We start from the raw sequence: 143,559 nt of genomic DNA on the forward strand, positions 1-143,559 counted from the left end.
CATGATCTGAGCCACAGTCAGCTCCCGGTCTTGATTTGCTGACTGTATAGAGCTTCTCCATCTTTGGCTGCAAAGAATATAATCAATCTGATTTCAGTGTCGACCATCTGGTGATGCCCCTGTGTAGAATCTTCTCTTGTGTTGTTGAAAGAGGGTGTTGCTATGACCAGTGTGTTCTCTTGGCAAAACTCTATTAGCCTTTGCCCTGCTTCACTTTGTACTCCAATGCCAAATTTGCCTGTTACTCCAAGTGTTTCTTGACTTCCTACTTTTGCATTCCAGTCCCCTATAATGAAAAAGACATCTATTTGGGTGTTAGTTCTAGAAGGTCTTGTAGGTCTTCATAGAACTATTTAAATTCAGCTTCTTCAGCTTTACTGGTCGGGGCATTACTGGTAGTTCAGTTCAGTTCAGTCACTCAGTCGTGTCCAACTGTTTGCGACCCCATGAATCGCAGCACGCCAGGTCTCCCTGTCCATCACCAACTCCTGGAGGATGGGTTAAATTAAATATTTTTGTGTTAAGAGATTTAAAAATTGGATTGTATCAATTGCTTTTACTGCAAAACAGCACCCCAAAATGTGACTCAAAACAATAAATATTTATTATTTTGCACAATTCTGTTGGTTAGAAAGAATTCAACACAAGCTTGCCAGTGGGGATCTCCAAGCTGAGTCTGCCCAACTGTGGTGTGCCGGCTTGCTCAGGCAGCTAATGGTAGTTGGTGGGGCAGCTGGGGCTGTATGGTCTAGGGTGGCTTCCTTCACAGCTCCGGTGGGTGGCATATGTTTGTTGGAGTGATGTGTCCATGGCCCTGTGTCTCTCTCCATCCAGCAGGGGAGCTCAGGCTCGTCCATGTTGTTCCAAGTGCAGCAGGACAGCAAGCCTAACGTACAAGCATTTTTCAAGTCTCTCCTTATAGTACATTTGTTCCTGTCCTGTTGGCTAAGCAAGTCCATGCCCAAGCCCAGATGTACTGAGTGGAGAAACAGAATTAACTTCTTGAGGGGAAGACCATACATTCACATTGCAAAAGGGCATGCATGTGGGGATGAAATAATTTGTGGCTATTTTTGCAACCTATCACAACTACCTTTAGCTTAATCTGCACGATACCCTAGGAACATCCTCTTAATTCATTTAAAGAGTCATAGAAACAATGAGTCGTGTACATGCCATATATTCAAAAGAGAAGTATTCTGCTGCTTCTTTGTTTCAGAGGTGGTGCTAAAGCACAATGAAGGAAGGGTGTTCTGGGGCTTTGAATTCCTAAAAGGCCAGGTCTGTATCTGCCTCTATTCTATATGCCCAAAGCTATGGTAACTTCATCTGAATGAATGAATGGTTTGTTTCCTAAATCTGCTGCTGCTGCTAAGTCACTTCAGTAGTGTCCAACTCTGTGTGACCCCATAGACGGCGGCCCACCAGGCTCCCCCATCCCTCGGATTCTCCAGGCAAGAACACTGAAGTGGGTTGCTATTTCCTTCTCCAATGCATGAAAGTGAAAAGTGAAAAGTGAAAGTGAAGTCACTCAATCGTGTCTGACTCTTAGCAAGCCCGTGGACTGCAGCCTACCAGGCTCCTCCATCCATGGGATTTTCCAGGCAAGAGTACTGGAGTGCGGTGCCATTGCCTTCTCTGTTCCTAAGTCTACTAACACCAAAACAACAAGAAGGGACTTCCCTGGTGGTCCAATGGTTAAGAATCACAAGTTCAATCCCTGGTTGGGGTACTAAGATCGCACATGGAGCACCCACGTGTCCCATTCCACAACAAAGACTCACACTGTGCAATAACAGTTGTGTCTGACTCTTTGCAACCCCATGGACTGTAGTCTACCAGGCTCCTCCATCCGTGGGATTTCCAGGCAAGAGTACTAGAGTGGGTTGCCATTTCCTTCTCCAGGAGATCTTCCCAACCCAGGCATTGAACCCGGGTCTCCTGCATTGTAGGCAGACGCTTTACCATCTGAGCCACCAGGGAAGTCTCTAAATAAATACTTTTTTTAATTTTAAAAAGTTGATTCCACTAAAAAAAAAAAAAAAACAAGAAAAAAAGCATAAGGACTGCTGACTCTCACAGATCTTGAATTTCATGACTTTCTAAGAATAAAAAGGGGGGGAATCACATAAAATTAGGCTGTACAGTAATATACTGAGGCATACTTTTCAGCTTAATTTTATTGGTTTCTGGACTCTGGACTTGTTGTGTGTATTGTTGATAAACATAACAGAGAAAAGAATTAAAGGGAAGAAAACTCTGCTAGTACATTTTCTTTCAAGATTGTACATATTAAAAAGACGTTTACTTGCCAGGCACATCATTCTTTATATGCTGATCTTTGATAGCCCTTGACTGAAAGAGGTAAAGAAAACTGACCTTGGGAAAGGCAGAAACCCGACCTTTCCAGAAGGCATTCCATGTAGGGGTAGTCAGATTCTGTCCCTGGTCAGAATCCTCTTTCATGACGGCAGTTCTTCCTTTGTGTCACCTGCTGGGCACTCAGAAACAATATACTTGTAAATGATCCTTATTCATCATGTTTCTGTGGTTTAATACAATCTCTCGGGAGGGAGGGGACAAGGAAGAGGATGAAATAAACCTAACTTTGTTGAAATATTAATTTGTTTCTGGTGACCTTTGACGACTGTGTTTTATCACAAGAAACGATCCCTACGGGGGGAAAAGAAAACATTGAAAGAGAACTCCTTCCAAAGAGAAAGAAATTGTACTTCCCCAAAACATGTGGGCTGAGGTAGGTTCATGTAATCATCAATGACCCATAAAATTGTTCTTCTCTGGTGGCAGCCATAATGGGCCTTGGGAGAAATCAGTGAACGGAGGAGACCCAAGCCCACAGGGAGTGGCTTTCAGAGACCAGCTGTGCCCTGCGTCTTCTCCCTGGTCTCTTGTTTTGACTCTACAGTGTGGAAGGCAATGGGAGGGAAGAGAAGGAGAATTCCTGGTAGAGTTATGAAGGATTCAGACCACAGTGGCAGATTGTTGACTGTGTTCAGACATGTCTCTCCATCCTGCCTGTATCACAGTCCCTTCCAGGTTTCCTCTAAGTCGCTTCAGTCGTGTCCGACTCTGTGTGACCCCAGAGACGGCAGCCCACCAGGCTCCCCCGTCCCTGGGATTCTCCAGGCAAGAACACTGGAGTGGCTTGCCATTTCCTTCTCCAATGCATGAAAGTGAAAAGTGAAAGTGAAGTCTCTCAGGTTGTCTACTTGAAAGTTATACAGTCGTGTCCGACTCCTAGCGACCCCATGGACTGCAGTCTACCAGGCTCCTCCGTCCATGGGATTTTCCAGGCAAGAGTACTGGAGTGGGGTGCCATTGCCTTCTCCAGGTTTCCTCTGGATACCAGCAAAAAGGAGAGCCCTCCATCTAAACCTTCTGGCTTCCTTTACTTCTGCTGCAGGAAGGGCGACCCCTTCCAGGACCAAAGAATGGGCTCTTGTTTAACACTCGGAAATGAATGGTCAGAGGAGACACACGGACTGACAAACAAGAGGCTCCATTGGGAAGGACACCTGGTCAGAGAGTGGGAGGGTAAAGGGAACCCAGGAGAACTCTTCTGCCACATGGCTCACAGTATCGGGCTTCACGGTAATTGGGTAGGTTTCCGGTTGTCTCTGGCCAGTCCAGTCGTCGTGACTCAGGGTCCTCCCTGCTGGTGTGCGCATCTCTCAGTCAAGATGGATTCCAGCAAGGATTCTGGTGGGTTGGTAGGACATATGAGCTGGCATCTCCTCTCTCCTTTCGACTTTCCCCAATTTCTTCCAGTTGGTTCTGTGTTCCTTACAGAGACCTCCTATTGTTAAGATAACTCATGCAAGTGGCTACTGTCTTGCCTGGTCAGGGTTTCAGTGTTTCCCCAACACCTCTTTCCCATTACCACCGGGGTCACAGCACTTCTTTGCCTCTAATCCTGCTCAGCTTTTCCCAGCCCAGTATGGGCGCCTCTAGGGGTGGCCTCCTGAGAAGCACATCCTTCCAGCTCACCCCCGCAACCTCCCAGGCTGGACATCACTGCCAACCTCTCCTTTCTTCGTGGACTGGAGTGAAGACAGAAGAAGCAGCAGCAATCACAGCCTCCTGATGGAACAGGGAGGGGTGCCCTACAGAGGACACTGAGGACGTGGCCTCTGGGTGGATGCTGGTGAAGACTTTGGGAATTCAAAAGGCATGCAACTGAGTCTGACTCTTTTGTGACCCCACAGACGGTAGGCTGCCAGGCTCCTCTGTCCATGGGATTTTCCAGACAAGAGTACTGGAGTGGGTTGCCATTTCCTCCTGCTGGTCATCTTCCCGTTTCAGAGATCGAACCTGCATCTCCAGTGTCTCCTGCACTGCAGGTTGATTCTTTCCCATGTGCCACTGGGGAAGCCATGCATCAGAGGACGGAGGCCAAATAACGTGCCATGGTGCCTGCCTCCCTCAGAGGGTTCTGCCAGGTCTTTTTCCATTTGCATCCCAGACATGTAACGCTTTCAGAAAAACAGTGCTCATGGGCATCCAATGCAGAACCACACAGGATCCCACAGAAAACATGGCATATTTTTGGCATCTGGACAGTGTCAACTTGGAGTCTCCCTCTTCACGTGCTCATTCAAGAATTTTGATGGGAATTTGGGAGATAGGGAACCAACAATGGTGTCTTGTTGGGAGGAACCAAGGAACTCTGCTTCAAAAAAGACAGATTCCTCCATTTCCCCAATGCTTCCCTGATAGTTCAGTTGGTAAAGAATCTACCTGCAATGCAGGAGACCGTGGTTCGATTCCTGGCTTGGGAAGATCCCCGGGAGAAGGGATAGGCTACCCACTCCAGTATTCTTGGCTTCTCTTGTGGCTCAGCTGGTAAAGAATCTGCCTGCAATGCTGGAGACCTGGGTTCGATCCCTGGGTTGGGAGGATCCCCTGGAAAAAGGAAAGGCTACCCACTCCAGTATTCTGGCCTGGAGAGTTCCATGGACTATATAGTCCATGGGGTCACAAAGAGTCGGACATGACTGAGCAGCTTTCACTTTCCATTTCCCCAAATGTAGCATTTGCCAGAGTGCTTGTATGACTTCATGTTAGCTCTGAAGGTTTTCAAACTTTTTGCTGCATTTAACAACACGCGGGTCACCGAGTTGTCATTTATGCACGCCGCTAGCAAATAGTTATTGAGTGCCTGTTTCGTGCCAGGTTCTGTTCTGGGTGCTGGAACAGAAACAGCAATGAACAGTAGAGACAACCCTGTCCTCGTGAACACACCGCAAACTGTCATCTCCAAACATGCCAAATTCCAGCTTCTCTGCTGGGATCCTGGACCATCTTTCCAAGAGGAGAAACCCAGAGTGCTCTCCTGAGTCCTGGGGTGAAGGACATGGTCGCCCTCTTACCTCCCATATCACTGCTTTTCCGTCTCACCGAGGTGGTTTGTTTTCCAGGATTTACACTGCTGCTGCTGCTAAGTCGCTTCAGTCGTGTCCGACTCTGTATGACCCCATAGACGGCAGCCCACGAGGCTCCCCCGTCCCTGAGATTCTCCAGGCAAGAACACTGGAGTGGGTTGCCATTTCCTTCTCCAATGCACAAAAATGAAAAGTGAAAGCAACGTCGCTGAGTCTTGTTCAACTCTTAGCGACCCTATGGACTGCGGCCCACCAGGCTCCTCCATTCCAGGCAAGAGTACTGGAGTGGGGTGCCATTGCCTTCTCCGGGATTTACACTGAAAACTCTCAACTCATGTTTTGTATCAATAGGAGCAAGGATGCTTATGTTTGCTCACAGAGAGTCTAGTTTATGCTGCAAGCTTGATCAAGAAAATTATTCCATTGGATTTAACATGTACTGAGAGTCCCTTGGACTGCAAGGAGATCCAACCAGTCCATCCTAAAGGAAATCAGTCCTGGGTGTTCATTGGAGGGACTGATATTGATGCTGAAACTCCAATACTTTGGCCACATGATGCAAAGAGCTGACTCATTTGAAAAGACCCTGATGCTGGGAGAGATTGAAGGCAGGAAGAGAAGGGGACGACAGAGGATGAGATGGTTGGATGGCATCACCGGCTCAATGGACATGGGTTTGGGTGGACTCCAGGAGTTGGTGATGGACAGGGAGGCCTGGCATGCTGCGGTCCATGGGGTTGCAAAGACTCGGATGCAACTGAACTGAACTGACAACCTAAAATGAGCAAAATACTGTGTTTGCTCTGGAGACATACAGGCAAAGGGTGGATTTAGCTTAATGAGAAGGAAACTGCATAGAAATCAGTGAGGAATGAGTAAATAATTTAGCACCACTTGGAAGCAAGGCCAAAGTGTGAGCATACAACCTCCTACTGCTGACAATAAGGAAGGTTCAGGAAGTATCCAGGCAGAAGATAAGCCAGCCCAGGTTAAGGGGATGGCTTTAGAGATGATGAAAGAGGGCCAGATTTGAGGATTGCCACACAGGAAAAATGGAAGGGACATATGTTCCTTAGGAGGATTATTCATATCCCTTGTCCCCCAAAAGGAGATACTGGTTGAGAATTTTTGGTTTGAAGGGTTAAAGGGACCATAAACACTATAGTTTGTGAGGACCTTATGACCAATGAGGTTTTTAGAAATTCAGATATTCCAGACAATTAACATTGTCTCATGCACCATGTTAAAACTTCCTGGTCTCTTTTTTAAAGTGAAATAAAGAAGATTACTCTTGGTAGACAGAGTAGAACACCTATACCATTCCCATATCCAGCTAGAATCTGGGTAATGTTTTGAAAGTCAAGAGTCTTTATTCTAAAAGAAAAAAGGCTTAGGAAATGGCTGTTTTTATTTGGATAGTAAAATATTTGATATTAAGTAGCATATTTTCAAAATCTCTAATCTTACTTCTAATCTAGTTCAGTTCAGTTCAGTTCAGTCACTCAGTCGTGTCCAACTCTTTGTGACCCCATGAATCGCGGCACACCAGGCCTCCCTGTCCATCACCAACTGCCAGAGTTTACCCAAACTCATGTGCATCGAGTAAGTGATGCCATCCAGCCATCTCATCCTCTGCCGTCCCCTTCTCCTCCTGCCCCCAATCCTTCCCAGCATCAGGGTCTTTTCCAATGAGTCAACTCTTTGCATGAGGTGGCCAAAGTATTGGAGTTTCAGCCTCAGCATCAGTCCTTCCAATGAACACCCAGAACCGGTCTCTTTTAGGATGGACTGGTTGGATCTCCTTGCAGTCCAAGGGACTCTCAAGAGTCTTCTCCAACACCATTTTATAATATTTTTATTCATCTTCATTCAGTCATTTTAAAATTCCAAAAGCTACAGTTTACCTTAACCATTTTTAATTTTACGATTTATCATTACTGACATGTCAATGGCACAGATTTCAGAAGTCAGTTTAACTTAATATTCCCCTCAAAGCCCAGGAGAGCACCGCACCCCATCTTACAAGAATACCTTACCTTTGTCCTATCGCACTTTACTATTTTTTAAATATTTATGCATTTATTTATTTGGCTGCCCCGGTCTTAGTTGCAGCACGTGGGATCTAGTTTCCTAAGCAGGGCCACTTGCACTGGGAGCATGGACCACCAGGGGAGTCCCAATGGCACTTTACTACTGCAAAGCACTTGCACACATTAAATTATTTCGTCCTCACAGTCAGTCATCCTGTGAGAAAAGTAAAATAGACACGCTGGTTCCCATTTTACAGGTGAAGAAAACTGAGGCTCACACAAACTAAGTAAATGGCTCACAATCACAAGCCTAGTAAGTAAAAAAAAAAAAAATTCTCACTCTGAGTTTTCTAGCCGCTTGCCCTTATCGCCAGCCCACTGCGTCTCCTATCTTCCTGTGCACGCAGTTTCTGTGCATTGGCCAGAATAGGTCCGTCTTTATCAAAGAAAGAATTATCCACCATGGCTTAAACACACCCCTGGTCCCCGGTGATCCTCTCACTTCACAGAAACGCCAGCCAAACTGTACTCAGATCCTGTGCAGGCAGAAAGCGTGTGGAAACAGAACACCACAGGCCAGCGACACACAGATACTTTTTTAAAACACATGTTTGTGAATAAACACGTCAACATCTCTTCTTCCAGCAGCCCTAGACTTGCTCCCAGTGAAAACTACAGCTCTGGGAGCATTGAATTTCAGGATCACGAGACATTGCTCAGGGGCGAATGAAATAAATGGGGAGACATTTTGCTTTCCACACACGAAGGAGAGAAACAGACAAGAGGGCTTGGCCCGGGTGTGCGCGTCTCCATCCTGTGCTCCCTCCACCCACCAAAGTGTCAAAGGGTGTAAATATGTTCAAGAGTCTTGATACATGGAGCAGAATCATGCTGTCAATTATACTTCACTAGGAAGCTGATTCCTGGCATAAGGCACATACCCTATTCCTAAGGTATCTGAAACTTTTCCACAATAAAACATGAATATCTGAGGAAACGTAGTAACATTGTTACCCATGCCCAGCCTAAGGATTAAAATGTTAAGGGTGAAATGCGGTATAGAGGAAAGGTAACTTAGGGGGTCTGGGGGCGTAGCTTACCCATCTCAGGCTTCTGTGCAGAACGCCCCAAACCAAGTCTCCTTTCATACACGCAGCCTGCATCTGGAACAGCTGCAAGAAAAGCGCTACTGACTTCCTGATCCAGTATCCAGGGAATAAGAATCCATGGTATCCATGGTATCCTTGATACCATTGCAGGAGGCATGAGTTTGATCCCTATTTGGGGAACTAAGATATCCCTGCTGTGCAGTGCTGCCAAAAAATAAATTAAAAAAAGAAAAGAAAATCACTATGTTCAGAAACAAGCCAAGTTACAGATAAAGCAAGGAGATGACATTTTAAAAATGGTAGAGAGGCTGAAAGAGAAGAGATCGTTAATAACTCTAGAGAGTTAAGAAGAACTCTAGAGGATGCAACAGGAAGACGAAACAGGGATAAGAAAGTGAGAAGAGAGAGGAGAGACTAGACTAGAGGAGAGAAATCACGGGCAACTATTTAAAAGCAGAAAGACGATAAACACTTAATGACTTACATTTTGGTAGTGATCACGACCAACGGGCATGCCAATTTAAATAAAAATATCTCAATAACACCTTAATGCTGAAGGCTTGACTGGACGTTAAACAGCAACTCTAATAGTGTCTCTGGATAATCATGGAAATTGAGAATAGGCTGTGGTTCTCAACCTGAAGTTCCCCTCAGAATCTCCTGAAGAGCTTTCATGAAATATAGATACCCAGTCTCCCTCTTAACCATTACACTAGAATCCCCGGGAGTAGACATGAACATTGATAGTCTCTGACAACAAAAGTATCTTTTTTTTTAATTTATCCTGGCTTTTTGGCATCAATTTTTATTTTTGGCCACGCTCCATGGCATGTGGGAACTTAATTCTCTGACCAGAAATCAAACCCATGCCCCTTGGGAAGGGAAGTGCACTGTCCTAGCCACTGGACCTCCAGGGAAATCCCAGTATTCTTTTTTTTTTTAATAGATTTCATTTTATTTAAAAATTTTAAATCTGTTTATTATTTATCTGGCTGCATCGGGTCTTAGTTAAGTGGCATGTGGGATCTTTCCTTACTGTGCACAGACTCCCTAGCTGCGGCCCATGGGCTTCATTGCTCCATGGCACGTGGGATCTTAGTTCCCCAACCAGGGATCAAACCCACGTCCCCCAAATTGCAAGGCAGTTTCTTAACCACTGAACCACCAAGGAAGGCCCCCCAGTATTCTCTTTAAGATCCCCAGGTATAGCCAGGGTCGAGGACCACTGACACGTGGCAGTGATCCTTAAAGTCGATGCTGGACGACCAGTGTCATCGTTACCTGGGAACTTCTTAGAATCAGTCTCAGGCCTCACCCCAGACTTACCGAATCAGAGATGTGGGCACAGGGCCCAGTAATCCAAGTCTTAACAAGACTCTGGGATATGTTAAAGTTTGAGAAAACCACTGTCTATGGGATGCAGTGGGGGCAGGGTTCACCTGCAACTCAGAAGCAGCCACAGCTGTATCCCCAAGTATCCTTCCTGGTGAGCAGAAGTTATGTTCTCATCAGCATTTAATGAGAATTCTTACTACTAAATATTTTTACATGTAATTTTTGGCAGTTTAATAGGCAAAAGAAAAATTGTCTCACGATTGACCATTAGTCCTATGTTCATGGCTAACATAAACCTTACATGTAAAAGTTCAAACTGATTTCTTTGATTTTAGTCTAAAACATAGTGACTAGCCAGTTACTCTCTAGTGAAGGCAAACACTCTGAATAGATGCAAGGGGGTAACAGCTCTATGAAGCATAAAGATGGTGTTCTAGTTACCAACTTTCAGCCCAATAATAATGAACATACACAATATCATTTGTTCATAGTCCCTATTTTTTTAAAAAAGAGAAAGGGAACCACTCTCAAAAAAAAAAAAAAAAAAATTAAGGGAGAGAAAACTAAGAGGAAATTCCTCAAATTAAACAAGCTTAAATATTGGCAGTATGTGGACTAACACACACGCAAAATGTGATATATATTTCCTGAAACTGTTAGTCAAGTGGAAGGAATCATGTTTCTGTATTTTCTTAAATAGAATTTGCCAAAGCCTGGGTGGTCCATAAGTTTAAAATAATAACAATTTGTTCTCCAATCTGGCCTCATTTAGCTTCCTTTTTCACTTTAACATCTTGAATTTCTCCCAGCGCTTAGTTTGCAATTCACTCAACGACAACAACAAAAAAAGGCTAAAAGCAAACATACTTAGAAAAAAAAAAAAAAAGGCAAAATAAAACAATAGCTTCAAGTTTGGGCTCAACTAACAAATAAATTATTTATACAGAAAAAATATATCTTCTCAATTTCAACAGGTTGTTGTTATTCCTGCTTACCTAGACTATTTCCTTCCTCTTTCTATTGTACTCTGCTGTAATAATAATTTTCTTAATGCAAAACTCAGAAGCACTCAATAACCTATCCCTGACTGCCACCCCATGTGGTGCAGACAAGATGTTTAGCAGAGACAGGCCACAGGGAATCAGTTCTCGGAAAGCTACACAAGAGAGGAACGCGATCATCTTCAAAAGTGTGAGGGATCTCTGGGGAGACCAAAGGCCAGCACCAGCTGTAGGTGGAGAGGCGTGCAGAGGCAGAGGAACAGGTGAGCGAGTGCTGTTCGTTTCTGCTCAGCCTCTCCGATTTCGTTTGACCGTGGCTCACCCCGTTAGGACTCAGGAGCTACATACACAACAAGAGCCCACGTGGCGGGGGAGGCTGGGCAGCCGCCGTGAGCACCCGCTCCTCCCAGCTGCCTCGCCAGCCTGCATCAGAGATGTTAGATCACATCTGAGGGAACCGTCTTCTCCCTTTAAAACTTCAAAGGAGAACCCTCACCTGCGGAGTGCTTAGTTGGAGAGACGGGCAACAGAGGAGCGGTGGTCTGCAGTTCCAGCATCAAGGACTCTCTCCCTGGGGCTCACCTTCTAACCTCTTCTTAAAGTCAAAAGGAAGCTGTAAACCAGAGCCTGAGCCTTGATGTCTCATTCTGGTCTGATAAGTCTAGGGGAACATGGGTTCGCAACCTAAATAACCAAGGTTAGAACCACTATAAAAGGAAAATCGCAAACTGTACGACGTAGATCATATCAAGCAGAAATGCTAGAACAGGCAGATTAAGAATTTAAAATAAGCAACAACCAATGTTGCCAAAAAGATACTGGTAACATGAAGCAGGGAAAAAGTTAAAAAAAAAAAAGAGAGAGAGAGAGCCAAATGGAAGGATTAACTATAAAAAAAGAAATAATACTTAAAGAAAGAATAGTAGACGGGATAAATAGCAAGCTGAATGCAGCTAAACTGCAAAACCAAGAGAGCAGACTGAGGAAATCTCCTGGGAGGCAGAAAAAATAGGATAAAGAAACAAATATGTAAATAAAAAGTTAAGCATGGAAGATAGAAAGCAGACAGGCTGACATACTGAAAATAGGAACACGGGAGAGATAGTTAAAAGGAGGGGAGGGGATATTTAAGGAAATAATAAAAATAAATAGCCCCGAAGTAAAGAAAGATGAAAGAACTCAGACGGAAGCAATTGGGTGCCAAATAAGAGAGATTAAGATCTCAGAAACAATATTGGGAAATTTAAGCACATAAAAGATAGAAAATTCTAAGCGCTTCCAGAGGGAAAGAACATCTTCTATGAAGCTACAAGAATCAGATTTCTTAACAGCAACACTAGAGCGAAAGATTTGGAGATTCTCCAGATATTCTGTTGTTGACTTCTAATTTAACTCCACCGTGGTCTGAAACACACTTTATATGATGTGAATCTTTTAAAATCGGTTGAGACTTGTCTTATGGATCAAATTGTGGTCTATCTTGAACAGACACTTTACCCAAGAAGATATATAGATGGCAGATAAGCACATGAAAAGATGCTCAACACAATTAGTCTTTAGGGAAATGCAAAATAAAACCATAATGAAATGCCCCCACATACGAACCATACCAAGTGTTGCCAAGCATATAGAGAACCGGAAATCTCATGGACTGCTGATTGGTTCAAGAACTTTAGAAAGTAGTTCAGCAGTTTCTTAAAAAGTTCAACATACATCTTCCATCTGACCCAGCCATTCCACCCCAATGTATTATCCAAAGAAAAATAAAATATATATCCATACAAAGGCTTGTTGAGTGTTCTCAGCAAACTTATCGGTAATAGCCCAAAAGGCAAACGATCCAAATATCCATTAACAAGGGAGTGGATAAACAAAGTACATTTATAGCACGGAACACTACCCAGCAATACAAAAGAATAAACTATTGATACATAAAATAACATAAGTAAACCTCAAAATAAATGCTAAATGAGACAAACAGAACAAGGTCATAGTATTAGATTTATATTAAATCCTAAAAATGCAGCTAATCTACAGTGATAAAAAGCAAGCAAGTGGTTGCCTGAGATGGGGAAGAAGGGCTGGAAGAAATGACAGCAGGATTACAAAACAGGAGAAAACTTTTGGGGGAGACGAATATACTCGTTATTGTGATATTATCATGATTATAGTAATGATCTCATGACTATATACATGTGCTAAGACTTATTAAAATGTACACTTTGAATACATGCAGTTTCCTGTATGTCTTTGTTGCTGGTTTTCAGTCACTAACGCGTGTCTGACTCTTTGCAACCCCATGCATGGACTGCAGCACACCAGGCCTCCCTGTCCCTCACTGTCTCCCAGCGTTTGCCCAAGTTCATGTCCATTGAATTGGTGATGCTATCCAATCATCTCATTCTCTGTTGCCCCCTTCTCATTTTGCCTTCAATCTTTCCCAGCATCAGGGTCTTTTCCAATGATTTGGCTCTTTGCATCAGGTGGCCAAAGTATTGGAGCTTCAGCTTAAGCATCAGTCCTTCCAATGAGTATTTAAGGTTGATTTCCTTTAGGATTAACTGGTTTGGTCTCCTTGCTGCCCAATGGACTCTAAGAGTCTTCTCCAACACCACAGTTCAAAAGCGTCAATTCTTTGGTGCTCAGCCTTCTTTACGGTCCAGCTCTAACATCCATACATGACTACAGGAAAAACCATAACTTCGACTATACAGACCTTTGCTGGCAAAGTGACGTCTTTGCTTTTTAATACTCTGTCTAGTTTTAGGTTTTTTCCAAAGAAGCAATCATCTTCATGGCTGTAGTCACCACCTGCAGTGATTTTGGAGCCCAAGAAGAGAGAATCTGTGACTGTTTCCATTGTTTCCCCATCTATTTGCCATGAAGTGATGGAACCAGATGCCATGATCTTAGATTTTTGTATGTTGAGCTTTAAGCCAGCTATTTCACTCTTTCCTTTCACCTTCATCAAGAGGTTCTGTTGTTTCTCTTCGCTTTCTGCCATTAGGTGGTATCATCTGCATGTCTGAGGTCATTGATATTTCTCCCATCAATCTTGATTCCAGCTTGTGACTTACCCAGCTTGGTATTCCTCATGATGTACTCTGCATATAAGTTTAAAAAAGGGTGACAACACGTAGCCTTGTTGCACTCCTTTCCCAATATTGAACCAGTCCGTTGGTCAATGTCCATTCTAACTGTTGCTTCTTGACCAGCATACAGGTTTCTCAGGAGACAGGTAAGATGGTCTGGTATTCCCATCTCTTTAGGAATGTTCCACAGTTGGTTGTGATCCACACAGTCAAAGGCTTTAGCATAGTCAATGAAACAGAAGTAGATGTTTTTCTGGAATTCCCTTGCTCTCTCTATGATCCAAAGAATGTTGGCAATTTGATCTCTGGTTTCCCTGCCTTTTCTAAATCCAGCTGTACATCTGGAAGTTCTCGATTCAGGAAATACTGAAGCCTAACTTAAAGGATACTGTGCATTACCTTACTAGCATGGGAAGTGAGTGCAACTGTCTCGTAGTTTGAACATTCTTTAGCACTGTCCTTTGGAATTGGGATGAAAATTGACCTTTTCAGTCCTGTGGCCACTACTGGGTTTTCCAAATTTCCTGACATATTGAGTGCAGCACTTTCACAGCATCATCTTTTAGGATTTTTAAATACCTCAGCTGGAATTCCATCACTTCCACTAACATTGTTGGTAGTAATGCTTCCTAAGGCCCACTTGACTTCACACTCCAGGATGTCTGGCTCTGGGTGAGTGACCACACCATCGTGGTTATCTGGGTCATTAAGAGCTTTTTTATACAGTTCTCTGTGTATTCTTGCCTCCTCTTCTTAATCTCTTCTGCCTCTGTTAGGTCCTTACCTCTCCTTTATCATGCCCATCCTTGTATGATATGCTCCTTTGACATCTCCAATTTTCTTGAAGAGATCTCTAGTCTTTCCCATCCTATTGTTTTCCTCTATTTCTTTGCATTGTTCATGGAAGAAGGCCTTCTTACCTCTCCTTGCTATTTTCTGGAACTCTGTATTCCGTTGGGTGCATCTTTCCCTTTCTCCTAGCTTTTTGCAAGGTGTCCTGTATGTCTACTATACCTCAGTTCAGCTGTTAAAATGAAAAAAATAAAAGTTACCAGAAGTTAAAATTTAGTCTGGAAAAAAAAGATATATGAAACACAGACCCCAATTTTTTACTTTTAAAAAATGAGCTAAAAGTGGGAGGAGGGGTGAGCTGGAAGACTGGGACTGACCTATATACTCTACTGATACTGTGCATAAAATAGGTAACTAATGAGAACCTCTGTGTAGCTCAGGGAACCCTACTCAGTGCTCTGTGACGACCTAAATAGGAAGGAAATCCAAAACAGAGGGGTATACGTATCCATATAGCTGATTCACTTTGCTATACAGCAGAAACCAACATAACACTGCAAAACAACTGTACTCCAATAAAAATAAAGAAAAATTTTAAAGGAGCAAAGAAAAGAAAGTTTAAAATAAAAATACATATTTATAGTAATCCAGAACTAAAACCCTAGATAATATCAATCCAGTGGTGGATAGGAGAAGCCAAAGGGAGATGAGTTGACATCCATCAGGTGGAGTCCAGTCAGGACGCAGAAACGCACCGCTGTTGCTAACAGTGAGAGCAGAACATGATCAAGGAGTTGGTAGCCAGGTTGTAAAGAACTGGAAAGTCAAAAAGGGAAACATTACCACGACCCCAAGCCTTCTTTTTCCCAGCAGTAGAGTTGTGCCAGTAGCAACAGTTGACCCTGGTTTGCAGGGCTCCCAACATCCCCTGGCCCCCAGTCTCCCCACTGCCCCCTAATTCCAACCTCACCTCGACTTCCCAAGAGTAACACCCCCCACTCAGAGCTCTCAGTTCCACTCTGCAGGGCTCCGCCTCCAAATTTCTAGATTTTAATAATTTCCATCTCCTCAAATATTTTCAGAAATATTGGGGAATTATAAACACCACTTGAAGAAATAATTAAGAAATTTTCACTGATTTTTTAAGCAAGATAATAGCAGTGAAGTTATGTTTCCCCCTCAAAAGTCTTTATCTTTTAAAGATTCATACTGAAATATTTACAGTTGAAATAATATTATGTCTGTTATTTTTCTCAAAATAATCTGACAGGAGGGATTGCTAAGGAGATGCAACTATAGATAAAGTAAGATAAGTAATCACTAATCACTAATTGATTATTATTACAAATGGATGATGCATAGGAGTTTGTTGACATTTGAAATCTTCCACAATGAAGGGTATTTTAAAAAGCTTAAACACAATAGTATTTATATCATGAAAACACATTCAAAAAAGTATGACTATCTAGTGCATTAGCATGGTTGCCGTTGCTGGGAGTGGGGATAAAAGGAAATAAAAATGAATGAATGAAGCACAAGAGTCTAGCCCAGACCAATGATCAAACTTTGCCATAAACTAAGGATTACAATTGGCTCAACTTTAGTACAATATAAGACAAAACAAAGTCCCAAGGCTTTAGACAGGCATTTTAGGTCTTCTAGATTTGGATTTGACCTACTTTTAAAACATTTTTTATCATTCACCTTCAAAATCTAACATCCCGTCAAAATGGAATGTTCACTTGGATCACGAGCAGCCAGTTCTCTTACATGATGTAGTTCCTAATGGTCCTACTGCCTCCAACTCTGTGTCTGCATCCCAGTCTCTGTATAACAATTTGTCACTGGCCCTTCAAAGTCTAGCCCATATAACAGCGCCACTGATGCCTCGCCAGTGACCCTTTCTTCCAATGGAGAAAAATCTACATATAAAACAAAACAGAAACAAAAAACATAGCACTTTATCAGAATTTTGCTTAAATAATTATCCTGTTCTTATTTGTACTAGAGGGCTTGGGTTTTTTGTTTGTGTTTTAATTTACTGTAGCTCTAAAGATCCAGTTCTTCACAGTGTAGTATCCTAGGAAACGTACCAGTTGTATTCATCTCTGTATCCCATGCTTAGCACTGTGTCTCGAATATTGCAAGTGTCTCCTGAATGATCAGTGAGGGAAGAAGGCAGAAAGGGTTGGAGGGAAGAAAAGAAAGGTTGAAATGAATGAATGAACTGTGTTATCTCAAGGAAGAAAACTGATTAAAAAAAAAAATCCAAACTCACTTAAAACTGTGGGAATGATTTTTTAGGAAAAGATGTCATCACTTTTGTAACTGTTACTTCTCAGTTGTCCAGAGCTTCCTTTTTTTAAAAGCATGTGAGCACATATATCAAATGGGATAAAAGAAAGAAAGACGCAAGGTAAACACGGAAAAACATGTTCAGACGCCGTTTTGTTAGGACACTGTCCCACTTTTATGCCCGAAACAAGGGCAGCAACATGGAAGGCAGATTTCAATCCGTTGCATTTTGAGGAGAGGTGTGCTTCCCTGGACTTACCCTACCTCCCGAAGCTGATAGACTTAGCAAGAGGCAAAAACAGGCAGGAGGACAAAGAAAACTCAGTCTTCTTGCCGGTGGTGGCATAGAGAGCTGGGCAAGACTGAAGGCGGGAGGAGAAGGGACGACAGAGGATGAGATGGTTGGACAGCATCACCGACTCGATGGACATGAGTTTGAGCAAGCTCCAGGAGTTGGTGATGGACAGGGAAGCCTGTGGTGCTGCAGTCCATGGGGCTGCAGAGTCGGACACGACTGAACTGAACTGATAGTCTGGAGCTATCATCCCCTGCCTTATTTTCGTAGGTCTGTGACTTTGGACAAGTCATTCAACCTCCGATTCTCTGAGTTCTCTGATTTTACAATGGGGCATCACTATTGTCGTCCCCATTGTTCTTGCTGACTGTCTTTTCTGAATTTTCTTGTAAATGACTTGATGCCTTTGGGGGGGACAGGAGGCTGCTGCAGCGTTTCCTTGTTAAGAAGGAACCACCTGGACATTCTAAGGAGACTAGTCTCTGGAAGGAGGGTGGGCGAAAAGGAGGGATGCAGACCCCAGGCGGCAATGAGGTAAGGAGGCGTGGGCAGGAGCTCCCCTAAACGGCTTGGCGACCACCTGGCTTCCAGCAGAGCTGGGCGCCAGGGACATCTCAGCCTCCACAATGGGATGTCACCAAAATTCCGATGACTGCACGTTGCCAGCGACAGCATCCTGGGACTTTCCTCTCTCTGCAGACCTGGGAAGGCTCTGGAGAGGGTCCCTGATGCCAGAGGATGCAGAAGCCGGGGCCCAGACAGACCTGGAGAGAGAGCTGAGTCCGTCCCAGAGACAGGAGAGGGGCGGCTTCTAAGCCTGGTTGTTCGGTGCCTCTTCCAGGGCTCTAGAAACACTAGTGGAAGTGTGAGGGGTGTGGCAGGGGCTGAGGTCAACCAGTCACATTCTGGGGCAAAGAATCATGACAAATTGGATATTAAAAATTAATATCACACTACATATAAAATTAATATTACAATTAATATTCACACACTGCTATCTATAAAATAGGTAACTAATAAGGACCTACTGTATAACACAGGAGAAACTGCTTAGTACTCTGTAGACCGTACATGGGAAAAGAATCTTATAAAAGAGTAGCTGTATGTATACATATAACTGATTCATTTTCCTGTACACCTGAAACTAACACAAATTGTAATCAATTATTCTCCAATACAATTTTTTAATTAATGACATTTCATTTTATACCCCAGGTGGATGAAAGCAAGACTTGCTGCCAAAATCACCATGTACGTCATGCCATATTTTGCCAGTTCTAAGATGCCATTACATTTGACCCTTGACTAAGGATGGGATTAGAGGCACTGACCCTTTTCACAGTTTCACAGTTGAGAACCCATGTATAACTTATAGTGAACTCTCCATACTATTTAAAAGGAGTAACTTTCAATAATAAGGTGATAATTCTTACTCAAAAGGTAGGGTGAGACTACGTATTGTGGGTTTTTTTGGAAAAGCTTTCTAACTGCTTTATTTGACCATTAAAAGTTGCTAAAATTTTATCTATTTAGTCTCCAAGTAAATGTAGATGTACCTTAAACCAATTATTTAACTAACATTTTATTGGAAGCAAAACACTATGGGGTTATATAAATAAGAATTTAAAATGAGATGTAGCCCAGATACTGTAGACGATTAATACTAAAACAGATGTATTAGGACTTCCCTGGAGTAGCAGTAGATAGGAATCTGCTTGCCAATGCAGGGGACACAGGTTTGATCCCTGGTCCAGGAAGATCCCACATGCCTCAGAGCAGCTAAACCTGTGCACCACAGCTGCAGAGCCCAAGCGCTGGATCTAATGAAGCCTGAGTGCCTAGAGCCTGTGCTCAGACAGAAGAGGAGCCACATCAATGAGAAACTCGCACACAGCGACAGAGAGTAGCGCCTGCTTGCTGAACCTAGAGAAAGCCTGCACAAAGCAATGAAGACCCAGCACAGCCAAAAATAAATAAATAAAATAATTTTTTTTAATCATAAAGAGGATATATGAAATGGTGAGAAGATAATTGCTATCATATGTATAGAAGGAGTCAAACTTTGGTTAATTGGAGGATAGGAGGAAAACAGAACTCTTTTCACAAAACAATTGATATTTTATTATGGCTTACTCCAGGTAATATGAAAATAATAAAATAAGAGTTCCTTAAAATTTATGGTTATAGCAGATATAGAAATATTTCCTTATAGTTGCTATTTACTCTTAAAAGCTATACTATGCGTATGTAATAAAAATAAATGCATTTCCTACTATTACTCATCACTTCTATCAAAGGTTAATAGTTATATTATTCTAGAATCATCAGTATACAAGTTTTTCAGAATCAGTTTATAAATATCTTGTTTTAAACATCACTATCTCATAGGGGTTTTTCTGAAGCCATCTCCCATCTTCACTATATCCTCCTCTCCTTATTCCTTGCCATAGCACTCTTTTACTGTCATGAGGGTGTTAGCTGCTCAGTTGTGTCTAACTCTTAGTGACCCCAGGGACAACAGCTCCTCTGTTTGTGGAATACTCCAGGCATGAATACTGGGGTTGTCATTCCCTCCTCCAGGGGATCTTCCCAACCCACTGATCAAACTCGAGTCCCCTGCATTGCAGGCAGATTCTTTACTGTCTGAGCCACCAGGGAAGCCCATAATTTAAAGATATGCATTAACTCATACATCTCTTAACACCACTTTCTTTCTACCCAACCTGGCTGTAAATGGAGAGAGAACTACCCTGCCTTTTGTTTACTTCTTTGTCCTAGCACCTAGCACAGTACAGGGCACCCAGTAGACAATTAATAACTACTCATTCGATCTCCTTCTATTTCCCCACCACCCTAACCTTACTCCTTTTCCTGCCTCTTTCCCTTAAAAAAAAAAATTATTGAAGTACAGTTGATTTACAACATTTTATTTCAAATGTAGAGCAAAGTAATTCAGAATATATTCTTTTTCAGATTCTTTGCACTGGAAAGGGTTGCCATTTCCTTCTCCATTTTCCCATATAGATTATTACAAATTATTGAGTAGAGTTCCATGTGCTATATAGTAGGTCCTTGTTGGTTATCTATCTTACATACAGTGGTGTCACTCCCAAATTCCTACTGTATCCCTCTTTCTCGTTTTAGCACTCAACACTTCTGAGCTCCTCCGTTAACCCCTGCAAAGTGTTCACCAACCTCTGGAACTAGGAGACCATCTCTGAGAAGCAGAAGTTAAAGAGAGCTGCCCTTAAGGATGGTGCCACCATCCCAAGACAGGAGAAGGAACATAGAAATGCTACAGAACATGGGGATGGGATGGGGAAAAAAAGACCTTTGACTCCAACACCCACAGGGCAACAGCTGACTCTGAAGGAGATCCCTGGGCCCCTTGCCTTTGATCCCCTTTGCCCTGGGAAAGAGCAGGGGTGTCCAGAGAGCTGAAGGGGAGAAGCAAGGCAGTAAATACCTGGATTTGAATTTGAATTCTGCCGTTTACTTGATTAGTTCAGTTCAGTTCAGTCGCTCAGTCGTGTCCGACTCTTTGCGACCCCATGAATCACAGCATGCCAGGCCTCCCTGTCCATCACCAACCCCCGGAGTTCACTCAGACTCACGTCCATCGAGTCAGTGATGCCATCCAGCCATCTCATCCTCTGTCGTCCCCTTCTCCTCCTGCCCCCAATCCCTCCCAGCATCACAGTCTTTTCCAATGAGTCAACTCTTCCCATGAGGTGGCCAAAGTACTGGAGTTTCAGCTTTAGCATCATTCCTTCCAAAGAAATCCCAGGGCTGATCTCCTTCAGAATGGACTGGTTGGATCTCCTTGCAGTCCAAGGGACTCTCAAGAGTCTTCTCCAACACCACAGTTCAAAAGCATCAATTCTTCGGCACTCAGCTTTCTTCACAGTCCAACTCTCACATCCATACATGACCACTGGAAAAACCATAGCCTTGACTAGACAGACCTTTGTTGGCAAAGTAATGTCTCTGCTTTTCAGTATGCTATCTAGGTTGGTCATAACTTTCCTTACTTGATAGGTAACTTTTAAATATGCTTAAATCCTTAAAGATTGCTTTTTCCAACTGCCACGTGGAGTTCATATTGCTGGGCCCCACATGATGGTCATGAGAATTAAATCAAAGGATGCTTAAGAGTTTGAACACAGTCACACGCACAAACTATGGCCTCAGTGAATGCAGTGTAGCCTCCATAGTTATTGGATCCTGGCCTTGAATTAGATGAATCAGCTTCTTTCATCTTTTCCAGTCTTATAGAATGAATCACCTACCTGGTATCTTCCCAATGAGATACCGTATCTTAAATATGCACAACTATAGCTTTGGTTTGTTTTTATGTTAACAATAGACACTAATCAAAGAGATCCTGTTCTGCTCCTCCTCTACCTTACATGCAGCCAGTGTGAATACTGAGACACTGCAAGCTTTCTCACAAGGTAAAGGATGTCCATCTTACTCTCTGTGCTTGAGATTGGCTTGGGAGGCCCCTCGAAATACCTCAAATATAGTTTTAGAAATAAGATGGTAAATAGGCCCATATCTTTTATTCATACAGGCACTCCTCTTTTTATTACAGTTTGAAGATGTTGCATTTTTCACAAATTGAAGGTTTGTGGCAACCCCACATCAAGCAAGCCTATTCATGCCATTTCTTCAGTACCATTTGCTCACTTCATGTCTCTACATCTCATTTTTTAAAATTCTTTCAATAGCTTACACTATTTCATTACTATTCTGTTTATTATAATGATTCATGATCAGTGATCTTCAATGTTACTACTAAAACCTGCTTAAGGCTCAGATGGTGGTTACCTTTTTTTAGAAATAGAGTATTTTTTAACTTAAAACTTTACATTTTTTAAGACATAGCGCTGTTGCTCTTAATAGACTACAGCATAATGTAAATGTAACTTTTATATGCAGTGGGAAATCAAAATATTCATATGACTCACTGTGTTGATATTTGCTTTATTGTGGTGCTCTGAACCAGACCCACTCCTAATCTTTCAGAGGTCTGCCTGTAGTACCTGCAGAGAACCTTCTTCTGTAGAGAATTTTTTTGAGGCCCTTTCATGTAGGTTATGCTGGCACCCCACTCCAGTACTCTTGCCTGGAAAATCCCATGGATGGAGGAGCCTGGTAGGCTGCAGTTCATGGGGTTGCTAAGAGTCGGACGTGACTGAGCGACTTCACTTTCACTTTTCACTTTCATGCATTGGAGAAGGCAATGGCAACCCACTCCAGTGTTCTTGCCTGGAGAATCCCAGGGATGGGGGAGCCTGGTGGGCTGCCGTCTGTGGAGTCACACAGAGTCGGACACCACTGAAGCGACTTAGCAGCAGCAGCAGCAGCCTCATAATATACACCAATTTTTATTCCCTTCCTCTGTGACTCTGGATTGCAATACTAAGGCGATTACTAAACTACAAGCCTCAGAGGAAACAAAACATAATAGTCATTTTTTTTTTATATTTCAACAGTCTTCTTTCTAAATACGGCTAAAAGAAACTCAGCTTTCCTTAATCATGCAATAACATGTTACCTGAATTAATGTTAACAGACTTTAAAAAATTGAAGTAAATATTTGAAGGCTTATGTTGGCATTTCTTTTTACCTTTTAAATAAACTACCATATAATCATCTGAATATAAAACAGCCCCACAATGATATAAACTAGCCATAACTTGAAAACAAAAAACTCAGAGACCTCAGAACATATTACCCTAGTTAAAATGGGGTGAACTGAATCTCCTTTTTACAACTATAAAATACAAATATGGATAAAAGAGAAAACTCTTGCTTGGGGTTCCATCTTGAAGAAGCACAATGTATGTTTGTTTCTTATGAGGAAAAAAAAAACAGGATTTATAAACAAACTTGGGCATAATATAATATGGATTAAATTATTTGTTTCTTACAAATGTGACATCTTCAAATGTACCAAATATCTGAAAAATGGAACTATTTGTACATTTCCCTCTGTTTTACAGTTTAGGTGCCTCCAACACCCAGGGAAAGGAATTTTCTTTCTTGTGGTCTCAATGCAGCCAATGCCATTAATTCAAGGCAATGCCATTAATGATCATTTTCAACCCAAGTAAATTAAAAAAAAAAAACCTTGACCCATGTAATGTGTTGAGTCAATTTAATGAAACTCAAATCAAATATTCTTTAATGTTTTGACACTATTTTGACATACTTAAATCTCACCATAAATCTTTCATAACTACTTTAGGTTTTAGAAACCGTTTAAATACTACGCTTCTAAGATCTAGAGATTCATAACAAACTATCAAAGGTAACTAAAGCATCTGTCTTTCAATAGCAATTACAATGATTATCTCATTTTGAAGAAATTTAAGAAGGAAACTATATGCCCTACCTGAAGGAAAAGGGAGGAAAAAAACTCTACTTCAACTAAGAGAGTTCAGCCCTAGCAGGTATGTGCATGCTAAATTGCTTCAATCGTGTCCAACTCTTTGACCCCATGGACTGTAGCCCCTCAGGCTCTTCTGTCCATGGGATTCTCCAGGCAAGAATACTGGAGTGAGTTGCCTTGGCCTCCTCCAGGGGAGCTTCCCAACCCAGGGATCGAATCCACGTCTGTAACGTCTCCTAATACTGGCAGGCGGGTTCTTTACCACTAGCACCGCCCAGGAAGCCCAGGCAGGAGCAAAGGAACATTCTCTAGAGCTGGCAGCTTCTTTGGCTTGCAAAATCACAGGACTGGTAGTTAAATCATTTGTAAAACTAACCACAAGAAGGTCTAGCATACATAAATCATCACAGTAACAATTACTGCTCTCTATTGCTTTCTTCAAAATGGCACCTAAAAATCATCACATCTATTCTCCTGTTTATTGTCTGTCTTCTCCACCTAGAAGGAAAGTTCATGAGAACAGAAATGTGGTCCTTCCCATTCATCCAAAGTCCCCAGTACCATGAGCAGGACCTACATAGAGTGAGTACCTAGTAAATATTTGTTAAATAACCAAGCACACACATCCGCCTGCAGAACATTGCCTCCATGGTATAACTATGTATCATCTAAACATCTAAAAGTTCTTTGCAGCCCAGATCAACACTGGTGCTCATTTCAGAGCTACTTTGTGGACATATTTAATTCATGTTCTTAAATATTAAAGGATATCTGTAAAAGATTTCTTAGGCATTTGTTTTGCACAGTGAAAAGAAGACAGCACCTAAATTTAACTTCAGTTGGAATCTTACCTTCAAGGACAAATTCTCACACCCGAGGTTTTAGCTCTTGCTATCACCCCTGCAACTTTTTTTTAAACCTTTTATTTTGTATTGGAGTATAGCCAATTAACAATGCTGCGATAGTTTCAGATGGACAGCAAAGGTGACTCAGTCATACATAAACATACATCCATTCTCCCCCAAACGCCCCTCCCATCCAGGCTGCCGCAAAGCACTGAGTAGAGTTCCATGCGCCATACTGTAGTTCCTTGTTGCTTATCCATTTAAATCTAGCCGTGGGGACACAGGTTTGACCCCTGGTCTTGGAGGATCCCACGTGCTGCAAATACTGAGCCTGTTGTCTAGAGCCGGTGCCCCGCAACAAGAGAGCACATCCCATTGAAAAGGCACCGCAAGGAGGAAGTAGCCCCCACCCACCGCGACCCCCCAAAGCCCACGTGCAGCAGTGAAGAGCCAGCGCAGCCAGAAATAGTTAATTCTCACCCTTGCATTTTACTTACGACTCAGAAAACCTACTGAATTTCCCCCAACACACACATCTGCAACTACAGGACCAAGACCCGCCTGACCTTTCCCTGTACATGAAAATGGCTCGTGAGCTCTCACACAAGTTACATTTGGTTTTCCTCCGCAGGATAAAGGGCCTGGTCTATGTGCTTGAAAGACATCTCTGGACAGAGAAATTTATTTTCTATACCGTGAGTTTTAGTGAATAGTACTGAAAAGGAGTGGCCTGTTTTATACTCATGGGTTTACTTTAAGGAGCATACTTATTGAATATTTTCCTTTAAAAAGAAATCATTTCTTGAGGGTCTTCTAGCAGTTTCCACGGTACGGTTATCTCTCATCCAGTCTTTCTCCCTATCTTCCTCCAGCAGCATATGACTTAAGGAATTCCTCAAATACCCAAAAGTCCTGGACAAAGAAATTAAAATACACAGAGAGAGAAAACAGAAATGTACAAAAACTAAAGACGTCAAGTTTAAGAGTTTCTTTTGTCTACTCTTGAGCCAGTAAAGATGATTATCTGGTTCTGAAAGTCTCTACCATATGAAATGAAGGCATCACTCTTGGGGCAAGAAAGGTCCTGAATGTTCTGTCAAAAGACCCAGGTTTAAGTGCAAGTTCTATCATTGAACGTTTCTCCAGCTCAGTCTCCCCATCTCTAAAAGGAAGTCATATTACAATTCTACAGGATTATATAATCTGGTGAAAAGGAGGGCTTACATATTAAGACAGCCTATGTGTGACGTCAGCCTGCAGGTGGGAGGTCAGGTGAGGGTACAGTTAGGACAGTCTTTGGGGAAAGATGGGCTGAATCTGGGCGGTCAAGCCATCACCTGATGGAGAGAGATGATGATGTCACCAGCTGCCCCTGGCCGGCGGCTTCTCTATGCAGAGAAGAAAGCTGTTTCCTGGACCAGCCTTCCTTTTGCATTTGTTCTTGAAAGACAATTGCTTGAGAACATTTTGGTTGTTTTTCTTCCCCTTCTTCTATTTACTTACTTTTATTTTTTTCCCTGTTGATTAGGGATATTTTGAAAAGGGAGGATAGGAGGAAGCTATCTGCTAAACTTCAAAGCTATCTTCCTTTAAATTAATTTTTATTGAGTATAGTTGATTTACAATGTTGCATCCATTTCTGCTGCACCAAATATATACAGTAGATTTTTATTAGTTGTCTGTTTTGTATCTGGCAGTGTGTATGTATCAGTCCCAATCTCCTACTCTGTCCCTCCCCCTGCTGAACTTCAAGTCTTGAAGCACGGGGTTAGTGCAGAAACATTCGAGAGTCAACATCCACTGGCAGGTGCTGGCAGAGCTGGAGCAGTGATTAAGTGTTCCCAGCCTGGCCTTATGCTAGTGGTGCCACTTTGGGGCAACATAGGTAACCTCTCAGCCTCAGTATCCTCCTTGTAAAATTACCCAACTCCACAGGGGGTGATTGAAGAACCAAATGAGATATCAAACATATGTGAAAGCTACCCTGTCATATACAAATATGAGTAATTAGTAGTGCTTCTTCTTAGAACTTAGAGAAGGCAATGGCACCCCACTCCAGTACTCTTGCCTGGAAAATCCCATGGATGGAGGAGCCTGGTAGGCTGCAGACCATGGGGTTGCGAAGAGTCAGACATGACTGAGCGACTTCACTTTCACTTTTCACTTCCATGCATTGGAGAAGGAAATGGCAACCCACTCCAGTGTTCTTGCCTGGAGAATCCCAGGAACGGGGGAGCCTGGTGAGCCGCCATCTATGGGGTCGCACAGAGTCGGACACAACTGAAGCGACTTAGCAGCAGCAGTTCTTAGAACTAGTGGGGCATAGAGAGAAAATGATGACTGAGCAGCTTAAATTTGTAAAACAAAGCAAGGCCGTCTACTATAAGTCCTGTGAATCAGGAATCCACACAGTTAAGAACATTCAATAAAATGGTTGATGGGAAGCCCTGGTTGCAGGTTAGGTATATGAGACACGCTCATTCCCTCACCCCCTTAACGCCCCCCTTTCTTCTGTCAAAGCACTTGGTAGGCCATAAAGGCCGATTCAAAATGTAGGTATTACTGTTTACTCAGTTTTGTTTTTAGCAGTGTGAGGAATGAACTTGGACTTTGAAGGCAAACGGGCCTGGTATCAAACCCTGGTTTTGCTGTTTCCTTGCTGTTTCTAGGTGTGGCCTTTGAGGATGGAATAATCTGTGAGCCTCAGCCTCCTCTTCTGTGAAATGGGCTCTTACCTACAGAAGTTGTTCCCAAACTTTTTTATGACATGGAAAATTGAAACTGTTAGTCACTCGGTTGCTTCCAGCTCTTTGCAACCCCATGGACTGTAGCCTACCAGGCTCCTCTGTCCAAGGAATTCTCCAGGCAAGAACACTGGAGTGGGTCGCCATTCCCTTCTCCCGGGTGGGGGATGGGGGGAGTCTTCCCGAACCAGGGATCAAACCTGGGTCTTCTGCATTGCAGACAGATTCTTTACCATCTGAGCCACCAGGCCACCTTGAAAAGGAGAATATTCTTACTGCAAAGGATGCTGCCACCCACAGTGAGATGTGAACGGACCAGGAGGCTCTGATCACCCAGATCAGGTCCTGCTTTATTTGGCTTTTGGGGGAGGAATAAATGTGAAGCAGGGAGGGGCTGCCCATCCCAAGTAGTGCTTCATGACAACTCATTTTGTGAACTCACTGGCCCACGCTGCCACGAGCTGTGACCTGCCCTCCTTGACATCCTTACAACACCCCCACCCGCCACCATGCAGGCAGCTGCTGGGTAGCAAACCGATCTCCACTTTGTCCAGGCTTCTTCTTGGGGAGAAATATGGTAGAAGAAGCCCATGGAGGTTTGACTGAATTACCCTTCCCAAAAACACACTAGAAGAAATCATAAAACCTTAAAAATGAAACTGTCAGAGAGGCAACTTTCAGTGGCCACTAGAGAGCTTTGAATCCCAGTGTTTACAGGCTGTTGTTACTCAAAAGCCTAGTATCTGTCGGCCTTTCCAGAAAAGAAGCATCCAGGGCTTGGAAGATGCTTTGTGAACTCTCTGGTCCTTGAATACAATAGCGCTGGTCCTCTGGAAATTCCTCCCCTGCCTTGGCTGATACAAAAGAAATAACCATTTCAAGAGCCTCTACCTAATACGTGTCAGATGTTTTGCATGTTATTTTCAATCTTTACAATCAGCAAACTATTGCCCAGGGTTAAAGGTGGGCAGAGCTGGGATTCCAATTCTCAAACTGAGATTTCTTCCAGAATGTTGTCAGGCTGCAACCAGCAGGCCTCAAAGTCCTGAAGGCCAACTTCGAAACCAAAGAAAGAGCCTAGAGTCAGCAACGGAGACATCAATGGTGTAATGAATGGGGGAGCTCGCACGTGGGAAGCAAGGTCCTGGAGCAACACCCCGCCCGCCACGTGGCAGTCTTTGATGGGGGTGGAGGGTGGGAGTAGGAAGGGTATGTGTGCTGCGGCGGGCTACCGGTTATAGAGGAATTGGTGTCAGCTTGAGGTGGCTCAGATGGTAAAGCGTCTGCCTACAATGTCAGAGACCGGGGTTCAATCTCTGGGTTGGGAGGATCTCCTGGAGAAGGAAACGGCAACCCACTCCAGTATTCTTGCCTGGAAAATCCCATGGACAGAGGAGACTGGTAGGCTACAGTCCATGGGGTCGCAATGAGTCGGACACGACTGAGCGACTTCACTTTCCTTTCACTTTGACTCATAGATTACCAGGGAAACAAGCAGAGAGGCTCACCCCTCCACTGGCCTTCTGATAAACTATCATGATGGAGATGTTCTAATCTAAAGTTAGGACAATCCCTAGCTGGGGAGGCAAGTATGTAGGAAGTCAGTCCTGTGAGTATGGTGTAGGTGGAGTAGGCGCTGGTGGAGCAGGGGTGGACACGAAGCAAGAGAACAGCCGTCCTGGGGACATCCTGGTGCTGGAAGAGTGGTTGAGACGCCACACTTCTGCTGCAAGGGGCAAGGGTTCGATTCCTGGTCACTAAGATCCCGCATGCTGCACGGTGTGGCCAAAAGCTTTATTTAAAAAAAGAGAAAAGTACCTTTGTATCTTGGGTGGCCAGATCACACATGTACCATACTTCCTGTCTAGTAGAACAGAGCTTTTAAGGGAGCTAATGAGTTTCCATTCTTTAAAACTGAATTTTCAAGAAATCTAGACAGGGGATTAAGAACACTGCAGTTTAATGTTAATATTGGTACAGGTATATCTCTCATCTCACACAAACAGAAACTAAGATGCTATGGGGAGTAGACCGGAGTTAGAGCAGTCAGAAGCCACGAGGAAACCAGAAACAGGATAAAAGTAAGGGCCCTACCCTCTCCCTCCTACGGTAAGTTCCATAAGGGCATTACAGACCAAGAATGTACTAAGACAATTGTACATATCTGTGTTCATGGTAACTGCAAATAAAGATACTAACCTTTGTATATACTCAGTTTGTCTCAACTAACCATTCTGATGAACTTAGAAACCCTCGCAAAGATTTAAGGAAAAGCACCCATGCAATGCTCAGGATTAATCCTGAGCCACGTAGACCACGGTTTCTCACTGCTGACATTTTGAGCTGGATGATTGTGTGGGGCCGCCCTGTGCACTTATAGGATAAGTTGCATTTTATTTTTTAAAAAACACTTATTTATTTGGCTATTCCAGGTCTTCATTGCGGCATGTGAGAACTTTAGTTAGAGCATGTGGGATCTAAACCCCTGACCAGGGGTTGAAGTTGGTCCCCCTGCATTGGGAGCATGAAGTCTTAGCCACTGGACCATCAAGAAGTCTCGGATAAGGTACATCTTAGATGAGTTGATTCTCCCCCACCAAAGGTACCTATTACGTTTTAGCCTAAGTACCTCAATGAATGGCAGGGGTATTGTGCATGGAAAAATACCTTCAGGAAGAAAAATTACATTATTCCTTTTTTTTTTTTCCTGTTAGGAATTGATGTTATCAAAGCAAAATTGCTCAATATTTAGTACAATTGCCTTTTTCTGTGTGTGTAATTATGGTTAGCGCCTTTTCACATCACGTCATCCACAAATGATGGCTTGCTGTGTGACAAAGGTGAATTATCTGATGTCATTTAACCTAGAATGAAGTTTGCATTTATCTGTGTGAACCAGTGTAAGTGAAATGGGAAGAAAAGGGTGTAGACTAACATTACAGATCTTTAAAAGGGTAAATCATGCTTGAAAGGCCTTACACTCCTTTTGACAATGGGCCTACTTTGACCACAACAATTATCCATTCCAGCTATTGTGAAATAGTTTATACTCCATGTGACAAGCACTGTTTTTTGGCTTTGTTTTTGGCTTTGATTTAAACTCAAGGTCCCATAATTTATAACAATAGTTAGAACATTTGGAATAAAAACCACTGGTTAACGTCAACCGTCTCCAATTTCTGAAGGAAGGAAACCGATTTCCAGTAAGAGATCAGCCGACTGCACACTCCTTCCCAGCTTCCTGGCTCTCTCATCCCCATGTTCCTCTTTCTTTCTTAGAGGCAAGGGCTCATTTAGAGCTCACCACTGGAGATCATTCTCAGTAAGATCTGCTCTAATGAGGGGATACCCCAAACAAGAGTAGCGGTGCAGCAACCCTGAGAGGGCGGTGGCCCAAATCCTGGAAATCTCTGCCCCCTCCCAAAAATAGTTGGAATAGTTCTCCCACTCATTAGCATATGAAATTACCCGGCCTGTAAAAACTAACCATGCCCCATTTCACAGCCGCATTCACCCTCTGAAATGGCCCACACTCTGTCTGTGGCGTGTGCTTCTCACTGAATCTGAATAAATCCACTTCTTACCTATCACTTTGTCTCTCACTGAATTCTTTCTGCAATGAGACATCAAGAACCTGAGCTTCATTTGGTCCTAAAACCAGGTACCACGGGTTTTGGCTGGGTTTGAGTCCCAGCACATGGGTTCAAGTCCCAGTCTGTGGTAAAAGGTTTCAGTTTCTCACGCCCACATCTTTAACCTCACCCCTGCTAACTCCTATCCACCTTCTTTACACACCCATGCTTTCCCAGCTTAATAGAGGCCTTCCCTTTACTGAGCAGATCTTTTGTAACTCTACATGAAAAAGAACATGTTTATATATATATATATATATATATATATATATATATTCATATAAACTAGGGGTTGGCTTTTAAAAACCAAGTTAGGTTTTTTTTCTTAAAATAACAATTGTGTATCTCAGCATCCTGTGTTAGAAATACTACACAATACAAAAAGATCTGCACTTTTTTCAACTAATTTAGTACTACTGACACCCGAGCTGTTTAGGTTGGAAAGGAAACCACATTTCCTCCAGATTCTCACTGAAACAGGTGAAGAGTGAGGAGATGGGTGGTCTCTGATGATGACACTGCTTTGCTTAGATCCACGCAGAAGGTTACCCTCTGAGCTAGGGTGAAGCCCGGTAGCTTCTTTTGGCTACTGTTCTTCTATCTTAAGGCTTAGGGACCTTCTTCAACATCATCAATTCAAATGCTGAACACGCAGCTGTGGGGAAAAATCCTTTCCACATCATTTGCATCATGTACGCTGAAGTTAACAGCACTGTGTGTTTATTTTCTACCAATAATTAAAAAGGAAGAAAATCTTAAGCTCCTCAGTGGCAGACCGGAGGTCTTTTGGGGAGAGGTGTGTCAAAACAGGAAGGCTGTGGTGGTATCAAGACCCAAGAAGAGTCCCACGGAAGGAAGCCCTCAGCTTCAGGCAGGATTCAAGGTGCAGCAGGAAGTGCACAGGCTTTGAAATTCACACTGCAGTTCAGCTCTGCATAGCAACGACCTGTTCACTGGATCTCTGCAGCTTCATCCAAGAACAAGGAAACAACCAGGGCTGTTCCATAGGCTTCCAGATCAAAGAGCTTGGTATAAGGCAGGCATAAAGAGTAAGGTGTTGACGACAGAGGATGAGATGGTTAGATGGCATCACCGACTCGATGGACATGACTTGAGCAAGCTCCGGGAGTTGGTGATGGAAAGGGAGGCCTGGCAGGCTGCAGTCCATAGGGTCACAAACAGTCCAACACGACTGAGCGACTGGACTGAGCTGAAATGACACCACCCGAGAGACCATCTGGCGGATGCTCAGGCCAAACGGAGCAGTAAGGCCTGGACAGGTCACCTGCAAACGACTTGAGGCTTAGAGGCCCCTAAGTACGGCCCTCTGCTTCCCGCATTGCCTCACTCAAGGCCAGCTGCGGGTTCTCCGCGGAGCTGCTGACTCAGGGGAAACCCAGAGCGATCTGGCTCCAGGGAAACACTATATATTTTTTCTCTTTGCCCGGAGGCCGGAAAACCGAAGAGACTGCAAGGGTAGCGGCTACACCCGCGGCCCCCACCGCCTCTGGGGCGGGAGCGGCGGAGCGCACTCCGACCCCACGCAGGCTCTCCCAGGTTGACCCCGGGGACCGAGCCGGCACGAAGTGCTGAGTCACGGGGAGGCGGTGCCGCGCGCGGGGGCGGGCCGCGGTCACGTGCCGGGGGCCGGACCACAACAACGGCGCGGCGTGCAGCGCCCGCGCCGCCTCCCCGCGCGACCCGCCGGCCCTCGGAGCCTGCGCAGAGCGCCACCCCGCCGCGCCCGGCTCCGGCGCCCGGGTTTTCCCCGCGGCCCTGGGGGCGCGGCTTGCCGCTGGCCCCGGCGCCTGCAGGGCCGGATGAGATGTTCGTAGAGTCACCGGGTTCTGGCCCAGTGGGTCTTTCTCTCTTCTGTAGAACTGACCCTGAATCCGCCTTTGGTGAAGGCTGATTGTGCAGGCTACAAGCGCCTTCCTTTCGTCCTAGTCATCGTTAAAGTCCTGAACGTTCTGTGTGGGGCTGTCCGCTGAGAACCCACTCCCAGAAGTCGAAACCCAACCGTGGTGCAATCTACGGAACAAACTCAAGAAGTAAACCAAAAAATGCAAAACACTAATAGAGGGGAGTGAGTGTTGTTAAATATGGCTTCCCTTGGCCTTTACAAGGCATCCTGGAGGTCAATTAATTTAAGTAATACAAGATATTGAAAATATTACTGTTGCAACATGTAATCAAAATAAAACTACTGAGATATTTATGTCCTTCGTGTGTGTCCTTGAATCTGGTATGTGTCTTACCCTCACAACGCATCTCCAGTCCACTAAATTTTCTTTGGAAATACTTGCTCTGTATTTAGAGTTCACAAAATTAACAGATGAAAAAGTGGATTTCACACTCCCAATCTGTTCCAAATTTACTTAGAAGTTTTCCAGTAGCCACATGGAACATCAATTTAAAATTTTCTATTTTAGTGAATTAAAATCAAAGTAAAATTCAGTTTCTCCAATTAGCCACATTTCAAGTGCTCAGCCACATGTGGCTAATGGCTATTGTACTGAACAATGCCAGGGTATGCATATGTGAGATGAGATTATTAGAATTACAAAATGATCCTTTGGATGCCTGGCTTGGATGAGAAACAGTGACCAATACTATCTCTTCCTCCCCATCCCCACACCACTTTCCTTCCATTTACACCAAGCACTTTTTTTAGAGCTAAAGATACAAGAGGCCTGAAATCAACTCTATCCCAGAGGAAGTCACTATCTAGCATGGAAATATTTTTTAAGCAATTCTATCATGATGTGGAGAAGGCAATGGCACCCCACTCCAGTACTCTTGCCTGGAAAATCCCATGGACGGAGGAGCCTGATGGGCTGCAGTCCATGGGGTCGCTAAGAGTCGGACATGACTGAGTGACTTCACTTTCACTTTTCACTTTCATGCATTGGAGAAGGAAATAGCAATCCACTCCAGTGTTCTTGCCTGGAGAATCCCAGGGACCGGGGAGCCTGGTGGACTGCTGTCTATGGGGTCGCACAGAGTCGGACACGACTGAAGTGACTTAGCAGCAGCAGTAGCATCATGATGTAGAAACAGTGATATGTACAAATGCAACCCAAATACAGAGAAGAGTAACTGGGACCCAAGGAATGAATAGGATTGTGTCAAATGGAGAATTCCAACCAGAGAAAAACAACAGAAAGTCAGAACCACACAGGTCTTGTGATTGGTGGGGAGGGTACAAGGAAGATTGGGCTATGGACAAAGTAGAATGAGGCTTGATTTTTATCCCAGCTGTTGAAACAGATGATTGAAACATTATCTTCTGAGCTTCAAATATCCTCACATCCCCACTCACACTACACACACACACACACACACACACACCCCTACGGACATTACAGCCAGACCTTGGGTTTCCATGTCCCCAGACCCTGAGATGGGCAAGTCCAATATGAAGGGTGGGGAGAAGAGACCCCTATGATCATTTATCCATTTGATAATCAGTAAGTGTTCGGTTCAGTTCAGTTCAGTTGCTCAGTCGTCTCCCATTCTTTGTGACCCCACGGACTGCAGCATGCCAGGCCTCCCCGCCATCACCAACTCCCGGAGTTTACTCAAACTCATGTCCATTGAGTCGGTGATGCCATCCAACCATCTCATCCTCTGTCGTCCCCTTCTCCTCCCACCTTCAGTCTTTCCCAGCATCAGGGTCTTTTCAAATGAGTCAGTTCTTCGCATCAAGTGACCAAAGTATTGGAGTTTCAGCTTCAGCATCATTCCTTCCAATGAATATTCAGGACTGATTTCCTTTAGGATGGACTGGTTGGATCTCCTTGGAGTCCAAGGGACTCTCAAGAGTCTTCTCCAACACCACAGTTCAAAAGCATCAATTCTTCAGCACTCAGCTTTCTTTATAGTCCACTCTTACATCCATACATGACTACTGGAAAAACCTTAGCTTTGACTAGGTGGACCTTTGTCAGCAAAGTAATGTCTCTGCTTTTTAATATGCTGTCTAGGTTGGTCATAACTTTTCTTGCAAGGAGCAAGCATCTTTTAATTTCATGGCTGCAGTCACCATCTGCAGTGATTTTGGAGCCCCCCAAAATAAAGTCTCTGTTTCCATTGTTTCCCCATCTATTTGCCATGAAGTGATGGGACCAGATGCCATGATCTTAGTTTTCTGAATATTGAGTTTTAAGTCAACTTTTTCACTCTCCTCTTTCACTTTCATCAAGAGGCTCTTTAGTTCTTCTTCACTTTCTGCCATAAGGGTGGTGTCATCTGCATATCTGAGGTTATTGATATTTCTCCCAGCAATCTTGATTCCAGCTAGTGCTTCATCGAGTCCAACATTTCTCATGATATACTCAACATAGAAGTTAAATAAGCAGGGTGACAATATACAGCCTTGATGTACCCCTTTCGGAATTTGTAACCAGTCTGTTGTTCCATGTCCAGTTCTAACTGTTGCTTCTTGACCTGCATACAGGTTTCTCAGGAGGCAGGTCAGGCGGTCTGGTATTCCCATCTCTTGAAGACTTTTCCACAGTTTGTTGTGATCCACACAGTGCTCACTAAATGTTGGCTGTGGGGTAAGGGAAGCTGGCACAGTAAGTACACACTTTCTGGTCTCAATACGTGTATGACCTAGCTGCTGTCACTTTCAGCCTCATCTGTCATCTTATCGCTCTGTTAACACATTATTTGAACAGTTATTTGGGGGCGAGGTACCTCGTTCCTTCCCTTTCCCATGATCGGGCCAACTCAAGAAGTTTCTAATATCTTCCACCTCCATGGTAAGCTCACAGGAACGTCATTTTAATCGCTTGATGGGTGAATTACAACCCTTTGGTTGCAATGAATGGTTTCTGTGCCATCCAAAGAACCTATGTCATCAAATAGAGACTACACAAATACTTAATATGTTTACGTCTTAAAGCCTATAGACAAATTTTATTGCCACACCATAATGCTCTCACCCTGTTTTTATAAGTGTGAGGCCTTTCTCACCTAAAAAATAATCTGGTGGATTCTTCATTAGCTCGAATAATCAACTTTCTTCCCCAACTCAGTTTCTCTTTTCGGATTACAAAAAAAGGAATTTCACAGAGATCATTTGCCTAAAGCCAGGCGGACTCCGCCCTAACCACGCCTCCGCACGCCTACCCCGGGCCCCTGAGTCTCCGCAGCGCTCGGCCCCGCCCCTCACCGGCCCCGCCTCTTTCCCCGCCCCTTCCGCAGCCTATAAAATCCGGAGCGGCCTCTTGTGCCCGGGAGCGGTCGGCCGGCGGACGGGAGCACTGGGCATGCTCGGCGGCGCAGGTTTTGGTCACAAGTAGGAAGGAGCTAGTGCACGACACCGGCAAAGAGAAGCGCCAGCCGCCGCCGCCTCGGAGCAGGAGCGGTGCGGGAGCCGGAGTGAGCGAGGGGTCGGGCGGAGGGCCAGCCAGCCAGCCCGGCCTCGGGGTCGCCGCTGCCATCCGCGCGGTGCGCCCGACCCCTGGATCGGTCCCCGGGGCGGCGAGGACCCCGCGCTTGGGAGCCAGAGGGGACCGGACCCTGCCTCCCCGGCTGGGGCCCGAGGGCGCCTCCCCCCCGCCACACCCCACCCCGGGGCTGAGCCGCCGCCGCCTTCGGCGGGCAGCTGAGCGTCCGACCCGCGCCGCGCGCCCCGAGCCCGGAGCGGCCGCCGCCGGCCCCGAGGGCGGAGAGAGGGGGCGGCCATGGGGCTGCTGTCCCAGGGCTCGCCGCTGAGCTGGGAGGAGACCCAGCGCCACGCCGACCACGTGCGGCGGCACGGGATCCTCCAGTTCCTGCACATCTACCACGCCGTCAAGGACCGGCACAAGGACGTGCTCAAGTGGGGCGATGAGGTGAGCGCCCGGCCCCCCGCGCCCCTTTGTTCGGCGAGGCCCCGGCCCCCTCGGTCCGCGCCCTGCGCCGCGCTGCCCCGAGGGTCCCCCCGCGCCCGCGGGCGCCCGGCGCTGTCCAGGGCCCTGCCTGCTCGGAGCCTCTGTCCGGACTTCTCTCTCCCATTCATTCATTTGGGGTTCCTCTTCATTGAGCAAACGCGGAGCAGGCGCTAGGAAGGCGTGAGCGTGCCAGAGTGTGACACCGGGTGCCTGGAGGAGTTTTCAGGCTGGGGTGTCTGCCGCCGCCGCCTATTGACGGCGTCCCCGTCCCGTCTCAAAATGCCACTAACGTGAAAGGGACTAGGTTGGTTTCAGAAGGCCGGTTGCTTTTTGGAATCAGGTCTAAAGGATTTCACTTCGGCCGCACCTCATCCAGGTGCCTTTTAAGCCTCCAGCTTCTCATCAACCACCCCTCGACCACAACTTTATAGGTGTAAATTAAAACAAATTATGGGAACTCGGAGAGCTTCAAAATTAAGATTTGTTAGTGCCTTTCCATGGCCCAGATTTAGCCTGTAAACTTTCCGAATCCATGTGTGCGCTTCCAGGTGAAATGCCTCTAGATTCTCAGTGTTGAACCATTATTGGAAGGATCTGGAAAGCACTGCCTGCTGTTAAGAGTCTTTTCTGCCAGAGCTTTCTGTGCCTTCCTTGGCTTCCTGTTTTTAAGAACCACTTGTATATACAATTCGAATCAAGTGACTTCTCAAAAGGTCCATCTGTTTTTCGTGTTTTATGGTCCATGGCTTGCTCAGGTGTAAATTATTTATCTTCTCGGCAGCGTTATCACTCTTGACCTAAGTGTCAGGGTGCTGCTCCGCCAGTGCCAGATCTGTCTCCTTGTAAAAAGTTTTTCTATGATCGGAAAATGCCTCTCCCTCTCAGTAGTTGAAGGAATTGTGCTCTTGTAAGCTAGAAAAGTAACTTGACTTGTAACTCATATTTCTACTATATGGTTTGCCGTACTTTATTGGACAGAAGAGGGGTACAGTATGTATTTGGTGATAATTCTTCAGTTTTAGTCTAAAGCTCCTTGGTTTTGTTTTTAACAACATCCGACATTTTATGTATTTGTATATTGTGTATATTTATGATCTATTCTTGTGTTCCCTCTAGATTTTTTTTTTTCTCTCCCACACCTCCCTTTCCTTTTTCCCCAGGAACAAACCAGTGTCCTTAGCAATGAGGACTGTTTAACAGAAACCATGGATTAGAAAAGTTATCTTAGATTTAAGAAATAACCCACTGACCATTGATTATTACTTTAAATCATGCTTCAGTCATGTCTGGGTAGAGTGTAGGATTTTCACAGAGAAATTCCTGCCTGCCAGTACTGATACTATCAGTCCAGTTGGGAAATGGGCAGCCTGACCCTAGGGGAGACTTGAGGTTGTGTAGACTTCTCAGGTCCTGAAGGGAAAAGCCGCACTCTTCCTCCTCCTGGAATGGCACAGACTGACACCTTAGTCTGCCGCAGGTTGGTCCTCTCTTCTCTCCTTGACCTGGGGCATTCAGATGCTGATTCTCCATTGTGGTACCTCTGCATTTCTGGGCAGAGAGGAGATGTGACTTGGGGGTTGCCGGGGTGGGGCGGGGGAGTGCGGGATCTCATACCTAAGTATTTGCTGGTGTTTGTGTAGCTCTGGCATTATGTAAAGGTCATCACTGTTATGTTACCAAAAATTACTTTTCAAACTGGAGATCATGGTCCATTAGTAGGTTGAGACATAAATGTAGAAGATTTTAGGAATCTTGATGTTTTTAGAGCAGATTTTTTTTGTCCCAAAGGATACATGACCGTTTCGAGGGTGGTTGAATCCACAGATGCTGAATGGAAGGCTAACTGTGGGCCTTGAGCATCTGTGGATTGTGGTGTTTGGTGGGTCCTGGAACCAGCCCTTCATGGATACTGAGGGATGACTGTGTATTCATTTATGTATTGTGTATTTTATGGTCTTTCCTCCTCCGCTAGATTTTTGTCTCTCCAAGACTGTAAAAAATGAAGAGTAGGATGAAGAGTACCGGTTTATCATACATAGCAAGGATATTATGTCAAACCTGAATAATTTGAGTGTGTGGGGGGTGGTATGTTGGGTGCCTGTATTGCAGTAAGTTATTACTCTGGTTGCAGCTAAGGAGTTTGGAAGTCAGGGTCCCACACCGATCGTGGCAGACCTCTGTGTGAGGTGGGGTACTCAGCAGGACAGAAGTTAACACTGATCCTTGCACTTGGTGGGAGCTCCCTGTCACAACCCCTGAGTAACGTCTGCAGGCAGGGTCAGCCCACAAGTGAGCTTGTCTGTATGCAGAAGCCTAGGCAACCACCAAGAATCAGGCCGGGCAGATAAAAGTGGGGAAGGGTGTGGTGGGGGCTGTGGCCCCGGAGATGCAGGTTGGCCCCACCAGACAGAAAGGGGTGTTTGGGACATGATACGTTGGGCTGTGTTGGTGTGATACCAAATTCTGCTCTTTCTGGAGGTTTTGGTGTTGTGCTTACAGGACCATGGACTTGGATTAAAAAAAAGATAAAAGGAGTCTAAACCCATGGTTGGAAGGCGAACCTGCCATCTTGGAAATGCCTGGCGCTAGGGCAGGGTTTGGTGGTGTTTATCAGGAAGAACTTGCACTTGGAGCTGCCCTTGTGTTGTATTCCAAGGCCTGCCAATGGCCTGTGTGGTTGTGATGTGAGCCTCAATTTTCTCCTTTGGAACAAGAGAGAGTTGCTGCTCTTTGAAATCCCCTTGGGCATAGCTCATCTTTAGACTGAAGAGAGAGAAGGCTGGCACCAGTCACTGGCCAAAGGGGTTGTATCGTGCAGGTGTATGTGCTGGCTTTTTGGAGCTCAGAAGTGTTTTCCCGTGAGAACCTTACAACAGGCAGACTCCCAGGTCAGCTTAAAGCTGCAGGTTTCGCCTTGAGTGTGGCAGGTCCCAGCCCCAGCCACCAGTGATCCCGCTGTTTCTGGAGGGAATCGAAGTTTTAACTCCCAGGTATAGAGAAGATGCATCATGCAGGCCCAGGATGGGGGTCTGGGGAAGTTGAGATGGGTGTTCCTGGGGGCCCTGATGTCCGTTAAGCCTTCTTTTATGCAAAAAAAAAAATAAGCACTTCTCTCTCCACAGCCCACACACAACGTTTAGTTTAGGTACAGATTTTGTTTATAACTGGGAGTATGCACGTTAAAAGACAAACCTAGGAAGTTTATAAAAGCTGCACATGTTGCAGTAAACACGACTCCAATATCCCTCCAGCGTCAGCTACCTGCCAGCCTTTTCACCTACTTAGTGGCACAGGCATTATCAGAATTGAAATCTGTCTGACTCCAGGGACCTTTCTTAAACACATTATACCAGGTTTTGGATTATTTACAGTGTATGAGATTTCATCAAATTTCTTCAAACTCTCCTGGTTAGAGAGGTATCAGAAAAACGTTTTAAAGGGAGCATATGTTTTTCTGAGTGTTTTTTTTTTTTTGACCCAATATTACAGTGGCTTTCAAAGGAAAGAAGGTCAGTTGTCCTCTAATTAGCAGATATAAGTACATGTGAACTTTTAAGAGGAAAATACATCTTTAATATTTATGAGTGCGTTGGTATCATGCATAAAACCATGAGAAGGATTTATAAAGGGCTGGCATATCACTCATTGAACTTCGAATTACTGTGTAGGTTGAGGATGCTTACATGACTAATTAGAAAATGCATAGCTTGTTAATAAGCTTATAATTTCATAGCAAAAATAACATCCTGAATTATAAATCTAGAATGGACAAAAGCATAGTCATTTGAGTCTAATCGAAGGTTCTGTGTAGCTTTGGACAAGTTGTTTAACCTCTCTTAACCTCAGTTTTGTCATCTATAAAATGGAGAGAGTAATTCCTTCCTTATAGAGTTAGTAAGATTAAATGAGATAATGTTGGTGAAGTGGCTTACAAGTCAGTGCCCAGTCTTTTAAGTAAGACTCATAAATGGTAGCTTAAGATATGTGCTTGGAAATGTTTAAATATCCAAGATACCATTCATTTAAAATGTCTCATTTAGGAACAACGGTTGCCGAGTCCGTGTGTTGGCAGGTCGGACCCCACCCCCTCACCCCAGAGGGGCGCGGAGTGTTGGGGACTAAATTATTTAAAAAAATAAAATAAAATGTCTCATTTAAATAGCCATGGTCTTTGGGGAATGAGGCTTTCCATTTTTGTAGGTTTTTAACTGAAATTTGCTGTTCACATATAATGGTGTTCCATTAGCTTAGTTAGTCATGGTTTATTGTATTTCTTAACTGCATTTCAGGATTTAAATTGTATTCTTTATTTTTTTTAATCTCAGTTTTATTTATTTATTTACTTTACAACCAGTATTGTATTGGTTTTGCCATACATTGACTTGACTCTGCCACGGGTGTACATGTGTTCCACATCCTGAACCCACCTCCCTCCCCATCCCATCCCTCTGGGTCATCCCAGTGCACCAGCCCCGAGCACCCTGTCTCATGCATCGAACCTGGACTGGCGATTCATTTCACATATGATAATTTACGTGTTTCAGTGCTATTCTCCCATATCATCCCACCCTTGCCCTCTCCCACAGAGTCCAAAAAACTGTTCTATACATCAGTGTCTCTTTTGCTGTCTCACATGCAGGGTTATCGTTACCTTGTTTCTAAATTCCATATATATGCGATAGTATACTGTATTGGTGTTTTTCTTTCTAGCTTACACATTTGAATCAGTTCTAATGAGGTGGATGAAACTGGAGCCTACTATACAGAGTGAAGTAAATTTTTTTTTAATGCATTATTTGACACTGACTTCTTAGAATATGGTTTTGAGCATGAATTCCTCAGAGTCATGCAGAGTCCATCGGCCATCGTGTGTTCTATGCACGTGAAGCGCAGTTGCTGCATCTTTCCCTCTCTCACCATCATCATGGACATTAACAGCCTCTACTGACATTCTAAAGCTCTGCAATGAAATCCAGGGAAAAGAGTGAAACATGGTTGGCGCCTTCTGGTGATTTTTTTTTCCCCCTATAATTACCTTTCTCAACCAAGAGGTTCATTTTTGAAGATTAGAGAACCAGATCACTGACCCTGTGTGTACAGTTGAGGTTTTGAGCTGGATTTGAGCTGCATTGGTCCACTTTATACATGGATTTTTTTTTTTTTCCAGTAAATATGTACTAGGTGATCCGGCCCGTAAAGTTAACATGCAGATGTCAGGCTATGGGGAGAGTCGGCATCACTGACCCCCTCCTAGTTCGAGGGTCAATTTCATGTATGTTAGGAACTGAGTTTGGGTGCCTCCTCTGGTGTCCATCTCACTTTGGGATTTTTTCCCTCTTGTTCATTTTGTGTTGTATAGTTTTATGTGGACTTTCTTTTTAAACTAGTTTCATTGAATTATAATTTACATACAATAATACACACCCATTTTAAATGTAGAGCTCAGAGACTTTTAAGAAGTGTATACAGCCAGATATCTGCTACTGCAGTCAAAATTTTGAAATAAGAAACATGTATATTGTATATAACACTTTCATGCCCTCCAGAAGTTCCCTGTGCCCTTTGCAGACATGTGAGACTCACAACCCCTCAGGTGATTCTGCTGCTTCAGCGCGTCATTGGGAAGCTGCCCTAGAGAATCCCGGCCTTATCTAGATAAAGAAAAGGGAAGTCATTCCAGGCGAGTGAGCAGTGTAATAAAGGAGAGAAGGTGAGCAGCTCTGCGCCTGGTGGTGGTGTCAGCGCAGTGAGCGGGCAGGATGAGCATGCAGAGGGCTTTGGATGCATAGAAGCTTTGCTGTACCTTAAAGGCACGAGGAAAACACAACGGAAGGAAAGATTTATTCCTTCTGTACACCTGGTTCACCTCGAGGATGTTTCCAGACCTCTGAATGAGTTACTAACACCCCATCGTATCCCTGTTGAATTCCTCTCCAGGAAGAGGAATGTCCAGGATAGCATTTCTAGTGGTACCACTTCCAGAAATGTCTAGAAGTGGTGTTAGCAAATGTACTTAACAAGAACTCTGTGGGTAACTTCATTTTGAAGGAGAAACCTCAGTAAAGTTCAGTGTAAGACCCCATATCTTAAGGAAAGATGGCAGAATATTATTTGCGCCTCTCACACAGAATTTGTGTTTCTGAATGTTTGTTTCGACCCCTGAGGCATTTGAGTGTGTTGTTATATGGGACATTGCTGCTGTTGCATTAACTGGATAGACCATATCCTAATGAGCTTGCTTATTCATAGTCTCTGTTTATACATTTGACCAAATTAGGTGTATTTTAACAGCATTATTTAGATATAGTTGACATAAGCTGCACATATTTAGACTGTTCAGTTTACTAAGTCTTGATACATACATAATGTGTGTATATATAAACACATACACCTGTGAAACCATCACCACCGTCAGCATAAAGAAGATGCATCGTCTCCAGAAGTGTCCTTGTGTCCCTTCATAACTTGCTTTCCATCCGCTTCTGTAGTCAGCTGCTGAGCTGCTTTCTGTCCCCATAGCTCAACTTGCATTTCCTAGTTTTATATTTAGGAAATCACACAGCATGTACTCTTTGGTCTGGCTTCTGTTCTGAGACTCATTTGTGTTGTTGGATGTATCAGTGGCTCAGTCCTTTTCATTCCTGAGTAGTGTTCCACTGTGTGTATACATGACAATTTGTTTATCTTTTCACTGTTGGAATCGTATCCAATTTTTAGCTACCACAAACAAAGCTATGAAAGTAAACATTCAAGTCTTTGTATGGGCTTCTGCCTGCATCTATCTTGTTTATTATGTAGGAGGGATGGACGTTAACTCTTGAAGGAAACTACCAGACTCTTCCGGAGTGATTGTACCGTTGTGCATTCCCATCATCAGAATGTGCTAGTTCCAGTTCAGCCACATTCTTGTCGCCGCTTAATATTAGTCTTAAATTTTAGCCATTCTAATTGACGAGTGGTGGTATTTTATTGTAGTTTTTATTTGCATTTCTCTAAGACCGCTGATGTTGAGTACTTTTCCATGTGCCTATTTGCCATCCCTATTGTTTTTTTTGGTGAAGTGTGTTGAAATAATTTGTCTATTTGAGTTGTTCTCTTATTACTGCATTTTGAGAGGTCTTTGTATTCTGGATGTGGGTCTTATATCAGATACATGCTTTGCACATTTGTGTTCCCAGTCTGTTTTCATTCTCTTAATTGTGTCTTTTGAGGAACAGAAGTTGTTGGTTTTGATGAAATCTAATTTGTCCTTTTTTTTTTTTTAAGGGTCATGTTTTTGGTCTGGCATCAAGGAAGTCTTTCCTTAGTTTTGCATTTAGGCCTATGAGCCCTTTGGAGTTAATTTTTGTGTGTGATGCCGGGTGTGGCCTTTGGAGTTTGGCTGCTTTGCGCAGTGCCCTGGCACCGCCTGTGAAGAGCCCTCTCTCCGCTCCTGAAGCCTTTGCGAGTTCTCACTGGCAGTTGCCTGTGCTTGTATGGTTTCATTTCTGGACTCTGTGCGGTTCATTGCTATTGTTCTTTATGCCAATACCACACTCTTTTTTATTGCTATAATTTATAATAAGTTTTGATACCAAGTAGTGTTAATTCTCCAACTTTGCTCTTTTTCAACTTGTTTTGATTTTTTTCAGGTTCTTTGAATTTCCACATGAATTTAGCACAGCTTGGCAGTTCCTACCCAAAACGAGCCCTGCGGGGATTTTGTCTGTGGTTGCATCAAATTTATTGATCATTTGGGGAGAACTGACATCTTAACAATGATGCTTCCAACCCAGGAACATCTTTTCACTTCTTTGTTTTTCTCTTAGCAGTGTTTTGTGGTTTTCAGTGGACAAGTCTTTCGTGTCTTTTGTCAGATTTATCACTGTTGCATATTTTTTATTGTAAATTGCTTTACTCTTTGAGTTACAATTTCTGATTGTTTGTTGCTAATATATTCCAATAAAATGGATTTTGTGTATTTATATTGTATCCTGCAACCTTGCTAAAACTGTTTTTTGAACATATGGCATACAGTTCTAGTAACTTTTAATGTTTTTGTTAATTCTATCTTTGTCATTTAAGATTCAATTGATTTTTTTTTTCCTCTTTATTTTCAGTAGGTTCCTCTGCTTCTTTGCATGATTGATAATCTTTGGATGCCAGACGTCATGAATTTTACCTTCTTGGGTGCTTGATATTTGTATTTTCCTAAAAGCTTTGTTCTGAAATATTGTTATTTGGAGATGGTTTGATAGCTCAACCAGTAAAGAATCCACATGCAATGCAGGAGACTTGAGTTCAATCCCTGTGTCAGGGAGATCCCCTGGAGAAGGAAATGGCATCCCACTCCGGTATTCTTGCCTGAAAAATCCAATAGACAGAGGAGCCCGACGGGCCACAGTCCAAAGAGATGCAAAGAGTCGGACACAACTGAGTGACTAAGCACATTTGATCCTTGTAGGTCTTTCTTTTACAATTTGTTGGGTTGAGAAGTCTCAGCTTAGGGCTAGTTATTCCCTTCTGCTGAGGGAAGGCCTTCAGGAGGACTTGCTGCAGTGCCCTGAACTAGGAGTCACTCCGTTCTGGCTTGTGGGAAGGCACCCTGTCCCAGCTTTGGGTCCTCGCCTCTCACGTGTGGGTCAGGTCAGTGCCAAGTCCTTAATGCGGACCTTCTGCAGATCTCCGGGGTTGTTTGTGCAGCTCTCTTCTCATTGGTCCTGTGACCTCTAGTTGATTTGGTTCCCTCAGACCTTCAGCTCTCCGTCTTCAATTCAGGGAGCCCCCTTCCCCGACAGGCTCTGCTTCACCTCCCCGCCCAGGGTCTAGTGCCTCTCTGCAGGCAGGAACCTGGGGCCTTTGTCAGTCTCGCTCACTCAAACATTTCCTTTGTATCACAGGTGTACAGTGGGAGGGTACAGTTGATCACTGTTACTCCATCTTGAGCAGAGCTGGGTACAGTTGATCACTGTTACTCCATCTTGAGCAGAGGTGGGTACAGTTGATCACTGTTACTCCATCTTGAGCAGAGGTGGGTACAGTTGATCACTGTTACTCCATCTTGAGCAGAGGAGGGTACAGTTGATCACTGTTACTCCATCTTGAGCAGAGGTGGGTACAGTTGATCACTGTTACTCCATCTTGAGCAGAGGTGGGTACAGTTGATCACTGTTACTCCATCTTGAGCAGAGGTGGGTACAGTTGATCACTGTTACTCCATCTTGAGCAGAGGTGGGTACAGTTGATCACTGTTACTCCATCTTGAGCAGAGGTGGGTACAGTTGATCACTGTTACTCCATCTTGAGCAGAGGAGGGTACAGTTGATCACTGTTACTCCATCTTGAGCAGAGGTGGGTACAGTTGATCACTGTTACTCCATCTTGAGCAGAGGTGGGTACAGTTGATCACTGTTACTCCATCTTGAGCAGAGGTGGGTACAGTTGATCGCTGTTACTCCATCTTGAGCAGAGGTGGGTACAGTTGATCGCTGTTACTCCATCTTGAGCAGAGGTGGGTACAGTTGATCGCTGTTACTCCATCTTGAGCAGAGGTGGGTACAGTTGATCGCTGTTACTCCATCTTGAGCAGAGGTGGGTACAGTTGATCGCTGTTACTCCATCTTGAGCAGAGGAGGGTACAGTTGATCGCTGTTACTCCATCTTGAGCAGAGGAGGGTACAGTTGATCGCTGTTACTCCATCTTGAGCAGAGGTGGGTACAGTTGATCGCTGTTACTCCATCTTGAGCAGAGGTGGGTACAGTTGATCGCTGTTACTCCATCTTGAGCAGAGGTGGGTACAGTTGATCGCTGTTACTCCATCTTGAGCAGAGGTGGGTACAGTTGATCGCTGTTACTCCATCTTGAGCAGAGGTGGGTACAGTTGATCGCTGTTACTCCATCTTGAGCAGAGGTGGGTACAGTTGATCGCTGTTACTCCATCTTGAGCAGAGGTGGGTACAGTTGATCGCTGTTACTCCATCTTGAGCAGAGGTGGGTACAGTTGATCGCTGTTACTCCATCTTGAGCAGAGGTGGAAGTCTTTGCTGCACCTTTTTTGTTTTTCCTTCAGCTTAGCTCTCCTTTGTCTATAAATTGTCCAAAAGCTAGCCCTCGTGCTTACATCTCCAGTAACCTCAGTTCAGTTCAGTCACTCATTTGTGCCCGACTCTTTTCGACCCCATGAATCGCAGCACGCCAGGCCTCCCTGTCCATCACCATCTGCCGGAGTTCACTCACACTCACGTCCATCGAGTCGGTAATGCCATCCAGCCATCTCATCCTCTGTCGTCCCCTTCTCCTCCTGCCCCCAATCCCTCCCAGCATCAGGATCTTTTCCAATGAGTCAACTCTTTGCATGAGGTGGCCAAAGTATTGGAGTTTCAGCCTCAGCATCAGTCCTTCCAAAGAACACCCAGGACTAATCTCCTTTAGGATGGACTGGTTGGATCTCCTTGCAGTCCAAGGGACTCTCAAGAGTCTTTTCCAGCATCACAGTTCAAAAGCATCAATTCTTCGGCACTCAGCCTTCTTCACAGTCCAACTCTCACATCCATACATGACCACTGGAAAAACCATAGCCTTGGCTAGATGGACCTTTGTTGGCAAAATAATATCTCTGCTTTTCAATATGCTATCTAGGTTGGTCATAACTTTCCTTCCAAGGAGTAAGCATCTTTTAATTTCATAGCTGCAGTCACCATCTGCAGTGATTTTGGAGCTCAAAAAAATAAAGTCTGCCACTGTTTCCACTGTTTCCCCATCTATTTGCCATGAAGTGATGGGACCAGATGCCATGATCTTAGTTTTCTGAATGTTGAGCTTTAAGCCAACTTTTTCACTCTCCTCTTTCACTTTCATCAAGAGGCTTTTTAGTTCCTCTTCACTTTCTGCCATAAGGGTGGTATCATCTGCATATCTGAGGTTATTGATATTTCTCCTGGCAATCTTGATTCCAGCTTGTGCTTCTTCCAGCCCAGCGTTTCTCACGATGTACTCCACATATAAGTTAAATAAGCAGGGTGACAATATACAGCCTTGACGTACTCCTTTTCCTATTTGGAACCAGTCTGTTGTTCCATGTCCAGTTTTAACTGTTGCTTCCTGACCTGCGTGTATATAGATACAATTCAAAGGAGGAGGGCATGGCAACCCACTTTAGTATCCTTGCCTGGAGAATCCCATGGACAGAGGAGCCTAGTGGGCTGTGGTCCATAAGGTCACAAAGAGTCGGACATGACTAAAGCAACTGACCACAGCACATACAATTTAAAAAAAAAAAAACGTTTTTGATCTCACTGCATACTTTGTGGCTTCTTAGTTCCCTGACCAGGGATTGAACCTGTGCCCCTACATTGGAAGCAGGGGTCTTAACCACTGGGCCTCCAGGGAAGCCCCTACAATTTCTATCTTTTCAGCTATTTAACTGTTTCAAAAAACAACTCTGCATAACTTACAAAAATCAGGAAATGTGTACAAGAGATGGTAGAATCCATTTCATTTCCTTATCCTGTTACCTTTTTGGGTTTTAGCATTTTTCAAACAACATATTTTACTGGCTCCTGGAAAAAGTAATCTAATTACAAACCCGTTGATATTAGGTTTCTAGAAAGTTTTAATTTCCTTCGTAAACCTCTTTGAGCTTCACAATGGTTCTATTTAAAAAGCAAGATGATATTGCAGAATGTTTCTTTCAGAAAAGCTAAGACTTCAGCTTCACTTCAGTTCAGTTGCTCAGTCGTGTCCGACTCTTTGCGACCCCATGAATCGCAGCACGCCAGGCCTCCCTGTCCATCACCAGCTCCCAGAGTTCACTCAGAGTCACATCCATCGAGTCAGTGATGCCATCCAGCCATCTCATCCTCTGTCGTCCCCTTCTCCTCCTGCCCCCAATCCCTCCCAGCATCAGAGTCTTTTCCAATGAGCTTCACTTAACGTGTGGCAAAACACTAATGACTTTATTTCCGTGATGGATGACCTTTATATATTTGTCAAGTGACTGCTGTTTATTACAGACTTCCCGTGGTTGGTCATGGGCTTGAAGAGAGAAACCGAGGAAAGTGAGGCATTCTCTGCCCTGGAAGAGCTCCAGTGGCGTGCCAGTGGGGGGCGGTGGGGGCACAGGGAGGAGGGAGAAGTTTGTTCTCTACGTGCAAATCCTGGGAGCCTTAGAGATGAGGGTGGGATGTGGGGCTTCTGGGAGGATCTCAGATGGAGGTGGCAAGGGGGCCAGGGATGGGCGTGTCCAGACGTGCAACTGTGAAATTCCTGAAGCTGAGGGTCTCTGCCATGGTGTGGGACCAGAGCAGGGCACGGGGCGTGGGTAGAGGCCGAGGCTGTAGAAGGGCCCCCGAGATGGGCCATGCATTGTACTAGGGTCTGACAATAGGAATGTCAGTCTAGGAATGGTGGTACTCGGAGACGAATCCTGGGTCCCTTCAGAAGTGAACTGAAAGTCGCCCAGTCCTGTTCAACTCTTTTCGACCCCATGGACTATATAGTCCATGCAATTCTCCAGGCCAGAACACTGGAGTGGGTAGCCGTTCCCTCTCCAGGGGATCTTCCCAACCCAGGGATAGAACCCCGGGTCTCCCTCACTGCAGGCAGATTTTTTACCAGCTGAGCCACCAGGGAAGCCCAGGTCCCTTTGGAGGGGCTGGGAAAATTGCCTGGGAAGGTAACTGGAGGCTGGGAGGTCCCACTGCAGAGGGCGCCTCGTTGCTGCGGAAGGGGAGAGAGTGTCACCTGGGGTGAGGGCCGGGGGGCTGGTTCCTGGGGAACTGCTTGGGCCTTCTGGGTTGAGACCCTCCAGGTGAAGGAGCCCCATGCTGGTGCAGCAGAGATACTGGGCAGAGGAAGCTGGAGCAACGTCTGGGCGGGCTGTGTGTGTGATGGGGCAGCCGCGGGCCTGCAGACAGGGCTAAAACTGAGGAGGGCGAGGTGCCTGACCCAGAGAGGAAGCCTGGCCAGCGCCCCTGAACCCCGCTGACCCCCACTAGGGACCCGGGCGTGTGTGGGACCCCAAGAAGGACCGCAGGGGCGGTGGGTCACTCTGGGGGCAGGGAGGGCGGCAGGCTTTCAAGGGGATCTGGGGACGGGAACGGAAGTGAGCCCAAATTGGCCGGTTAGGCAGGGACTGGAGGCTTTGGCAGAGACCGATCCCAAACATATTAAGAACTTGGGAAAAGAGCAAGAATTGGTTTCCTGCCAAGATAAATGGCACAAAGCCCATGCGTGTTTTCACAGCTTGTAGGGTCCTTGAAATCTCGATTATGAGTCTCAGAAAGAAACAGAATTGAGCTCAGAAAGCATATGCATTTTGGTCACTGAACTTAGTAGCCAAGGGGATTGTATACTGAAACTGATTTTAAAGGATTGAGTAGTTCAGAACAATGACCCTGAATCGCCGCCTCTTAAAGGCTGAGTTTCTCAGATATTGTTTGAGAAATTAAGGAGTCATAAGCATTAGACGTACATCCAAAAGAACACATCTTCTGTAGGCATCCAGAAAGCTTGGTTACCTGTGTCGGTGTATTTTTGGAGAGTTCCTAGGGCCACGGCTCCACTCTGTTTGGAGAGCTCTCAGTGTTCTTAGATGTTTTTGTCTGCTACGGTTAATATTTAGTAATTTAACTTATTTCCACAACAAGATTACCAAAGAACCCCCAAACCAGATGTTCGTAATTACGTAGATTTTCACACAAACCCACTGTCTTGTCTCCCATGCCCCAGGCCCGTTTTTCAGTCTTGTGGATTCAGTTAACTTCTTTCTGAACCGTGTGCTGAAGAAGCAGGGTTTTAAAACAAACCCGGAGGCCAGAGCCTCCTCGAACGTTTACATTTTTTTTAATTTAAAAAAGGTTTTTGTTTGAAAGAATATGCTGAGCCCTGGAAGCCTCAGAGCAACCTAGAGAGGTTATTTGGGAGCACTCCCCTCATTTCCCGCTCAAGTGTTCACGTGTTTATACAAGTTGGGCGCTTGGAAGGCGCACCATCCAGCACAGCCTGCAGCAGCACAGCCTGCGGAGCTGCCGCGGCCCAGGCCGCTCTGGCTGGGTGAGAGGGACCCAGCAGTCAGGAATTGCTGGCCTCAGAATGCAAACAGCCGCAGCTAGGAAGCAAGTATGTAGCACAAAGGGCATGCACTTTACTCCTGGAAGCGTGTCCCAAGCCCTCACCCAGAGATCACCCACTTCATATACTGTCCTGCACGCCGGTCATCTCCTTCCTCCGCTCAGGATAAACTACCAAAAACCAGTTGAAGAAGAAGTGAGAAACCAATGCCAAGAGCAGCTTGGAGAAGCAGATCTAGGCACAGTAGCTGGTGCCTGCTTCCCAGGTCCTTGCTCTGTTATGATCCTCCTTAAAGAAATGAAATTGCCCGGAGTCTGAAGCCTTCGTAAATGGGAGTGTGTTTAGTGTCTTCCTGTTGTAGCACAAGAGGACGTAATCAGCTTTAGGAAGATTTCCACTGATGTATGCATTCAATTTAAGAGATCATGTGCTAGAAGGGGTGAGCCTTGGGTAGCAAGACAATGGATTCGAAAAGAAACTCCCTTCCTGGCAATGTAGAGTATGCAATGTCTTGCATTTGAGAGAGAACGAAAAAGAGATGGTCCTATACTATGAGAATTTCTGGAAGAGTGTATCTACAGAAACAGTAGTTAAGAGTTGGAAGGGACACGGTTGTTCTTTTCCATATTTTCCAGAGATTAAAACATGTTCCTAATGTCCATGATTATAATATTTGTGAGGAGAGAGGGGAAATTGTGACTGCTCTGGCCAGGCTAACCACCTTCCACAACTTCACCAGGCCCAAGTGTGGGTGGAGCCCTTGGACGTGGGGCCAAGAGGGGTCCTGGTGTTGGGAGCCAGCCAAGGGTCCTCTGAAGAGTGGGCGCTTAACCAGAGCCCCTCCGGAGCCAGCTTCCCAAAGGCCTGCGGCCAGAGCTTGCCAAGCAGATAGCAGAGGAGCTGTCCGGGCCCAGAGAAGCATTAAGGCCAGTGGTCACCTTGGTGCGGCCTGGGGGTGGGGCTGGAGAGGAGGGCTGGGCTGGAGCAGCGCGGGGCTGCGGGGCATGGGTGCTGCCTTCCTCTGAGTTTCAGACCTTGGCAGTGGTTGGGAGCGAAGTGACTTGATCTGTGCCTGCTTTCACAGTGCTAATGGGTGTTGTGCCAGAAGGCTTTCCTTTTACCAAGACCCCGAGTACCGGAAATAAATGCCATGGGAAGCAGCATTAGGGTGAAATTTTCATGATATTCTGCTCTATCTCGAGTCTTTTGGGTAATGTTGATTACAGGCCATCGTGCCCCCCTAAGGACACTTGCAAGACACCGTTCTGCCTCAATGTGTGTGTCCCTGCCCTAAGACTTAGAAAGTAATCACCAGTAATACAGGGGGATACGTGGACTCGCTTCTGCTTTAGGCACTTGACAGGCATGATTCTTTGTAATCCTCACTAGTGACCCCCTGAGGTAGGCGTTATCCTCTTTTTATACAAGAAAAAAATATACAGCCCTTCAGTTCAGTTCCGTCGCTCAGTCGTGTCCGACTCTTTGCGACCCCGTGAATCGCAGCACACCAGGCCTCCCTGTCCATCACCAACTCCCGGAGTCCACCCAAACTCATGTGCATCGAGTCACTGATGCCATCCAGCCATCTCATCCTCTGTCGTCCCCTTCTCCTGCCCCCAATCCCTCCCAGCATCAGAGTCTTTTCCAATGAGTCAACTCTTCGCATGAGGTGGCCAAAGTACTGGAGTTTCAGCTTTAGCATCATTCCTTCCAAAGAAATCCCAGGGCTGATCTCTTTCAGAATGGACTGGTTGGAGCTCCTTGCAGTCCAAGGGACTCTCGAGAGTCTTCTCCAACACCACAGTTCAAAAGCATCAATTCTTGGGCACTCAGCTTTCTTTACAGTCCAACTCTCACATCCATACATGACCACTGGAAAAACCATAGCCTTAACTAGACGGACCTTTTTTGGTTAAGTAACTTAGATTTAAATGAGGCTCCAAGCCAAGAGGAGGCTGGAGGTGGAAGGGAAAGGAGTGGAGTGGGGGTGGGTGATGGAGGAGTGGGCTGCTGTGATGCAGGCCTCGAGCCCCAGGTGCCGGCTGTGCGAGGTGCTGTTGGTTCCCAGATGGCCAGTGATTTCCTCCCAGAGAAATGCCAGTGAGCTTTCAGGTCTGAAATATGGAGAACGTGCAGTCGTTTTCTCTGTCCGCAGGGCGGATGTTAACAGGTTTAGTGATGTGACTGCTGCCTTCTCAGCTAATCTTCTGCTGGGAGCCCAGCCCTGGGAAAAGCGCAGACACAGATGAGCCTCTCTGGGGATCAGGCTGACCTCACCTGAAGGTTATGCCAAGGTGCGGATCTTGGACCCAGGCAGCAGGCCAGCGTCAGCACCCCAAATCAGGAGCTCTGATGTATCTGAGATTGTAACCTTTCCCTGTGAATTCCAGGCTTGGTGGGAAGGGGCTTGGGTTGACGCATCTTCGTCCCCCAGACCCTGTCTTCAGCAGGTCAGAGCTGCTGGTGGGGCCTGCCACAGCGTCCAGGCACCACCTCTGTGAGATGCAGTTATGAGAGACCCTCCCTGAGATGGAAGGACATTCGACTTGGCTCTGGAATCCTGGGGGCTTAGGGGGCCCTCCGAACATAGCAGTGACTTCGGAGCTGGACGTCCTGTTTCAACACCAGTTCTCAGTTTCCTTAGAGAGCATCACCCCTCCCTTTGTCGGGTGGGTTAACCTACCACCAGTTCCTGAGAACGAAACCCCTGAATTTCTCCTATCTCCACGGTGGTCCCTGAACTGGGGCCAAGTTCTTTGCTAAGCACACTCACAGGGGCCCAGAGCCCACCTTCCTGAAGCTCAGAGTTCTCCTGCACCTCGTGGGAGTCCTCCAGGGCCCCTCACTCCTTAAATCCAATAAGTCACCTGTGCCTACTGTCTACAATAAGGGAGAGGATGGTGTTTTTTTTTTCCCCTTGACTGAGAGGTATCATCCCCTATATGAGATTCATCAGTTTTCCCTTCCTGCCCTTTCCCCAGCTGTGTACTGCAGAGCGGTTGGTCCATGGCACCCTCTCTTGTCAGCCACTTGGTGACCAGGACCCTGTTCTCAGGAAAGAGCCAAGGAACTAACTTATCCTCAGAGTCTGGAAGGTTCTAATCGGCAGGTGTTTTGAGATAAATAAGAACTACTTGTGTGCTTCCTGGTGGCTCAGATCATAAACAGTCTGCCTGCAATGCAGGAGACCTGGGTTTGACCTGTGGGTTGGGACAATTCCTTGGAGGAGGGCATGGCAACCCACTCTAGTATTTTTGCCTGGAGAATCCCATAGACAGAGGAGCCTGGCAGGCTGCCGTTCATGGGGGAGTCGGACACAACTGAGCGACCAAGTCCAGCAGACAAGAACTATGTATATTTTCAATATTGTTTCTTTAGGAGGAAGTGTCTTCTGGCTTAGGTTTCTAAGTTGCAGAGTACCCCTGTTGATGGCCACAGCAAACATCCCCTTTGATAACTTCACATAATCTGCTGTCTTTTCTGAGTTTAATTTGTAAGAGCAGGCCAGTTGGGTTCTGCTAGTTTGATTCAGAAATAAGGTAGGAGTGCCTTAGTCTGGCCTTTATTTCTTGTTCAGTCGCTCAGTCATATCTGACTCTCTGCAGCCCCATGGACTGCAGCATGCCAGACTTCCCTGTCCTTTACCATCTCCCAGAGTTTACTCAAACTCATGTCCACTGAATCAGTGGTGACATCCAACCATCAGAAAATTAAAACCATATGCCTGACATGTAGTGGCATGGTTAAAAAAAAAAATCAGCCCTTGTCAGTTCAGAGGCCCAGAAGGTAGAGGTCTCACAGCATTTGTAGAACAAGAAAGAGCCAATCTGCATGCAGGATTCCCTTTGAACCAGCAGCAATGCATCAGTAAGTGTGTCCAAATATAATTCCAGGAGGTGAGTTCTCCCAAGCTTAAGTCCAGAGCTGTGTAGTACCACTTGCTGCAGTAATCGAATTGTTTGCAATATCCAGTTAGGAACTTGGGAACTGAAATTTTTATTTAATTTTAAATCCAGGAAGTCACACCTGCCTAGTGTCTCCAATAAAGGAGAGGATTCGCCCCCCCCCCCCCATTTACTGAAAGGTCTCGTTGTCCCCTTTCTGAGATCCATCACAGTTTTCCCTACTCTCTCCTGAATCTTAAGTTTTTTCACCAAGGCCTCTTATCTTAATCTTGGCCTGGGAAGAATTTGTTTTGGTAGTGATTCAAGGAAGTAACTTTACCTAATCGTATAGGAAATTCGTCACTTTGCACAGTGTTATATTTGAGATTAACATTTTATAAATAAAGAGCCTCCTGCTTTGTTAGCTGAAGTCCAAGTCTAGGACACGCCAGCGGAAGGCCAGGCCAAGGTCACTTTATTTTGTGTAAACTTCCCTGGTGTGCACCCCGTGTCATCTGTGGTATGAAACGGCATTTCATAGTAGGGAAAAAGTCAAAATATAACAGATATTCTAAGAGTTTGATGTAACTTTATTTTTGGCCCGTGTGTGTTTTTTTTTTTCCTATTGAAGTATAGTTGATTTACCATGTTGTGTTTCGGGCGTACAGCAGAGTGGTTCAGTTATATGTACATATATATACACACATATATGTACAGACATACACACACATTCATATATGTATGTTTTCTGCAGATTCTTTTCTCTTAGAGGTTATCACAAAATACTGAGTTTAGTTCCCTGATGTAACTTTAGAGTGAGCTACTGAAACGTTTCCTTTTGGGGAAAATAGGACGGTTTTTAAAAGAACATCTCCACAGTTACAGTCTAAAATATCACCGTTTACAGGTGGTTCCTGGACTTGTGGCAGTCAGCGCAGGTCCATCCGCCGTTTCAAGCGCGGCTGTTCGGATCTTGCCGCACTGGTCTCCGCTGTTTCACTGCAGGTGATTCTGAAGCCAAGTAGCATCACTGTGGCAGGCACGTCCTTGGGTGCTCCAGGCTTGGGTGTCATGCTCGATGTGAAAATGGGTGCCATCCAGCTGGATGGTCAAAAGTGCTCAAAAAACGTCGGTCATTAATATTTGCTGTGTGAGGGAACCGTCTTCTGGTCTCTCGCTTTAAAGCAGTTTAGGATCTAGAGGCGGGCCTACGTGACATGGTCCCCTGGGGGGTGCGCTCAGTTTATCTGTATCTCTGGGCAGCCCGCCAGGTGATTACACTGCAGTCAGGGTAGCTGTCAGGCGGGGGGCTGTATTTATGAGGACCTCCTCCTTTGCCTGGCCAACCCCTTGCCCCAGGAAGCCTTCTGATCCCCAAGGCGGAACCAGACCCTCCTGTTAGCACAGGCCCAGCTCTGACGGTCATCCTGAGCTGCTGCCCAGACCATTTAGCTCCCTTGGGTTGTTGACTGTCATTCCAGGCCCCGCGTGAGCTGAGAGCAGGAGTCATCCGCCTGGCTCTGCACCGGCATTGCTCCCAGCACTTGGGGAGGATAGGACTTGAGTCAAAGGACTTGCAGGGGGTGCTGCGGGACACTGCGTTTCGGCACTCGAGGGTCATCGGCCACTTAGAGCCTGACCACAGGATGGCTTCGGGCTTGTTCAGGAGATCAGTGTAAGGAGAAAACCAGGTTTCTTAGAAATAACAGGTGGTTCCAGTAGGAGTCAAGAGTACTCCCTGCCTGGGCAGGTGAATGGGAGGAGCTGGCCCTAAATCCTGAATTGTGAATGTCAGTAAGGTGGCTGCAGCCCACTCCTCCTGGGCTAAGTCCCCCCACCCTGCCCTCCTGGGCCTGACCTCCTGGGCACAGGTGTATAGCGGTGGAGTCCTCCCAGTGCCGGGGAAGCACTTAGGACCTCATTGTCCCCAAGGACGTGGTGATGGGTTCCCTCTCTTGAGAGGTTGGGCACATGATCTGTTAGATACTTAGAGAGGTGGCCCAGGGACCTTTGTGTAACTTTGTTTCAAAGAGATTTGAACATTCCTTTTTTCTAATGTACACAGAAATTGACAGGAACTTTCTCAAAGTACTGTCTGCCTAAATAGGGAATTGCCTATGGCTGATTCTGAGTCTTAATAGATCTAGATTCTGAATCAAGCACTGTTTTCATCTCTGGGAAGCAGAAATTTAAAACTTAATATTTTATAAAACATCTAGTCTTTCTTCAAATTCTGAGCTTCCTGAAACCTTTACCTTCATGGTAGAGTATTAAAATGCCTTAAAAAAAAAAAAAAAAGAATGTTTAAATTTTAAACTAGTTAGTGCTATTGAATGACTTGAATTCTAAAAATGTCAGCATTTTAATATTACGTTAACAGTACTGTTAACTTGAGCTTTAATGCCACAAGTATGTCACTGTCTGTGTTCGGCACTGACTTACATCACCCTCAATTAAAGCTCTTTATTTTTATTGGCCTAATTTCAGGTGAACACACAGCACCTCCTGCTTGTGCAGACCTGCGTTGAATGGCTGGAAGGCTCCCGTGTCCAGGTCCTTCCTAGCAACCCTCTATCGTTAGTAAACCACATAATAGTCTTTTGAATGTGCCTTTGTCTTTGATTCAGCAGCTCAGAAGTATTGGTGACTTTTATCCTAGTGGGATAGCATTTAGTCTTTTAGCAATAGAAACTTAAAGGATTTTAACTTTATTTGTAGAAAAAGTAGCGCACATTTTAAGTAGAGCGTCTCAAAACCTACTTAGGCGTTTCTGTTGGGCCTGTCCTCCTTGCATTTAAAGAGACAACTGATGGGCACCAAATAGTAGTGCCTTAAATTATTTGCAGGGAGTTGTAATCTGGTCAGAGAACAGATGGCTATTTCTGCTCCTTGCAAATGATATGCTACTCGTGCAAATTTGAATCAGTCACTCTGCCCATTTATAATGCTCCTTGGGTGTCTGCCTCTAGAGCCGTGTTGTGTGCCGTGCACGTAGAGAGACACTGCACCACGCTAGCTCGGGTGCTATTTGAAGCTAGCAGGCGGAGCCAGTCCTTAGAATCGTGTTGTGTGCAGAAGGGCCTCGACATCCTGTTTCGTTTTCCCTTTGATTTTGTCTTTTCCTCTCATCCTTTGTATGTAAATAGCAAGTTTAGGATGGGGACAAAAATCCAGAAATAATCAACTCCTTGTGGCTCTGGGTATTTTATATTGGAAACGCAGTCTTCTAATGTGTCACTTTTTGTAACTGAACCAAACTCCCTTACAGTTCTAGATTGGCGCCTAAAGAACGAGTTGTTTATTTGAGGGCTTGTGTGAACTAGATTGGAGAAGGCAATGGCACCCCAACTAGACTGGAGAAGACAATGGAACCCCACTCCAGTACTCTAGCCTGGAAAATCCCATGGACGGAGGAGCCTGGTGGGCTGCAGTCCATGGGGTCGCAAAGAGTTGGACACGACTGAGCAACTTCACTTTCACTTTTCCCTTTCATGCATTGGAGGAGGAAATGGCACCCCACTCCAGTGTTCTTGCCTGGAGAATCCCGGGGACGGGGGAGCCTGGTAGGCTGCCATCTATGGGGTCGCACAGAGTCGGACACGATTGAAGTGACTTAGCAGCAGCAGCAGCATGAACTAGAATTGGAGATAAACGTAAATATATTGGGATGGAGGAAGGGGTAAATAAGTTAACAAAAAGCTGGGAGGCTAAAGAAGCCTTTTGAGCCATAATTGAGAGACATGGAGGAGGTTGTAGGGGATAATTCAGAAAGCCTTAAATTTGAGTTTATAAAATGTTCAGGGAATTCTAGGCCTTCTAACTGAACTTAGATTTTATCCCCAAAATAAGTAAATTTTATCCAGAAGTTTCTCTTCTTCTTGTAAGTATTCTGTTTTTCTGTTTCACTTGCTTAATGAGATCATGGGTGATTATTTTTTAATTAGGGTTTGGTGTGTTAGCATTTTAAATGCCACCCATTTGGCTGATATTTAAAACTCAAACTGAGTCTGAGCTTTCTATTCTCTTGCCCTACCCAAACTTCTGGGCCAAGCGTGATTCTGAAAACAAGATTTCAATTATTTCAAAACCAGGAAACTAACAAAAGTAATTGCAATATAGGTTGTATAAATTGGTACCAACGTTCTTGCTCATTTTGATAAATAGACAGACAGTGGGAACCCAGTCAGCAGGGGAGTATCTCTTCATCTCTGTTTCCGGAAGAAGCATGTTATCTCGTTAAGAAGATAACTTCACCCCAACAGATGGGGCAAGGCAGATGTGTTGGAACCAGTGATCGAAGGAGGAGGATTCCTTCTACGCGGGACGGGGGGATCTGGGGGGCTCAGAATGCAGCACAGAGCAATGGCAATCTGAGCTGGGCCTAAAGAGGCAAGCTAACCCATCAGTGTAGATCTCCACCTAGAACTGTGTGAGCTCCGCTTTTATGATGTAACATCAGGCCTACTTCATAAAGTGGAGGTATAATCCAGTCTGAGAGATTTGCAGCCAGTATTAGAACCTTTCCCTGCCTCACAGCTTACAACAGTTCTTTTAGAAGGCTTATCCCTATCCTTATCCAAGATTGAAATCCTCTGTGGTCCTAGCAACAAGTTGTGCTGGGCTTTGAGACCAGGCAGGCTGGGGTTCACATCGCTGCTGACACTTGCTGCCCTGGGCGGTCCGCTCAGCCTCTTTGTCCATCTGCAAAGTGGGTGATCGTGCCTACGGGGCGTGGTGGGTAAGACGAGGATCCAGAGGTTCCTAGCAGACCACTGCTCATTGTGCTTGTTTAAAGGTGAAGTTGTTTCTCATACTTACGATATTTTCATATCTCCCCCGTGAGACCTAACAAAGTTTCCTGTTCCATCAGGCTTTAGCTTTTCAGGAGTACTGAATCTGTAGGTGTTACCTGAAAACTTGTAAATGTTGGGAGCAATTCCAGATTCTGCCGCCTGCAGCTTCCTGGCATTTGAACATTGAGTGATTGTACAGGTGCAGATCTCACGTTTCTGGTTTGTGTATGTAAATCAAGCCATCTTACTCATTTTTTTGAACTAAAGAAATTCGTGATAGAGAACCAAGAGTAGGGACTTGAACTCATCAATAAGACAGCTGTCTCGATCCCCTCAGGCTGCTGTAACAGATACCACAAACTGGGTGGCTTAAGCAACAGACATTTATTTCTCACAGTTCTGGAGGTCAGACAGTCCAGGGTCAAAAATGCTGGTAGTTTTGGTTCTGGGTGAGGGCCCTCTTCCTGGCTTACAGTCAGACGCCTTCTCGCTTTGTCCTCACGTGGGGGAGAGAACTCATCTTCCTCATCTCTTCTTAGAGGGTCACAAGTCCCATCAAAGGGCCCCACTTTGCTGACCTAGGTACACCCCCACCCCCACAAGGCCTCAGTTCTAAATGCAGTCCAATCGGGGTAGAGGGCCTCAACATATGGTTGGGGGTGCGGGACACCAACATTCAGTCCATAACAGCAACTAATAAAAGTTAATTTCTTGTTGTCATTCAAGCCTGTTGTCAAGCTCTTTCCCAATGGTTACTAACATTTTTACCCTTTTGTATTTTTTAGCTGAAGGGCCAAACAGTCTCTTGAAAGTCTCTGATACGGATGTCTGACTCAGGCACCTTGCAAGGCTGGGGAGGCAGGTCCGTGTGAATTAGGCACAGACCAGAGCCCCCCTCCAGGGGGAGCAGCCCACCCCCACCCCAGGCCTGCTGCTGGGCTTCCCGGCTTTGGTTTGTTTTTAAGGCTGTGATCTGGATTTACATGCAGAATGTCAGGTGGATAAGGCAGATAATGGGTGCCTTGTTGCTTGCCTCTTTTATGATAAGCCAGACAAAGTAATTCCGGAGAGCCAGCTGCCTCGTGGCACAGGTCTGGGGCCTTGTGCAAAGGGTGCTCTCACATGTTTCCCTGAACGATCCAGCTCCAATCTTTTCACTTACGTATGGACGCTGTGTGTCTTATTTTAACCGTAAAGAGTGGTTCACAACCTTCAGGATTAATACCAGCTCTCATGACTTACAGCACACAATTTAAGGGAAAACAAAAGCAGGTTCTATTTATACTCAGCCCAGAAAAGTCTTACTTTGGTATTTCACTCTTGATTTTTATCAGAATTCCACCAGGTATTGTTATAAATGCACTAGCGCACCTTGAATTGTGAATTCTGTGTCAGTTCAGAGTGGGGAAGTGGCCTTAATCTACTCTTGAAAAACTGAAACAAAATTGCCGGGCGTCTTCCCTGGCAGTCCAATGGCAAAGACCCCGTGCTCCCAAGCAGGGGCCAGGGTTCGATCCCTGGTCAGGGAACTAGATCCCACGTGCCCCAACTAAACGCTCGCATGCGGCAGCTAAAGATCCCGCCTGCCACAACTAAGGCCCGGTGCAGCCAAATAACTAATAAATACTAAAAAGTGAAAGTAATGACATGTGTATTTTTAAAAAAGAAATTGCCAAAACTCTTAGGCTAACACTTCCATATCTATGTGTTTGATTATGATTTAACAGTCCACTAGCAGGGCTTACAGTGGGATGATTAAGTAACCTCCCAGTGAGGAAGGGTCATCTACCTTGATGAGTATGCCCAGGTAACCCCTTTCATAAATTTATAGTAAGCCCACTGAGGAAATACATTGTAAAACACGACTGCTGCTTGGAGCCACGATTTACAGAATCTTATTTTCAAAACTTCTCTCTCAAAGTACCGTTTGTCAGAGTGGGCGTGTTGACCTTTATAGAAGGGACTACGTCAAACAGGAGAAGACAGACTTGAGTGAGAGCTCTGGTCCTCCTGCCAGACCACTGTTGGCCGCTCTCTCCGGGTGTCGCGTCATACAGCACCATCATGTAAGCCACGGTGACTCCTGGCTCCCGTGACCCTTCCCAACCTCCCTGCTTCTCTCTCTCTCGAAGGTCACATCAAGCTCGAGTCTGGATGGAGGAATGTTCATCTTTCTCTCCTTTATTCTCAATAGGTGGAGTACATGTTGGTGTCTTTTGATCATGAAAAGAAAAAAGCCCAACTGGTCCTGTCTGGAGAGGAACTTCTTGAAACTCTGCAAGAAAAGGGGGAAAGGACGAACCCAAAGTAAGCTGATGGACTGGGGGCTTGTTTTTGAGTTTCTGAAACTGTTAGGACCATCGGAGTGACATCTTTCCTCCCACTTACAGGAGACCAGGGATCCCAGCAGTTTAGGGCTCAGGCTCTGGTTCCCAGTTGCCTGGGTTCAAATCTTGCTCCCTCTACTCAGTAGCTGAGCACCCTTAGGTGAGGGGCTTAGCTTCTCTGTGCCTCAGTTTCCTCTTCTGTAAATCAGGGGTGCCTCTTAGGGTGCTGACACTCTAAATACATTATTGAGCACTTGGAAGAGTAAATGCCACATAAAGTCTGTTTACTATTTAAATATTTTAAAAAAAAAAAATTGGCAACGTGTTCCCAAGATCGCAAACCATGGTGCCAGAGAAAACTTGCAGATGGATTTTGTTTGGCTAGAAAGATATTTTTTTTTAAATATTTCTTTATTTCAGTAGACAGAGGTGAAGGGGGCATGTTCATTTTTCTGCCCACTAAATTTTGGGAGGCTGGGTTTGCGTTTGGAGCCCAGCGTTAAACTGAAGGAGCCTTCAGCCCTCACACCCTTCCCCGCAGAGTGGACGGGCTTGTTTGTCTTGGACAGTGCATGCCCTGCGTGCAGCTCAGTTATTTATAAATATTTTGGACCCAGCACTTGTAACCCTTACACAGTTAACACAGCTATGGAAGATTAACAGGCTCTGGGAACCGTAAAGCATTCTTGGCTTCTTGTATACCCAGTGTTTTGTAAATTTTTGGAAGCCACTTTTTCAAAACTGAAAAGGGAGCAGCCTGCAGCAGAAGAATAAGAGGGACCTGAAACCTTTTCTCCTTTGCAGCCATCCGACCCTTTGGAGACCAGAATATGGGAGCTACATGATCGAGGGGACACCCGGGCAGCCGTACGGTGGGACCATGTCTGAATTCAACACAGTTGAGGACAACATGAGGAAACGGCGCAAAGAAGCCACATCTCTCCTGGGGGAAAACCAGGCCCTCTGCACGATCACTTCCTTTCCCAGGTTAGTCCCTGTGTCGACGCCCGCAGCTGGCGCTTCAGAGCATCCGGTGTCCAGAGAGCAGCTCACAACCTAGCACTTGACCCCGCAGCTCTCATACTGTGGACGGTTTATCCTCGTCACGCTGCATCTGATAGAATCTGTAACGTCAGAGCTGCAGGCCGAGTCACATGCTGGCCTCCGGTGGTGATGGTGGTGGTGGGGCTGGGGGACTGCGGAAGGACCCGAGGGCCACACACTCCCCAGGCCAAGGGGAGGGAGCATTGTTTAAGGAAGGGCACACGTTGCCCCCTAGATCAGATCAGCGGGTCGGCTTCAGCGCTCCTGGGACGGGCGATGCACACAAAGAACACGGGAGCCGTCGGGTCATGTTTGGATCATGCTGAAACAAGTTAGGATTTCTCGTCAAATCCGCTTATGGCTAAAAGTTCACAAGAGTGAATGTAAAGTCAGTGGAATTCTGTCCTCGGCTTAGAATGAGGTACATAAATATCACACGGTTTTATGTAGGACCTGTACTCAAGAATGCAGTTCTACCAAATCGTAAATCTGGTTATCTCTGCGAGAGATCTCTCAGGTCATGGCAAAGTATGCTTACCTCCCCAAAGTTCTGAAGCACTTTGAGGATTGGTATCCAAAGCCTGGAACACGCTGAACTATTTTTATACCTTTTTTTCTTTTCCTGATAAATGTCCACTGTGAACACAGGCATTCAGAAGTCACACCACCAGTCTTAGGACACTTAAAGGGAATTTTCTTTTTTAAAATCTCCATGGTCACATCGAAATAATCAAGGCCTTAATTGAAGCACCTCATCAAATATTTTAGAGAAGTATCTTTTTCTCACATTATGAAGGGAGGAACGTTGAGCGAGGAATACGTTTTATTCTAAAAATCTAATTTTTTTTTAAAGTTTATCTTTTATGATGGGAGGGTATTTTTGGATTTGTAAGCAAAACAAGAGTAATAATTATTGGTTTGTAAAAGCCTCATCTTAAATGCACAGTTAAGTGATCAGGAAAGTTTTGTTTGGGGATCAAGAGGGAGAAGACAACGGCTTTTTTCAGTGTGAACAGGAGGATTCTCTGTTCATAAACGGGCGCAACTGCAGGGTGGCCCTGTGACCCCGTGCTCACGTGACTGTTGACATGTCAATTACTCAGGCTGACGCAACCGGAAGTGCAGTTCCTCGGTCCCTGTGGCCTTATTCCGTCTGCTGGTGCTCGCCCGGCGGGGCAGGTGGAGGGCGTCCCCACCCCTGGAGGTGCCGTCGGATGGTCATCTAGAGGGAAGACCTGCATGCTGGGCATGCAGGTCTGAGTCCCGGCCGCCCACTTGGCGCCCAGCGCACTGGCGCTCACCTCCCCGCTCCAGCCCAATGCTGGTCAGCGGAGAGTACCCAGGTCTCAGCCTGTCACTCTCTGTGAGGGCTTCTCCTAAGGCTTCAGGCTCGTGGTGGATAACGCAGGCTACTGCAGGAACCCTCCCAAGACCCCATCACATCTGGGACTGTTCCAGATATGATGGGCAAGTTCACTGTTTCACAAGGTGGTTGCGAGCAACTGGTTTTATTAAAGCTGAGACTGAAAATAAAGAAGGCACCAGCTAGTTTTGGCTCCTAGGCCAGAAATTCCCCACCCTGGAGCTGCGCACCCCCAGCAGCCACTCTTCCTCTCCTGGCGCTGCTCTGTGAGTCCCATGCCCACCCCCAGCACACTCAGCAGTGACCTTAAATTTGGGAGAGCTGGTGGCATCACTGCCCGTGATGTGGAATTTGAGCTTTACATTTAGGGATGAACGCAGAGCTTTGTTTCTGTGTTGGAATTAAAGCGCTTCTTAAGTCAACTGAGATAATAGGCTTGGATTTCAGCCTCCAGGGGAAACCTGGGGGTGAACGGGGTCACCTGTGGGGGACCTGCCTGATCCGGAGGGATTCGGGAAGTGCTGGGCAGAGGCAGGAAACAGGAGACCCTTCCCAGGGCACCCACGCTGACAACCAGTACAGGAGCACGCCTCAGACAGAAGCTCCTGGGGGAAACAGCTGAGGCAGCTGCGACATGTGCCCTGCAGACCCTGGGTGGACAGAGGCTTCTGATAAATCAGCCCAAGGCTGCGATCACAAGAGAAGAGCTTGGTGAGCAAGGTTGCAACGGGCTGGTTGCAAGGGGCCCAGGGTTGGCAGAACACCTGGACCCCCCCCTGAAAAAGGCAGTGTTGCACTTGTGAGTTTTTAATCCTTGGACACACATTCTATCTCTTTAGTTCTTCAATTTGTTGTAGATTAGGCTGCCCTGGGTTCACGCTGCCCGAGTTCAAACCCAACCCGGTGGAAGGAGGAGCTTCCAAGTCCCTTTTCTTTCCTGATGAAGCCATCAACAAGCACCCGCGCTTCAGGTGAGTGCCTGTGACTCAGCGCCTGGCCTCTGCCCTGGGGGTGCATTATCCCCCCGCGACCCTCCTGTGCGCTTCCTGAACTCCACAGAAGCCAGCAGACGCACAGCCGCACCGGCTCACACCCTCCGTCTCCCACGGCTGCGCGGCCCTTGCCGCTTGTTTCCAGGCTGGATCTGCCCGTTTTCCTAGTCATCCTAAAGTTGTTCACTTAGCTGCAAATTCATTTCAACCCCAGGTCATTTCAATTCCTGTTTGGAGAAGCTTTCTTGTCGTTATTTTTATCTTTTACCTCCGGTGTCTGTGATCTCCTCACCCTGCTCGTGTACCTTGACTATAAGGTAACATATGTCCAATGCCTGTGTGTGTGATAGGCACGCGCTACCTGCTGCTCTGTAGTTTTGATTCCAGGGTTTCAAGTTGCTTTAGGGCCCCCACCGGTCTGATCTCAGCTTTGTACTTTTGGGTCTCCCCTGTCATCCTGAACCCAGGCTCCTGACCTAGGGTTAGGGACCTGTGACAGCTCAGTGTTCGTTCCTGTAACACGTCTGCACACCCGCTACGAGTGGAGTCTTTGGGGAAGAGGAAGACCCAGAAGCTTAGTTTCCAACATTAGGGTTAGGGTGTGCCAAGGAGGAGATGGTCAGCTGTAAGAAAAGGTAGATTATGTCCAAAGATGGCCGCAGCCGACAGGAGGGTGCTTCTGACCGAGGGGGTCAAAGCCGGCCTCCCGCGAGTGGTGGCATCATGCCGGGCAGACAGCAGCCCTGCCTGGTGAAACCATAATGCGAGGCACACATGTGATTTTAATAGTAATTTAGTAGCCACGTTAAAAAAGTTAAAAAGAAAAAGTAAATGACATTTATAGCTATATCCATCTCAAGGGCCTCCCTGGTGGCTCAGACGGTAAGGACTCTGCCTGTAAGGCGGGAGACCTAGGCTTGACTCTGGGTCCGGAAGGTCCCCTGGAGAAGGGCGTGGCTACCCACTCCAGCATTCTTGCCTGGAGAATCCCATAGACAGAGGAGCCTGGTGGGCTACAGTCCACAGGGTCGCAAAGAGTTGGACACGATTGAGTGGCTAATGACACACATACATCCAACTTGCAATCAGTATTTTTAAATTACTAGTAAGTATTACTTTATTTCTTAAACCAAATCTTAAAAATCTGCCGTGTGTTTGCTCTCAGAGGACATCTCTTTTAGGACTGGCCGCATGTTCGGGGCTCACAGCGTCCCTGGGGGCTTCTGGATCAGGTGGTGGGCCGTGAGATGGTGTTAAGCTGCGGGTTGGATGGGGGCAGCGATGAAGTACGGGGTCCCGTGAGGCACAGGGAACGTGAGGACCTCAACTTGGCTCAGGTTTTGGACTTAACATGGAAAATATTAGAAGCATAGCGTGAGGCCAGACCATGGCAGACCTTGAACACTTGAGCTTGGTTTGGGGAGTCACCCGGAGCCGGGGATGGGGGCTTGGACAGGAGAGAGGGTGACGTTCTCAGGCAGGAGCCCGCGGGCGAGGCTGCAGGAAACCCCTCAGTCTCGGTGCACGTGATTTTTCTGTAGGGCTGCCTTAGGGGACTTGTCTGAGGGAGGAGCCGTCCCGCGTAGCGCTATGTTATCAAATTCTTCTTCCGCGTGAGGGTTTTTGGGCCGCCCGCTCAGGACCTCTGTTGTCTGTTTCAGCACGCTCACCAGGAACATCCGGCACCGGAGGGGCGAGAAAGTGGTCATCAATGTGCCCAGTGAGTGTGGGCGGGAGGGGCAGCCCCTGCCCCGCTGTTGACGCTGCCTCCCTCTCACTCCCTGCTCTCTCCTCTTTCTCTCTCTGTTTTTACTACTGCAGTCTTTAAGGACAAGAACACCCCAGCTCCATTTATAGAGACTTTCCCTGAGGACGAGGAGGCCACGAAGGCCTCTAAGCCCGACCACATTTACATGGACGCCATGGGCTTCGGGATGGGCAACTGCTGCCTACAGGTACCGTGCAAAGACCCAAAGAGGTGCTTCCACCTCCACTTCTCTCCATTACCTTCTTTTCTTGAGGTGCGCGTGTTTCGTCTTTAAAATTTTGATCAGGTTGAAATATTTTTGTAACTAGTAACATCTTTCTGAAAACCACTGGTTATGTCAGTAAATTCATTGGAAGGTATCTCTGAACAGATTATGCAAAATCTTGAGTTCACTGCGAAGACACAGTTGCTCGTGAACTTAAAATGTGGAATGTTCCAGGGCCACTGTCTCAGTTCTTTCTGTGCCTAATTTTTGCTGCCATCTAGTGATGGTTTAGCTTCGAGATTGTAAACACTGCTCAGATCTGTTTCTGAAAATGAACCCTGGATGCACCCCAGTGAGTTTGTGGTCCAAGGGAAGGGTTGTTTGGACTTTAAACTTCTATCTTCCTGCAAGGCTGTATAGTGGTATAAAAAGAATCAATATTTAACAGCCCCGGTTTGCCTTGCCCCTGGCTGTTTCACAGGACATAGAGTAGCCTCGCTTTTAATGACATGGTTATACTGCCCTCCCCACCCAACCCCGGGTCTAATCTGATTGCTGGTGCCTACGGCAGCGACGCATCCCCATCCCATAGACGATCTGTGGGGGGACCCCTCAGGCTGCCCGCCAGCCTGCACCCGGGCTTCAGCTGTCATCTCTCAGGTACTTGGCTAACTCCTTTCCCTTCTGGCCTCAGTTTTCTCAACACTTGAAAGAAGAGTTTTTATTAAGGCCCCTTCTAAGTCTGACTTAGCTCATACTTTTTTGTTGTTTTATTAACAGCAATACTGGTTTCAATCTTTAGTTTGTTTAAAATCATGTTGGGACCTTCCTGGTGGTCCAGGAAAAGATCACCTTAAGGTTAAAGAGCAGGTTAAGAATTCGCCTGCCAGTGCAGGGGGACACAGGTTCGATCCTAGCCCAGGAAGATTCTGCATGCCTCAGGCAGCTGAGCCTGTGCGCCTCGAGCCCACGCTCCACAACACGAGAAGCTGCTGCCGTGAAAAGCCCACGCACAACAGCCAAAAATAAGTAAATACAAATTAAAAAAATAAAATGTTAGAAGTAGGAGAGGCTCAAAACTAGATATTTCAAACTGAAAATCTCCGATAAAAAGGGGGGCCTTGTTATTACTTACGGAGATTTTTTCCAGTTCCGATTACTTGGCTGGTGGAGCACCGTGAAGCCTGACCCCACGTGGGGTGGCTCTGCTGTGCACACACGGCTGGTGACCCTGTGTCCCACCATCTCAGGCAGCTTCGCACAGAGGCACACCTTCCTGCACTTGGATCTCGGATGTGTTCATTTTTCCAACTATGTATAATCAGAATTGAACATGAGAGTCAGATGTATCCATGCTAAGTGTGTTTAACTGTGGCCGAGGATCCCATTCCCCCGCTTTCCCTGACTTGCTGATGTGAGTGGTAGAAAGCGGGTCTGCCAAACCTAGGCCATGAGTTTCCTTCCAGCTGGGCACACTGCATAAAAAAGGAGACCTTTTGACTTTTAACTGCATGTCTGCTTAACTATCTTAATTACAAATATTTCTGAGGAGAGCCATTAAACTCTAGAACTTAACAGTGCGTGGCTTTAAAACTGTAGCAGTGTATTGGAATGCCGGTTGCCTTTTTCTCATCAGTTTACTATTAAACCGAGGTGTTTTGCCGCAGACTGCACTGTCGCCCCATTCCAGAGGGATCATTCTTTCCCTTGATACAGTGTTTATACAAACAAATGTGTCCTAATGGCAGGTATTTTGCATTTTTATTGCTTGTAGATACAGTTTTCCATCCAGTTTAAGCTTTGTCATGGGTTTAGGGTTGTTTTCTTTTTCTAAATGGCATATCCAGCCACCCCACTTTCAATACTACTCGTAAAAGTCTTTAGCCCAAGTGCTGTGAGTAAGTGGAAAATGAGACAGGTTCCACCAGTCTCCATAGAAGTCTCTGTGTTATCTTTTAAGTGGAACCCTAGAAACTACCCATTATAGGAAAGCAGGACAAAATGATTTCAAAGTATTGTTTTAAGGCTTTTGAGCAACTCACTATACAGAACAAAATGAATTTTAACCATATTCAAATTTTTGACTCTCGGGGGACTTTTCAGGAATCATTTAATAAGTTCATACATGTTATGATAGGCTCCCTTCCTCCCCCCACCCCCAAGAAAATTCTATGATTTCAACACTGGGTACTAGACAAATTTTAGGTATTTAGTTTTCTAAAATCAATTTTCCTTCTTTTTTTCCCCCTCCTCATTTTCCTGAGGGGAAATTGCTTCTCTTCTTTATATGATACTCTGAAAGGATACCAGAAGCCAAAACCATTCATATATTCATACCTTGTTAAGGTGTTAAGAATTCTTTTTTCCCTTCCCATCATTACGGCAGTGATGTCCTGTTTGGTTTGGCTGTGGCTCTCAGTCCTGGGGTAAGGAAGCTAGCTCTTAAATGTACTTAACATAACTAAGCTGTAAGCTGTATCCCTGCTGTAACTTGGTTGCTGAATTCCAGCTGCCAGTTTTCTTAAGCATATTTTTCTAGGGTTGACTTTTCCAGAATTTGCCTGTAAATGTAGCGTGTACTAGACCGTCTAAGAGACACCAATCAAAAAACTGAGAAGAAAGCATGCTTACAGGTCTCTTGGTCACTTCCGTGGCTCAGTAAGCCCGTTGTATCCTGGTGCTGCAGCTCCCCACCTGCCCAAGGATCACCCGGGCCCAGCCCAGGTCTGCTCTCTCTGGTCTGTGCCCGCCGGTCTCCGGGCCCGCTGTGGCTCTTCTGTGCCTCCTCCACCAGCCTGCAGTTCTTCCTGGGCAGTCGAAGTGTTTTAAACTGCCTTCTCTTCCTGCCTTCTCTACAGTCCTGCCCCCTCCCAAGCTATTACCCATGGTGCCACAGTGGGGAGCTTTGAAGCCCATTATTCACGTCTCCAGATTCTCCTTTTGTACCAAAATGTATACAAGCCCGCAGCCAACCGCACATGGATGGCCAGCCATAGAGGAGAAGTGCCTGGCTGAGCTTCATTGTTAGTATCAGATCAGATCAGTCACTCAGTCGTCTGACTCTTTGCGACCCCATGAAATCGCAGCACGCCAGGCCTCCCTGTCCATCAGCAACTCCCAGAGTTCACTGAGACTCACGTCCATTGAGTCAGTGATGCCATCCAGCCATCTCATCCTCTGTCGTCCCCTTCTCCTCCTGCCCCTAATCCCTCCCAGCATCAGGGTCTTTTCCAGTGAATCAGCTCTTCGCATGAGGTGGCCAAAGTACTGGAGTTTCAGCTTTAGCATCATTCCTTCCAAAGAAATCCCAGGGCTGATCTCCTTCAGAATAGACTAATTGGATCTCCTTGCATTCCAAGGGAGTCTTAGGTCCTGTTTTTCTTTCCTGACTTCCTAATCTTAACATCAGAACAGGGTTATTTATATCCCATGCAAACATGATTAAAGCCATATTCTAGACAAGTTCATCCAAGACAGCTTTTAAAACTGGCTTCAGTGATGGGATCATTGGAATGACCTCACATGCCATAAGCAACGACCTTCCTTCTCGGACTGGCTCCTTGGGGAGGATGGTGATGATTTTGTATTATTCTTTAATAATCTGTGATTCTTAAACAGGTAACGTTCCAAGCCTGCAGCATATCTGAGGCCAGATACCTTTACGATCAGTTGGCTACCATCTGCCCAATTGTCGTAAGTAGAAATCACACCTAATTTTAACTACTCTTTTATATCAGATAAAGACTGCATGTGCAAAATTCGCTGACTATGTGCTATTTAAGTCCAGTTAAGACTTCATTTAGAACTGAACTAACACAACTAGTATGCAGACAGAGAGCTCATGGATAAGTGTCTAAGCTGAAGAGTTTAGCAGTGCTTTAGCTAGCGAGGCATTTATGTGTTAAACGTCAAGTTCAAGCATAGCTTTTTCCTTCTCTCATCCCGCCTGCCCTCACCGTCTAGAGAGGATGATTCAAGGAAGCAGAGGCCGGGGCTGGCGTCACTCCTGCCGTCCTTCCCCAGAGCAGGCAGGCGCAGTGCCTGTGGTAGGGCCCGCAGGGTGGTGCACCCTGGCGCTTCTAGACCGGGGGTAGCCGCACAGAGCCTTCTTCAGCGTGCTGGTGACACTTTGACCTTGCAGGTGCTGACTTCTGTTTGTTCCTAGATGGCTTTGAGTGCTGCGTCGCCTTTTTACCGAGGCTACGTGTCAGACATTGATTGTCGCTGGGGCGTGATTTCCGCGTCTGTAGATGATAGAACTCGGGAGGAGAGAGGACTGGAGGTGGGCACGCTTTTCCTTACCAGCCTTTTGAATCCGGCAGGTGACGTGGGGGTCTTGTCGCCACTCACAGTGTTGAAGTCTCCCTTAAACCGTTTTCATCTTGAGTGGGTTAGTCACACACGGGAAGAAGCTGACAGCTTATCAGCCTGTCTTTGGCTTTACGGTGTGTTTGGGGTGAGAATGTGGGAAATATGATTTGGTTGGGGGGCGGTGCCAAGTTAATTTCCATCATTTGTTGAAATCTGTGTTTGTTTTGCCCTCTAAAATTGATAGAACAGTTTTTCTTTATTTTGGAAGTCAGTGCTGATGGCTGTTTTTACCAGAAAGCTTTTTGGCGCTACATGAGTGCTTTGTCTATGGTGCTTTCTCTGCTGGGGAAAGCGCAATCTGTTGTCAGATTCCTTGGCCCCTTATAAAGGGTGAGTTTTGCCTAAGAAGGGTAGGTTTGTGCCTCTTGTTTGCATGTTGAACTCTGACCCTGCATCTCTCCAACCAAGAGTGCGTCAGAACCGCCTATAGAGCTCTTTAAAAATAGTTACCCAGCCCTGGTGGGTAAAAATAGTTACCCACCCCCAGACCCAGTGAGTGAAAAAAGTCCAGAACTGAGACGCAGATGTGCATATTAGTAAGAGTCCTCACAGGTGATTCTCATGTTCTTGACCAGGGCTGCACTACTGCTGCTCTGGTCTTTATATAATTGTTCATAAAGTGTTGACCATACTAAGTACAAATAAGCTTTAAAGTAGACATTTTAATGGTTTTTTAACGGTTTAAACCAAATTTTTTGGTTTACATTATGAAAGTGAAAGTGTTAGTGGTTTAGTCATGTCCGGCTGTTTGTAGTCCCATGGACTCTATAATATATAAGCCCACTAGGCTCCTCTGTGCCTGGGATTTTCCAGGAAAGAATACATGGTGGGTTTATATTTTTGCTCTCAACATGGGCATTTTCTAGTCTTAATAATAATGGCGATCCACTTGTTAAAAAAAAAAAAAGAAACATGTATATATATTTAATTGAGATCTGAGAACAGATTAAATTGTCTCCAAAAAAAATTTTTTTTTTTTTTCTAATACTTTTCAGGGTTAACAGCTATTTTTCAGGATCTCATGTTCAGGTTGGACAGTTTTATGTAATTATTTATAAAGTATATAACCTTTTAATATAATTACTTGGGGTATTAGTTTATTTCCACATCACTTTATATGGCATTCATTTGTATTTTTTCAATTTTAGCCACTGAAGAACAACCACTATAGGATCAGTAAGTCCCGATACGATTCGATAGACAGTTACTTGTCTGAGTGTGGTGAGAAATACAATGACATTGACCTGACAAAAGACAAAGAAATCTACGAACAGCTGTTGCAGGAAGGTAAGCCTTCATTCCCCTTGTCTAGATTTGACTGTAAGCCTTTAGTTCTTCAAAACTCTCTTAAACTCCTTTGCTTACTCCCATCTGGCTTCTATTTTTAATGTGAGGTCTCTTAACTTTTCTTACGAGGCTGTTTGCCCTAAAGTTTCAAGTCCCAGATACTTGTGAGAGCTTAACTTTTAGCAAAAAGAGCTGACTTTGGAGGTGTGTCCCTCAGATCCCCACGGGTGTCATTTAAGGGGTGAACACAACTCCGACACTCCCCTCGGGTCTGCAGGATAAACTCGGGGCGGCACAAGAATCCTGCACAGTCCAGCGTCTCCTAAGCTCCTAGCTGCCTTTCTTCAACCCCCCGAGCTGTCTGCCGTCCCCGGGGCGTGGAGAGCAGCTCTGGAGTGAGCCTGGTGTGACCTCTCCGCAGGCCTCGACCACCTGCTGGCCCAGCACGTGGCGCATCTCTTCATCAGAGACCCGCTGACTCTGTTTGAAGAGAAAATCCACCTGGATGATGCCAACGAGTCCGACCACTTTGAGGTATCTGCAACAAATGTTTTAAAAAATAAAGAACACAACTGCTACGTTCAGAGTCGCTGACATGTCACCTCACTTCTGTTAAATGCTCGCTGTTCAGTTTCCTTTGTAGGTCGAAGGGTATAGACAGTAAATAGTCTGCTTCACATGAAGCAGAGTCACTATTAAATATGAAATCATCTTAGTATCTTCTTGGATATGTGGAAAACTGGTTTTATTCTCTTTTTTTTTTTGATTACAGAATATTCAGTCCACAAATTGGCAGACAATGCGATTCAAGCCTCCTCCTCCAAACTCTGACATTGGGTGGAGAGTGGAATTCCGGCCCATGGAGGTATGCGGCCTGCAGGCAGGAACCGACATGGTCGGACCTATTCCCACCTGACCGCCACCCACCCACCTGTACCCTCCCCAGAGGCTCGGGTTACCCAGACAGCAGCACAGATCGTGTCTGTGTGTGTGTGCACGCGTGCGGCATGCGAGCCCAGTGGCTCGGGAGGACTGCTTTCCGGGAGTAGCCTTTGGGCAGAGGCTTCCGGCCCCAGGTGGGGGCTCAGGAGGTGCATGGCAACCGCTGTGACCCGCAGGGCCCCTCGGGGAGGCACCGCTGGCACAGTGGGTCCCTGACATCTTGGCCCCACGTCCAGGTTCAGCTGACAGACTTCGAGAACTCCGCGTATGTGGTGTTCGTGGTGCTGCTCACCAGGGTGATCCTGTCCTACAAACTGGACTTTCTCATCCCGCTGTCCAAGGTAAGGATGGTGTTCAGCGTCGGGCTGGCCGTGGGTGTCTGGATTATCATCCAGTGCACCTTTCTGTATGATACTTGTTTCAGCTCTGACCTCACTTAGCCCTCTTCCTCCTTAGGAAGAGTGCTCCTCTCCCACCCTGTTTTTTTTCCTTTCAAACCAAAGCTTATACTATAGATTTGAGGACCGTTTTGGTGGAGACGCCTGAAAAAAAAGTGCTGATGGTAGCTCCTTACTCGGCCCATTTGAAGGACATTAAGAGTTTCATTTGAATAACCGCTAATTTCTAGACTTTCGATTTAAGACGGTGGGAGGGGGTGCCCCCCAGTGTGTTTCATCCTGTCAACTCCCAGGCCGGTCACAACCTTCGCGGGAGGAAGGGACCCGTAACTACTCAGTGCAGGGAGGGGGCGGCTCAGCGGCGCTGAGCTAGGGAGGTTTCTGGAGAATGTGGATGTCAGGGCACCATCGGAAAAACAGATCTGAATCCGCTTTAGCCCAACTAAAACCAAGATGGAGCTTTCTGGAAGCCGTTCAAGGCCTTGAAATAGCTCCAGGCTGTGAGGCTGCAACGCTGCAGACCCTGGGCCCATAGCCAAGCAAGCACGGAGGCCTTGGGCTCCCAGCTGGAGGGTCTCAGCACGGAGAGGGGCTGGGAGAGACTGCCAGGCAGAGTGGGGGTCTGCGGGGCTCAGGGCCAGAGCAGAGACAGCGGGACACGCTGCTTGTCCCAGCAAGCATGGGAGGAGGACCAGAGCCGCCGGGCCAGCGCCTGCCCCCAATGCCCCCTTCCTCTGTTGGGGCCACTCCCGTCAGCGCACGCACACGCACCCTGAAGAAGTCTGGCGGTCAGGCTGACCCTGCCTGCCCACTGCGCCTAGGCCCAAGGTGACCTGCAGGACTCTGTGGGGCACCCCCTGGGGAGATCAGCCCATGTCACGGATCCCCGAGAGCTGCCAGTCTAAGCCTTTGTTGATGAATGTAAATACACTTGACCCTTGGACAACACAGGCCTTAGGGACTCTGACCCTCACACAGGCAGAAAACTACATGTAACTTACAGTCGGTTCCTCCATGTCTGAGAATTCGAGCAGCAGCAGATCATGGAGTACTGTGATGTTTACTGCTGGAGAGCATCTTCATCTAGGGGGACATGCGTTGTTCCAGGGTCAGGTATAGATATCTGAAAGGCAGGAGAAACTTGAAAACTTTTAATAGCCTTATAGAGAAGAGCCCATGGGCCCCCAGAGTGTGTTATCCTCAGTAGGACACGGTTAATTTGGAAACTGGAAAGAATATTTTAAGAAATTCTCACTAATGCCCTTGAAGAAATTCTAGAGAAGAGTCGCATCTTAAATAAACAAGCCCTGTGGATCAAAGAACATTTGGAGAGCAGAGGAGTTCTCAGAAACAAAGGACGTGGTGGCCACACTTTTAATACTCAGTATGCTCCCCAGTAAGCAGATGTGGTTGAAGGTCAAAGTCACTGATTTCGGGAACCAAGCTGAGTTCGTCCCTGTAGGACAGCAGAGAAACGGAACTCACGGGAAAAGCAGGAGAGAAATTCTTTGAAAAGTTCAGTGTTTGTCTGTAGTCTACACAGAAGAGATGTGAGATACAATAAAGAACATAAATGAATATAATTTTTCCTGAGTAAGAGTCCATTAAGGATGAGACAGAAATAGGTAAAGAGCAACCAAAATCTAGGAAGACTCTCAAAGTAAAGATCAGTTGTCCAGAAAGGACAGGAAATTAGGCTACTTAGCTTTCTGCCAAAAAGAAGAAAAATCAGTTGGTCTCATTTCTCATCTGCAATTTTAAATGCTGGAAGAGATGGAGAGAAGTCTCCAGAATCCTGAAGGTAAAGAACTGGAACCGTGGATGTCTCTGGCAGCCAAGCTAGTCTTTAAATTCCAAGTGATTATAACAAAAAAGGTGAAGTTAGGACTCAGAGTCAACCAGAAATCTTACCTAGCAAGGGGCCAGTGGAAGGAGGGGAATAGTAGATGCTTCTTAATGGCTGACATCTGGGGAAAGAATTTCAAAACTGCTTGTCCGTCTAGTCAAGGCTATAGTTTTTCCAGTAGTCATGTATGGATGTGAGAATTAGACTAGAAAGAAAGCTGAGCGCCGAAGAATTGATGCTTTTGAACTGTGGTGTTGGAGAAGACTCTGGTCCCTTGGACTACAAGGAGATCCAACCTGTCCATCCTAAAGGAGATCAGTCCTGGGTGTTCATTGAAAGGACTGATGCTGAAGTTGAAACTCCAATACTTTGGCCACCTGATGCAAAGAGCTGACTCATTGGAAAAGACCCTGATGCTGGGAAAGATTGAGGGTGGAAGGAGAAGGGGACGACAAAGGATAAGATGGTCGGATGGCATCACCAACTCAATGGACATGAGTTTGAGTAATCTCCAGGAGTTGGTGATGAACAGGGAAGCCTGGTGTGCTGCGGTTCATGGGGTTGCAAAGAGTCGGACACGACTGAGCGGTTGAACCGAACTGTCTGAAAGTAAGAAGAAACACTTAATGCTTAGAAATAGGATTTGTCGCCTCTAATCTCCTGGCTAAAGGGGGTGGGGAAAGAACAAAGACAACTTCAGAGCCACAGCAGTGGGTCTCTGGCCATGGGCATGGTAAGACAGTATGCCCAAGAGAGCACACAATGGGGAAAATAAGATGAAGACAAATTTGAATAGACTGTGTTCTCCTATTCAAATGCTGAAAGCGGTGATCTAAAATGGCAGTGCAATTTGCATAAGATACACCTAAAACACGGACAGATATAGACAGTAAAGAGCTCCATAATGACCTTTTAAAAAGAAAACAGGAATGGTGAAGTTGTAACAGAGAAATGTGAGAAAGTCTTAAATGAGATACAGAAAGCAAGTTTATCCACTTGCTCATCCAAGATCTTTAGAGCCATGATTCTTTTTTTTTTAATCTTCCAGAAAGCATAGCTTCTCAAGAGCATAAGCAAATTTAAGGGCACTGTCGTGCAGTGGGTAAGATACTGGTCCGGGTGAACACTCAGTTTGCTTGCACCACTTACCAGCCTTTTCACCTGGACAGTCGGTGTCTTCTCAGCGTGCAGGTGTAGAGTGGGGCCGCGCGGACTGTCCTGAGGCCCTGTCGGGATGGTGGAGTAGACCACTCACAAGAGCGCCCGTCCCGTTACTCAGTAACTGAAGGCCGCATAGTCAGAGGAAGAGAAAAGCCACAGCGGAGGCAAACAGCATGGCTAACGAGCCGGGCTGGGTCGTCTGTGTCGCAGACCTCATACCACACACGCCTTTTGAATGCCCTGAGGAAGAATATCAAAAATTAATCGAGGGAAATTTTCATTTCTCAAAACTAGACAGAGTACAATAAGTCACATTTCCACCAAAACTCATCAAGAAAATGTTCAGGAAAAATTTAGCCGTTGGAAATTTTAAATTGTTTTCCTAATAGGTTCTAGATTAAATCAAAATTAGAACTGTAGATTGTATAGGAAAATGATGCTGGCAAAGCTGGTCTCAAGGGAAAACCGTAGCTTTAAATGCTTTAACAGAAAGATTAAAAATAAACCCAAGTAGTCAAATTCAGAATCTAAAGAGCAGTAGTAAAATAGACTGAAAAAGGAATTTATAAAAGCAGAAATTACAACTGTTGATCTTTGTGACTTTTTGTCAAGACTAAGAAAAAGACAAGTGTTGATTAGGGTTTAAGCCAGACATAGGAGGATTATTATTTGAACATGTTCCTAGGACTATCTATATTAATCAGAAGGTCATATGTACCTTTTAAAAAAAATAAATAACTGTAGGAATTAATGGGTGCAAAGCTGATCCAGGACTTTGTCTCAGCCGTCCCTTCCAGTGTGACCTCTGACTTGTGTCCGTTTTGTATATTGGAGTGTTCTCTAAGATTTCGTTATGTTGATCGAAATAAATGAAGAATTCACGAAGAGGGAGCTGGGGGCTCCTGAGGAAGTGGGCAGAGCCCCAGGCGGGCAGGCAGCATTGGCGACCTGCCCACTGCCAGGTGGTCGGGTGAGACAGCAAAGCCCTGGGGGCAAGGAGGACAGAGGGCCCCCCACCCCGCAAGGCAGCAGGGCCTCTGCGCTTCCCTTTGCGCCTGCAGCTATGAGCTGGGATGGCTCCGTGCCTCCCCGGCACCGTACATTCCCCCCAGGTTTTCCCAGGCAGCCTCCACGCGTGTAAGTTTCACATGAATTTCTAAGGTGCGCATCTGTTCAAGTTGCCCCGTTATTGAAAAGCATGTCCCAGGCTCGGGTTGAGAGACACGACTCCACGTGACCGTGCAGCCTCTCTGGCCCCAGCCAGCGCTGGGGATGGGAGCGTTCGTCTCAGGTGGGTGCCCACCACAGAGGCCAGTGGCCCCACCCACGTGGGAGCAGGAGTGTCCCCAAATTCGGGAACATTCTGACGTGGCCGCGATGGTTTTCCTCCTTAGGTTGATGAGAACATGAAGGTCGCCCAGAAGCGAGATGCCGTCCTGCAGGAACTGTTTTATTTCAGGAAAGACATTTGCAAAGGTACCGCCTTTTCTTGCATTTCTGGGGTCCCCGGAGGCAGCACCGGTGGCTAACGCGCCCTGCTCCCCTCCAGCAGGTGGCAATGCCGTGGTGGACGGCTGCGGCAAGGCCGCGGGCAGGGCGGAGCCAGCGGCGGAGGAGTACGGGCTCATGACCATCGACACCATCATCAACGGCAAGGTAGGGCCCGCCTTGGCCTGTGCCCCGCCTACCTGCCCAGAGCCCCCCCAGAGCGCCCCTGCCTGACCGTGCCCTGCTCCTCGCAGGAAGGCGTGTTCCCCGGGCTGATCCCCGTCCTGAACTCCTACCTGGAGAGCATGGAGGTGGACGTGGACACCAGGTGCAGCATTCTGAACTACCTGAAGCTCATCAAGAAGAGGGCGTCCGGTACGGCAGCCTTGGCTTTCCTTTGTTTTTTCAAAAAGGCTTAACATCTTAACATAGGCTTAACATCTTAACATAGGAATCTCTTAACATAATTCAGAACCTCACGGTCTTAAAGTACTCAGTTTTTAAAGCGGTCTTTTATTAGAGTATACAGCATCCTGATCACTGCACTTTCCCAGGTAGTGCCATCTCTGCGGTTACACACCCCTTGTCTTTTGCAGTCTCCTTTGAATCAACAGCGCTTTTTCTCTTACTGGTTCATAAACTAGTGTTGAATCTTTAACCCGATGGCATTTTAGGCGATGAAATACCGTATGTGGATGTTTGTCATTACTGCCCAACTGTGTGTGCTCTGCAGCACCCCGGACTCTCTACATGAGTCTAAGCAGCTCCAAGGTGAGCCAGCTGAGCACACAGCTTGGACTCGGGCCCTCTAGCCTGGCTCCCTGTAGGGCCGCCCAGGGACCCCTGCTTTCCCAGCTTTGAGATCCCGGTGGCCAGGGAAGAGGACAGCAGCTTGTGTGTTTCGCCTGAGGCTTCTGTAATGTTTCCAGAGCCAAGAGGATGACCCCCCAAGTGCTGTCTCTGCGGGTTTCTCTCTGAGTGCATCTACACACTATTCTGTGTCCCTCTTGGATCAGGTCGCTCTGGGGAGCACAGAGTCCCCCGTCCAGGGCAGTCTCTGACACCAATACGGGCAGGTTTGGCTGGATGGGAGGACACAGACTGGTCAACGTGTGTTGGCTCCTGTGTCTTAGGGCGGCCGGCGTCCCTGTATGGCTGGCACCTAACAGGTCTCATAGCAGCAGGGCATGTGTGTTCTTGCAGCCTGCCTGCAGCATGAAACCCTTCCCAGGAGGAGTTCTTCAGACGAGGTGAAAAACGTCTTGTTCCCAGCCCCTGTCCTGTGGCTCGGCCCAAACGCCACTCTTGATTCTTCAGGGTTGTGATGTCCAGCTGCTAAATGTCAGGTTTCTAAAGATAAAAGCCAAACCCAACAAATAAAAAAATATTACTAAGTTGTCATTAAAAAAAAAAAATTATTTTCCCCCCTCCAGGAGAATTAATGACAGTTGCCAAATGGATGAGGGAGTTTATCGCAAAGCATCCCGACTACAAGCAGGACAGTGTAATAACTGACCAGATGAACTATAGCCTTCTTCTAAAGTGTAATCAAATCGCAAACGAATCGTGTGAGTGCCCAGAGTTACTCGGACCAGCGTTTAGGAAAGTCAGGTACAGTGGAAGTAAAACCGACTCTTCCGCTTAGACACCCTGCAGGACGAGAAGCCCTGCCCCGCGTTCCCGAAGAACTGACGGCTGGACCGGCTGTGTGCATTGTGTGAGGAGCGGGGGGTCATGGCGCGCTGCACTGGCAGAGGCGGGATTAAGCAGACCTAGAGTTTATACAGTGTACATGTACATAGTAAAGTATTTTTATGATTAACAATGTATTTTAATAACATTGTACCTAAGGTTCTCATGAGCTGGCTTGTACATTTTTCAATTCTGACTCTGGAGCAGCTGCTGTCTGAAGCAGTTTTGTAAATGTAACTTACCGGTAACTGTACTATATCTGCATTCCAGAGTTTAAAATGTTTACTGTAAATTTTGGCTTTTTTTTTTTTTTTTTAAGGCTTTAACCTGGTACCTGATTCACTGAAAATTCTGTCACTTTACCTTGAAAACAGATTGTCCTGCTCATTTTCTTTGCATCATCTCCTTTGGCATATATGTAAAATCAATTTTGAATCCACCAAAGTGCTTCAGGGGGAAGCTTGGGGTTCTGGCGCCTTATCTGTGACAATTCTCTCCTACTTTGAATAGCTAATCCCTTGGTAACCCTGTCCCAGGCTTTCCCTACTAAAACAAAACCCACTGAACTGATGGTACTTTTTATCCACATTTGCTAATTTTGGTGTTAAGTTTAAAGACGACTCTGGAAGAAGAAAGACTCTGAGTTCACATGTAGTGATTATTGGGGTGTTTTTTTTTTTTTTTTTAAGGACAAAAATAGGGAGAATTGTTTTTCTCCTTGTACATAACAAAACTAATATCAAAAATGCCACCAGCTCTTCTCTTGTGGCCCCTGTTTTTTTTCTGATTGCTGCTGTCTACTTAAATTTTCAAATCAAATGCAGCTGCTGAAGTTTTTGTTTTGTTACTTTTCCTCTGGTTTCCAATAAGCATATTACAGACATTCTTCGAAAAGCCATTCATTCTAGATTTTACCCAAGGAATATTTTGCATAGCTGCTCTGCAAAAATCATGATATGCACTAAGTTTTGTGAATCAGGACCCTAAATGTTTAATTGTAAATAATTTAAGTTGCACACAATTGTTAGAGCTTTTTTGTTGACATTTTTCTCTGATTAATTAAATGTCTTAACTACTTCTGAAATAACTATGTATAGTAGATTATGCAAACCTTTACAGGCATAAATATTTAAACTGTCATGTTCATTTTAAGAAATTGCCATAAAGCTTCAGCTAAGCCTGTTCATGTATAAATATTAGAGTTTGTGCTATATTTCTTACATGCATTTTGGAGGATAAAAGAATGCCTGTTTTTCCTTTGCAATTTGCTTATGTAAATTCAGGTTGTAAAAAGGCAGTAAAACGTTTGTGGTATAAGGAAATAAAAGAATGGAATTGGCATTGTGAAAGCTCTCGAAAGTGAGTTCTACAACTAATCGGATGGTGGTGGATTGTTTTTTTAATTAGCCCAAATACGCCAGAAAATGATTTCTTCATCATGCTCCATCCTCAGCGCTTTCTAGAAAGAAGCACAGTGATGAGAACAGATGCCTGACCTCCCCAGGAGCCCTCAGCCCTGTGGGGAGGGGAGCAGTGACCGCCGGACATGAATTTTCCTTTTATCCCAAACCATCACCGTGCTGAGTCAGTGATCACGTGGTGAATTACATGCAAGTAACTCAGGTGCTGTGTGCACAGTGGTGAATCCACTCAGACTGGATCAGCAGGCCCGGCAGACAGCCATTGCCCACACATCCCTCACCTACCCAACCCCTAGTTCATCTGGCCCGTCCACTTTTCTCAGCTTCACCTGCTGGTCTGCTTTTATCTATCTGAATGATCCCAGGGCAGGATCACTGTCAAATGAATCTGCACACACGTCTGAAGTGCAGCTCTGGCTCAGTGGGCCTGGGATGGGGGCCCATAGGCAACGCTGATGCTGCTGGTCTGTGGACCATGTTGAGTAACAAGGACTTAGATGACTCCTGTACCTCAGACACACATCCGTTCTAAGTCTCAGCTGATACTGATCTTTCATGTGTATATGAACATCAAATAGCACTGTCTCTGTCCAAGACAAAGCATCACCTTTTCCTCCTGAACACAGCTGAGGGTTCAGGCTTTGGTAGCAAAACAGTAAACAGTGAGATAAGCAAGGAGTGCCTTGTCCTTGGTGGAAATAGCATTGGCTGAGCCCAGACACTCACTCAGAACACAACTGGCCCTTTCTTGACCTATCAAGTCTCCTGGATTTACAAGAGGTTTCCAAACAAACAAAACCTGTGAAGGAGGCTTCCCTGGTGGCTCAGTGGCGACGAATCCACCTGCCAGTGCAAGAGACATGGGTTTTTTGATCCAGGAAGATCCCACATGCCACAGGACAGCTAAGCCCTCGGGCCACAACTGAACTCACTGCCCTGGGGCCCATGCTCTGCAGCAAGAGACTCCACCACTGTGAGAAGCCCGCGCCACAATTATGGAGTAGCCCCCGCTTGACACAACTGGAGAAAAGCTTGTGCAGCACTGGAGACCCAGCACTGGAAAAAAACACAGAAAAGTTTACAAACAAACCCCTGGCAGGCTTGTGTTGTTAACACTCCAAGCTTCTGAGGCAGGGGTCTTAAGTTCCATCCCTGGTCAGGGAACTAAGATCCATGTGCCTCATGGCCTGGCCTGGCCCCAGGATGCTTCTGTCTGCAGCCCGGCCCCTGGCTGTTGGTGAGCCTTTCTGTCTCAGTGGAGGGAGCCAGCCTGGGCTGCCTCCTTCTGAACTAGCACCTGCACAAAAAGTGCAAAGTGTGGAAACCCAGGATGAGGCCACATCTCAGGAGGTTCCTTGGGGACCCTGCAGAGAGAAAATGTAACAGCATCCTTCAAGCCCTGGTGGTGTCAGATGTAGGGAAAGGGACCTGGGCTATGGGCCTGGGATTCCAGGGCGTCAAGGTTCCCTGCTGGGGAATGGGCCCTTCTCAGAACTGGGCATGGGCTGGTTAACAGCAGGTTCTTAAGGGTGCTGCTAATAAATTTTCCGTTTAGATTAAGGCTCCCTGCTTCTGCGTTCCTGAAGATAAGCCACTGAGATCTACCAGCTGCTCTCTCCTCTTTATGCTTTTGTGTAAATATTTAACATTCCCTGTAAGTGCTTCTGAACATATAGGCCAAGTGATATTTAGGAAAGTGTAAATTAGAAGGGAACCAATGTCTGGACTGGACGTGAGGAGGCCTCAGCAGGTGACCTTGGCTGGGAAAGATGCACTCCTCAGACTAAGTCTATACATGAGCAAGTTCTGTTCATGTTCTGACCACGTTCGTAAGTCCAACAAAGTTAGCCTAGCACAATCGGCTATATAATACTGTACAGTAATAGGTTTATAATACTTATCACACAAATAATACCTGAAAAAACAAACACAAAAGATAAAACATTTTTAATCTTACAGTTCAGTTCTTTGAAAAGTACAGCAGTAGAGGACAACAGCTGGCATGCACACAGGGGCTGGCATCAAGTGAGCAGGCAGGAAGAGTTACCAACGAGGAGGGAGAGAAGGTGGGAGACGGCAGAGCTGAAGGGTCAACAGTTGGAGACAGGACAAGCTGCAATTGCACTAAAGCCTGACCATGATGGAAGGCAGGTTTGCATCTTTGAAAGTTCAAAACTTAAAGGTGTGTACGTAGGGGACTTGCTGTATTTGCATTATGGTATTATTTGTATTTATGGTAAATGGAGGCAAATTGCCTGGCTAGTCCCTAAAAGCCCCTTTCATTCTTAACATTTTGTGAAATGAAACATTACAAAGTATGTGCATGCGTGCTAAGTCACTTCAGTCATGTCTGACACTGTGCAACCCTATGGACTGTAGCCTTCCAGACTCCTCTGTCCATGGGATTCTCCAGGCAGGAATACTAGAGTGGGTTGCCATGCTCTCCTCTAAGAGATCTTCCAACCCAGGGATCGACCTTGTGCCTCTTACATCTCCTGCATTGGCAGGGGGTTCTTTACCACTAGCACCACCTGGGAAACCCATGAAGTATGGAAGATGCAGTAAGAGCAATCGTGCCTTCAGGCTTTATTTCAAACCACATTGCAAAGCTGTGGTCATCAGCATGGATTTAGTATAAAAACTGACCAATGGAACACAATAGAGAGCCCAGAAATAAATTCACATATATTTGGTCAGTTCGGTTCAGTCGCTCAGTTGTGTCTGACTCTGCGACCCCGTGGACTGCAGCACACCAGGCTTCCCTGTCCATCACCAATTCCCAGAGCTTGCTCAAACTCATGTCCATCGAGTTGGTGATGCCATCCTGCGGGGAGCTGCCCGTGAGAACGGGGTCCTTTGTCCGAAGGACACAGCTCTGGGAGCTGCCTCAGTCCTTGAGGGTTTGCTTGCAAACATAGCTCTCTGTCCCGCCACCCCAGAGATTAGGCGCTTATTTACTGCAGGCACCTGGAGTTCTGTGCAAACTTCTCACGCACAGAAAAATGTTATCTGGTGTAAGAAATAATAACAGGGAGCCATTCCCATGCTCTCAAGATTTCTTGTGACTGTTTGTAAGATGTATAGGCTAACCAAGAAAAAAAGGTCAACTGTTTTGTCTCTCTCACGCTTTTCTGTATAAATATGAGATGTTGAATAAAGTTGGTGTCAGACTGCGTCCCTTCGTGGTGACGTGTCTGAACCTCTCGACCCCATCTTTGTAGTCTCTTGCTTTAGTTTCTTTCTTAGCCCCGCCGTGCACGTTCTCGGGACCTGATCGACTTTGCCGGCTGGCTCCGGCAGGTGGCGCCCGAACAGGGACCCGAGAATCGGAGTGCGACGACGGCCGCTGCCCGCCAAGATTGAGGTAAGTAAAGAGGAATTCCTAAGTAATTAAAAGTAAAGGGCAGGGAGGGTGATTGTCGAGAGTAATAAATCATGGGACAAGGCAATAGCCGCCAGTTATTTGTACATATGTTGAAAACTATGTTAAAAGGTAGGGGAATTCATGTAAATAAGTTACAGCTAGAAAAGTTTTTACTTTTTATTGAGGAGGTTTGTCCTTGGTTTCCAGAGGAAGGAACAGTTAGTCTGGAAACTTGGAAAAAGGTAGGAAAACAATTGCAGACATATTATTCCTTACATGGTCCCAATCGTGTTCCTGTGGATGCTTTTTCTTTGTGGACTCTCATAAGAGACTGCCTGGATCCTGAACATGAGGGACATAAAATTCAAACGGCTCTCAGGGATTCCACAGGACCCGAAGTTACAGAGCCTTCTGCCCCATCACCTGAGCCGCTTTATGCTGTGCCTGAGGGAACAGCTTATAAGGCTGGAGGGAATGATGATGTGTTAAGCTCTGATGAACAGAAAGAGTTAAATGAACAAGCGGCTCAGAACCATAGAGAGGATATGCCTTGGGAGATGATGGTTAACATGGAATCCCCCTCAGGAAAAGGCGAATTAAAGCATTCAGGGCTTACTGAAGAACAGCTGGAGAATTTAATTCAGAAGATTGTTATAGCAGTAAAAAAGGATGCACAGGGAGACTCCCACTCCAGCCAGCCTGTGCCTCCAGCATATCCTCCCTCGGTTCTTGCTGGACTCGATCCACCTCCACCTTTCGTAGAACCGCGAGAGCTTATATCTATCCCTGCTTCTTTGCCCGGTGAAAACATAAAAATTAAAAGTGAGATATTATTATCTCCTCTTCAACAAGCAATTAAGCGAGCTAATGAAGAAGGAGAACATATTCCCGGGTTTTCAGGAATCTATCCAGTGTTTGAAAATGCTCAACATTAGAGGTATTATGAGCCGCTGCCCTTTAAGCAACTGAAAGAGTTAAAAATGGCTTGTGCACAATATGGCCCGACTGCGCCGTTTACTCAGGCTATTATAGAGGCTTTAGGAAATCAAAATCTGCCACCTAATGATTGGAAACAGGTTGCTCGAGCTTGTTTATCTGGAGGAGATTATTTACTATGGAAATCTGAGTTTGCTGAGCAATGTGGGATCACAGCCGATATCAATCGGCGACAGGGACTGAACACCACTTATGAAATGATGGTGGGAGAGGGAGAATATCGAGACACTAATAGTCAACTTAATTATTTACCTGGAGCCTACCCTCAGATTAGTGCTGCGGCTCTACAAGCATGGAAAAAGCTTCCAAATTCTGATAAAAAGACTGAAGATTTATCTAAAATTCGCCAGGGGCCAGATGAGCCATATCAGGATTTTGTTGCCCGCCTGCTTGAGACAATTGGTAAAATGATAGAAGATGAGCAGGTGGAGATGGTGTTGACTAAACAGCTTGCTTATGAAAATGCCAATTCGGCTTGTCAAGCTGCCCTGAGACCTTACAAGAAAAAGGGAGGCTTATCCGATTATGTACAAATTTGTGCCGATATCAGCCCTTCGTACATTCAAGGCATAACTTTGGCCACGACATTACAAGGGTTATTGCCTTAGCTGGTTTTAGTGGACGGCTTGATAATCATCCCTCAGATAAAATTTTGCAATTTGCTCATTATCACCAATTTCTCTTCCCAAAAATCGTTGTTTCTCAGCCCCTTGCCGACGCCCTAACTGTATTTACTGATGGCTCTTCTAATGGAATAGCTAGTATGATTATACAGGACAATACTACCACCTGGCATACTAATTATAAGTCTGCTCAAAAAGTAAAACTATTTGCCGTTTTTCAGGCTTTGTTACAAATTTCTTCTCCATTTAATTTATATTCTGACAGTCAATATATCATAAGAGCCTTAAACACTATTGAGACTGTTCCATTTATTGGTACCCTGAATTCTACTATCCAAACTCTTTTTCGTGATATACAACATTTAATTTGCTCCAGAGTTAATAAATGCTATTTTGGTCATATTCGTGCTCACTCTGGACTTCCTGGACCTTTAGCACGAGGCAATGCTTTGGCTGATGAAGCTACACGTATGATATTTCCTTCACTGGAACAAATGGCAAAAACTTCCCACAGCTTACACCATCAAAACAGCAATAGCTTAAGACTTCAATTTGGCATTACTCGAGAAGCTGCCAGACAGATTGTTAAGCAATGTCAAACGTGTCCTCAGTTTTTTAGCGTCCCCCACTATGGAGTTAATCCTCGAGGATTGTTGCCAAACGATATATGGCAAATGGATGTTACCCATATTCCTGAATTTGGTAAACAAAAATTTGTTCATGTTACTATTGACACCTTCTCCGGCTTTTTACATGCCTCTCTACAATCCGGAGAAGCTAGCAAACATTGTATAGCTCATTGCATTAAATGTTTTGCTGTTATGGGAACCCCTAAAACCATAAAAACAGACAATGGTCCAAGATACACTGAAAAAAATTTTCAATTATTTTGTACGCAATTGTCTATCTCACATAAAACAGGTATCCCTTATAATCCTCAAGGTCAAAAAATTATTAAATGGGCACATCAAACTCTCAAACATCAATTGCAAAAACTAAAGAAGGGGGAATTGTATCCCAATACCCCCTCCAACTCTCTAAACCATGCTTTATTTGTTCTAAATTTTTTACAATTGGATATAAGTGGCCGTTCAGCAGCACAGCGATTTTGGAACTTTGATGCACAAACAATAAGACCTAAAGTCTTTTGGAAAGACCCACTTGTAGGAAAATGGTATGGACCAGATCCAGTACTAATCTGGGGACGAGGGCATGTTTGTGTTTTCCCACAGGATGCCGAAGCGCCGCGCTGGCTGCCGGAAAGGTTGGTACGCACGGCGGAGACAGTCTCTAGCAAATCAGATGAGGAGATTGACAATTCAAGAGCATGATGAATTACCATCTCGGCAACAACTTCAGGCATTGATGCGAGAGGCACAGAATCGTGTTGCGGTGCAGGGCGATCCGATATCGCCTTTAAGCTTCCTGATAACCTTATTAATTATCTTAAATCAGATTAACACTGCACACTCTGAAGAATATTCAAATGCTTACTGGGCTTATTTTCCCGATCCTCCCCTTCTCCAACCCGTGGACTGGGAGGGTCGGTCTATTCCCATATACACTAATAAAACTGTTTTATTTCTTGCACCTTGTTTAATTAAAAAACTGATTGATGATCTATGGATCATAAAGGCTTCCATCTATGGAAATGGTCTGCGGTTAAAGGAACATAAGCGTGTGCCTATATAAAAAGAAAGGGGGAGTTGCGGGGAGCTGCCCGTGAGAACGGGGTCCTTTGTCCGAAGGACACAGCTCTGGGAGCTGCCTCAGTCCTTGAGGGTTTGCTTGCAAACATAGCTCTCTGTCCCGCCACCCCAGAGATTAGGCGCTTATTTACTGCAGGCACCTGGAGTTCTGTGCAAACTTCTCACGCACAGAAAAATGTTATCTGGTGTAAGAAATAATAACAGGGAGCCATTCCCATGCTCTCAAGATTTCTTGTGACTGTTTGTAAGATGTATAGGCTAACCAAGAAAAAAAGGTCAACTGTTTTGTCTCTCTCACGCTTTTCTGTATAAATATGAGATGTTGAATAAAGTTGGTGTCAGACTGCGTCCCTTCGTGGTGACGTGTCTGAACCTCTCGACCCCATCTTTGTAGTCTCTTGCTTTAGTTTCTTTCTTAGCCCCGCCGTGCACGTTCTCGGGACCTGATCGACTTTGCCGGCTGGCTCCGGCACCATCCAACCATCTCATCCTCTGTCATCCCCTTCTTCTCCCGCCTTCAATCTTTCCCAGCATCAGGGTCTTTTCCAGTGAGTCAGTTCTTCACATCAGGTGGCCAAAGTATTGGAGCTTCAGCTTCAGCATGAGTCCTTCCAATGAATATTCAGGACTGATTTCCTTTAGGATTGACTGGTTTGATCTTGCAGTCCAAGGGACTCTTAAGAGTCTTCTCCGACACCACAGTTCAAAAGCATCAATTCTTCAACACTCAGCTTTCTTTATGGTCCAACTCTCATATCCATACATGACTACTGGAAAAAACATAGCTGTGACTATACGGACTTTTGTCAGCAAAGTAATGTCGCTGCTTTTTAATATGCTGTCTAGGTTGGTCATCGCTTTTCTTCCAAGGAGCAAGTGTCTTTTAATTTCATGGCTGCCGTCAATTAGTTTAAAACAAAAGAGCCAATACACGATGGGGAAAGGACAATACCTTCAGTAAATGGTGTAAGGAAAACTGGACAGCCACATGCAAAAGAATGAAATGAGACAACTATCAATAATAACACCATACACAAAAATTAACTCAAAATGGGTTGAAGACTTGAATGCAAGACCTGAAACCACAGACTCCTAGAAGTCAACGTAGGTGTTAAGCTTCTCGATACAGGTCTTGATGACTTTTTAAAATCTGACCCCAAAAGCAATAAAAATAAACAAGTAGAACTACATCAAAGTAAAAAATTCTTGCAAAGCAAAGGAAACCTACCAAAAATGCAACCTACCAAATGGGAGAAAATAGTTGGAAATCATGTATCTGATAAAGGGGTTAATATCCAAAATATATTTAAAAATCCATACAACTCAATGTGTGTGTGTGTGTTAGTCGCTCAGTCGTGTCCGACTCTTTGTGACCCCATGGACTGGAGCCCACCAGGCTCCTTTGTCCGTGGGATTCTCCAGGCAAGAATACTGGAGTGGGCTGCCGTTTCCTTCTCCAAAAAGGCTGATGAAAGAATGTAAAATAAGCACACTGCACGTATTAATAAACTCTGTTTTTCTTTTGTTAAAAAAAAATGTAAAATGAAGATGATAACTGTACTTGGCAGCACAGTCGCAATAAAGCATCACTGGGATCTGAGGAAGTATTATACAACTCAATATGGGGGGGGGGGGGGAAATCCCATTAAAAATGGGCAGCGGACATTTTCCACGGTGCGCATTTACCCAGTGCTGCCCTGAAAGATGCCCTGGATACCCCGTCTCACCAGCACCTCCCTCCTAACACCAAGGGCATTCGGCCTGACAGAGGGAGCTGGGAAGCCTGACCATCTGCAACTTCATCCTCTAAAAGAAGTCCCATGACCCCCTCGGCACACCCCGGCCCCGCCAGCCGCCGAGCTCCCAAGAACCAGAGGGCATCCGCCCTGCTCCTGGGCTCCCCGGGTCCAGAGGGCCAGGACGCCGGGGCCGTGGAGGGCGCGGTCGGGGGGCTGCGTCTCTCCCGTTAGTGCTCCGGATGTCCGCTCGCACCACCTCCCCAGCGACAGCTCGGGGGTCTCTCCTTCGCGCTCTGAAGTCCCCTCGCACCTTCGCCACTTCGCTCACCTCTGTCCGCAGCGGGCGAGGCTACGCAAGCTTCTCCAGCCGGTGTCCGGATCTGGGCCCGGCGGCCAGCAGGGGGCGCGCGACGGTGTTGCTGCTGCACCTGCTGCTGCTAAGTCGCTTCAGTCGTGTCTGACTCTGTGCGACCCCACAGACGGCAGCCCACCAGGCTCCCCCGTCCCTGGGATTCTCCAGGCAAGAACACTGGAGTGGTTTGCCATTTCCTTCTCCAATGCATGAAAGTGAAAAGTGAAAGTGAAGTCGCTCAGTCGTGTCCGACTCTTAGCGACCCCATGGACTGCAGCCCACCAGGCTCCTCAGTCCATGGGATTTTCCAGGCAAGAGTACTGGAGCAGAAAAAGGTTTTTTTGTTGTTACTGTTGTAGTTTGTTGGGTTTTTGTTTGTTTGTTGTCCCCAGAGCATCTTTAAGCATCTTCCTGGTGGTCCAGTGGCTAAGATTCTGAGCCCCCAATGCAGGGGGCCTGGCTTCCATCCCTGGTCAGGGAACTGGATTCACATGCCACAGCTAAGACCTGGCACAACCAAATAAATTAATAAATAAGAATACTTTTTAAAAGTTCCTAATAGAGGACATCGCTAAAATCTCACTGGAAAGCATCCTACTAAGCCTGCTGAGGGCTGATGCAGCCTGTAAATGACAGTCTTCTGTGGAGGATATGCGTCTCCCTTGGTAAGAAGAAATGCGACCAGTTGGTCCATTTCCTGTTATTAATATTTTTCCTTAAATAAAGGAACCACCGACCTGCTTCTCACTTTAGTTTCCAGCTTAGTGCTGATAGCTTCTGAAAACTACAGAGAATATATTAAACTACTTGGACAAGAGAGAGACATTCTATATGCTAACTAGCTTGTGATAATGAAGAACCCATTTTTCCAGAGGTATTGCAACTTTCCAGGCTTTCTACAAATGAGTCCTATTCTGTGACAGTTTGTGGGACTCAAAGCATCCTGTAATGATACAAACTTCCACCTGCTTGTTGTTCGGTGAAGGTCTGTGCGTGTAATGTCACTTGTTTGCTCCCGAGTGTTGATTTATTGCCCACAGAAGCAAGCATATGGTCTCATGCATCGAGAGCAGAGACTAGAACTTCTACCCTGAGAACCACTTTATTCCAGAAACCAAATTAACTGCATTTTCCTCAGGAGATAAGCTCTTTCTTGAGACTTCTCTTACATAGTCGGAGCCGAGCAGGATTGCTTCTCCTCCTGCTTTCAGTGAAGAAGTTCAGCCTCAAGATCACCTTAGGGATGATGGTGTGGTGACAGTTACTGCATTGTTTTACCTGAATTGTCCTTATATTTAATTAGTATTGAAGAAAAGTTGAGATTTACAACATTTAAAGCAGTACATCTTGGTTACGCGTAAATGTATACATCCCATCCTTTTTGAAAAGAAATTTGTATGAGTTTATAAACTCTGTGTCGGATTTACATGAATGAGTTTTGGTAGTGCCCTCTTTCACGGGGCTTTGGTATATTTGCGACATTGAGTTACTTTTCCTCGGCATTCCTTCTATCCTGCCATCTCAGGTGGACCTTTGTTAGGCTTTCCACACTGTCACAACTGGTGAATTCTGAGTAAATTATGACTTTCTGTTTGTCGAATTAGATGTGATAGTTTCCTGGGGGCAACCGCACAACCGCTGCTGGTGCTGCTAAGTCGCTTCAGTCGTGTCCAACTCTGCGCGACCCCATAGACCACAGCCCACCAAGCTTCCCCATCCCTGGGATTCTCCAGGCAAGAACACTGGAGTGGGTTGCCATTTCCTTCTCCAATGCATGAAAGTGAAAAGTGAAAGTGAAGTCGCTCAGTCATGTCCGACTCCTAGTGACCCCATGGACTGCAGCCCACCAGGCTCCTCAGTCCATGGGATTTTCCAGACAAGAGTACTGGAGTGGGGTGCCATTGCCTTCTCCACTAGCAGTACTGAATTATCACTGGGGTCCTGGGGACATAGACGCTTCTCAAGTCCAGGAACAATAGTGACTGCTCCTCAAGCTCTACCTGTCCAAGAAAATTTTTGAACTTTCCACAGGCAAAGAAATCTTTTTTCCCAAAGTAAGTGAGGCACCATTTGATTCTCTTTTGCAGTGTTCAAACTTGCACTACATTATGCTGAAAAATCCGGAATAATAAGTGAGACCAATGGACTGGGTTTAGGAATGTTCAAGTCATTTTTATCTTCAATAAAAAGGAGACTTGGACAAGAGCTCTAGTGTCATTAGAAAAGATCCAAGCCAAGTTTGTTGTTTCCAGAGGAAAACAACAGTGAAGATGAGGGGAAACTTTTGGAGGAACTAGAATTGCAACACTGCAACTGCCTCAGTTTGTATAAAACGCTGTCATTCACTAAAATGAGCCTCTCATAGATTCACATTTCCATTGAGATGAAGTGAAAAAATTGTTTTAATCTAAGGACCCTGTATGGATGTGAGAGTTGGACTATGAAGAAAGCTGAGCGCCAAAGAATTGATGCTTTTGAACTGTGGTGTTGGAGAAGACTCTTGAGAGTCCCTTGGACTGCAAGGAGATCCAACCAGTCCATTCTGAAGGAGATCAGCTCTGGGATTTCTTTGGAAGGAATGATGCTGAAGCTGAAACTCCAGAACTTTGGCCACCTCATTCGAAGAGTTGACTCATTGGAAAAGACTCTGATGCTGGGAGGGATTGGGGGCAGGAGGAGAAGGGGACGACAGAGGATGAGATGGCTGGATGGCATCACTGACTCGATGGACGTGAGTCTGAATGAACTCCGGGAGTTGGTGATGGACAGGGAGGCTGGCGTGCTGTGATTCATGGGGTCTCAAAAAGTCAGACACGACTGAGCTACTGAACTGAACTGAAGGAACCTGTTCTCTTCAGAAATTGAATGTAAATTGTTGTGAAATAATAGCTGATCTTGTGGGGTTTGGAATCACATTTAACTTGGTTGAGTGTGGAGAGTATCACTCATCAGATTTGCATCCTGGCAAAAGTCATTCTTCTCCACCATTTTATTCTGTCCATCTTCTGGTAATTCAATCACTGAGATGATGTGAGAATTCAATAAAATGATGATACAGAAAGCCAGCTCAAAAATTCCTCAATAAATTCTAGTCATTTTAAAAAATATATTTATTTATTTGGCTACATTGGGTCTCAGTTGTGGCAAGCGGAATCTTTAGTTATGACATATGACTTCTTAGCTGCAGCATGTGGGATCTAGTTCCCTCAACAGGGATCAAACCTGAGCCCCCTGAATTGGGAGCATGGAGTCTTAGCCACCGGACCATCAGGAAAGTACCAGTTCTAGTCATTTTTATGGCAGCATGGTGAGTTTCCTGTCACTAGATACATTAAAGCATGTAAAGATGGACTGTTCATCAGAATTGTGGTAGAAAAAGAATTAATGCAGAACTTTAGATAGACAGCTTTCCTTTAAAGTCCATTCTGAATCACAGATACTGCATATATTAATATAAGATGTAATCATTAATCTAAAAGTAGAATGATATATTTAAATCATATGATTGCATCAAAGGAGGTAATTCATAGTTTTTTTCATAGGGTTCTGTTTACTGAACACTCTACAATGTGTTCTGAGCAACATGCTTGTATCTTTCCTTCGGGTAAAGCAAGAGAAGGGGACATGTCCCCAGTAGAAAGAGGAGAGTCAAAAATGGGAACCAGGAGGAAGGGATTAATCACTTTTTCACATAAAATACTGATTATTCTAAAGCAGAGTTGCTGGTTTGAGACCTATCTCTGAGCCCCTGCAGGATGGGATTAGGACATGGACCCTGTTACACTATTAGTTACACAGTCTGCAAAGGTACCTTCAAGACCCTCCGTTGCACACAGATCGCTCTCTATAAGCGGCTTTCTCTTATGTGTATTCTAGAGGTGCCACTGACGGTAGAGGCAGCGCTGGGAGATGATCCTGAAAAACTTAGGTGACCATCACTGACCAGCAGAGCTGGCTCACGATAGGGCCCCAATTAAAATGCTACAACTACAAACGGATCAAACTTATAAAGCACAAAATTAAAACAATCCTAAGGTTTCAAAAGAGGAACTGCATACTGAATATCTGACCAGCAACTGATGATGTTATCCGCGGATGAATCTGATTGGCTTTCCCAAACTGAGCCGACCCAATCCAGGAATAGAGCAATGAGTTCCTAGGTTGGTAATATTTGAGATGTGGGTGGAGGGGGGCCTTAGTCCTCACCGAGATTTTTCTGCTCCCCTGCACTTTGCCTTCTTCTGTTCTCCTGCATGGTGTGCCTTTGGTTCCCCCCAGGCTCCTGGACAGTAATTCTGCCAGTGATACTGATGGTGCTGAGCCCTCTCCTGGCTTGGGCTGGGAACACCCGAAGTAAGTGCACACCTTGGATGGTGAGCTGCTGTGGAGGGAGGGAGAGGGAGGGAGTTAGCTTTACCTCTGTGTCCAGGCCACATCCCTCAAAAATCAGCATCCTCTCCAGTGACTACTTATCTTTATCATGAGTACTTGCATGCAGGCTCAGTCACTTCAGTCGTGTCTAACTCTTTGCAACCCCATGGACTGTAGCCCGCCAGGCTCCTCTATCCGTGAGATATTCTCCAAGCAGGAGTACTGGAGTGGGTTGCCATGCCCTCCTCCAGGGGATCTTCACAACCCAAGGATCGAACTTAAGTCTCCTGCATTTCCTGCATCGCAGGTGGATTCTTTATCCATTGAGCCACCTGGGAAGCCCTATCTTTATCATATGAATCCTCGATTCCTTCTGCAAACAAAAGGCGCCTGGATACTTGCCCTCTTTAGGAGACCTGCCCAAGGAGCCTTCATATACGTGTATATTTCTTCTCAACTCTCTTCTAATAAAACCTCTCCAGTCTCGCATCCCATTCCCTCAGGTTTTTGAGAGGATTTAGAAGTGATTTCCAAAATAATTCAAAATGTTTATGCTGCTGCTGCTAAGTCGTTTCAGTCGTGTCTGACTCTATGCGACCCCATAGACAGCACCCCACCAGGCTCCCCGGTCCCTGGGACTCTCCAGGCAAGAACACTGGAGTGGGCTGCCATTTCCTTCTCCAATGCGTGAAACTGAAAAGTGAAAGTGAAGTCGCTCAGTCGTGTCCGACTCCTAGCGACCCCATGGACTGCAGCCCACCAGGCTCCTCAGTCCATGGGATTTCCCAGGCAAGAGCACTGGAGTGGGGTGCCATTGCCCTCTCCAAAATGATTATGAGTAATTTCAAAATAATTCCCGTCCGTGATTCCGTTTATTCTATTAAGCTATGCCAGAAAATGGGAACTATCCTCTGAAAACGTTAAGGGGATGCAAAAGGAATTAGAAAGACCTCTTCTGGAAGACCCTTCTTGTGTCCTCCAAAGGATCTGTGACCCTGCTTCTTCTTCCCAGTATGTGAGGATGTTCTATGTGAGGATGTTCCAAGTGGCGTCCCCACTGTCTCCTCTTTTTTTCAATTGAAGTATCGTTGATTTACAATATTGGGTCAGCTTCTGGTGTACAGCACAGCAACTCAGTTATACATACGTATACATGATACATATGTGCTGGGCTCTCCTGGCGGCTCAGACGGTAAAGAATCTGCCTGCAGTGCAAGAGATCTTGCTTCGATCCTCTGGGTCAGGAAGATCCCCTGGAGAAGGGAATAGCAACCCACTCCAGTATTCCTGCTTAGAGAATTCCATGGACAGAGAAGCCTGGCAGGCTTCAGTCCATGGGGTTTCAAAGAGTCGGACACAACAGAGCAACTAACACTTTCACTTTTTCATAGTTGATTTACAATATTGAGTTGGTTTCAGGTATACAGCACAGCAATTCAGTTACATATATATGTAGTATGTATATTCTTTTATATATATAGTATATATATTCTTATAGTATAATATAGAGTATGTATATTCTTTTTCAGATTCTTTTCCCCTTTAGGTTATTACAAAATATTAAGTAGCATCCTCTGTGCTATACAGTAGGTCCTTATTGGTTATCTATTGTCTCCTTTTCTTTCTCCCTAAACCCCATGGTTTATAAGGCCTGTGTCCCTGGACTGGAGGTTCTCTGGCACAAGTTGGGGTTAGTTTTCTCTTGTTTCTCCTGCGGTATAAAGCACTCTGGAACTAAAGTGGGAATCCTCAGTACTCGGAATGACCCTGTAGTTAAGGAGCATCTAAGGGGCATTCTGTGATGCCTTAAAGAACTCAAGAAGAACTGAAAACCTGGCACAGGCCAGTGCTTCTCGTGACTATTTTGAACCTTTCTAGCCTCTCAGTTTCTGCTACATCACCTCTTGATCTGGCCTGAACCCCCAAGAAGAGATTCAACTAATATAGAATGCGAGTGTGTGTCTTCAGTCGCTCTGTTGCGATCCTATAGACCATAGCCCACTAGGCTCCTCTGTCCAAGGGGTTCTCCAGGCGAGAATACTGGAGTGGATTGCCATGCCCTCTTCCAAGGGATCTTCCCAACCAGGAATCAAACCTGCGTCTCTTACGTGTCTTGCATTGGCAGGTGGGTTCTTTACCACTAGTGCCACCTGGGAATCCTGGTATAGAATAGACCATATTAAATTATATTTTTATAAACTCAAAATAGTCACATTTCAGCCATTTCATATGGTTCAAACCATATACCCTGAGCAGGATACTGAGAATGTCAAGGCTGTTTCCATCCCACGGGGCTGAAAGCCAATAAGGAAGTCAAGGGAACTCATTACCTCTTGGAGTCTTGAGCCCAATTTTCATATGTTCATTCATCATGCCAACAGTTTTCCATAATCAGCCATCTCCCTCCATTTTTCTGTATCCTTTCCCCACTCATGTTATCACCATTACTGAAAATTCCCAAAGTTTGCACAAACCTTCAGCACTATAACAGACCCATTGGATGAGATGAAACTTCATAAAATGTTGCCTGTCTCTTAAAATCACCTGTGAATGTTTCTTTACAGTAGAAAGAAGAGAAAGAGGAAGTTAGTCTTAATTTCTCACAGGATATAGAAGAGACATAAGGTATAGAGTCTTCCCCAGTGGTCCTGTGGTTAAGACTCCACCTTGCACTGCAGGGGGCACAGGTTCGACCCTGGGGAATTAAGGTGTCATGATTTCAAAACTGTGTTGGAGTGGGAGCCCCTTCCTGCTTTCCAGAAGCCCCACAAAGATTAATTCCCCAAACCATAAATGACAAATACTTTTTTGAGCAACTATTATGTACTAGGCTCAGTGAATTCTATTTGAATAATACAGAGAAGTCCATTATGATTGTGGAAGTTACCTAATGACAAGAAAGACAACAACCCAATAAACACTGAACCAAGAAAAACATTTGAAACAGTAGTAAATGCTGTTTATATATGTATATTATATGTGATGAGTGACTGTTAGCGTGTCCAACTCTTTGTGACACTATGGACTGTAGCCCACCAGGCTCCTCTGTCCATGGAATTCTCCAGGCAAGAATACTGGAGTGGGTCGCCATTCCCTTCTCCAGGGGATATTCCAGACCCTGGAGGGATCAAACACAGGTCTGCTGCATTGCAGGCAGATTCTTTACTGTCTGAGCCATATATATATATATATATATATATATATATATATATATATATAAAATTCACCTGACTTCAGTGCAAGTGTCTAGGGGGCTTTTCCTGCCAAAGTGACATCCAATAAATGATGAGAAGAAAACAATCATGAGAAAGATCTGAGGGACAAATACTCCAGGGACCAAGGGAAAGGTAGAAATGTAGGAAGATGTTTGCTGTGTTCAAGGGACAGAAAGAAGGTTCGAGCAGCTGAAACAGATAAAGCAGATGGGGGAGTGGAATAAGGTGAGGTTGGAGAGAAAGTCAGGAGCCAAATCACGTTAGGCCCCAATGGCTATGATGAGAAATTTGACTTTTACTTATAGAGATACGTGAAGCTACTAAGGGAAGTTACAAAGTGAGTCCATTTGTATATTTTTTAAATATTTATTTATTTATTTGGCTGCCCTGGATCTTAGTTGTGGCACGCGGGATCTTCGATCTTTGTTGTGCTATGCAGATCTGTAGTTGTAGCATGCACGATCTTTTTTTTTTTAGTGGCAGCACGTGGGATTTTAGTTGTGGCACGTGGGATCTAGTTCTCTAACCAAGGAGTGAACGCTGGCCCTGTGCATGGGAAGCTCAGAGTCTTAGCCACTAAACTACTGCCCTATATTTATTTTTTTTTAATAATTCTAGCTACCACATGGCGATTAGATTGCAGGGGTTCATGCATCCCAATGTTCATTCACTGCAGCATTATTTACAATACCCAAAATGTGGAAGCAACTTAAGTGTCCATTGACAGATGAATGGATAAAAATGTGGTACATATACAATGGAATATGACTCAGTCATAAAAAAAAGAATGAAATTCTACCATTTGCAACAATATGGATGGACCTAGAGAGTATTAAGATTAGTGGAATAAGTCAGACAGAAAAAGTCAAATACTCTGTTATCACTTATAAGTGGAATCTAAAACATAAAGCAAACAAATGTATATGACAAAACAGAAACAGACACACAAAGTGTGAACTAGTGGCTACCAGTGGGGAACCGGAAGGCAGGAAGAACGAGACAAGGGTATGGTATTAAGAGATTCAAAGTACTATGTATAAAATAAATAAGCAACAAAGACTTATAGTACAGCACAGAATATAGCCATTATCTTGTAATAACTTTAAATGGAGTATAATCTATAAAAGTATTGAATCACTGTGTTGTACACCTGGAACTGATATAATATTGTAAATCAATGATACTGCAATTTAAGAAAAGACCCAAAAATTAAAAACCATATACACTCGTATGGTATGTATGTGTATATTTGTATCTCTGTATCTTTACACACAATGAAGCTACAGAACCATGGGTAACCAATAAGAGCCCTGAGATCCAGCTGACCCTTTCCGTCAGCAGGTCAGAATTGCCAAATGAATCTTGCCACCAAATGTTTAGAAAATCTGGCTTTCTGAGCTGTCCAGACTTGGAAAAGGAATGGTGGACCAGTCCTGGGCTTGCGATTTTAATCTCCTATAACCCATCAATAGTTTTCATCACATTTAGCATAAAGTCAAAATCCTAATATTGCCTACAAGCGCCTGGTTCCATGTAACTTCTCCAGTCTCATCTTTTAGCCTCCTTTTTCTCACTTTTTTTGTGCTTCAGTGAACTGTCTTCTTGAGGAAGTCCATCAGTTCTTTCAGCTTTTCCACACTTCTACTTCTTTTCCACATTTCTACTTAAAATGTGTCTCTCTTTTTCCCCTACACACACACACTCTTCCTCGAGCTCCCAGCCACTTCCCTAAGTGTCTTCAGAGACCATGCCTCTGAGCTCTAACCTAACTTAGGTCCTCCCATCATTCACAGATCCCCACCCTGGTATCCTGACATTTCTCATTCCTGTATAAATGTGTGCATTTGGCTTCCGTCCATCACTTTCACTAAATTTCAAGCTCCACGAATAGAGGGACGGTGCCCGTTTCCCGATTCCTGGCATCTCAGGGGCAGCGAGGGTTTGGCAGGCGGGCAGTCCTGACCAAGCACTCACAAGAGCAAGGGGGCGGCCGTGTTGTGGCAGAGGTCGTGCGGAGACTCAGCGCTGGTGTCTCTGCGGTGGAGGGTCCCAGGAGGAGGTGGTGGTGGGGACCCCGACCAGGCCACACTTGGCGACGGCCAGGCGAGCCTGGTGGCCAAGAGGAGCCCGATTGGCTCAGGGGCAGAGCTCGTCTTCCCTGCGCGGCTGGCGGGGGAGGACGGACCCGGGCTCCGAGGGCCCGGGGGAGCCCTTGGGGGTCCCTGCTGCCCCGCGGCGCCGGGCGCCCGGTGACCAGGGCACTCCCCTCCCCACAGCACTCTTCATGGTGCAGGGCAAGTCCGAGTGTCACTTCTCCAACGGCACGCAGCAGGTGCGCTTCCTAGACAGGTACATCTACAACCGCGAGGAGCAGGTGCAGTTCGACAGCCTCGTGGGCGAGTACCGGGCGCGGACCGAGATGGGGCGGCCGGTGGCCCAGCGCTGGAACCGCTGGCCCCAGGCCCTGCAGCGGGCCCGCGCCGCCGTGCACGCCTTCTGCGCCAGCAACTACGAGTTCTTTGCGAGCCGCACGGTGCAGAGGAGAGGTGAGCCGGGGTGGGGGTGAGAGGTCAGTGCAGGGGAGGGGAGTGTGAGAGCGACCGAGACAGAGACGGAGAGACAGAGAGAGACGGAGACAGAGAGACAGAGGTGGAGATAGAGAGACAGAGAGAGACGGAGATAGACAGAGACACAGAGACCGAGAGAGACAGAGACACAGAGAGACAGAGAGAGACAGAGAGAGACGGAGATAGAGAGACAGGTGGAGATAGAGAGACAGAGACACAGAGAGAGATAGAGAGACAGAGAGACACAGAGAGAAAGAGACAGAGACACAGACAGAGATGGAAACAGAGAGACACAGAGAGACAGAGATGGAGAGAGAGAGACAGAGACAGACAGGCAGAGACACAGAGAGACCGAGAGAGACAGAGATAGACAGACAGAGACAGAGAGACACAGAGAGAGATGGAGAGACAGAGACAGAGAGACACAGAGAGACAGAGATGGAGAGAGACACAAACAGACAGGCAGAGACAGAGACCCAGACAGAGAGACAGAGAGAGACGGAGCTAGACTGAGTCCAGTGAGAGAGTAAGATTGGGGAGGACAGTGCAGGCTGTGAGGGGCCCCGTGTGAGAGCCTGCTGTCAGAAAGCTAGTGTGCGATTTTGTCAGTATGCCGTGGGCGGAGAGAGGGTATGTGGTGGGGAGTGGACCGGGGTCTGAGACGGGAAGAGAGGGGCGAGGTGGGAAGACAGATGTGGGGGCCGGGGGTCTGGGCCTCCTGCCGCCCAGGGAGGGCTGGGGCGGGGGTGGAGGGGAAGGCTGGCTGAAGTGGGGGCAGAGATTCGGGAAGGGGCCTCGAGGTGTCCGTGGTTTGGGGGAGGTTTGAGGGAGCTGAGGAATGTAAAGGACTGTGAGACTGTGAGAAGAGCTCCATCTGCTCTGGGCACACCCCTCACTGCTGAACCCTCCGCAGTAAGTGTGCAGGCGTCTGTGTGCAGGGGTGTTGTGTTGAGAATAAATTAGTGGGGGCACTAATTTCTAGGGGTGCAGTGGAGAGGAACCTCCCACACCCCTCTGACCTTTCTGAAGCTGCTTTTAGTTCTAAATTTCTGACTACTTTTTTGCTTTCTTGGTATGTACATGTTTACATATTTGAAATGATTGTGAAGCCAACTTTCGGATATAATTTTGTTATTTAATATTAACATACTAATATTACCATGTTTATAATGCTAATAGTACTTAGGTAGTTACATATTAACCCTTTGTATGGTTGTAAACAATTTATCTGGCACTCCCCATTGTAAATTTTATTTTCCATATTGCCATTTAGTTGGAAATTTATATCTTATTGTTTTTAACTTATATTTCTTTTATTTCTAAAGTTCTCTTTTATCACATTTTTTTTTTTTTTGCCAGTTGTAACGACTGCTCCAAACACTATCTATTAATCTGTTATTGCTGGGGTCCATGTGTATTTCTCAGTAATTTTATGGCTTCTCTATGCAGTAAGATTATTAACATTTTGAGTCAACATTTTCTCCAGTTTGCAGTTTCTATTAGATTCTGTTTAATATTTTCCATGTTAAGAGTTTAACAGTTTTTATTTACTGAAATAGAAACAGCAAAATTGTGACTAATGGTTTACCGTCCATCTTAAATCTACTATTTTGTGGTTCTGTACAAATGCATCCCCCACTTCTCCTTTCTTTTAAAATAATTGTATTTACCTAGGGCCTGATAGTGTTAGAGAAGGAAATGGCAACCCACTCCACTACTCTTGCCTGGAAAATTCCATGGACTGAGGAGCCTGGTAGGCTACAGTCCACAGGGTCGCAAAGAGTCGGACACGAATGAACAGCTTCACTTTCACTTTGATAGTGTTAGAGGTTGTTTCAGATATTGAGTCCCAGGCCATACTCTGATCGCAAATGTCAGTTTAGGAGAGAGAATTCTAAAATGATAACAATTCCAAACATTGTTGTCTTCAGTCACTCTGCTGCTGCTGCTGCTGCTGCTGCTGCTGCTGCTAAGTCACTTCAGTCGTGTCCGACTCTGTGCGACCCCATAGACGGCGGCCCATCAGGCTCCCCCATCCCTGGGATTCTCCAGGCAAGAACACTGGAGTGGGTTGCCATTTCCTTCTCCAATGCATGAAAGGGAAAAGTGAAAGTGAAGTCGCTCAGTTGTGTCCAACTCTTCGCGACCCCATGGTCTGCAGCCTACCAGGCTCCTCCATCTATGGGATTTTCCAGGCAAGAGTACTGGAGTGGGGTGCCATTGCCTTCTCCATTCAGTCACTCAGTCATGTCCAACTCTTTGTGACCCTCTGGACTGCTGCACACCAGGCTTCTCTGTCCTTCACCATCTCCCAGAGTTTGCTCAAACTCATGTCCATTGAGTCAATGATGCTGTCCAACCATCTCATCCTCTGTCACCTCCTTCTCCTGGCTTCAGTCTTTCCCAGCATCAACGTCTTTTCCAACAAGCCAACTGTTCACATCAGGTGGCCAAAGTATTGGAGCATCAGCTTCGGCATCAGTCCTTCCAATGAGAATTCAGGGTTGATTTCTTTTAGGATGGACTGGTTTGATCTCCTTGCTCTCCAAGGAGTCTCAAGAGTCTTTTTTAGCACCACAGTTCGGAGCTGTTTCTCTGCTCTTCCTCAGTAGCATACTGGACACCTTCTGACCTGGGGGGCTCATCTTTCAGTGTCATTCTTTCTGACTTTTCATACTGTTCATGGGGTTCTCAAGGCAAGAATGCTGAACTGGTTTGCCATTCCCTTCTCCAGTGGACCATGTTTTGTCAGAACTCCACCATGGCCCATCTGTCTTGGGTGGCCTTGCACGGCATGGCTGACAGTTTCATTGGCTTACACAGGCTGAAATCCATGTGATCATTTTGGTTAGTTTTCTGAGTTTATAGTTTTCATTCTGTCTGAGCTCTGATGCATGATGATAAGAGGCTTGTGCAAGCTCCCTGATGGGAGAGACTGGCTGTGGGAAAAACTGGGTCTTGCTCTGATGGGTAGGGTCATGCTCAGTAAGTCTTTAATCCAGTTTTCTGCTAATGGCTGGGGCTGTGCTCGCTCCCTGAGGCAGCCCAGTCCTGGACTCTGCAGTCTCTGAGCTAGGGCTATCGGCTCCAAGGATAGGGCTAATGGACGTAAGCCTCCTCCAAGTGGTCATAAGCCACACACCACTCCTCCCTGGACTGCTGCTGCCAGAGCCCCTGCCCCTGTGGGAGGCCACTGCTGACCTGTGCCTCTGCAGGAGACCCTCAAACACTCACAGGCAGGGCTGGCTCAGTGTCTTGTGGGGTCACTGCTCCTTTCCCTGGGTCCTGGTGTGGACAAGTTTTGTTTGTACCCTCCAAGAGGCTCTGATTGAGCCCCTCCTACCATCTCGTTGTGGCTTCTCCTTTGTCCTTGGACATGGGGTATCTTTTCTTTGGTGGGTTCCAACATCCTGCTGTCAATAGCCTTGTTCAGCCGCTAGTTGCGATTTTGGTGTTCTCGCAGGAAAAGATGAGCTCACGCCCTTCTACTCTGCCATCTGTATAATGTCAGACAGCTGTAATCAGGTCAGACTACTATAATAAACTATCATAAACTGTTTTATGTTAAAAATGACATGTGTATTTCTCACAGCTTTAGAGAAGAATAAGTCGAAAATCAAGGCACAGGCAGATTCAGTGTCTGGTGAGATCCCACTGTGACTTTTTTTGAAAAAAGGGAGACAAAGGGAGAGATTCATCAGCTGAGTATAAAGCTATAACAACTTTTAAAATGATGAACTCTCCTTGTTGCTTTTCCTTTGCAGGACTCATGTTTTCCTTGAGACGCCCCTCTTGGAGAATGACCTCTGTGGTCCGTCTCTGCTGCTCAGGGGAAGAACAGGTTCCATGCAGCTCTACATCTCTACCAACCCCACTGCTGCTCTCTCATTTATCCTGAAGCTTTGAATCATATTCTCTTTCATAGTAAAAAAAAAAAATTCAATGAGTAACTAACATATATTGAGCACTAAGTTCCAGCCTTTTTTTGGCCACTCCACACAACCTGTGGGACTTTAGTTCCTCGATCAGGGGTTGAACCAGCCCCTTGGCAGGGAGAGTGCAGAGTCCTAACCACTGGACCACCAGGGAATTCCCCCAGCCGTTTCTTAACATAGCTTAGGTCTATCCAGTCTTTTTTTTTTTAAATATGATGGTCAATATTTTTTATTTAAGTATAGTTGATTTACAATGTTGTGTTAATCTCTGCTGTACAGCAAAGTGATTCAGTTACAAACATTCTTCTTTTAATACTCTTTTCCATTACGCTTTATCATAGGATACTGAATCTAGTTCTCTGTGCTATACAGTGGGACTGTGTTGTTTATCTGTTCTGTATATAATAACTTTCATCTACCAACCCCAGACTCCCGCTCCATCCCTCCCCCAAGCACATCCCCCTTGGCAACTACAGGTCTGTTCTCTGCGTCCATGTGTCTGTTTTGTAAATAAGTTCATTGTGTCATATTTTAGATTCCACATATAAGTGACAGCATGTGGTATCTGTCCTTCTCTTTCTGACTGACTTGACTTAGTATGATCATCTCTAGGGGCATCCGTGTTGTTGTAAATGGCATTATTTTGCTCTTTTTTATGGCTGAGTAGTAGTCCATCTTGGAGAAGGCAATGGCACCCCACTCCAGTACTCTTGCCTGGAGAATCCCATGGACGGAGGAGCCTGGGAGGCTGCAGTCCATGGGGTCGCTACAAGTCAGACACGACTGAGCGACTTCACTTTCACTTTTCACTTTCCTGCATTGGAGAAGGAAATGGCAACCCACTCCAGTGTTCTTGCCTGGAGAATCCCAGGGATGGGGGAGCCTGGTGGGCTGCCATCTATGGGGTCGCACAGAGTCGGACATGACTGAGGTGACTTAGCAGCAGTAGTCCATCTTTTTTTTTAATATAAATTTATTTATTTTAATTGGAGGCTAATTACTTTACAATATTGTATTGGTTTTGCCATACATTGACTTGAATCCGCCATGGGTGTACATGTGTTCCCCATCCTGAACCCCCCTCCCACCTCCTTCCCCATCCCATCTCTCTGGGTCATCCCAATGTACCAGCCCCAAGCATCCTGTATCATGCATTGAATCTGGACTGGTGATTCATTTCACATATGATAATATACATGTTTCAATGCCATTCTCCCAAATCATGCCACCCTCGCCCTCTCCCACGGAGTCCAAAAGACTGTTCTATACATCTGTGTCTCTTTTGCTATCTTGCATATAGGGTTATCATTACCATCTTTCTAAATTCCATATATATTCATTAGTATACTGTATTGGTGTTTTTCTTTCTGGCTTACTTCACTCTGTATAATGGGCTTCAGTTTCATCCACCTCATTAGAACTGATTCAAATGTATTCTTTTTAATGGCTGAGTAATACTCCATTGTGTATATGTACCACAGCTTTCTTATCCATTTGTCTGCTGATGGACATCTAGGTTGTTTCCATGTCCTGGCTATTATAAACAGCGCTGCAATGAACATTGGGGTACACGTGTCTCTTTCACTTCTGGTTTCCTTGGGTGTGTATGCCCAGCAGTGGGATTGCTGGGTCATATGGCAGTTTTATTTCCAGTTTTTTAAGGAATCTCCACACTGTTCTCCATAGTGGCTGTACTAGTTTGCATTCCCAACAACAGTGTAAGAGGGTTCCCTTTTCTCCACACCCTCTCCAGCATTTATTGCTTGTAGACTTTGGATAGCAGCCATTCTGACTGGCGTGAAATGGTACCTCATTGTGGTTTTCATTTGCATTTCTCTGATAACGAGTGATGTTGAGCATCTCTTCATGTGTTTTTTAGCCATCTGTATGTCTTCTTTGGGGAACTGTCTGTTTAGTTCTTTGGCCCATTTTTTGATTGGGTCGTTTATTTTTCTGGAATTGAACTGTAGGAGTTGCTTGTATATTTTTGAGATTAATTCTTTGTCCATTGCTTCATTTGCTATTATTTTCTCCCATTCTGAAGGCTATCTTTTCACCTTGCTTATAGTTTCATTTGTTGTGCAGAAGCTTTTAATTTTAATTAGGTCCCATTTGTTTATTTTTGCTTTTATTTCCAATATTCTGGGAGGTGGGTCATAGAGGATCCTGCTGTGATTTATGTCAGAGAGTGTTTTGCCTAGGTTCTCCTCTAGGAGTTTTATAGTTTCTGGTCATACATTTAGATCTTTAATCCATTTTGAGTTTATTTTTGTGTATGGTGTTAGAAAGTGTTCTAGTTTCATTCTTTTACAAGTGGTTGACCAGTTTCCCCAGCACCACTTGTTAAAGAGATTGTCTTTTCTCCATTGTATATTCTTGCCTCCTTTGTCAAAGATAAGGTGTCCATAAGTGTGTGGATTTATCCTGGGCTTTCTATTTTGTTCCATTAAACTATATTTCTGTCTTTGGGCCGGTACCACACCGTCTTGATGACTGTGGCTTTGTAATAGAGCCTGAAGTCAGGCAGGTTGATTCCTCCAGTTCTATTCTTCTTTCTCAAGATTGCTTTGGCTATTTGAGGTTTTTTGTATTTCCATACAAATTGTGAAATTATTTGTTCTAGCTCTGTGAAAAATACCGTTGGTAGCTTGATAGGGATTGCATTGAATCTATAGATTGCTTGGATAGTATACTCATTTTCACTATATTGATTCTTCTGATCCGTGAACATGGTATATTTCTCCATCTATTAGTGTCCTCTTTGATTTCTTTTGCCAGTGTTTTATAGTTTTCTATATATCAGATCAGATCAGATCAGTCGCTCGGTCATGTCCGACTCTTTGCGACCCCATGAATCGCAGCACGCCAGGCCTCCCTGTCCATCACCAACTCCCTGAGTTCACTCAGACTCACGTCCATCAAGTCTGTGATGACATCCAGCCATCTCATCCTCTGTCGTCCCCTTCTCCTCCTGCCCCCAATCCCTCCCAGCATCAGGGCCTTTTCCAATGAATCAACTCTTCGCATGAGGTGGCCAAAGTACTGGAGTTTCAGCTTTAGCATCATTCCTTCCAAAGAAATCCCAGGGCTGATCTTCAGAATGGACTGGTTGGATCTCCTTGCAGTCCAAGGGACTCTCAAGAGTCTTCTCCAACACCACAGTTCAAAAGCATCAATTCTTCGGCGCTCAGCTTTCTTCACGGTCCAACTCTCATATCCATACATGACCACAGGAAAAACCATAGCCTTGACTAGATGAATCTTTGTTGGCAAAGTAACGTCTCTGCTTTTGAATATGCTATCTAGGTTGGTTATAACTTTTCTTCCAAGGAGTAAGCGTCTTTTAATTTCATGGCTGCAGTCACCATCTGTAGTGATTTTGGAGCCCAGAAAAATAAAGTCTGATGCTGTTTCCACTGTTTCCCCATCTATTTCCCATGAAGTGGTGGGACCAGATGCCATGATCTTCGTTTTCTGAATGTTGAGCTTTAAGCCAACTTTTTCACTCTCCTCTTTCACTTTCATCAAGAAGCTTTTGAGTTCCTCTTCACTTTCTGCCATAAGGGTGGTGTCATCTGCATATCTGAGGTTATTGATATTTCTCCCGGCAATCTTGATTCCAGCTTGTGTTTCTTCCAGCCCAGCATTTCTCATGATGTACTCTGCATATAAGTTAAATAAACAGGGTGACAATATACAGCCTTGATGAACTCCTTTTCCTATTTGGAACCAGTATGTTGTTCCATGTCCAGTTCTAACTGTTGCTTCCTGACCTGCATACAAATCTCTCAAGAGGCAGATCAGGTGGTCTGGTATTCCCATCTCTTTCAGAATTTTCCACAGTTTATTGTGATCCACACAGTCAAAGGCTTTGGCATAGTCAATAAAGCAGAAATCGATGTTTTTCTGGAACTCTCTTGCTTTTTCAATGATCCAGCAGATGTTGGCAATTTGACCTCTGGTTCCTCTGCCTTTTCTAAAACCAGCTTGAACATCAGGAAGTTCACGGTTCACATATTGCTGAAGCCTGGCTTGGAGAATTTTGAGCATTACTTTACTAGCCTGTGAGATGAGTGCAATTGTGCAGTAGTTTGAGCATTCTTTGGCATTGCCTTTCTTTGGGGTTGGAATGAAAACTGACCTTTTCCAGTCCTGTGGCCACTGCTGAGTTTTCCAAATTTGTTGGCATATTGAGTGCAGCACTTTCCCAGCATCATCTTTCAGGATTTGAAATAGCTCGACTGGAATTCCATCACCTCCACTAGCTTTGTTTGTAGTGATGCTTTCTAAGGCCCACTTGACTTCACATTCCAGGATGGCCCATCTTATATATGACTCATCTAACTCAAAGAGGTAAGTTTGTTTCATTATCCTCCTTAGAGATAAGAAAGTTGAAGCACAAAGTAATTTAAAAGCTCTTCCAGAATTAACCAGATAGAAGCAGAGCCTGGATTTGAACCCAGGGAGCCTAGTTACAGAAATCACGCTTTTAATAAATATAACCTGTGTCCTGCAAAAAGTGTAAATACTGCAGTTCAACAATAAGTAACTCCTTCAAGTTATGAAAAGAAACCCCACAATTTTCCTCAACATCTCTCAACTCTAATAGGGGTTGGAGGTTTTAGGGTTAAATTCAAGCAAGATTCATGGCACCATGTCCTCTGAAGCCACATGGGAAGCCTGGCCTATCCGAGGCTTCAGTCTGGTCAGGAGACTTAGTCTGTCTCCCACACTAACCCCCACTGCGTTTTCTCTCCTAGTTCAGCCTACCGTGACTGTGTATCCTGTAAAGAGTCGGCCCCTATGGCACCACAACCTCCTGGTCTGCTCTGTGAATGGTTTCTACCCAGGCCACATTGAGGTCAGGTGGTTCAGGAATGGCCAGGAAGAGGAGGCCGGGGTGGTCTCCACAGGCCTGATACCTAATGGAGACTGGACCTTCCAGATCATGGTGATGCTTGAAATAGTTCCTCAGGGTGGAGAGGTCTATGCCTGCCACGTGGAGCACCCCAGCCGTATGAGCCCTGTCACAGTGGAATGGAGTGAGGAGCTCTCTGATCTCATAAGTTTCTCAGCCACCACGGAGGGGGCCCACTTACCCCCGAGTGTCAGGATTCTCCTCTCCCCACACAAGTGTCCATGGGCTCCATGTTTTCTTCTCCTTCAGCTGAGGTTGTTGGGGTTGCCCTGTGACGTCCTGTGATGGAGATCCTCCGAGAGTTTGCAGATATCCCATGATGGTTTCTGTAAATGCCTGGGCCCCCTTGGGAGCCAGTTCTGCCCAACAAGCAGAGAAGATGACGTCTCTCTCTGAGCATCCTGTGACCTCCCAGGTCATGGTCACTCTTCAGTCCTGGGCACCAGTCCCCTGTGTCAAGTTGGGCTTGTGCTTCAGACACTCTTACCCTGAGTTGTTCACTGTGATCTGAGAAGGGGCACACCCGCTCCAAGGACCAAGTTCAGTCCCAGCTCTGCCTTTTATTAGCTCTGTCAGCCAAGACAGACTTCCCCACCTCATCCAGTCCCAGGCACACATCCATCAGATGTTGAAGATGTGTGGCCTTCTATCAGGGCTGGGATACTTAAATGAGTCACTGCCCAAACCTTGTAGCAACTCAGCTTGAATTTTCATCTCTTTTCTAGGAATGGCCAATTATTTCAGTTTTTTCAGAGCAGGCTTCTTCCCCCCCAATTTCAATTAGAGAAGTTGGATTTGGGATAAAAATCACTCAGAAACTGGCTTCTTTTCTCAGGGGCACAGGACAAATCTTCACAAGAAAAGATGCTGAGTGGAATTGGGGCCTGTGTTCTGGGTCTGCTCTTCCTTGGGATGGGGCTGCTCTTCTACATCAGGAGGTAAGGGACCTGTTGGCAGCTGAGACAGCCCACAGATTGTTTGGAGGAAGAAATATGGCTTTACTCAATTAAGTTCTCTGAATACAACCTTTGCCTAGTTGGTCTCAACTTTCCTAGAAATCCAGAAAGTACCTATGGGTAAAATATAAGAGGTGATGGCCTGTAGAGATAAAAGAAGGGTTAGCATGCATGGAGATCTCAGATGGAAATCCTGGAGCAAATGCAAGAAGAGACACTAAGACTGATGAAATGATGCTGGATTTGTGTGATGGAAGCTTCCTAGGTCATATGCGTTCCAGGGTGTGCTCCCCTCTCCACCCTGGTATTCCGTGATGCAAGAAATCTCAGGGGGTGGTCAGGGGCTGAGACAACTGTATCCTGGGAATGTGCCTCCTCCCTCTCCTTTCCTAGGAGACACTGGGCTTCAGCCAAGGTCATGCCTGTTCATCCTCTTTTAGAGAGAGATTTGATCTCCCAGGAACAGTGGTGGTGATGACAAGTGAGGCGACAGACAAAATGAGAAAGACTGAGATCTGATTAGGCAGTTTGCAGTAAAGCTTTGCACAGTTAATAAGAGAACAGACTTGTGTTTGCCAAGGGGGAGGGGGTGGAGAAGAGAGAGATTGGGAGTCTGGGATTGGCAGATGCAAACTATTATATACAGGATGGATAAACACCAAGGTCCTACTGTACAGCACAGGAAACTATATCCTGAGATAAACCATAATGGAAAAGAACATTTTTTAAATGTATGTGTGTGGGGTTTTCCCTGGTGCTTCAGTGGTTAAGCTACCTCCCAATGCAGGGGACACAGGTTCAATCCAGGGTTGGGGAACTAAGATGCCACATGCCACAGGGCTAATAAGCCTGTATGCCACAGCTACTGTGTCGATGCACCCTAGAGCCTGTGCTCTGCAACAGGAGAAACCACCACAGTGAGAAGCCTACCAGCCACAACTAGAGAAAGCCCGTGCCCAGCAACGAAGATCCAGTGCAACCATAAATAAATGAAAAGTAAAATTTTAATGTGTATATGTGTATAACTGGGTCACTTTGCTGTACAGCAGAAATGAAAACAGCACTGTAAATCAACTATATTTCAATAAAATTAACAAATAAAGACTGCCAGGCCAGCAGCCACCAAAGGGACATCTCTTCGATTAAAACTCTAAAAATAATAAAATAAGAGGCCCATGGCCTGAGGTAGCTGTGGTTCAGGGAAGCATAAGACTGATTTCCGCCTTCTTACTGCAGAGGTCTCAGGGGAGGCCCCCAGGAAGAGGGGAAGAAGCAGCGTGAAGCGGTGGTATGGAAACAGCCCTCTCCTCTGTCCCCTGCAGGTCTCCTGAGCTGGAGCAGAGACCGTGACACTTGGACGAGAACCTTCTGTCCCAGCTTTTTCGCAGCTTGAAAAGATTTCCTACTTCAGACCATGGGCCTCTTATTTTATTACTTTTAGAGCTTTTAATCGAAGAGATGCCCCTCTGGTGGCTGCTGGCCTGGCAGTCTTTATTTGTTAATTTTATTGAAATATGGTTGATTTGCAGTGTTGTTTTCATTTCTGCTGTACAGCGTTCATTCCTCAAAACAAGAGTACTTTCTCAGGATCTAATTTGCTCTGGGTTGAATGACCCTGCAGAAAAAGTGCTGGGTGGCTTCTTCGGCCCCTACTCTGCACCCAGAAGTCTCCAAGATTGATCCCAGTACCTTATCTTCATTCTTTCCTGGTTCTCTTTGTTCTCTGCCCCTGCTGCCTCCATCTGTCCACATTTCTTTATATGTATTTTTTGAAATACAAGAGAGTGGAATCTTCATACAGGTTAGACAAGGCATGGTGTGTATTCATGATAGCATTAAGTGGGAAGTCAGTTTCAACTGCTCATTGATCTCATTCCTCTAATTAAGTTCCTTTAAGGTTAGAGAGGAACAGAAATGGGCAAAAGGGGAAGGAGCCAAAGAGCTACTTTCCAAAAGCAACAAATTTGAGTAAGGTGATACATAGAAGCAGAAAATTGAAACTCTGTAATCAGAACAGAGTTTTTAACATTTTCTTATAGCATAAAGATTAAAGAGGAGAAAGGCAGAAAAATAACTATAGCTACTTCAACTTGGGAATAAACACAACACAAAAGGCGCTCTTTTGAGACAAAAAATACAAAAAGGGAAGGGAAAAAGTACAGAAGCCAAATAGGTAAATGAAAATAAAATGCTATCAGCAGGAAAAAAGACTATTTTATCTACGATATGTTTTATACGAACTTCATGGTGGCCACAAAACATAAATCTAGAGCAGAGATATAAAACATTTAAAAAAAAAGGGAACTGAAGAAGACATACTGTAAAGCCACCAAGTTAAAATGGCAGATAGAAACACAAGGAAAAAGGAAGCAATAGAGATCAGAGAACAAAAGATAAAATAACAGTACTGTGTACTCATCTATCAATAATCACCCTAAATGAAAATAAGGTGAATCAGCCAATCAAAACACACCACTGGTAACCACTTCTCTGTTCATTGTATCTAAGCATTTATTTTTGTTTGATATGTTTTATTTATTTTGTTTTGCTTGTTTTTGCATTCCACATATTATGAGTAAAGTTGTACAATATATATCTTTCTCTATCTGACTTATTTTACTTGGCGTCATACCCTCAAGGTCCATCCATGTGGTTGCAAATGGCAAGACTTCACCTTTTATACGGCTGACAGCACTCCATTGTATAAATATATATGTATACACCACATACCACGTCTTGTTTTAATCCATTCATCTGTGGGTGGGCACTTAGGTTGTTTCCATATTTTGCTATTGCAAATATTACTGTGATAAACACGTGGATGCATATATCTTTCTGAGTTAGTGTTTGCATAGTCTTTGGAGGAAGGTGAGATGGGTAAAGGGCATCAACTGTATGAAGGTGAATGGAAACTAAATTTCTGGCATGCTCTAGTGTACACAGAAGTAGAAATATAAGGTTTTAATGTAAAACTTATATAGTGCTATAAATTAATGTTCATTTCAGTTCAGTTGCTCAGTCATGTCCAATTCTTTGTGACCCCATGGACTGCAGCATGCCAGGCTTCCCTGTCCATCAGCAACTCCCGGAGCTTACTCAAACTCATGTCCATAGAGTCGGTGATGCCATCCAACCATCCCATCCTCTGTTATCCCCCTCTCCTCCTAAATTAATGTTACCTCAATAAAAAATAAATTTAAAACAAGAAAAAAAAATCTATAATTTACTAAAACATTAAATTTTACATGTAGAAAGAATGAAATTGTGGTAAGCTAATTACACCTCAGAAGATTTGTTAGAATAATCTTTTTTTTTTTTTAAGAAAAAGAGTCTACCTAAGCAAGACAGTACACCTAGAAGACATAAATAAAAATATGTCTTTGAATAAAAATTTAAAATATATTTGCATGGATAAAATAAGTTTTAAAGAAATAAAGCTCAGGAAAACTTTGTAACACATACGGCTGACAATTGGATTAACTTTCTTATCATCTAAAATTGCCAACAAATCTATAAATAAATAAACAAAAATAAACAACAGAAAATTGGTCAAAGATCTAGACTATTTACAGATGATAATATATCAAAGGCCATTTTTTATAATCTTGAATGGCAAATAACCCAATAGCCTGCATACCAGAGACATCTGTGATTGTTCTGTTACTTGAATAGTCCAGCAGTTTTGTTTTTGTTTTTCAATGTTTACAATTATCCAGTTTTAGAAAAGAGAGACTTCAATGCCTGGTTACTTGTTTTATGCTGTAATCTAGTTTATTTTATGTACAATGTATATTGAATGCTTTCCTTTTTTATACCTGCCTTAAATAATTTGGCAATCAGAATTAAAAAGGTTTTTTTTATATATTAAAAAAAGATATTTACTGAAACACACCAATAATCAAAAACATATAAATTCAGATAGTGATATGATGAAATATTTCTCCCCCAAATTGGCACATGTGGTAGTCTGGTTTTGTAAATAAAGAATTTAGAAGATTCTGTGAGAATGGATGCTCTCATATATTATTAGTAACATCATGAACTTGGTTGTATCTATGGCTCAGATGGTAAAGAATATGCCTGCAATGCAGGAGTCCTGGGTTCAATCTCTGGGTCAGGAAGATACCCTGGAGAAGGTAATGGCAACCCACTCCAGAAATCTTGCCTGGAAAATTCTATGGACAGAGGGATTTGGCAGCCTACAGTCCCTGGGGTCCCAAAAAGTCAGACACAGCTGAGCAGTTAACACAGTCATTAAAATTAAGAGTGCAAATGTTGCATGATTGACAAGAACAATAAAATCCACATCTATATATCTGCTATGTTCTGAATGTTTGTGCCTCTACAAAATGTGTCTGTTGAAACCTGATCCTTAATGTGATGGTATTAGGAAGTGGAGCCTTTGAGGGTGATTAGGTCTTGAAAGTTGAGCCCCTATCAGTTCAGTTCAGTTCAGCTGCTCAGTTGTGTCCGACTATTTGCAACCCCATGAATTGCATCACGTCAGGCCTCCCTGTCCATCACCAGCTCCTGGAGTTCACTCAAACTCATGTCCATCGAGTCAGTGATGCCATCCAGCCATCTCATCCTCTGTCATCCCCTTCTCCTCCTGCCCCCAATCCCTCCCAGCATCAGAGTCTTTTCCAGTGAGTCAACTCTTCGCATGAGGTGGCCAAAGTACTGGAGTTTCAGCTTTAGCATCATTCCTTCCAAAGAACACCCAGGACTGATTTCCTTCAGAATGGACTGGTTGGATCTCCTTGCAGTCCAAGGGACTCTCAAGAGTCTTCTCCAACACCACAGTTCAAAAGCATCAATTCTTTGGTGCTCAGCTTTCTTCACAGTCCAACTCTCATATCCATACATGACTACTGGAAAAACCATAGCCTTGACTAGACGGACCTTTGTTGGCAAGGTAATGTCTCTGCTTTTGAATATGCTATCTAGGTTGGTCATAACTTTTCTTCCAAGGAGTAAGCGTCTTTTAATTTCACGGCTGCAATCACCATCTGCAGTGATTTTGGAGCCCCAAAAAATAGAGTCTGACACTGTTTCCACTGTTTCCCCATCTATTTCCCATGAAGTGATGGGACCAGATGCCATGATCTTTGTTTTCTGAATATTGAGCTTTAAGCCAACTTTTTCACTCTCCTCTTTCACTTTCATCAAGAGGCTTTAGAGTTCCTCTTCACTTTCTGTCATAAGGGTGGTGTCATCTGCATATCTGAGGTTATTGATATTTCTCCCGGCAGTCTTGATTCCAGGTTGTGCTTCTTCCAGCCCCAGTGTTTCTCATGATATGCTCTGCATATAAGTTAAATAAGCAGGGTGACAATATACAGCCTTGACGTACTCCTTTTCCTATTTGGAACCAGTCTGTCGTTCCATGTCCAGTTCTAACTGTTGCTTCCTGACCTGCATATAGGTTTCTCAAGAGGCAGGTCAGGTGGTCTGGTATTCCCATCTCTTTCAGAATTTTCCAGAGTTTGTTGTGGTCCACACAGTCAAAGGCTTTGGCATAGTCAATAAAGCAGAAATCGATGTTTTTCTGGAACTCTCTTGCTTTTTCAATGATCCAGCAGATGTTGGCAATTTGATCTCTGGATCCTCTGCCTATGACATTAATGCCCTTATAAAGGACCAAAGAGACCAGGGTCTCCCCTTCCCACCACCATATGAGGCTACAAGTGAGATGTGGGCAGTTTGCAAACCCAGAAGAGATTTCTCACCAGCACTTGACCTTGCTGGCACCCTGAACTCAGATTTCCCAGCCTCCAGAACTGTGAGATATAAAATTCTGCTATTTATAAGCTACCCCACTTATAGTATTTGGTTCTGGTGGCCTGAAGGAACTAAGACAATATCTGTCTTAAAGGAATAATCCTACGTGAGCCTAAAGAAACCTCTACTCGAATGTTTGTTGCACCAGCGTTTGGAGTAATAAAATTATTTCAAAATTCTAAGAGAGAAACTTATAATCATGTCTTGATTATAAATATTCTGTATGTTAAAAAATTATAAAATATGTTAAATACTGGTGTATACCTCTTTGGGTAGTCAGATAATCCCAGATTTCCATCCTAGTTAAAAACATTCTAAATAAATTCTCACATATGTGACCAAGATGACATATTAAAAATGCCATTGAAGAGAAAAGAACAAGTCTTAATTTTCAGAGAAAGAACAGATGAATTGTGGTATAGCCATGCAAAGGGATAATATGCCAAGTGTTAAGTGGATGAAGGTAGGACTAGCCAGCCTGGATAGCAAAAAAAAAAAAAATCATAAAGTACAAAAGCCCCAGAATACCCAAAGCAACCCGGAGAAAGAACAAAACCAGAGGTATCACACTTCCTGATTTCAAACTATAGTAAAAAGTTATAGTAATAAAAACAGTATAGCCTGACATTAAAATGGACACACAGACCATTGAGACAGAATAGAGAGCCTGGAATTAAACCCTTGGATGTATAGTCAACTAATATTTGACAAGGGAGCCAAAAATATCCGATGGAGAAAGAATAGTGTCTTTAAGAAAACATGCTGTGTAAACTGGAGTAACACACCAAGAAAAGTAGAAGAAAGGAAATGATGTCAGTAAGAGAGGGAATAAGTAGAATGGAGAATAGATATATGTTGGGGGCCAGAGTGAGGTACTCCGCCCATGGCAAAGGTCATGAGGAAGGAGGCTCGACATACGCAAAGGCGGGATCAAGCCTCAGGAGTCCCCCTGGAAATCCTCGAGCGTCTACCCCCATAACCAGAGCCTGCCTACTTTACTACTTTGTGCTCTTACCTACACCTCTGACTTTACGGGGGGCTGTCCCCCACCACCTCTTTCGGAGAAGGAGTTAACCTAGAGCTCCAGTTAATAATAACTCTTGGGTGTGACAAGAGTGTTTTAACCTACAAACTCCTCTGAAGGTTCTCTAGCCTGCCTGACAGGCTCCGGCCACATGTGATTGCTCACAGCCTCCCAACCGTGAGAGGCACAAGATGCTTTAAACCCTCTAAAAACAGGTTCTTTAGAGAAGTTAGAAAAGTATAAGTATAGTGGGCTAATTAGAAATTGTGTTGGTGAAGGGTTTTTCATTTGTTGAGCCAATGTTTGTTGCTAAGTCTCCATATCCCCTGCCCTTACACACATTAATGAATATATAGAATTAACCTTTGATATTAATCACGTTAGACCTTAGGCTAAGTAAATTCTTTCCTTAACTAAAACCCACTACACCCTCACCCTGTAGGAATGTAACTTTATTTGGGTGGCGTCTGTTTTGAGAATAATCAGCCCTGGAGAAATAAGTGTCCTGATTGACCGCTGTCACAAGGAGAGGGTCGTAAATTGTCAGCAGGCCCCCCTGGCCAGAAGATGATGTAACACCCCTAAGACCTCTGTATACATTTGTGTGAAGCACCTGACTTTAATAAAAGTCAGGACTGCTGTCCCCACGTGACTTTTGTATAACATCTTAGTGTATAAAAACAGACTCTGGAAAATAAAGAATTGGGATCAGTTTCTCAAAATACTGGTCTCCCCATGTCGCTCTCTCTCTCACTCTGGCTGAGTCTCCATCTGGAGCGCGGAACCCACCATGCTTACTAATTATGCCTGGGCTTCTAAGATCCGACCGGGGAGGCCTCAGTGTCTCCTCTCCTTCGGGAGAACGGAAGGACGCCTGCGGCCTACGTAAGTGGTGCAAACTTCTTGTCTTGAAGTTTTATTGGTCTCCCGCGTAAACCAAGCTACTCAGCCTCTTTTCTCCACTGAATTTTCCTACTGAGCTATCCTTATTCTATTACTCTTTATATCTTTAATTAATATCTAATTGAAGCTATTGTATCCTGATCCTCGCCTACGCCGTCTTTCCTTCGAATACCCTGGATCAGCCGGGGCTGGTCCCCGGCAGATATATAGAGACTTCCCTGGTGGTCCAGTGGTTAAGACTCCAAGCTTCCAACGCAGGGGCACGGGTTCAGTCCCAGGTCATGGAACTAAGATCCTACATGCCATCTGGTGTGGCAAAAAAAAAAAAAAATTGATTCTTGTTTGATAGCAATAAAGGATTTGCAGTTAATTTTAAAAGAAAATAGATGTATAATAAAGAAAATCACAAAACTAGAGTTTTCTTTCTTTTTTTTTGATGATCCACCTGCAAGACTGACAAGGAAGAAAAATCCAACTTGCAAATTATTACCATCTATAATGAAAAGATGCCATTCCTACAGATTCTACAAATATTAAAAAGACACTAACAGAATATAAAGGATTTTGTGCCAGAAGATTGGACATTTTAGATGAAATTCTTTGAAAACCCCAATATTTCATGACCTAGTTCTGTGTAAGTCATTACACTATTCCTTCCATTTTCAGTTATGTTTGAAATGTTCCATAATAAAAAAAATTAATAAATAAAAATAAAATTTCCACAGCTACTTTCAAAAAAATTACCCTAAAACTTCTACAGCTATTTGGACTTCCCTGATGGTACAGTGAATAAGAATCTGCCTGCCAATGCAGGGGCCATGGGTTCAATCCGTGCTCCAGAAAGACTTCATGTGCCTCAGAGCAACCAAGCCCTAGTGCCACTAGTACTGAGCTGGCGCTCTAGAGACCGAGCTTCACAAAAAGAGAAGCCAGGACAATGAGAAGCCTGCGTGCACAGCTAGAGGATGGCCCCAGCTCCATGCAGCTGGAGAAAGCCCACACACAGTGACAAAGACCCAAGCAACCAAAAATTAATTGATTAGTTATTTTTAAACTACAGCCATGTAGTGATTTTTTTACAGTCCTAGAGTTGACTGAACGTAGTAGGTGGTTTTCACGGAAGGTCCCTCATGTGGCTGCAGTCAGGTGGCAGCTGGGGCAGGGGTCTCCTGAGGCTCCCTTGGGATGTGGAGACAGCCTCTCTCTCAGCAGATCCAGCGCCTCTAACGTGGCCCATGTGGTCCCACCAGCAATGAAGACAAGTTCTCACCTGGTGGCTCAGCACTTCCGAGAGGAAAGTAAATGCCCCAAGACTTCTCCAGATGTAGTCTCAGAAGACGTGTGGTGTCCTCTCCACCACATTCTCATGGTCTGAGCTCAGCGCCGGTCCAGATGTAAGGGGAGGTGGCCATTTCCCTTTGTTTCTGCGTGTTTTCACTTCTCTGATTAGACTTATCCTTTGGCTAAAGTTTTTCCACAGACAAACGGCAGGCTGAGGACATAGGGAGGAGGGGACAAGGACTACCCTCCATTTCAAAAACCTACCAAATGTTTCAATCTTTCTGGAACTTATTTTATTAATGGTTAGAGTGTGCATTTGAATGTTAAGTCGCTTCAGTCATGTCTGACTCTTTGTGAGCCTATGCACTGTTGCCCACCAGGGCTCCTCTGTCCGTGGAATTCTCCAGGCAAGAATCCTGGAATGATTTGCCATTTCCTTCTCCAGGGGATCTTCCCTACCCAGGGATTGAACCCACATCTCTTGCATCTCCTGCATTGGTAGGTGGGTTCTTACCACTAGTGCCATGGGGGAAGCCCAATGATTAGAGTAAGTGCCATGGTAAATTTTCTCAAAGAGACATTCAAACGACCTAGTCATGTTTATTGAAAAGACCATCTTCCTCCCATTGCTCTGCAGTGCCACCATAGACCAGAGCATTTTCTTTGAGAGAGGATCTGGTTCTAGAATTTCTATTTTATTCTGTTTTCCTATTCATCTTCACCGAAGCAAACATCACACTATGTTGATTAATATACCACAATTAGCATAGCCAATACAGCACAACATAATCTAACAAGGCTTTTGTTATGTTGTACTAATTTTCTACCAGGTTTGTTCTTACTTTTGAACATTTCCTAGGTGATTCTAGGCTATAAAATGTATGTTCAAATTTTAAATTTAGTTTTACAATCTTCACACATACACATCCAGTCCCATCACTTCATGGCAAATAGATGGGGAAACAATGGAAACAATAACAGATTTTATTGTCTTGGGCTCCAAAATCATTGCAGATGGTGACTGCAGCCATAAAATTAAAAGTGACTTGCTCCTTGGAAGAAAAGCTATGACAAACCTAGACAGCATATTAAAAAGCAGAGACATTACTTTGCCAACAAAGGTCTGTATAGTCAAAGCTATGGTTTTTCCAGTAGTCATGAACAGATGTGACAGTTGGTCCATAAAGATGGCTGAGTGCTGAAGAACTGATGCTTTTGAACTATGGTGTTGGAGAAGACTCTTGCAAGTCTGTTGAACTGCAAGGAGATGAAACCAGTCAATCCTAAAGGAAATCAAGCCTGAATATTCATTGGAAGGACTGATGCTGAAGTTGAAGCTCCAATACTTTGGCCACCTGATGCGAAGAGCTGACTCATTTGAAAAGATCTTGATGCTGGGAAAGATTGAGGGCAGGAAGAGAAGGGGACAACAGAGGATGAGCTGGTTGGATGGCATCACTGACTCAATGAACATGAGTCTGAGCAAACTCCAGGACATGGTGAAGGACAGGGAAGCCTGGCATGCTGCAGTCCATGGGGTTGCAAAGAGTTGGACACAACTGAGTGACTGAACGACTGAACAACAACAGCTCATAAACACACCTTCACATACACAGAGACCAAAGGAAAAAGCAGAAGAAACAATCAAGCAAACAAAAATCCTTACCTTGATTTTCAATGAAAATTTAATTGAATGTAGATTAATTTAGAGGTAACTAGCATTTAAAATACTTACCCTTACCATCTCTGATCTTTATTGTCATCAATTACATGGGTTCACTGACTTGTCCCAATGATGTTTTGTAGTTTTCAGTATAGAAGTCTTACTCATATCTTGTTAGGTTTATTCCTAGATATTTGATATTTGGGATTGCTACTCTGAATGATATCATTTTCTCAGTTTTGATCTTCATTTCTGGTACAACATAATAGAGTTGGTTTCCTATATATTGGCCTTTTATCCAACAAAACTATTAAATCTGTTAGTTTGTCTACTATTTTTATTTTCAAAGTGTAGGAATAAATTAAGAGTAAATAATGACAATTTTACCTCCATTGCAACCTTATAGCTTTATTTTTCTCTTCACTTTTCATTGTCTACCATCTCTAGTATTCCAGATATCAAGAAGAAGATTTTAAATATTTTGCCATTGAGTCTGACGTGTGCAGCAGAGTAGTCTTCTTAGATTGAGAAAATTTCTCTTGAGTACTCATTCTTTAACAAGAGGTTTAAATTTTTAAAAATGAAGAACAGAGATTGAATTCTGTTTAATAATTCTATCTATAAAAACTATTTTATAATTCTGTCCACATGGTCATATGCCTTTCTCCTCCTTTAGTTAACACATTAACGGAAGTCCTCATCAGCGTAATAAAACAAGAAAAAGGAGTCAGTGCTGTGTTATATTGTGAGATCTGACATTTGAACTGCAGCCAAGACCTCCTCAAGCCTCACAGGGCCCCAGACTGTGAGTTCCTTCTCTACTTTCACTAGGCTTGTCTCTCTACCCAGCTACTTCCCGTCAACCTGAACAGCTGAACTGCCCTTGCTTCTCAGTCTAAGGTTTCACATCCCGATGAGCTAATGAAACTATTCTGACAAACCAAAAACATCCTTCCATAAAATCCAGGGGGACCCCATTATCTGGTTACTGCAAAGGTTGTCTTCCATAGCTCCTACTTATTCACTGTGTTCCTGAGTGCAGCCTCCATGTGCCCCTATGGAGGGAGTCGTATCCTCAGGCTGAGTCTACATAATAAACTGCTATCAATTCACCTGTCCGTTTGGATGTTGTGTGTTCAGCCATCTCATACTATTAAAGGTGGGGGACCCTCCTTCATGTACAGAACGAAGAGGAAGTGATCAGAACACACGCATATCAGAAATAAATTGTGTGTGCGTGTGTGTCTGTGCATGTGTCTGTGTATGTTGGTCGCTCAATTGTGTCCAAGTCTTTGCAACCCCGTGGACTATAGTTTTCCAGGCTCCTCTGTCCATGAGAAATCTACAGGCAGGAATACTGGAGTGAATTGCTATGCCCTTCTCCAGGGGATCTTCCCGACCCAGAGATCAAACCCATGTCTCCTGCACTCCAGGCAGATTCTTTACTGTCTGAGCCACCAGGGAAACCCCTAAATAAAATTATACCTATCCTCATTTGATATAATGGCCCACACAAAAATTTCCAAGGAATGCCCAACCCTTCATAAAAAATTCTATATAACTAATAATGGATTTTATCAAAAGTGCAATTTCAAAATCAATTTAAAAAATCAACATGTATGTCTATATATGGCAATGAAGACATAAAACAAAAGTTAAAAATATAATATTTACAATAAGACCAGAAAGAGAGACTTAAGTATAACTAACAGAACATGTGAAGAACTTGTACACTGAAAGGCTGATGAAAGAAGTCAAAGATATAAATAAATGGAAAGTGTAACCATATCTATCAGCTGGAAACCTGAACACAGGAAAGATGTCAATTCTTTCCCAAGTTGATATCCTGGTTTAATGTAATTTTAGTCCAAGCCCCAGCAAAATCTTTAATAGTTGTAGAAAACTTATTCTGAAATATTTATGAAAAAACATATGAATTAGGATAGATAAAACAAATCGAATGAAGAAAAATAAACATGTGAGACATTTATTTCCAAGTATAAATGATGTTTAACCAAATTTAAAACTATTTTATAGCTAGAGTGATCCAAACTAATGGCTATTTTGGAAGGATGGGTACTTAGATCAATGAAACAATATAAAATCCAAGAATAGATCTACAGCAGCTCACTTCTGACAAAGGAGGTGAAAAATCTCTGAAAACTATAAGAGGTTCAGTAAATAAATGAAAAGATATACCAAACGGATGAAATTAGAAGAATTAATAGTGTTTAAATGTCCATCCTACTAAAGTAATCAACAGAATCAATGCAATCCCTATCAAAATTCCAATGGCATTTTTCACAGAATTATAACAAATATTCCTAAAATTTGTAAGGAAGTACAGAAGATGCTGATTAGCTAAAGCAGACTTCAGAAACAACAACAAAGCTAGAGGCATCAAGCACCCTAATTTCAAACTATATTGCAAAGCTATAGTAATCCATCTATTTCCCATGAAGTGATGGGACCAGATGCCATGATCTTCGTTTTCTTAATGTTGTGCTTTAAGCCAACTTTTACACTCTCCTCTTTCACTTTCATCAAGAGGCTTTTGAGTTCCTCTTCACTTTCTGCCATAAGGGTGGTGTCATCTGCATATCTGAGGTTATTGATATTTCTCCCAGCAATCTTGATTCCAGCTTGTGCTTCTTCCAGCCCAGCGTTTCTCATGATGTACTCCGCATATAAGTTAAATAAGCAGGGTGACAATATACAGCCTTGACGTACTCCTTCTCCTGTTTGGAACCAGTCTGTTGTTCCATGTCCAGTTCTAACTGTTGCTTCCTGACCTGCATACAGGTTTCTCAAGAGGCAGGTCAGGTGGTCTGGTATTGGAAACAGTGTCAGACTTTATCTTTTTGGGCTCCGAAGTCACTGCAGATGGTGACTGCAGCCAGGAAATTAAAAGACGCTTACTCCTTGGAAGGAAAGTTATGACCAACCTAGATAGCATATTGAAAAGCAGAGACATTACTTTGCCAACAAAGGTCCGTCTAGTCAAGGCTATGGTTTTTCCTGTGGTCATGTATGGATGCGAGAGTTGGACTGTGAAGAAAGCTGAGTGCCGAAAGAATTGATGCTTTTGAACTGTGGTGTTGGAGAAGACTCTTGAGAGTCCCTTGGACTGCAAGGAGATCCAACCAGTCCATTCTGAAGGAGATCAGCCCTGGGTGTTCTTTGGAAGGAATGATGCTAAAGCTGAAACTCCAGTATTTTGGCTACCTCATGCGAAGAGTTAACTCACTGGGAAAGACTCTGATGCTGGGAGGGATTGGGGGCAGGAGGAGAAGGGGACAACAGAGGATGAGATGGCTGGATGGCATCACTGACTCAATGGACATGAGTTTGAGTGAACTCCAGGAGATGGTGATGCTGGGAGACAGGGAGGCCTGGCGTGCTGCAATCCATGGGGTTACAAAGAGTCGGACACAACTGAACAACTGAACTGAACTGAACTGAACTGATAGTAATCCAAACAGTATGCTATTGGCATAAAAATAGACATATGGAACAATGAAACAGAAATTAAACCTACACATATAGTCAATGAATTTATTTTTTTTTTAAGTCAAGACTATACAATGGGGAAAGGACAGACTCTAATCAATTATTGGGATATTGGGGAAATTGGAAAGTTGCATACAAAGCAATAAAAGTTGATCACTAACTTAGACCATACAAAAAATTAACTCAAAATGGGTTAAATACTTGACTAAAGATCTGAAGTCATAAAACTCCTAGTTGTTGTTGTTCAGTCACTAAGTCTGATCCAGCTCTTTGTGACACCATGGACTGCAGCACACCAGGATCCTCTGTCCTTCACTATCTCCTGGAATTTGCTCAAATTCATGTCTATTGACTTGGTGATGCTATCTAACCATCTCATTCTCTGCTGCCCTCTTCTTTTGCCTTCAGTCTTTCCCAGAATCAGGGTATTTTTTTTTTTTCTCCAATGAGTCAGCTATTTTCATCAAGTGGCCAAAGTATTGGAGCTTCAGCTTCAATGTCAGCCCTTCCAATGAATATTCAGGGTTGATTATCTTTATGAATGACTGGATTGATCTCCTTGCAATCCAAGGGAATCTCAAGAGTCTTCTCCAGTACCACAGTTTGAAAACATCAATTCTTAGGCTCTCAGCCTTCTTTGTGGTCCAACTCTCACATCCATACATGACGACTGGAAAAACATAGCTTTGACTATATGGACCTTTGTTGGCAAAATGATGTCTCTGCTTTTTAAAACACTGTCTATGTTTGTCATAGCTTTCCTTTTGAGTAGCAAGTATGTTTTCATTTCATGACTGCAGTCATTTTGGAGAGACTTTGAAGCCACAGTGATTTTGAAGTCCAAGAAAAAAAAATCTGTCTCTTTTTCTCCTTCTATTGGCCACGAAGTGATGGGACCAGATGCCATGATCTTAGTTGTTTTGAAAGTTGAGTTTCAAGTCAGCTTTCCCCTCTCCTCTTTCACCCTCATCAAGAAGCTCTTTAGTTCTTCTTCACTTTCTGCCATTAAAGTGGTATCATCTGCATATCTGAGGCTGTTAATATTTCTCCCAGCAATCTTGATTCCAGCTTGTGATTCATCCAGTAGAGCATTTCACATGATGCACTCTGCACAGAAGTTAAATGAGTGGATTGACAATATACAACCTTGTTTTCCTTTCCCAGTTTTGAACCAGTGGCGTTGTTCCATGTCTGCTTCTAACTGTTATTTCTTTACCTGCATTCAGGTTTCTCAGGAGACACGTAAGGTGGTCTGGTATTCCCACCTCTTTAAGAATTTTCCACAGTTCATTGTGATCCACACAGTCAAAGGCATTAGCATAGTCAGTGAACCAGAAGTAGATGTTCTTCTGGAATTCCCTTGCTTTTTCCATGATCCAATGAACACTGGCAATTTGATCTCTGGTTCCTCTGCCTTTCCTAAATCCTGCTTGTACATCTTGAAGTTCTTGATTCATGTACTGCTGAAGCCTAGCTTGAAGGATTTTGAGCATAACCTTGTGAAATGAGTGCAATTGTATGATAGTTTGAACATCCTGTCATTGCTCTTATTTGGGTTTGGAGTGAAAACTGACCTTTTTCAGTCCTGTGGCCACTGCTGAGTCTTCCAAATTTGCTGACATATTGAATGCAATATGAATGCAATTGAATTCAACAGCATCACCATTTAGGATTTTAAAGAGCTCGGCTGGAATTCTATCACCTCCACTAGCTTTGTTCATAGTAGTGCTTCCGAAGGCCCACTTGACTTCATACTGCAAGATGTCTGGTTCGAGGTGAGTGACCACACCATCATGGTTATCCAGGTCATTAAACCTTTTTTCGTATAGCTCTTCCATGTGTACTTGCTGGTTCTTCTTCATCTTTTCTGCTTCTTTTAGGTCCTTACCATTTCTGTCCTCATACTCATCCTTGCATGAACTATTCCCCTGATATCTCCAATTTTCTTGAAGAGATCCCTAGTCTTTCCCATTCTATTGTTTTCCTCTATTTCTTTGCTTTGTTCACTTAAGAAGACCTTCTTAACAATTTGATGTATGGCAGAAACTAACACAATGGTGTAAAGCAATTATCCTTCAATTAAATATAAATTTAAAAAAAAGTTTAAAGGCCTTGTCTCTCCTTGCTCTTCTCTGGAACTCTGAACTCAGTTGGATGTATCTTTCCCTTTCTCCCTTGCCTTTCACTTCTCTTCTTTCCTCAGCTATTTGTAAAGCCTCCTCGATCACCTCTTTGCCTTCTTGCATTTCTTTTTCTTTGGGATGGTTTTGGTCACTGCCTCCTGTACAATGCTATGAACTTCCATCCATAGTTCTTCAGGCACTCTGTCTGCTAGATCTAATCCCTTGAATCTAATTATCACCTCTACTGTACAATCACAAGGAATTTGATTTAGGTCATACACAAATGGCCTAGTGGATTTCTGCCGGGAGCCAGCATGTGAGTCCCCACCCATGACAAGGTCATGTGAGAGAGGTCTGGTGGGCAAGGCGAGCCAGAACTCGAGGGGTGCCTCTCTGGGCCTGCCTGAGTGTCTACCCCAAAACCTGAGCCTGTCTGTTTTACTGCTTCATGACTTTCACCAACTCCTCTGACAGTCACGAGGGGCTATCCCCAACCACTCTTATCTGTAAGGAAAGCAACTTAAAGCTCTAGTTAACAAGTCTCCAGGGTATAATAAGGTGTGTTCCAATTGTGATCCCCTCAGAAAGCCTTCTAACCTGCCTAACAGGTTTCCGGACTCCTATAGCTACGCCTGTGATTGTTTGCAGCCTCCCAACCAGGTGAGGCACAAGGAGACTTAGTTATCCTAACAGCGCAGAGCCTCTCGGGGAGTTAGAAATTGTTAAAAATAGAACTAATAGAAGATTTCTTTGTTGAGTTAATGCCTGCTGCCAAGTTTCCATATTCCTTGCCCACTGTGTCCCTGGGAGTATATTGATTGATATTGTTGGTATATAAGAAATATAAGTAGAAGCTTTAATGTTAATAACCCTAGACCCTTGAGCTAATAAATTCTTCCCTTAATTACCCCCACGACACTCTTGCCCTATAGGAATGCAACTCTGTTTAGTGCTTTAGGGGAGTGGTACTGAACTCTAAGAAACGTCACCTTTGGAGAAAATAAGTTTTTCTGGTTGACTAATTCTTATCAGAAGAAAAATGTTAGCAGGTCTCCTGACCAGAAGATGATGTAAATCACTCAAAGCCTTTGTATTTGCGATAATGATTCAGGTCTGCTGACCTTACATGACTTTGCATCCCCCATTATCTTCTATGGACAACTTGAGGTATAAAAGTCCCTGCTAAAAATAAAGCTACGGACCCTGCTCACTGAGCTCGGTCTCCCCGTGTCGTTCTTTCTCGTCTCCTTTTCTTTCCTTTTGTCTCTACTCTTTCTTCAGGCCAAAGTAATTGGAGCGTGGGGGTATATTGATTTCCCATGTAAACCAATTTTAATTAGGCCTCTGATTCTCTCCACTGACGCTATCCCTTTAAATCGCCGAAGCCGTCATCCTGAGGGAATCCCTGGATCCAACCGGGGCAGGACTCCGGTAGTTTTCGCTACTTTCTTCAATTTAAGCCTGAATTTTGCAATAAGGAGCTCATGATCTGAGCCACAGTCAGCTCCTGCTCTTGTTTTTGCTGACTGTATAGAGCTTCTCCATCTTCAGCTGCAAAAAACATAATCAATCTGATTTCAGTATAAAATTCCTGAACAATAACTAAAGGGAACGTAATTGATACCTGTCTTGGCAATGATTTTTAAGATTTGAACCAAAAACAAAGGCAAAAAATCTAAAAATAAACAAGTGGAACTATTTCAAACTAAAAATTCTCTGCACAGCTAAGGAAATCATCAATAAAAGGAAACATAACCTCCTGAATAGAGGAAAGTATTTGCAAATGATATGTCTGATGAGAGGTTAATATCCAAAATATATAAAGAGCCTTTATAGCTTAATTTTTAAAATTTCATTAAAAATGGGTCAGAGGATCTGAATAAATATTTTTACAGAGAAGACGTACAGATACCCAACAGGTACATGAAAAGGTACTCAACATCACTAATTATCAAAGGAATTTAAATCAAGCCACAATATGATATCATATCACCTCAGGCAATGGCATCTCACTCCAGTACTCTTGCCTGGAAAATCCCATGGACGGAGGAGCCTGGTAGGCTGCAGTCCATGGGGTTGTGAAGCGTCGGACATGACTGAGCGACTTCGCTTTCACTTTTCATTTTCATGCATTGGAGAAGGAAATGGCAACCCACTCCAGTGTTCTTGCCTGGAGAATCCCAGGGACGGGGGAGCCTGGTGGGCTGCCGTCTCTGGGGTCACACAGAGTCGGACACGACTGAAGCAACTTGGCAGCAGCAGCAGCAGCAGCACACCTATTAGAATGGCTTTTATCAAAAAGACAACGAATAACAATGGTTGGCAAGAATGTGGAGAAAAGCAAACACTTGTGCACTGTTGGTGGGAGTGTAAATTTGTGCAACCACTATGAAAAACCCTATGGAATTTGCTGAAAAAATTAAAAAGAGAACTACCTATGACCCTCCAATTCCACTTCTTGGTATTTGTCTAAAGAAAATGAAAAAACTAAATTAAAAAGATACATGCACCCCCGTGTTCATTGCAGTACTATTTATAACAGCCAAGATATGGAAGCAACCTAAGTGCCTGTCAATGGATGCATGGATAAAGAAAATGTAATATAGAAACATCTACTTCTGCTTTATTGACTACACCAAAGCCTTTGACTGTGTGGATCACAACAAACGGTGGAAAATTCTCAAAGAGATGGGATTACCAGACCACCTTACCTGCCTCCTGAGAAATCTGTATGCAGGTCAACAAGCAACAGTTAGAAATGGACATAGAACAACAGACTGGTTCCAAATAGGAAAAGGAGTACATCAAGGCTGTATATTGTCATCCTGCTTATTTAACTTATATGCAGAGTACATCATGCAAAATGCTGGGCTGGATGAATCATGAGCTGGAATCAAGATTGCCGGGAGAAATATCAATAACCTCATATATGCAGATGACACCACCCTTAGGGCAGAAAGCGAAGAAGAACTAAAGAGTCTCTTGATGAAAGTGAAAGAAGAGAGTGAAAAGTTGGCTTAAAGCTCAATATTCAGAAAACGAAAACCATGGCATCCAATCCCATCACTTCATGGCAAATAGATGGGGAAACAATGCAAACAGTGGCAGACTTTATTTTGGGGGCACTCCAAAATCACTGCAGATGGTTACTGCAGCCATGAAATTAAAAGACACTTACTCCTTGGAAGAAGAGCTATGAGCAACCTAAACAGCATATTAAAAAGCAGAGACGTTACTTTGCCAAAAAAGGTCCATATCATCAAAGCTAAGATTTTTCTGGTAGTCATGTATGGATGTGAGTTGGACCATAAAGAAAGCTGAGTGCTGAAGAGTTGATGCTCTTGAACTATGGTGTTGGAGAAGACTCTTGAGCGTCCCTTGGAGTGCAAGGAGATACAACCAGTTCATCCTAAAGAAAATCAGTCCTGACTATTCATTGGAAGGACTGATGCTGAAGTTGAAACTCCAATACTTTGGCCACCTGATGTGAAGAGCTGACTTCTTGGAAAAGACCCTAATGCTGGGAAAGATTGAAGGTGGGAGGAGTAGGGGACAACAGAGGATGAAATGGTTGGATGGCATCACTGACTCGATGGACATGAGTTTGAGTAAGTTCCGGAAGTTGGTGATGGACAGGGAAGCCTGGCGTGCTGCAGTCCTTGGGGTCGCAATGAGCTGGACATGACTGAGTGACTGATATGAACTGAATAAAGAAAGATAAGACAGCAGAGATAGATACACATACAAGAAAATATTACTCAGTCACCAAAAAGAAAAACAAAAGAAATCTTGCCATTTGAGACAAGAATGGTCCTTGAAAATATTATGCTAAGTAAAACAGGTCAAATAAAGAAAAACAAATGTTGTGTGATTTCATTTATGTGTGGAATCTGGAAAAACAAACCAGAGAAGGCAATGGCACCCTACTCCAGTACTCTTGCCTGGCAGCCTAGTGGGCTGCAGTCCATGGGGTCGCTAGGAGTCGGACACGACTGAGCGACTTCACTTTCACTTTTCACTTTCATGCATTGGAGAAGGAAATGGCAACCCACTCCAGTGTTCTTGCCTGGAGAATCCCAGGGATGGGGGAGCCTGGTGGGCTGCCGTCTCTGGGGTCGCACAGAGTCGGACACGACTGAAGCAACTTAGCAGCAGCAGCAGCAGAAAAACAAACAAAAATGAGTTCATAGATACAAAGAACACATTTCTTGTTGCCAAAGACAACAAGGTGTGGTGGGCAAAATAGGAGCAGAGGATCAAAAGATACAAACCTTCAGCTATAAAGTTAAAAAGCCATGGAGATGTAATGTATAGCATGGTGACTATAGTTAATAATACTGTATTGTATATCAGAAAGTTGTGGAGAGAGTAGGTCTTAACAGTTCTGATCACAAGGAAAACAGTGTTGTGATCATGTATGGTGAGGGAATTTAACTGCTCATTTTGGTGATCGTTTTACAATATATACAGATATTGAATCCTTACTTTGTACACTTGAAATTAATAAATTTTAAAAACTAGAGAGTATCCTTTGAGAAAAAAAATTTCATTTTAGTCAGTGTCCAAATGAAAAACTACCATCCGAGGCACAAAAACATCTAGGAAGTGGTTAAATGTGTGATGGATGGATGAGACAGACGGGCAAGCAGAAAGTCATAGTAACAGATCTTCCTACAACCTTCCCTGACAACCGCGCATGCACACACACACACACACACACGCACGCACCCCTATTGTCTATTACCTTGTAGCAGGACTTTGCCTGGATTTCCTGTGCTGTTTCTGTGGTCTCTTACTGTTTGATGGTGTTCTGATCTTATGTACAAAAAATTCAGCCTCTTAAGTGAATGAAAAAAAATAAAAAATGAAAATAAACGTAGGTGAAATCTAGTATTACTGAAAAAAACAGTATTTTGTCTGCTGCTAGCATCTCAAGAGATTTCTGCAAAATAGAAAGTAGGTTAGAATGATATGATGAAAATCCGGTTTTCTAACACAGAAAGCGGGAGGCTTCCTGGTAAACGGGTAGATTCTGAGTGGACCCAGAAATATCTCCTAGTCCATAAAGGCACATGTTAAAGGAGACAGTGGAGCTCGAGACCACAGGTAGTTTCGAATACACACACCAGCAATTCTAGAGTTGACTCTGCACAGGTGTGGAGCCCCGCGTTAGACCTCAGAGCCTACAACTAACGGGGACAATTCTCTTTGACATGTACCTTGTTCACAAATTTCAGTTTAAAACAGATCATAAAATGCACACCAAGCAGAAAAATATTAGGGTAGGAAAAAAAAAGGGGGGGTGTTTATTGACTCCTACTAGTAAAGATCTTTTTGAGGAGAAGTTTAATCCAAAGTGTAGGAGGTAAGCTCCATGAAACTGGAATTTTCTGTCAGAGTGTTTCTCCTTTCATTTATACAATGGAAGTTCCTTCTGCTCCCTTTTGAATCTGTGCTCTTGTGTGCAAGTTGCTCGGTCGTGTTCAACTCTTTGCGACCCCGTGGGCTGTATGCCCATGGAATTCTCCAGGCCAGAAGACTGGAGTTGGTAGCCTTTCCCTTCTCCAGGGGATCTTCCCAACCCAGGGATCGAACCCAGGTCTCCCGCATTGCAGGCGGATTCTTTACCAGGGAAGCCACAAGCTTCTTTCTTTAGGATCTCTCAAAACCGTTCAAATTTTCTTGCTACAAGCTTTACTCTTTGATGATTCCTCCTATGTATGATATCCTTCTGCTCCCTTTCGAATCTATGCCCTTAGATAATTCAAAACAAGGGAGTTTTCCAGGCTTCTTACAGGTCTCTTCCTAAAAATGCTTCAGCTGGCAACTGAGGTGTCAGCTCAGGGAATTTCTCTGATGGGCTGAGACATGATAGAGCAGGGTGAGGCGTGGACTGCTCCAACATGATTTCTTCCAGCAGTTCTCTTTAGACCACCTTCCGGGAGAGGCACCACTTGGAACAGCCACTCCTGAGGATACCCTTGGAGGAGGAGGAGGATGAAGAAAGCTCTGATTCTGAGGGCTCTCACTCTGGCCACCATGATGAGCCCCTATGGAGGTGAAGACATCGTGGGTGAGTGTACAGTTGAGGGGTGTGGGTTTACAATTGTGAAGAATTTTTTAAATTTTTATTTTATATTGGAATATGGTGGCTCAGATGGTAAAGAATCTGCCTGCAATGCAGGAGACCCAGGTTTGATCCCTGGATTGGGAAGATCCCCTGGAGAAGGGAATGGCTACCCACTTCAGTATTCTTGCCTGAAGAATTCCATGGGCAGAGGAGCCTGGTGGGCTGCAGTCCATGAGGTCACAAAAAAGTCCGACATGACTTAGCAACTAAACAACTATATATATATATATATATATATATATATATATATATATATACACACACACATCTTTATCCATTCATCTGTCAGTGGACATTTAGGTTGTTTCCATGTCTTGGCTCTTATAAATAGCATTGCTATGAAATAAAGGTGCATTTATCTTTTTGCATTATAGTTCTTTCTGGATATATGCCCAGGAGTGGGATTGCTGGACCATATGGCAACTCTATTTTCAGATATGCATTCTAAATAACAAAGAGTCGTGTGTATGTGTATGTGTGTGAAAGTCGCTCAGTTGTGTCCAACTCTTTGAGACCCCATGGACTAAAAAGCAATATAATGCCAAAGTATAGCATGATTTATTATAAGTATAACTTCAAATTTGATTGTTTGCTTCAGAAATTTGGGTAATGTTGGTGGAAAACCTAGGAACTTAAAATAGGTTAGTCTCAGCTTGTCAACCCAAACTACCAGTCCTGTCACCTCCAGCCAACAAAGCTCTAAAAAGAGGATAAAAACAGATTAATTTTAGTTAATCAGCCCCCTCAGCTCCTCCATTCTGTATTCACAACACCTTCTTGAAGGTGGCTTATTCCACTAAATTTCAGTCTCCTGTCCAAAACTTTGTCCTACTGTGTCATGGGCATTGACAATGGTTATTGAAACCCAAAGGGTGTGGGGGATCAAGGAAAAGAGAAGAGGAATGGAATGGAATCTTCAGAACATTTCCTAATTGTGATTCATGAAGTCAACAAATATTTAGCGAGGTATCAAGCACTCCTCTGGGCATAAAGCAAGATTTCTGGGAATGCCCTGGTGGTCCAGGGATCAGGACTCCACGCTTCTACTGACGGGGGCACGGGTTCAATCCGTGGTCAGGGAACTAAGATCTCTCATGCTATGTGGCACAGACAAAGAACAACAACAAGTAAAGATTCCTATCCACGGGAAACTCATGTTCTTATAATCAGACAGATAACTTAAAAAAAAAACACATTTCATAAGTAAATAAATTCCATAGTGTGGTAAGAATGAGATAGGTGCTATGAGAAGTAAGAGATTAGGTGATTAGAAATAAAATTATGTAATCATTATCTAGGGCTTCCCCAGTGGCTCAGGGGTAAAGAATCCAGCTGCAATGCAGGAGACACAGATTTGATCCCTGGCTCAGGAAGGTCCCCTGGAGGAAAGCATGGCAACCCATTCCAGTAGTCTTGCCAGGAGAATCCCATGGACAGAGGAGCCTGGTGGGCTACAGTTCAGAGGGTTGCAAACAGCAAGACATGACTGAAGAGAGTGAGCACGCACACAAGCATTCATCATTAACTTATTTACTGCAATCTTACTATGTGCCATGAACCCTTCAAGTTACTAGGGATACAGAGTGAATAAGACAGCGTCTCAGCACCTCATGGCGTGTACATCACCATCCCTAACCCTAGGATAGAAAAGACAGAAATAGGAAGTGGTATCGGCCCAGGCCAAATATGAACCTACACTCCTACACGGACCATTTCTCATGTGTTTTTGTTTAATCCAATTCTTTCCCCGCCCCTGTATCCTGCGTCCCTGTTCTTATCTTTCTGCTTTGGCGTGGCCACGCGCCAGCTGACCACGTGGGCACTTACGGCACAAATGTCTACCAGACGTACGGCGCCTCTGGCCAGTTCACGTTTGAATTTGATGGAGACGAGCTCTTCTACGTGGACCTGGGGAAAAAGGAGACTGTCTGGCGGCTGCCCGAGTTTAGCAATATCACCAAATTTGAAGTTCAGAGCGCCCTGAGAAACATTGTTATGTCAAAAAGAAATTTGGATATCTTGATAAAAAATTCCAGCTTTACACCTGCCACCAACGGTAAGTGTGACCTCTCCTCACAGCATCTACCTCGTGTTCCTGGTCTCTTTTTCCTCCCCCGGGTAGCTAGTCTTCCCCCCCGACACTCTAAATTGCTCCCCCTTTCTATTTCATTTCCTGGCAAATACCCAGTCCTCGGCTACAGATTTAATCTTGAAATATCCCTCCCCTGAGTTCCAAGAACCCACTCCTTGCAGTAGTTCTAAAAGAGGATATTCTCAAGCTCTTGGCCTAAGTAGCCAAGTAGTACCTCAGCCCTTGTCTCCTTTGAAGAAATAATTCAGCAAAGAGACCAAGCTTGTGAAATCGAGACAGTGTTTATTAAAAACAAGGTACTTGTGGAAGAACTCATAAAAGAACTCAGAGTTTGGAATTTGTTTTTTTTTAACATTTTTTAATGGGCCTCAAAATCCTGTGACGGATTTTTTTATCAAGCTGTTTCCATTAGAAAGTACTGATTTTAAAAACTAATAACTGAAAACTGCCATACACAAAGCAAATGGTCCGTAAAAGATTCTCCTTTCCTTCTGAAGTTTTTACAATGTATTGTTATTATCAACCAGTCTTTTACTATTAAATGTAAATGGCGAATCACTCCAAATAGACTGGGTTGCACACAGTAGCGAGGATTTAGCTTGCTTATATGGGGGCAGTTTTCTGGGCTGTCTCGGGCCAGTCATCTCGCTTGTGCCCATTTTTCACCTGACTCAGGGTTCTTCCTGATGGGCATGCATCTGTCAGCCAAGGTGGATTCCGGCGCCAAGGTTTCTGGGGGGTTGGCAGGACATCTTCTGGGCTGGCATCTCCTTCCTCCTTTGTCCTCCCTAGACTGAAGGCCTCTTCTGCACATGCATCAGGCTGGGAAATCCCCTTGACCACGAGAACGAGGAAGCTGTGGTCACTTTGTCTTTCACTTAATCAGGGCCCCATGCTCCTGCTGGTATCGTGTCTTAAAGCGTCAGCAGGAGACCAGTTGCAGCTGCTCAGCCCATGGCCCATCTGTCTCCTAGCTCTCACACACCGACCCACTCTGCCCTGTGGATTCCCAGCGAGAAGAACGTGTTCTAAGCTTCATAGTGACCCTAAAGAAGAAGACAGTTCAGAAGAGAATTCGCAGCACAGTTCAGAGGACAGTTCGGCATCTGTAGATAAAGATGTCAGCACCAGTTCTGAAGTCACTGTAGAAAGCACTAATCTTCCTCATTCAGAAGGTGGAAGAGCCAAGGTCTAAGTTTTGGACGGTCCTACCAGTAAAATAATAATAATGATGATCAATATATAATATAAGAAACAAGTGAAAATAAAGGGAGGTTATGGCTGACTGTAAAGTGAGTCTGAAGGACATAGGAAATAATACACTAACAGCTGGGGAGATTGTGCACGGGGTGGGGAAGCCTCCCCTAAACTGATTAAGGAGCAGAAGGCACAGTTGTCAGAAATTCCAATCCATCTTTGGTCTTCATTGTAGAAATCCCTGAAGTGGCTGTGTTTCCCAAATCCTCCGTGGTCCTGGGGATTCCCAATACCCTCATCTGTCAAGTGGACAACATCTTTCCTCCTGTGATCAACATCACTTGGTTTTACAAAGGACACTTTGTTGCAGAAGGGATCGCTGAGACCACCTTCTACCCCAAGAGTGACCACTCTTTCCTCAAGTTCAGTTACCTCACCTTTCTTCCCGCCAGTGAAGACTTCTATGACTGCAGAGTGGAGCACTGGGGCCTGGAAGAGCCCCTCGTCAAGCACTGGGGTACGTGCATTCCCAAACCCACACCCTTCTCCACATCCAATCCACCTGCAGACAGTGTCCTTCCGAATCCGGCCTCCAGACTCTGAGACTGAATCAAATCCTGGAGACAGGGTTTTGGGTGAAGTAGAAAGAACAGCTTTATTTCTTTGCCAGGCAAAGGGGGCCCCAGTGGACTACAGCTCTCAAAACTGTGTGTCCCCACCCGGAGGGGGTAACAAGGAGTTTTATAGTAATGGTGTGATAAAGAGGGTATGACCAGCTCCTGAACATTCTTCTGATGTTGACAGCCAGTCTGGGGTCAGTGTGTCATGGGCAGCATATAGTTAATTTCTCCACCGGTTGGAGATTTCAACAACTGCCAAACAGCTCAAAGACAGTGCTGTGTGTATCCCTTGACGGGGAACCAGGACCCTGCCCCAAGACCACTACAGTTTCTTAACTGCTCCTCCCGTGTCTCCACATCCCCTCCCTTCCCTGAATAACATCTGTTTGAGCCTGCCTCTTGAACTCAGAGAGGTCACGGAGGCTGAATGAAGCCCGTTTCCTGCAAACAAGAAACGGGGAGACACAAAAAGGCTTTTGTACACAGGAGCATCACAAGACCCTGCTCAGTATCACTTTGACCCTGTAAGTCTTTTTGTTCTCAGAGCCTAAGATTCCAACCCCTACATCAGAGCTGACAGAGACTGTGGTCTGTGCCCTGGGGCTGGCCATGGGCCTCATGGGCATCGTGGTGGGCACTGTCCTCATCCTCCGAGTCCGGTGCTTGGGTGCTGCCTCCAGACGTCGAAGGGCCATGTGAGTCATGGCCTGAAAGATGGGAAGGTAAGGATCAGATCTAGAAAGATGGCACTTCAGGCAGGGAAGGCAAGGGTGGAAAATTGGCATCCAGGATACATACATGTGTTTGAACAACTGTGGGCAAATTGGAGATGGGTTGACGTTGGGACAGAGTTACTGCCAAAATCTTGGTTTTCTCTGCCCACCGATGCTGAATAAAAAATACAGAGACAGAGTTTGGAGAGATAGAAAGATGGCTTTAGTCGGCTGCAGGAAGAACACAGCAGAACACAGCAGGCTAGTGCCCTGCGCGATGGGGAATTGGAGGGGACCATATAGCTGGGGCTCACAGTCTGAGGTCTGTGATCAGGAACAAAGTAGTGAGAGTCTTGCATTCTTCTTTATTGTTTCAAAATAGTCAGAACTGGCTTCAAGAAACTGGATAATTGGGTCAGTTTGTCTCTGATTTATAATATTGCAGCCCTCTTTCTGCAATGCAAAATGCTACAAGGGGTGGTCTGCAAAGGGAGCGCTGGGAAGGTAAGCGCCAGGTGCAGGATGGAATTTGCATAGGGTTAAGGGGCAGTGGGTACCGGATATAATTTACATAGTGTCAGGTTCCTTCTGTGAGATACAGGCTACAGTTCAGTAACAGTGAAAGGAAAGCCAGGAGTGATTAACTCTTTCAGGTCTGTTTATGCTTCTTCTCTCATCTGTTCACTGTTCCCTTTACTTGTTCTCAGGAGAGGAAAGTCTTCATTTCTGTTTTCGCTGCAGCATCAGGAGCCCAGGACCATCAGCCTCATGCTGTTTGGTGTTTCAGGTGATCAGTCTTTACAAGAAAAAAAAGGCCTGGTTCAGACTCCAGTTCCCTGTCTTGACCTTGACTGAGACGTGCTCCTTGTTCCACTTCATCACAGAGCTCCTTCCACGCCCTCCTGCCCTCCCTGCCAGGGTGGACTTTATGGAGGAATTTTCCTTCGAAGATCACTGACCCTTATGAATTCTCCCAACTTAGTCTTTGATTCATTGACTACCTGTCACAGAGAGACCTGGATTGTTCCACCCAGCCGCCTAGTTCTTGGTCACCCTAATCCAACATCTGTTCCAAACAAATAAGTAAATCTTGCACCAAGAGATTGTCTTGCTAAGTGAAGTAAGTCAGAAAGAGAAAGACAAATGCCATATGATATCACTTACGTGTGGAATCTAAAATATGACAGAAGTGAACCTACCTATGAAACAGAAGCAGGATCAGGAACATAGCGAATGGACTGGTGGTTGCCAAGGGAGGAGGGGGATGGGAGAAAGCTGGACTTGGAGTTTGGGATTAGCAGATGCAAACTGGTCCATGTAGAATGGATAAACAACAGGGTCCTCCTGTGTAGCACAGGGACCTATATTCAGTATCCTGTGATAAACCATAATGGAAAACGACCACAAGAATATATACAGATGTATGTATGTATAACTGAGTCATTTTGCTGTATAGCAGTAATTAAGACAACATTGTAATTCAACTATACTTCAATAAAAAGAAAATTTTAAAGAAGACAAATCTCTTTCTAGGGTATTTTTGTTCAGTGTGTCCATTTTCTCTGTTCCTAGGGCTAACTCCTGTATAAGCATGGAAGCCCCTGTGTTGGAAGGCTCATGGAAATCTCAGCTCCATGGAACCTGTTTCTCAAATCACGTTAATACCACGCAGCCAAAGTGTGAAAATGATGTTCTTAAATGGGGACCTTTTTTCCTCCCTAAACTTCCTCTTTGCTCTCTCTCTCTCTTCTTACATTAAGTATCAATGAACATAAAGCAAAATTTCTCCCCTCAGTGCAAAGTGTTTATATCTAACATGCAAAAAAGTGTGTGTGTGTGGGGGGGGGAATGGTGCCAGTGTTCAAGAGTTTAATTTTAAAAGAGAAGTCTAAGTCTGTGCAGGAGACCAGACATTGAAATAAAATCTTTTAAACATCAAAACTGGATTTTGAGAGTGCAAAGTCAGAACCATGGATCCGTGAAGGAGGCAGAATGATGTAAATCTCTCCTCCCCATTTTCATCCTGATGAGACAGAAAGTCTCCAGGTAGGAATGAGACAGAGCGTAGAAGTGAGAATGATAGAATAAGATAATGCTTTCTGTATCTCAGAAAACGCCCCGCACTTTCTCTTATCTGGGTTAATATCAAGGAGAAAGGAGAGACTGGCTAACAGGCCCACAGCAGGGGCAACCTCGCTGCCCTGCAGGTACCCCCATTTAGCAATACAATAAGTACAATGTAAATGCACTCCACCCTCAAGTTCATAAATTATGTAGTTTTTTTAATTTTTAATGTATTTTATTTTCAGTTGTGCTGCACGGCATGGGAGATCTAAGTTCTCTGACCAAGGATTGAACCCATGACCCTTACAGTGGAAGTGAGAGTCTTAACCATTGGACACCCCGGGAAGTCCCAAAATTTATTAACATACTATCTTTAATTGGTGTTGTTCTATTTTATGAGACTTTGTAAATAGACTGAGATTTCAGTAATGTATTAAGACCACCCTATTTCAAATTTTTATGCAATATAATCCTTTAGTAACCACAAAATGGGCTGTTGAGAGTGCCGGGGTCCAGCCCCGGTGGATCCAAGGAATTCGAAGGGGAGACGGTTTCGGCGATCAGGAAACCATAGCTTAATTAAGTGTTAATTAGAGATATAAAGAGTGGTTAAATAGGGATAGCTCAGTGAAAAAATTCAGTGGAGAAAAGAGGCTGAATAACTTGGTTTACGTGGAAAACCAATAAAACTCCAAGACAAGGAGTTTGCACCACCTATGTAGGCCACAGGCATCCTCCCATTGTCCCGAAGGAGAGGAGACACTAAGGCCTCCCTGGTCAGATCTTAGAAGCCCAGGGAAAATTAGTAGGCTTGGCGAGCCTCCACGCTCCAGATGGGAATTCAGCCAGAAGGTGAGAGAAAGAACGACATGGGGAGATGAAGCTTCGGTGAGCAAGGCCCGCACTTTATTTTGCAAAGTAGTTTTTATACCTTAAGTTGTGCATAGAGGATAACGGGGGAAGGGGTAGAGTCATGCAAGGTCAGCAGTCCTTGATCCTTATCGAAGCCAGGCTTTCTTACTGCAAACTTATCATATGCAAAAGTTTAGGTGATTTACATCATCTTCTGGCCAGGAGGCCTGTTAACATTTTATGACCCTGTCTTCAGAAAACTTATTTTTCTCTAAAGGTGATTATTCTAAAGTCAGGTGCCACCCTCCAAAAGCATTAGATAAAGTTGCATTCCTACAGGGCAAAAGAAAAGAATTAACTCAAGGGTCCAAGGTTACAAACATTAAAGCTACTACTCACATTCCTATACACCAACTATATTAATCAATACACTCCCAGGGACACAGTAGGTAAGGGATATGGAAACTTAGCAGCAAACATTGGCCCAATAAATGAAAACCCTTCATCAATATAATTTCTAATCAACCCACTATACTATACTAATAATCTTCTAACTGCTCAAAGGAATCTATATTTAGAAAGTTCAGAACATCTCGTGCCTCTCATGGTTGGGAGGCTGTGAACGATCACATGTGGCTGGAAGAACCTGTTCAGGCAGGCTAGAGAACTTCCAAAGGAGTTTGTGAACTAAAACACTCTTGTCACGCCCAGGAACTTTATTAACTGGAGCTGTAAGTTAACTCTTTTTCAGAGAGAGAGATGGTAGTGGGGGACAGCCCCCCGTAAAGTCAGAGGTGTAGGTGAGAGCACAAAGCAGTGAAGTAGACAGACTCTGGTTTTGGGGGTAGATGCTCGAGAATTTCCAGGGGGACTCCTGAGGCTCGATCCCGCCTTTGCGTATGCCGAGCCTCCTTCCTCATGACCTTTGCCATGGGCGGAGGTCCTCACACTGGCTCCCGGCAGAGAGGATCCACGAGGTAATACATATAAAACACTTAGCCTAATGGGTGTCACATGGAAAGCATCCATTATGTTACCTCTGACTGTAATTCATATTATCTGGAACCAAACTCCAATCTCAATGTCCAAACTCCAGGAGTCACATTGAGTCCTTACTGAGCATTCTTTTTGCTTAAACTACTTAATTTTATATACATCTGTACACCAATTCCAGGCATGAGGCATTCTTAACTTTCTTGTTTCTTGCCCTTTCTCTTTCTTTCGCTTTCTATTTCATTATGGTTCAGTTCAGTTCAATTCAGTCGCTCAGTCGCGTCCGATTAAGGTAAAAGAGGCATAACTAACATTTACCATTTTAACCATTTTGAGGCTGTGGTTCAGGAGTGTTAAATACATTTGCATTGTGTTGTGCAACCGTTACCATCAACCATTACTTTTTCATCTTCCTAAACTGAAACTCTGTAACTACTAAATGATGCCTCTATTTCCACCTCCCTTCCGGTCCTGATAACCACCATTCTACTTTTTTTTTTATTAATTTTGTGTGTGTATGTGTGTGTGTGGCTGTGCTGGGTCTCCACTGCTGTGCAAGGGCCTTCCCTAGTTGCAGAGAGTGGGGTCTGCTCTCTAGTTGGGTGTACGGGCTTCTCATTGCGGTGGCTTCTCCTGTTGCTAAGTCCGGCTCTAGGTGACCAGGCTCAGTGGTTGTGGCTCATCAGCTTAGTTCCCCCGCAACGTGTGGGATCTTCCCTGACCAGAGATCAAACCCATCTCTTGCATTGGCAGGCATATTCTTAGTCCCTGGACCACCAGGGATTCTACTTTTTATCTCTATAAATTTGACTATTCAAGATCCTTCACATAAATGTGATCATACAGTATTTGTCCTTTTGTGACTGGCTCGTTTTAATTTAGCATAATATTTTCAAGGCTCAGCCATGTTGTAGCCTTTGTCCATTTTTCCTCCCTTTTTAAGGTTAAATAATATTCCACTGGGCTTCCAAGGTGGCTCAGTGGTAAAGAATCCACTTGTGAAAGCAGGAGACACAAGAGACACAGGTTTGATCCCTGGGTTGGGAAGATCCCCTGGAAAAAGAAATGGTAACCCGCTCCAGTATTCTTGCCTGGAAAATTCCATGGACAGAGGGGCCTGGAGGGTTACAGTCCATGGGGTTGCAAAGAGTTGGACATGACTGAGCAACTGAGCTCACACAGTATTCCGTTGTGTCTGTACACTCCATTTTGTTTATCCAGTCATCCATCAACAAACGTTTGAGTTGTTTCCACCTTTGGATACTGTGAATAATACTTCTGTGGACATTGCTGTTTTAGTCCCTGCTTTCCATTCTTTGGAGATATAATAGAGAGTTCCAATTGCTAGACCATATGGTAATCGTTATGTTTAATTTTCTGAGGACACACCATACTGATTTCCACAATGGCTGCACCATTCTACATTCCTGTCAACAATGTACATGGGTTCCTATTTCTCCACATTCATGACAACACTTGTTATTTTCTGAGTTTTTGATAATAACAATCCTAATGGATGTGCATATAACTACACACAAGAAAATGGTGATTCTCATAAACAAAATATTTATTAAAAGAAACAAACAGAACCAATAAATAAAGTTATTTTGTATTTATATTAAATTCAAAGTCATGCATGCATAAGAAAAATAAGATAATTTTCAAAAAATTGAGAGTAATATTTTCCTCTTAAAGGAAAAGATAGTAAAAAAAGGTGCACACAAGATGCTCCTAGGAAGCTGGTTGTGTTTTGGTTTATAAACTGCATGAACTGCATGGTTTGTTGTTGATGAAGTTCTGCACACAGGTTTATGAAACTCTCTACAGAAGCTACATGTCACTCTAAAAGAAATGTTAGCATTATTATATCTCCTATTATAAAAATATTATTCTCAAGTCATGAGCTAAAGAATTGTGTGCATAGCTTTCCTAGATATAAATCCAGTTCAGGAAATATAAATCCAATTTACTTCAGGAAATGTGCT

General features: G+C 44.6%; 3 protein-coding genes, 1 long non-coding RNA gene and 1 pseudogene across 16 annotated transcripts; all 5 read left to right on the forward strand.

The window, feature by feature from the left end:
- Positions 1-36,211: 36,211 nt before the first annotated feature.
- Positions 36,212-81,811, forward strand: GCLC (glutamate-cysteine ligase catalytic subunit). Of its 4 annotated transcripts, none has more exons than XM_086371062.1 (16): positions 36,212-36,812; positions 61,773-61,885; positions 62,710-62,892; positions 65,170-65,283; positions 66,966-67,024; positions 67,126-67,259; positions 70,896-70,970; positions 71,443-71,559; positions 72,797-72,935; positions 73,357-73,469; positions 73,708-73,800; positions 74,114-74,218; positions 78,677-78,758; positions 78,832-78,938; positions 79,025-79,145; positions 80,204-81,811. In XM_086371062.1, exons 1-16 carry the CDS (start codon positions 36,663-36,665, stop codon positions 80,413-80,415), a joined length of 1,917 nt encoding a protein of 638 aa, XP_086227188.1. In that variant the 5' UTR covers positions 36,212-36,662; the 3' UTR covers positions 80,416-81,811. The 4 variants fall into 4 exon arrangements, with proteins under 4 accessions (XP_086227188.1, XP_086227189.1, XP_086227191.1 ...); XM_086371063.1 differs by having other exon boundaries at positions 78,835-78,938; XM_086371064.1 differs by having other exon boundaries at positions 36,646-36,812; positions 65,175-65,283.
- A 3,119-nt stretch (positions 81,812-84,930) lies between these two features.
- LOC147346550 (uncharacterized) lies at positions 84,931-88,960 on the forward strand. The gene is made up of 2 exons (XR_015152948.1): positions 84,931-85,247; positions 88,099-88,960. It is a non-coding gene; the product is annotated as an uncharacterized LOC147346550 (long non-coding RNA).
- On the forward strand, positions 85,242-86,944 carry LOC147346551 (endogenous retrovirus group K member 7 Gag polyprotein-like). The gene is given in 1 exon segment (XM_086371066.1): positions 85,242-86,944. A coding segment is annotated over 1 exon segment (1,533 nt). The 5' UTR covers positions 85,242-85,318; the 3' UTR covers positions 86,852-86,944.
- Positions 88,961-94,822: 5,862 nt separating the features above from the next.
- On the forward strand, positions 94,823-113,221 carry LOC147346552 (DLA class II histocompatibility antigen, DR-1 beta chain-like). 9 transcript variants are annotated; one of them, XM_086371069.1, is made up of 5 exons: positions 94,823-95,019; positions 100,529-100,798; positions 109,515-109,796; positions 110,508-110,610; positions 111,951-113,221. In XM_086371069.1, exons 1-5 carry the CDS (start codon positions 94,920-94,922, stop codon positions 111,976-111,978), a joined length of 783 nt encoding a protein of 260 aa, XP_086227195.1. In that variant the 5' UTR covers positions 94,823-94,919; the 3' UTR covers positions 111,979-113,221. The 9 variants fall into 9 exon arrangements, with proteins under 9 accessions (XP_086227195.1, XP_086227193.1, XP_086227200.1 ...); XM_086371067.1 differs by having other exon boundaries at positions 111,865-112,771; XM_086371074.1 differs by lacking the exon at positions 109,515-109,796.
- A 19,599-nt stretch (positions 113,222-132,820) lies between these two features.
- LOC147346553 (HLA class II histocompatibility antigen, DQ alpha 2 chain-like) lies at positions 132,821-139,187 on the forward strand (annotated as a pseudogene). Its single transcript, XR_015152681.1, has 5 exons — positions 132,821-132,986; positions 134,851-135,099; positions 136,568-136,849; positions 137,497-137,674; positions 138,373-139,187. The product of XR_015152681.1 is annotated as an HLA class II histocompatibility antigen, DQ alpha 2 chain-like (transcript).
- The last annotated feature ends 4,372 nt before the right edge of the window (positions 139,188-143,559 follow it).

This window comes from Bos grunniens, chromosome 23, assembly GCF_055505025.1.
Source record: "Bos grunniens cultivar Pamir isolate PY7600 chromosome 23, Bosgru_T2T1.0, whole genome shotgun sequence".
NCBI lineage: Eukaryota > Metazoa > Chordata > Mammalia > Artiodactyla > Bovidae > Bos > Bos grunniens.

Coding starts and splice junctions, on each gene's coding strand:
- GCLC (XM_086371062.1), top strand. CDS start 36,663: ATGGGGCTGCTGTCCCAGGGCTCGCCGCTGAGCTGGGAGGAGACCCAG. Junction 67,025..67,125: donor AGTGGTCATCAATGTGCCCA/GTGAGTGTGGGC, acceptor TTACTACTGCAG/TCTTTAAGGACAAGAACACC. Junction 72,936..73,356: donor CGAACAGCTGTTGCAGGAAG/GTAAGCCTTCAT, acceptor ACCTCTCCGCAG/GCCTCGACCACCTGCTGGCC.
- LOC147346552 (XM_086371067.1), top strand. CDS start 94,920: ATGGTGTGCCTTTGGTTCCCCCCAGGCTCCTGGACAGTAATTCTGCCA. Junction 109,797..110,507: donor CCCTGTCACAGTGGAATGGA/GTGAGGAGCTCT, acceptor TTCTTTTCTCAG/GGGCACAGGACAAATCTTCA. Junction 110,611..111,864: donor CTGCTCTTCTACATCAGGAG/GTAAGGGACCTG, acceptor TTCTTACTGCAG/AGGTCTCAGGGGAGGCCCCC.